Source organism: Peromyscus maniculatus, chromosome 4, assembly GCF_049852395.1.
Source record: "Peromyscus maniculatus bairdii isolate BWxNUB_F1_BW_parent chromosome 4, HU_Pman_BW_mat_3.1, whole genome shotgun sequence".
NCBI classification, from domain to species: Eukaryota; Metazoa; Chordata; class Mammalia; order Rodentia; family Cricetidae; genus Peromyscus; species Peromyscus maniculatus.
The window spans coordinates 957,060-1,084,654 of NC_134855.1; the positions used below are offsets into that span (position 1 = coordinate 957,060).

General features: G+C 40.3%; 1 protein-coding gene across 8 annotated transcripts; it reads left to right on the plus strand.

Annotated features, from left to right (window-relative positions):
• Nucleotides 1-1,155: 1,155 nt before the first annotated feature.
• On the plus strand, nt 1,156-120,696 carry Scai (suppressor of cancer cell invasion). 8 transcript variants are annotated; one of them, XM_076568767.1, is made up of 19 exons: nt 1,207-1,371; nt 1,924-1,968; nt 46,631-46,793; nt 67,656-67,787; nt 77,552-77,647; nt 78,775-78,861; nt 81,086-81,184; nt 84,150-84,246; nt 85,524-85,622; nt 85,976-86,128; nt 90,937-91,038; nt 96,341-96,442; nt 97,341-97,419; nt 100,028-100,127; nt 101,650-101,731; nt 111,464-111,536; nt 114,980-115,153; nt 115,348-115,448; nt 119,772-120,696. In XM_076568767.1, exons 4-19 carry the CDS (start codon nt 67,681-67,683, stop codon nt 119,916-119,918), a joined length of 1,698 nt encoding a protein of 565 aa, XP_076424882.1. In that variant the 5' UTR covers nt 1,207-1,371; nt 1,924-1,968; nt 46,631-46,793; nt 67,656-67,680; the 3' UTR covers nt 119,919-120,696. The 8 variants fall into 8 exon arrangements, 5 of the variants coding, with proteins under 5 accessions (XP_006992571.1, XP_076424882.1, XP_015841680.1 ...); XR_013050381.1 differs by lacking the exon at nt 46,631-46,793 and adding an exon at nt 112,150-112,372 and having other exon boundaries at nt 1,212-1,371; XR_013050383.1 differs by lacking the exon at nt 46,631-46,793 and adding an exon at nt 112,226-112,372 and having other exon boundaries at nt 1,212-1,371.
• The last annotated feature ends 6,899 nt before the right edge of the window (nt 120,697-127,595 follow it).

The window sequence follows — 127,595 nt, forward strand, 5'->3', positions numbered from 1 at the left end:
TCTGCCACTGCATTGTTGGTGTGTTTTAACAAAATGTGCTCTAATAAAATGAAAGTGGCTCAAGAGAAAGTTTTATGCCTTCTCACAAATCTAGCAGGGAGAAATGAACTTAGGATCTATCAGACAACTTTGCATAGGAATAAAGATGTACAGAGTTATTACTCATCTTAAGAATTGTATTCTTTGCCAGGCACGGTAGCTCACACTACAAAGGCAGATCTCTTTTGAGTTCAAGGCTAGCCTGGTGTACAAAGTGAGTTCCAGGACAAACAGGGCTACACAGAGAAACCCTGTCTCGAAACCCCCCTCCCCGAAAATTATATTCTTCAGATGCAATACATATACATCTGCTATATTTTCAAAGATAGCTTCGTTAGAGTAGAATAGGTTACTAATGTTTATTATACTTACATGGTGGTAGTTTTTGCATACTTGAGTCTGTAAAAATGCAGTGAATTTTATACTAAAACTGATTAACTGATGTAGATTTTCGAATTATCAGCAATGGCACAAAATGCCTTGCTTATACAAGAAGCAGTTCTTTTAAGGCTTTTCAAAATGGAATACATTTCTTACAGTTATTGTAATTAGTTCTTTTTGCAATGCTGTCTTTTTTTTTCGTGATAATTAAAGAAATTCTCGTGCTTTCTTACAAGCTTCCACCCAAGCTTACGATCTTTCCTGCAGTACATTCTTTATATTGCTGAATCTTTACAATTTGGTATCGAGACCTCTTTGAAGGGCAGCATTGAGCCTAGAATATTTCAAGATGTTGGCAGGGACTGCATTCGAGGTGATTCAGGACGACGCTACGAAGGAAAGATGCTTTGCTCTCGAACTTCTGGATGTATTTGGAGAAAGTGCAGTGCTTGGTTTGGGCTCTGGGCGGTGCGGAGGCGGGGGAATTAGCAGGTGTCTAGGATGCAGGTTGCAAAGCCAAAGAGCCAGGAGGCAGGTGTCTGGCGCCAGAGATGCAATTCCTCCTTTCTGGCGCACGGTGGCGCTCAGGGCTCCTACCGCTCTGCTAGCAGTCTTTAAGGCACCTCTGCCGCCACCTGCAGTCTCAACCAAACCTCGGGCTGGGCCGCGCGAGATGTGAAGGCCCGAGTACCCAATCGGCGGTCAGACTTTCGGGCACTTTGCAGTTCCAGCCAATAGAAGCCGAGAAGAGGCGCGGAGGGGGCAAGCCCCGCGGCTAGCCTGGCCGAGGCGCGAGGCCCTCCTCCCGTCTCTCCGCCTACTCCAACCTCCGCCGCCTCAGCATCCCGAGCGAGCCTTGCGGCCGCCGGAACAGCTCCCGCGGCGGAGCAGGAGCCGGATGGTCAGAGGAGCCCGGCAGTCCCAGCAGCCGCGGAGTCGCCTGGCCCCCAGGTGGGGCGGGCTTCGGTGCCAGGCAGTCTTGGGGCCGGGGGCCGAAGGAGCAGGCCCGGGGGAGCGGCCGAAGTGTCGGGACTCCGAGCCCTAAGGGTCGGGGGTGCAGACATGCAGCATCTGGGGGCGCCGAGAGCGAGCACCTCATCCGGGTGGAGAGCGCGGATGCGCAGGGCCTGAGCGGAAGGCGCACGCCCCATTGGGGGCCTAGGAATGCGGGGGACCTGGGCTGAGGGGCGGGGCTGCAGCCGAGGGGAGCTGGGGGGCCCTGCAGCTCCGGGAAGACAATGAGGCCGTCGGTGCCGGTGGTTTGGGGGAGCCGAGCATTGGGGCACGAAACCGAGGGCATTCGAGGACCAGTGAGTCCCGGGAACGCTTGGTCGTGGGAGGGAAGGGAAGCCCGACTTGAGGGGTTTGTAAGGTCAGGGTAGGCACGGCCAACCTGTGGTCAGCCTGAGGCCCCAAAAGGTTGTACATGGAGTGCCCCATAGGCAAGGGGAGGCCGAGGGTGTGTTCTCTTTTAGTTACAGGTCTCGTTTGTTTGGTCTGTAGACTGACTGGCACAGTGGAGAAACCACCTCGAAAAAGGAAAAGCAGGTAAGGCCAATGCCTTCCTCTCTAGCATCGTGTTTTTCTGTTTGCTTGGCTGCTCCTGTCCTGCATAATTACATGGTCAGTAGATGAAGTTTCTTATTTAAGTCTTTTTTAGTGAATGTAACTGCATGGAAGATATTCCTTTTGAGAACTTCAACACACACCACACACACACACACACACACACACACACACACACACACACACCTTGAGGTTTATGATGCGGGAAACATGGAAAGTTAAGAAGCCTGGCTTTCGACTTTAGTCATAATTTCAACTTCTCAGGCATCTCGCTAACAGATGTTCATTGAACAGCTGCTGTGTGCCAAGTGTTGTGTATATTTTCTGTGCATTATTTCCTTGAGGCACAGTTTTGCAGAAGAAGGAACTGAACCATAGAGTGGCCAAATACTTTGCCAAGATCACACAGCTAATAAATGATAGAACCAGGATTTGAATCCAGGCTGTCTGACTGCAGAGCTTATGCTCTTAACCATTATACTGTAATGCTTCTAATAAATACACAGTTGAAAGTAATTTTTTCCTGGCTTTTTTTTTTTAATAAAGTCTAATAAACTTAAATGAGTAACAAGAAAATAGTAACTAAGGACTTACATAGGCCACAGACAACTGAATTATTCCTTGAACCATAAAAAAGTGTTCCCACAAATATGTTTTAGTTTGTTTTATGTGTTAAGTACTACAGAACAATTTTATTTAGTTATTTGCAGATTTCCTTTTTTACCTATCTTGGTATTGGAATTGATAAAGGAAGCTATACAGTAATGAGGATCTGGCCAGTAGCACTGTTGTCCATAATTAATACTTTGGAGGTTGTCTGTTAATATCCAGATATCCTCAACATGGTTGGAGTGGGCAGCAGCCAAAAGCCTTTGTTACTTTGTAGACCTAAATGTCCACTGTCATAGTCACATAGAGCTACTGACCACCCACAGGCTGGCTAGCATAACTGAGGAACTGGATTTTTTGTAGGTGGGTATATGTTTTTGTGTATGCAGGTGCATGTGTGTATATTCGTGTAAATGCACATGTATGTGTGTCCATGTGGAGCCCAAAGGTCTGCTTTTGTTGTTCCTCGTGAGTCATATACCTTGTTTCTGGAGGCAGCCTCTCTCACTGGGACCTGGAGCTCACCATTTGGCTAAGCTGGCTAGTCAGCCAACAAGTCCCTGGATCTATCTGCCTGTGTTTAACTCTGTACTGTCATTTTTTTTTTTTTCTTAATTTTTGTTTTTGTTTTTTTGTTTTTCAAGACATGGTTTCTCTGTAACCCTGGCTGTTCTAGAACTCAGTCACCTTGTAGACCAGGTTGGCTTTGAATTCAGCTGCCTGTCTGTGCCGCTATACCCAGCCAGTACTGTGAATTTTTAATGTAATTTAAATTTTTTTACATGTATTTATTCATTTTATATGTATATATGAGTGTGGACATTGCATATGGAGGTCAGAAAATAATTTACAGTAGTCACTTCTCTTTGTATACCATGTGGGTCCCTGGGAAGAAACTCAGGTCATCTACTTGGCTTCAGGAATCTTTACCTGCTAAGCATCTTCCTGGCTCTTTTTTTTTTTTTTTTTTTTTTTTTGGTTTTTCGAGACAGGGTTTCTCTGTGTAGCTTTGTGCCTCTCCTGGAGCTCACTTGGTAGCCCAGGCTGGCCCCGAACTCAAAGAGATCCGCCTGGCTCTGCCTCCCGAGTGCTGGGATTAAAGGCGTGTGCCACCACCGCCCGGCTCTGTTTATTTTAAATTTACAAGTTCATAATTCACTGAAAAACATTTAAGTATGTCTCAAGAATTCTTGGGTATGGAAATCTATTCTTTCATCTGTAAATTTTAGGAAGTCTAAATATTTACCAAACCTACTAATTAAAATTTAATGTTCAAATGAGACAAGCATAAAATTAGATTTAAATTAGCACAAAAAATCTGAATGTGAAATTTCACATTTTTTAATGATTATATGATAGAATAAGATGTATTGGAGTAAATAAAGTTTTGCATTTATTTAGTGTGTGTGTGTGCGCGTGCGTGCATGCATATATGTGTGTATATGCACAAGTATGGAGATCAGGGAACAGTCTGCAAGAGTCAGTTCTTTCATCAATACCTGGTAAGCCAAGATAAGTGAATTGTTGAATATATCTTCTGTTTGCCATTTCCAGAACTTTTCTTCTCTCCTCTTTAATTTTTATACGTGATTATTCTTTCTTTCTGGATACTTTCACTCTGTTCTTTTCTTTAAAACTTACTGCATAAAGGGGCTGGAGAGATGGCTCAATAGTTAAGAACACTGACTGCTCTTCTAGAGGTTGAGTTCAATTCCCAGCAACCACATGGTGGCTCACAACCACCTGTAATGAGATCTGGTGCCCTCTTCTGGCCTGCAGGGTCACATGCAGGCAGAATACTGTATACATAATAAATAAATCAGAATAAAATAAAAAAATAATATTCTTAAAACTTACTGCATACATCACATTCTTGGTGGGGGCTTTCTCCATCCTCTTTTTCTTCCCTATGCTCTCCTCTTTAGCTCGCATAATATCCTATACATATACATGTGATGATTTTGGCTGACTGTGAATCCACCTCTTGTCACATGCATGTGAGCTCATAAACTGTGTGGCCAAGATAATGTACAAGAGTGTTCACTCAGTAAATATTTCCCAATCCATCTCCTGTGTCTGGTACTGCACAGTTCTGTGTATTGATGAAGATCGTTTCCCGCATATGTTGTCTTCCTTATGCATGAGGTCTTGAGGTAAATCATCAGTACCAGTAGGGGCTGGAGGGGACTCCTTTCTGAGCCTTGGGGGTAGGAGGAGCAAACTAGAAAATTAGTTCAGCAATCTCAGGGTTACAAAGTCCCTGGTATAGTGCTTGCACAGAAATTTCTAGACACAGTAAGTTCCAAGTAAAAAAGAACTTATGAAAACCATGTACCATATTTGTGCACCATGTACATTCTCAGTACCTGTGAAGGCCAGAAAAGGGCTTTGGATCTGGTGGAATTTAGACAGCTATGAACTGCCATGTGGATACTGGGAATTGAACCTGGGTCCTTGAGAAGAGACGACAGTGCACTTTAACCACTGAGTCTCTCTCCAGCCCACCTGTCCTCATTTTTTATTGATTCTTTCAGAATTTTGAATAATACACTTTGATCATATTCAGCCCTTCTCACTCTTCCCAGATCCATCCCTCTTTCCCAGACCACCCAACTTTGTGTGTACATACCTATCTGTATTTTCCCCCCAAGTGCAGTTTTTGTTGCCATATACTCTTAGATATGTGGCCTTCACTGGAGGATGGTCTACACACCAGAAGCTACAACCTTAGAACTGACTGTTGCTCTCACAGCAGCTATCAGCTGCCAGTAGCTCTTTAGACAGTAGTAGGACTTTGTGTCTATCTACCTTTTCAAAGCTGGAATTTTGTCTGGCAGGTCTTGTGCATGCTGTTGTAACTGCTATGAATGCATGTGTCAACTGCCCTCCACGCAAGGCTTAAGGTCCATGGCAAAAGGGGAAGCAAAAAAAGACAGTAAGAGCCATAGTAATAGATGGCTACAAGGAAACTTTTCTGGATACAGCAGGGCAGTTCTCAATTTTTTTTTTTTTTTTCCCCTTTGGTTTTTCGAGACAGGGTTTCTCTGTGTAGCTTTGCGCCTATTCCTGGAACTCACTTGGTAGCCCAGGCTGGCCTCGAACTCACAGAGATCCTCCTGGCTCTGCCTCCCGAGTGCAGGGATTAAAGGCGTGTGCCACCACTGCCCGGCTCTCAATTTTTTTAAAGTAATGTTTATTTTTATGTGTATGGGTGTTTGCCTGCATGTATGTATGTGTACACCTGTGGGCCTAGAACCAGAGGAGGTCAGAAGAGTTTGTTGGATCCCCTTGAACTGGAGTTACAGATGGTTATGAGCTACCATATGGGTTCTTGGAATGGAACCTGAGTCCTCTGCAAAAGCAGTAAATGTTCTTACCCAGTGAGTCATCTCTACAGCCTTATCCCACTCCTTTTTAAGACATATATAGTTGAGAGGATTACAAATCAATTAAGTCAAAGAAGATTTTGAGGGAAAAAAAAAAAGATTAAAATCAAACCTACTTTAGCTCTAGTTTGGCTGTGCATTTTCTGGAGTAAAGTGAAGAAATAAGTAAAATTAATACTCCACATCAATGTTGTCTAACATTAAATATAAATTGCTCAAGAGAAGCACAGACTTTTTTTTTTTTTTTTTTTTTTTTTGACTGTAAGACCTAAGATGGATGGATTTCTCTAGCTGGTTTATATACTAGGATATTGGATATTGGATATTTATGAAAGGAGGGAAAAGTCAATATATACCAATGTTTCTTTCTTTTTTTTTTTTTTAAATATATGGCTTTAGGGATTAAGCCTAGGACCTTGTGCATGCTAGGTCAGCACTGTATGACTGAGCTACACTCACAGCTCACCATGAAGTTTTTTCAGCAAGGGTCTTATTTATTCAAGGCTAGTCTCAAACTCATTATGTAGCTGAGGGTGATTGTGAACTTCTGATACTATTCTCTTGCTTCCAACTTCCAAATTCTGGGATTACACACACATAAAACCATCCTGGTTTATATTTGTGGTCGCTTGAACTCAAGGCTTCATGCATGCTAGATGTATGTCTTAGTTAGGGTTTCTATTGCTGTGAAAAGACATCATGACCACAGCACATTTAATTGGGGCTGGCTTACAGTTTAGAGGTTTAGTCCATAATCATCATGACGGGAAACATGACAGCATTCAGGCAGACGTGGTGCTGGAGAAGCTGCTGAGAGTTCTGTATCTTAATCCACAGGGCAGCAGAAGGAGACTGTACCACACTGGGCATAGCTTGAGCATATGAGATCTCAAAGCCTGCCTCCACACTTCTCTAAGAAGACCATACCTACTCCAAGAAGGCCACACCTTCTAATAGTGCCACTTCCTGTGGGCCAGGCATTCAAATACATGAGTCTATGGGGGCCATTCCTATTCAAACCACCACAGCATGTATTCTACCATCTGAACTGCATACCCAGCCCTCCATAATGAATTTTTAAGGATTATTCCTTAGAGTGTTTCTCAATCTAAGTGGAACAGTCTCCAAAGGCACCTGCTGACCTACTGTCATTAATTTTATAGTTTCATTTACTCATCTTAGTTCATCTTTCTACCTGGTACTACATACAGAGTTCGTTTTACTTTGTACTGAGAGACAGATAGCTCAGTAAACTAGTGCACTAATAAATGAATGGCTAGTGAAAGGGGTTCCTGTGGGCTGGGGACCTGATGATTGAAAGTCATATGATGTTATTGCATGCCCCAGTAGATGGATCAGACTAAAAGGAGATTCAAATTAGGAAAGTTGATATCTCTCTGGTTTTGGAAAATTATGAAAAGTTCAGTATATCTGTTAGTAATGTTTTGGTTTTGAGATGGAGAAGTCTTTTGGGTCCTATTTCAAACAAAGTCCAGTTTATATTGATAGAATTCACATCACTGAAATCTAGTAAGTTGTACAGGGTCCTGGGTTAAATCCTCAGCATGATGGATGGATGGATGGATGGATGGATGGATGGATGGATGGATGGATGGATGGATGGATCTCTAGCATGATCTATAGATAGACAAATACATACATACATATATACAATGATGTCATTTTAAAAATTGGAGTTATTCATGTGTGTGCGTGCGTGCATATTTCTGTAGAGCATAGTGTGAATGTGGGGGGTCAGATGAAAACTTGAGGTGCTTGGTTCTTTCCTTCCACCACTTGTGTCTTGATCAAACTCCAGTCATCAGGCTTGGCAGCAAGTCAGCTATTTCACTGACCCAAAAGATGCCTCTGTTACTTTAACTACTTAGAATGTCCTGAGCTGCTTCTTCTTCTTTTTTTTTTAAGGTTTATTTTTATTTCTGTGTGTGCTCACATACATGCATTCAAATACAGATTAGCACCCATGTGGACTAGAAGAGGGCATTGGATCCCCTGGAACAGGCAGTGTAAACTAAGAACTAACTCAGATCTTCTGGAAGAGCAATAAGTGCTCTTAACTGTTGAGCCATCTCTCTTGCCTCTGGTATATGTAATTTGTTTAAACAAATTGGAATACTACTGGAATACTTTCTAATTCTGGGTTCTTGAGATATAGACATAGTGATATATGGCCATGCTGGGGAAAACTCATATTAGTGGGGAAAACACAGTGTGATAACTTTGTTTATATACAAAGGATTTGTAGTTAACTCTGCTTACTGGTGGTAAGGGTGGATTCCAGGCTTTTATAGACCTGAAGGCCAAGAAGGCTAATTTTGGTGATAATGTGACTGTTGGAATGACAGAGATGAACCTAGATAAATGTAATGCTTCTCAACTGTTAATGGTTTGGATCTGGAATGTCCCCCAAAGGCTCATGTGTTGAAGGCTTGGTCCCCAATGCAACAGTGTTGAGAGGAAGAGGGACTTTGAGGAAGTGATTGGATCGTGAGGACTCTGACTTCCTCAATAGGTTAATCCATTGGTAGGTTCATAGTCTGATACAATACTAGCAGTTGATAAAAACATATGGAGATGTGATATAGTTGAAGAGAATGGATCTTGGGAGTCTATTTCTTGTCCCTAGCTAACACATCAACTAAAGGAGATTTTTGTTTCTTTTTTTTTTTTTTTTTTTTTTTTTTTTTTTTTTTTTTTTTTTTTGGTTTTTCGAGACAGGGTTTCTCTGTGTAGCTTTGCGCCTTTCCTGGGACTCACTTGGTAGTCCAGGCTGGCCTCGAACTCACAGAGATCCACCTGGCTCTGCCTCCCGAGTGCTGGGATTAAAGGCGTGCGCCACCACCGCCCGGCGAGATTTTTGTTTCTTAAGGAACATTTGGCAGAATCTGGAAGCATTTGGTTGTTAGAGCTTTGGGTATCTAGTGGGTGGGAGAATACTGCTACACATTCTGCAGTGCCGTGGCAGCTAGCTCAAATGTCAGCAGTATCTACATGCCTGTAATCCTAGGCTTCAGAAGTTGAGGAAGGAGGATTGAAGAGTCAAGGCCAGTTTGGCTATATATATCTAGTCCCTATATTTTGAAAAGTTAATAATGCTGAGACAAATTCTGAAATAAAATTTGAATTACAATGCTTTTAAGTAATAGCACTTAGACAGAGTATTTAACCTTTGACTTTAAGGTTAAATTGCTTTCTCTTCCCCTTATTTTTTTTTTTTTATAGGATCAGGTTAAGTAGTCCAGGGTAGTCTTGAACTTGTTGTTTTGTTTTTGAGACAGGGTCTCTCTGTATAGCTCTGACTGTCCTAGAACTCACTTTGTAGACCAGGCTGTCCTTGAACTTGCAGTGATCTGCTTGCCTCTGGCTCTGGTTTTGAGCATTTGTCTTTCTTGCCTCAGCCTTCAGAGTGCTGGGATTAGAGATGTACACTACCATGCCTAAATTTTATGTTGCAGAACTTTTATGTTGCAGAGAACCCAGGTTCAATTCCCAGCACCCACATGGTGTGACTCATAACCATCTATAACTCAAGCTCTGATCCCTTTTCTGGCCTCCACAGGTACAAGGCACAAAACTAGTTTATAGACATGCATAAAAGCAACACACACAAAAAATAGAAATAACATAATTTTAAAAAATAGGTCTATTATAAGTGGGTTGTAGCAAGGTTTGGAAAACCCTGTTACAGGTTTCAGATATTACTCAAAGACATTCTTAGTAAAGAATAAATTTAAAGGTTTTGATAGTCACAGGATGCTAAGTCAGACATAGGAGTGGGCTATGAATGGCTTTCAAAGGGATTAAAAATAGCCCAAGATAATTTCGCTGTGATCAGCAACAGTCTTAATTCTCTACAGATAGTTAAGTCATTTGGCCTTGTATAATTTTTAACAAAGGTTCAGCTTTTCATTTTTTCTTTAAATTTTATTTTAGAGCTCTGGGTATTTGGGTTAAATCTTTGTTCTGATATATCCTTTGAATAAGTTTTTACTTATTGATCCTCAGGAGAGTCAGGGGAACTGGGGCTGATCTGGAAAATGGACTGGTCCCTCTAAGAGGGCATGCTCCTTACACCTGGGGTTTCACCTTCACCCAGATTAAAGCTATTGAAATGGTATACAATGCTCCCTGGGCCAGAAGAGGGTGTCAGATCCCCTCACAGGACTACAAAGAAAAACCCGGTCTACAAAAACCAAATCAAAACAAAACAACCAAAAAAAAGATTTTGAGAAGCCATGAGGAACCAAAAGAAGGGTAGGTTAGTTTTCGGTTCTCTGTTGAAGACTTAGTACTTATTTAGATGATGGAACCTATAGAAAGTGAGATCTAATGGAAGGAGTATGTCACTGAAGGGGACTTTGGGCTCCAGAGCCCTTCCTATGTCTTTACTTCCTGGTCCTGTGAGATGAGTGTGAGCTCCTGTCATGATGTACTATGCTGCATCAGGCCCAAAATGAATAAATTAGCCAAGTAACCATAGACTAAAACCACCCCCCAAATCATAGGCCAGAGTAAATGTTTTCTCCTTTTGAATTTATATTTCACGTATTTTTGGTCACAGTGATGGAATGCTTGACTAACATGGGTCTTCAGAGTTTGATATGTATAATGGTCATGGGCAGCCTCAGGGCATAAGATCCTTTGGGTTCTGGCCCAGGGATTTTGGAGTCTGGGTTTTAGCTTTCTTTGCTTATTTCCCTCTGTGATTGTGCTGTTTGTCTAGAACTACTGAGAACTGTGGTTTCAGACCTCCTCTTTTTATGACATCTCTAATGCTCCCTTCCCCTCCTTGGTGATGTAACCTTAATTTTTTCTTATACTGTGTACCCCAGGCTGGCCTGTATCCGTAGTGTGGGGATTACAGATGTGACAACCATGCCTGGCAGCTCTCACCTTTGTCTGGGCACAGTTTCCTCAAGGAATTTATATTATCAGGAAACAAACATAAACCTCCCTTGGGAAAGAAAAGGAGACTTGGGGATTGATGAATATGGTAAAAATTTTTTTAAAAATGGATGCATTAATGTCTTTTTATTTATTATTTTTATGTATGCAAATGGAGAGGTGCATGGATTTTCATAAGCCTGTTGTGGAAATACTTCACGCTAATGCTAGGTACCTCTGTGTTCTTGCTTTGTCACACTTGTTCCACTTAAGTTCTTATACTTTCCACAAAGCCTTGAAAGCATATGTGCCTGTACATTAGTCATCTTCCTGTCACTATGACAAATACCTGAGATCATAATAAGCTTATAAAAAAGAAAAGGTTTGTTTTGTTTTGTTTCCCTCTATTCAGAGTTTTGTATATTTTAGTCTTATGATTGGCTGGCCCTATTGCTTTGGGGCTGGCAACACATGGTGTGGTTGAACAAAACTGCTTACCTCATGGCCAGGAATCATGAAGGCAAAGAGAGGTAGGGGTCCCACAGTCGCCTTACCCAAAGGTCTTCTACCAGACCCTCCTTGACTTTTTTTTTTTATATATAGGATGTCACTTTGTAGCTCTGGCTGGCCTGGAACTAACTAGTGTCTGGGGCCAAGCATGGTAGCCTTTAGTCCCAGTACTAGGTAGACAAAGACAGGAAGATCTCTGTGAGTTCAAAGCCATCTCACCATAGGAGCACTGGAATCACATAGGCCACTGTAACTGGAGAGTTTCTCTCCAGCTCCCGCCAAGCCCCCTCAGTCAGCCCACTTATAAAATAAACACACAGACGCTTACATTATTTAAACTGTTTGGCCTAATGGCTCAGGCTTCTTGCAGTGTAGTTCCTATATCTCAAATTAACCCATATCTATTAGTCTATAAGTTGCCACTTGGCTCGTGGCTTACCAGTACCTTACATCTCGCTTTTCATGGCGGCGGCTGGCAGCATCCCTCTGCCTCAGCCTTTCACTTCCCAGAATTCTCTCTCCTTGTCCCGCCTATACTTCCTGCTGGCTACTGGCCAGTCAGCACTTTATTTATCAATCAATCATCCACCACAGGCCACTATGCCAAGATTGTTATGTGGTTAGGGATTAGAACTTGTAACCACTGTGCTGTCTCCCCAGCCCTCTTTTCCTCCTCCTTTCTTGGGATGGGGTTTTGCTTTGTGGCCTAGGCTGGCCTCAAACTTGCCATCCTCCTTCCTCAGCCTCCAAATGCTAGGGTTATTGGTGTGTGCCTTCACACCCAGTCTACAATTTTTTTTCAAATATAGCTTATGCAAATGTTTACCAATAATTGGTAGGTATTTGGTGTTTTCTAAGAAGCTTACCCAATCAAGTATTTTTTTCAACATGCTATTTTATATGAATGCCCTTATGACAGAATCCAAATAAAATTTAGTAGAGGTTCTCATTCATGGTACTTATGTCCTTCCTGATCCTTCTCAGTGATCTAATGATAAAATCACATTGGCATGTGGTAGTCCACAGAAATTTTACTCTGGAAAAGAATTCCTTTTGAATCAGTATGTTGGAAACACCTGAACAGACATCCCTGCAGATATTTCTTGCTCTAGTTTGCAGAAAGGACTGGTGGCTTATATAAGGGCAGTCTTTGTGGAACATTAGAAGAGTGTATATTCCCATGTGCTGGTGAAATTCCCTAGGCTTTATCAATCTGAGTCACTTGTCTTCTTTTCTACATGCCCTAGGGTTTCATTGATTTTTTTCATTTTTAATTGACTTAGAAACAGGCTGCAGGTGTCTTAGCTTTTTCTTCACCGTTTGAAGGGTTTTTTACTTTAGTGACAGCAAAATAATTTTACTAAAAGAAGCATTCCTGATGTACTAGTTGGGGTTCTCCAGAGTAACATAACTTATAGAAGGAATCTCTACATACATAGAAAGAGAATTTATTAGAATGACTTACAGGCTGTGGTCTAGCTAATTCAACAATATCTGGCTGTAAACAGAAAGTCCAAGAATCTAGAAGTTGCTTAGTCCACGAGGCTGGATGTCTCAGCTGGTCTTCAGTAGATGCCAGTGTAGGAATGGACTTGCTGACAAGGTGAAAGGAAATGGGCAAAGAGCAAAAGCTTCAGCTTCCAGCAGATGTGGCCCAGATTAAAGGTGTGTCTTCCCACCTCAAGGTCCAGAATTAAAGGCATGTCTTTTCCCAGATCAAAAGATCTAGATTAGAAGTGAATCTTCCTACTTGAAATTAAGCAAAAATTCCTCACAGGTGTGCCCTCCATTTTGGGATTTCAGTTAATTCCAAATGTAGTCATTGACACCAGAATAGCCATAACACCTGACTTTCATTGAAAAATAAAATAAATGAGAGAGCCTGTTCTTTAGTATCTGCTAGGTAAAGGCAGTAGGCTTGTTTGTTTGTTTGTTTGTTTGTTTGTTTGTTTTGTTTGTTTGGGGGACAGGGTCTCATGTAGCCCTGGCTGGCTTAGAATTCACTTTGTAGACCAGATTGGCCTCAAAATCATAGAGATCCACCTGCTACTTCCTCTCAATGCTAGGATTAAAAGTGTGTGCTATCTCTCCTGGCTGCTCTTTGCTTTTAATAGGAAAAGTCTACTTAATAACAACCAATAAACATTACTAACTAAAAGTCACCTTTGTTATCTTCTGATATATACCTATCCCATTGATAGGACAGGTTATGTCTTTTATCCCTTATCTTCTATTTGGACTGTGACCACAGCACTTATTTCATGTCCATGTGCTGTCTTTTAACCAGAGCAATCCTTTGTAACTGCCACCACCAATAGAATGTGACTATAGTAACACTTAGTGAATTTTGGGATTGGACCATTCCTTTTGGAACCTAGTTATATTGTGAGGAGCCAAACAGTTAGAGAAACTGAAGTCCCTAGTTCTAACCCCAGCTGAGTTCCCACCAGACATCCAACATCAGCTTGCCAGCCATGTGCTGAGCTGTCTATCACAAATGTAGAGCCTAATCCTCCCGATCCCTTCCAAAGCCCTGTATTCACAAAGAGCAAAGATGTGCCCTTGCCAAGTCCACCCAGAATGTAGATTCATGAACCCAGGAAAGCATTAGTTTAAACAGTAGGTGATTGACTTGATGTTTTGTTTTGCCAACATTTACAGTAGAGATCATACCATGAATTGGCCTGCCTCAATCATAAGGAAAATTATTACTACCTTTGGAAACACTGTTAATTTCCCCATAGAGGAATGATGGATTATGTATCCTTTGCCTTTACTGATTCTTGGATAAGAATGACCCTCATTGTCTCATATATTTGAATTCTTGGTCCCCACTAGGTGGAACTGTTGGGGAAAGATTAGGAAGTATGGTCTTTTGGGAAGAAGTGTGTCATTGGGACTGGGTTTTGAGGTTTTAAAAGCCCATATTGTTCCTAGTTATCTTTCTCTCTCTACCCTGTACTTGTGGATCAGATGTAAGCTCTCAAGCTACTGCTTCAGCACTGTGCCTGCCTGCCTCCTGCCAGGCTTCTTTCCATGATTGTCATGGACTCCCAGTAAACTGTTCTTTTTGTATGTTACTTTCAATGATGTACTTACTCAAAGCAATAGAAAAGTATCTGAGCCAGAATTGATAAGCTTTTTCCCCCTTGCTATGTAGCCTCTGTAGCCCAGGCTGGCCTTGAACAGATGATGCTCCATTCAGCTTCTTTCAATGCTGGGGTTACAGGCATGTACTATCACTCTTTGCTGCATCTTTTATTTTACTTTATGTATATGCGTATGAGTATATGAATGTTTTGTCTGCATGTATCTCTGTACAATATGTGTGTCACTAGTATCCACAAAAGCCAAAGGAGGGTATCAGATTCACTGAGATTGGAGTTACAGGCAATTAGGAGGTACCATGTGGATGTTGAGAATTGAATCCTCTGAAAGAGTGACTGCTCTCTCCAGCACCCCAATCCCCCACCCCAATCTTGATAAAGCAGTGACTTTGGGATGAGTCAAGCCAGTTGTATCTCCTTGTGGGGAGAAAACACATCAACTTTGCAGATCATTTTTTTCATCTATAAAAATGATATGTAAGATTTTTTTTTATCATATGTATGTGAGTGTTTTGCCTGTGTGTGTGTATGTGCACGTGTGTGTCTAGTGCCTGTTTGGAAGAAGGTATTGGGTCAGCTAGAACTGGAGTTATAGATGGTGGTGAGCTGCCATGTGGGTGCTGGGAATAGAATACCCAGATGCTCTGCAAGCCAGCAGGTGCTCTTAAGTGTTGAACCATCGCTCCAGTTCTGTCAGTGGTATAGAGATAGAGATTTGTTAGGCGATTTCAGTGATTTGTGCTAATGTCCATCCAGTAATCACTGCTGCTAAGTTGTGACCCAAAATGGGTAATAAGTAGCACTCCAGAGAATTTAAGGACAAAAGGTCAGAGAAGACTGAAAGGGCTAATAAATGAAATGTGTTTCAGTTCTTTTCAAGACATTTACTGAGGAAGTGAAGACCATACTGATCATTTGGGGGAAAGAAATACATTAGAAGAAAGGTAATGGAGAAATTTTGAAAGCAGGTTGGGGGAAGAGTTGATGATAGTTTTAGGACTTGTTAGTAGTACCAGAATAAACTGAAAGATTAGAAGCAGTGTCTCCATGAACTATGAACCAAAGGCTGAGGGGCCCCCAGCTGGATCAGGCCCTCTGAATAGGTGAGACAGTTGATTGGCTTGATCTGTTTGGGAGGCAATTAGGCAGTGGGACCAAGTCCTGTGCTCATTGCATGAGTTGGCTGTTTGAAACTTGGAGCTTATGCAGGGACGCTTGGCTCAGTCTGGGAGGAGGGGACTGGACCTGTTTGGACTGAGTCTACCAGGTTGATTGCAGTCCTCGGGGGAGGCTTTGCCCTGGAGGAGGTGGGAATGGGGGGTGGGCTGGGGTTAAGGGGAGGGGGTGGGAGGGGGGAGAACAGGGGAACCCGTTCATGTAGAACTGAATGGTATTGTAAAATAAAATAAAAGGAAAAAAAGAAAAAGAAAAGGAAAAAAAAAAAAAGAAGCAGTGTCTCAGATATATTGCTTGCTTGTACTATGTTTAGTTTTGTCCAGCCCTTTTGGTTTATTGGGATGTATTTTTACATCTAATTTTATATATATATATAGCCAAATTCTACAAGTACCCACAGCAAGGCCAAACCCAGAGGGAAAACCTAAATTGTTTATAGTAAACTTTAAGAGGGATTACATGAACTGGTAGGGAAAATTGTTAGGAGAGTGTCCCTAAGGACTTGTTATAGGAAAAGGTTATATGTAAACAGCCCACAGCTGTTCTGGGCATTGTTCAAGTCAGAAATATGGGGTGGGCTTTTGGTTTGACACACAGCTGTTAGCTAATAAACTTCCATATTTTCTTCTCTCCAACTCTGAACCTTGTTAAGTTTTAGGTCATCTCGGGATTTTCCTTTTATCAGCAGGCACTGAAATAAGTGGGAGGAGAGGGCAAGAGGTGATATCTTAATTCTGAGGTTGTGGTGTTTGATTGCAGGCAGGTTTATTTTTCACCTCACTGGAACTTGTTGGAAGACAGGTAGATTATTCCACTTACAGAGAAACATGGTTTCCCTAACACCCAAGAAAACAGTGATTTGCTCAAGGTAATGGCTGGGAAGTAGTCAAGACAAGCACAGTTTGGCACATAGTTTTACCCTTACTTGTTGAGTATACTGTATCTGAAATGCTTGGGACTTGGATCCTTCAGATTTGGAGGTCAGCATTCATTCAGATTTTGGAACATGTACCTATACATTAGGAGCAATTTCACAGCTAGAACCCAAGTCTACAAGCACAATTTGTTTGCATTATATACAGTGTGTTCTGCTGTATGTACAATGCATACATTCTAGAATAGTTCTAGCAAGCAGTATTTTAATTGCAACACATCACACGAGTCAACTGTGGAACTTAGGTGTCATATTTGTGCTCAAACAATTTTTGAATTTTTGAGGATTTTGGATTTTCAAAATAGGAATGCTTGGGAAATGTAGCACTAGGCAGAAAACTCAAAACAAGGTCTAATGAGTTAAGATGCAGTTCTTAATATCTGGATGTTACCAACTAAAAAGAGATGGAGGAAGCATGGGGTGGAAAGGAGCATGCCTCTTGGTGGCAAGAGTCCTACGAGAACACAAGAATGATGTGAAGAGTGTGAGAGTAACACAGTGTTCAAGGGGGGCACTGACAAGAGCTGGTACTTAGGGTCATGCATAGTCTCTGCTTCATGACCTATCACCTTGTTATTGTTATATTTGCAGTTCTAAGGACCCAATCTAGGGTTTCAAGTATACTTGGCATGTGCTCTACTACAAAATTTCATTCCTGGCCCTGACATAAAATTTGTTTACTTTGAGGCAGAGTCTCATTGGCCCAGGATAGCCAGGAACTTGTTATATAGCTGAAGGTGACCTTGAATTCCAGATCCTCCTGTCTCCACCCTTCAAATACTGTGTGCGCGCCACTACAGCCAGTCCCGATTTCTTTAAGTGGATCAAAACTTGTGGTTTTTTAATTTGGAATAAATTTTTATTTGTAGTAAAAGTTCAGCAATTTATATTACAATCTGACTCATACTCCTGATATTTCTTCCTCTGTTCTGCTCTTATTTTTTTAAGAAGAGAGCTTTTGCATCTATAATCCACCCCCCCCCCAACTATTTATTCTGGGTTTTGCTTTTTTCCTCTACTACAATGTAAGCTCTATGAAGGCAGAAATATGTTCCTGTTCACAAAGCACAAAAAATATGCAGAACAAAGTGGATGTTCAGTAGATGATGTGTTGAGTGACTATTTTAAATTATTTTAAAATAAAATCTAAGCCAGACATAGTATGAACTTAGTCCCAGCGCTTCAGAAGCTGAGGTAGGAGGATTACTGCCAAGTTTTAAGCCAGCCAGGGGTGCCTTGAGTTTCAGTTTGGAATATAAACAAAAATTAGGGGCTGGAGAGATGGCTCAGTGGTTAAGAGTACTTGTTGCTTTTATAGAGGAGCTGATGGTATAATAATACCATATGTAACAAGAGTTTCAGGGGATCTGACTGACGCCTTCTGACCCCCAATAGTGCCAGGCAAACACTCATACACATAATAAAAACTTTTTAAATGTCTAATGTACAAGAAAAAAAATATGATCCTTTTGTTCTTTTTTATGATGGGGTTGAAGAGTTTATCTAATTATTCTTTTATCAATAAAAACTCAGGAGTCAGATCAGAGAAGCAGCAGAGAAGTGACCAGTGACCTCCTCTCTCTCTCCTTCCTTGATCCAAAAGGGCTGAGAATCTTTCTAAGCCCCCCTCTACTATTTCCGTGTCTCTGTCTATGTCCTCGGTCCTCCAAAACCTCTATGGCTAACTTTTGTCAGCTAGTAGCTAACTTTGCCCTCTGATACAAAGTAAACTTTGCAGTCTTGGGTGTGTTGGAATATAATCAAAACATCCCACAACATTCCCCCCTTTTTGTCGAAATGAAAAGGGAAGGCTATTTTACTCTTTTTTCTTTTTTCTTTTTTTTTTTTTTTTTGGTTTTTCGAGACAGGGTTTCTCTGTGTAGCTTTGCGCCTTTTCTGGAACTCACTTGGTAGCCCAGGCTGGCCTCGAACTCACAGAGATCCGCCTGGCTCTGCCTCCCGAGTGCTGGGATTAAAGGCGTGCGCCACCACCGCCCAGCTCAAAACATTTTCTTAGATAAACAATTTAAGCTTATGTTTCTCAGCCTTATGCACTTTACAACTCTTTTGTGGGTTTCTTTTCGGAATTTGGTAACAAGGAAAACTGTAAATATAGCTGTCTAGTCTTCAACCCCATCAGAAACTCTTGAAGGATATAATATTACCTGAGTAATATTAGGAAGTACAGCACAAACAACTTCCAAGACTATAGAAATGACAGACATTTGGCTGCTTGGACAGTCACCCAAGGATCCTTCCTCTGAAACGTTGGGGTATCCATCTTTGACCTACAGGCTTAGAGTATTTGACAGGTAGGAGGAGGGAAGAGGGGGATCTGCAATTGGTATGTAAAATGAATAAAAATTTTCTTAATTTAAAAAATGGGGAAAAAAAAGAATATCTGACAGACTTTCGACTGAAGCAGGAATTTTGAAAGACTATCTTACTTTGTCTTGACAAACTTGGACAGTCCCTTTCTTTTGTGTCCTGCTTGTCCAGTTTGGATAACATCCTGTCAATAGTTGAGGCAAGGGCAGTTTCTTGCCCAGTGAACAAGTTAACTTTGCCTCAATGAAATCACCTCCATACAGAGGTTCTTCGATGCCCTTCATCCTTTTTTGAAGTAAATTAATGCGGCCAGGAGCAGGCATGTTTCACTGTCAAGAAAAGCTTTATGTTATTAAAGCATCTTCAATGCCATATTCTGTAGATCTCTGAAGTGTTTGAAGAACTTTTGTCTATCTAAAATGCATCTGTTTGACCTTGAAAATGTACCTAGCATGGCCAGATGGTTAGATGACTATTAACCTGTAATTTTTAATTATCCTTAATAGTTTGTAATAATAACTTTCAGGGACTAGAAATTTACATTACATTGTTAAATGAGCTGCATAAGTACAATACCTTAAACAAGAGTAGAAACACATACATTGCAGTCAGAAGTTTTCCTGTTTCCCACCTGTCTCACAGCAGCTTAGACAAGTAAACACACAGAGGCTTATATTACTTACAAACTATATGGCCTAATGGCTCAGGCTTCTTGGTAGCTAGCTCTTATAACTTAACCCATTTCTATTAATCTCTAAGTTGCTACGTAGCAATGGCTTACCAGTATTTTCACATCTTGTTTCTCCTGGCAATGCTGGCATCTCCTGACTCTGCCCTTCTTCTTCCCAACATTCTCTTAGTCTGCTCACCCTGCCTATACTTCCTGCCTGGCTAATCAGCATTTTATTTATCAACCAATCAGAGCAACACATAGTCACAGCATACAGAAAGACATCCCACAGCAATATGCAGTATAACAAAAATAACCTTAAATTTTTATCAATATGCAAAAATACATACCAATGTAAAATATTTTAAACTAGTCATTGCTTTTTTAGTTTAAAAGATTCAGTAATCTACCCTTTGTCCTATCATTCATATATCCCCCCTTTTTTTCAGAACGAGATCCTTGAATCTAATCTCCTTTGCTTAGTTTTCTCCCTGACTATGACCAATAACAACTTGCAACCAATGCCCCCTAAATGATGATAAGCATCCATAATTCACCAAACAACTAAAAACCACCCACCCCACTTGGGGATGGGGGCATCATGTTCTTAAAATTACTTCCTGTTGTCTGGGGCTGATGGCATCTATAGGAGACCCTGAGAATATTAAGGTAATGGTTAAGACCTAGGAGAACTACATGTTGTCCAGTTTTGGTATAATGGGAAAGTTCCAGGCTTATCTGAAGTCCTGGCTGGATTAGTCTGTGAGACTGGACCATCTCAGCTAACAGACTTCAAATTGTTCTGAGCAGTTTGCAGTCCACAACTGATCTTTGGTTGATGTTTGTCAGCTTAATGGCATTACCACAATCCAAATGGAATCATCTTTGTGGGGCCCCATCATCCTTTTCAAATGTTACTGTTAGGAATTTTCATGGGTTCACTGGAGAAAACTTAAATATTTTAAATGTCATATGCTTCAGATGTCACAGAGGTCAAAAGAGGTCTATTAAATACATCTGGGGTACACAAGCTTAATTCCTAGTTACCTGATGTATACTCAGGCCTAAAATCATGTACAATAAGCTAGATGAAGCCTATTTCTAGAATTAGTACTCTATGTGGCCATTAATATCATGACAGAAAGTTTAAATATATACATATTAATCTTATAAATTTTGAGATAATATTTATACCTTAAGAAAGGTTTTAAAGACTCAAATAAAACCAAAGAATTATGAGATTAGTGGCAATACAATAGTCTGTTAATTTTGGTTTTTGTTCTGTCCCATACCAGGTGGTTCTTCTGACATGGGACAGATTTTAGATTTTTCTTTAACACGCATGCTTGGGTATAGGAAAGGAGAGAGTCACACTTTAACTCCAAAGCCAGCTTTAATATTTTATTGTAATGGGACTCTAAAAAGACCATTTGCCTTATAAGTGTGTAGAGAACAGCAGAAACAAACATTTGGGAAGATTTATGCAATTTTATCCTGTTGGAAATGTGCTATATCATTAGACCAATTTACTCTTTATCATGGGACATTTTCTCTAGATAATTCATCCTTTTTCCTCAGATATCTAATTTGTCCAGTGGTCTTCAGATTCCTTAGTTAGATACTTTTATTCTCCTGGAAAGACAAAAACAAAACTCTGCCCCAACCCTAATTTGAGGTGTTTTTGTTTTTGGCAGGTTGTTTCTGATCAAATGAAAGGTGTTTGTTAGTCTTACAAATTAGTTTAGACTGAAGGGCCACAGTGTTTGATGAACTATCGCCTCTCCTAATCAGGTCTTTCCTGATCTAATCTAATCTTTATCTGTCTTGATGGTATCCATAGCTTTCCTTCTGTGGAAACAAAAACAAAACCTCTTCCCCAACATGACACATATCCTGACTTCCATTCTGAATAAAGTTAATAAAACATTGTGTAACCTATTTCTGAGGGCCTTTATTACCACTTTCTGTTTATTAAGCATATCTTTTAAAGTGCAATTAGATCTTTCTATAGCTGCTTGTCCTATAGGATTGTGTGGTATACCTGTAATATACTTCATATTGTAATCAGCAAAACACTTTCACTTTACCAGAGACATGCTGGAGCATTGTTAGTCTTAATTTGTATAAGTATTCCCATTATGGCCATAATGTAATAATAAATATGTAATTTCAGAATCAGCCTTTTTAGACCTTAAAGCAGTTACTCATTGAAATCCTGAATATGTATCTGTGGTATGGTGCACATATTTTAATTTTCACCACAAAATATACATCCATTTGCCAAATTTCACTTCATTGAGGACCTTTTGGGTTACTTTCCACAGGTAATGGAGTTTGGTTATACAAAGAACAAGTAGGACATTTCTTTATAATTTCCTTGGCTTGTTGGCAAGTGATAGAAAAATCTTTCTTTAAACCTTTGCTATTAACGTGGCATTTCTTATGAAATTCTGAGGCCTCTAATACATTTCCTACCAATAGCTGATCAGTTTCATCATTACCTTGTGCTAGAGGGCCTGGTATACCCATATGGGATCTGATACCTGTTGTATACAAGGGATGATTTCTATTTTTGATTATTTCTTGTAACTGAATCATCTGGAATAAGGTTAGCAGTTTTAATATGTAAAACATCTCTTCCTGCATATTGAGAGTCAGTTAAGTATATTAAGAGGTTCTGGAAAATCCAATAATACCATGGGCGTAGCATATAATTCTGACTTTTGAACAGAATCATAAGGGCTTTAAGGCACTTTAATTTCCTGACTTATAACCTGTCTTTCCTGATTTATTTGTGTCGGTATAGAATTAGGAACTCCAGAAATTGGTGTTCTTTGTATCCTGTGATGGATCCAGTTAGTTCTTTTTATAAACTGAAGTCTTTGCCAATGTTCATTTTCTGCCCATAATGAGGAAATTTCAACATTACTAAAAGGTACACAATTTCTGTTGGTTATATTCCTAATCATTGATGACGTTTCAATTTTCCTTTCAGAATCAATTCAGAAACCTTTTCTACGTAGGTCTTTAAGTTTTTACTCTGTTAGTGTGGTTAAAAAAAAATTATTCTAAGATATTATCTTCCTTCTGCATAAGAATTCTTGTAGGAGAATGCAGAGAAGGTATTATGACCAGGATACAATCAAGCTCTGAATCCAAGCAATCCACATGTGTATCCTGTTATTCCTCTTCCACCAAAACCAATTCTCTTTTAACCTCAGCTGATAATTTTCTTGACTGTTTAAGTCCTTATCACCTTGTAAGATTTTAAATAAATTACTTAATTTCTTAAGTTGTCAATCCAATTGTGGGCTATAGCCAGTTAATATCGCAGCAATTTTTGAAAATCATTAAGAGTTTGTAATTGATCTTTCTGATTTGTTCTTTTTGTGACTTACTTTTTTTTTTTTATGTTGTAGGTAATTAATAGAATCTCCTCTGTATTTTTTCAGGAGCAATTTGTAACCTGCAACAGGCTGGGAATTAGTAGTAGGCACTGTGAAGGCAAATGTGAAGGCCTGTTCTTGTAAAGATATAGTATAAAAGCAGTCTTTTAGATCAATCAGTATAATAAACCATCCTTTAGGTAATAAAGAAGAGAAGGAAAATCCAGGCTGTAAAGAGCACATTGGCTGGATCACCTTATTAATAGCTCTTAGATCTGTTACCATTCTCCATTTTTCAGATTACTTTTTAATGACAAATATAGGAGAATTCCAAGGACTGGTCAGTTCTTCAATATGTTGAGCATTTAGCTGCTCCTTTACCTGTAATTTTCCTGATGTCAAAGACCATTGTTCTATCCAGTTTTGTCAGTTAACAATTTGAGAGTCAGGGCTGTTGGTACTTTTGAAAGATTAGCAGCTGTTGCGTCCTGCTTATGTACAACCTTAATGGTTGGTGACTGTTCTTTTTTGGTTTTTCGAGACAGGATTTCTCTGTAGCTTTGGAACCTGTCCTGGACTAGCTCTGTAGATCAGGCTGGCCTCGAACTCACGGAGATCCACCTGCCTCTCCCTCCCGAGTGCTGGGATTACAGGCATGCGCTGCTGCCGCCGCCGCCGCCGCCACCACCACCACCACCCGGCCAGACTGTTCTTGATAATATCTTTTAATATTTTTCTCAGAAGCATACATTAGTTTTGGTTTAGTTCTGAGATTGAAAGAATGTTAATCTCAGGTTTTCATTTAACAAATCACATCACCCTAAATTCATTGCTATTTAGCCACATACGGCTTTAGTTTTCTTGTCTGTCCTTCTGGCCCTATATACTCGACCCATCTTGCATTTTGTTTTATCTGAGATAAAGTTCCAATCCCTAGAAGCTGAATGTTAGTGAAATTATTGTTACATCTGCGCTTGTATCTAGTTAAACCTTAAATCATAATGCTATTTATTTGGATTTTTAGCTTTGGTCTTTGATCATTTATAGAAGGTTGCCAAAATACTAGTTTTGTTGGGATCTCCTGAAAATTTTGTTTTCTACTATTTATATACTGAAAATTTGTTTTGTACTAATTATCTACAGAAGCTCTTCTGTCATCCAGAGCTTTTTTTACCCCCACAATAGCCATTAAGTTTTTTATTGCTCTGTGGATGAGTTTCCCCAAATTTGATAGTGGGGCCTGCAAGGGACCCCCTAAGATGTGTACCAGTGGCAAAGGGTTACCTTGCCTGGCCCTTGTTGATCTCCATTCATTAGTCCAATGCCGACCTTTGCCATACCTTCTGTATATTCCAGAAGGCTAGGGCCTTCTGTTTGGATTATCTCTAGAAGAAATATTGTTTCTAAGAATACCTTGCCTATAGTCCTTTTTCAGGTGACCTGGTTTACTACAGTTAAAACATCTAACCTTTTGATTTTTCTTAAAATTTTTAGAAATCACTTCTGTGAAGAATCATCATATGGGTGCTAATCTAGCCTTTAAAGGCCTAATGACCCTTCTGCATTCTGGATTCACATTTTCAAAAGCCAAATATTCAATTAATATTTGTCCAACTTCTGGATCTGATATCATTCTATTTACAGCTGAAGTCAATCTTTGTTTAAAAAAAAAAATCAGCGAAGGCTAGTTTTGGGCCTTGTTTATTTTTGGAAAAGACTGTCCTCTTTCCTGATTCTTCAACCCTGTCCCAAGCATACAAAGCTGCTGTACAGCACAGGGCCAAGGTGTGCTCATCAAATCAAATCTGTCTTTGCAAATCAGCCTACTGGCCTTCACTGAGAAGCTGTTCTTAAGAAATTTCAATACCTCTCACCCTACTTCATTTTTCTATGACCCTAGCTTCCTCTCTCCACTAGGTTTTCCATTGTAACTGAGTGCCAGCTTCCAGTATTGCTATAGCCAAATCATTCCAGTCTTGTGAAATAACTCTGTTCTGAGTGGCTCATGAATTTAACATCTGCTTCACATAAGGTGAATGCACACCATATGAAAATACTGCTTCCTTAAATATCTTCAAATCTTAACATTTCTACAAGATCCCAGTTTACTTCTGAATAGCCTTGGGGTATATATCATCTAGTGGTCATTCTTGAATGGTAACTGGATAAAATAGGGTTAGTTTTTTTTAATAACCTTGGGCTGTTCCTCTTCAGTATCATAATGCAATGGTGCAGTAGGTTCTGCTCTAAACTCCTCTGTGAATATTTTTCTTAGTTTAATTAGTAGGTCTTTGTAAGACTTGTATCTAACCACTTTAAGAATAATAAATGAGTTACTAAACTGAGGATGATTATAACAACATTATGTTGATCCCAACTAAGCTGATTATACCTTAATTTAATTTTTTAATTTTCAAACCATCCATTGTGGAACCATACAGAAACCTAACTCCCTGCATTGTAGTATTGTTCCCCATTCTTTTTTTTTTTTTTTTTTTTTTCTTAAGACAGTTTCTCTGTATAACAGTCCTGGCTGTCCTGGAACTCATCTTACAGACCAGGCTAACCTTGAACTCACAGAGATTCATTTGCCTCTGCCTCCCAAGTGCTGGGATAAAAGGCATGTGCCACCACTGCCTGGCTTGTTCCCCATTCTTTTTTTTAAATCATTATTATTATTATTATTATTATTTATACAGTGTTCTGTCTGCACATATCCCTGCAGGCCAGAAGAGGGGCCAGATCTCATTACAGATGGTTATGAGCCACCATGTTGTTGCTGGGAATTGAACTCAGGACCTTTGGAAGAGCAAGCAGTGCTCTTAATCTCTGAGCCATCTCTCCAGCCCCTCCCCATTCTTAACATGGAGAAAAACTTAAAAAAGAAAGATACTTTCCCCTTTAAGAATTCCCCAGTGTCTCACCAGATCTGCTTATGACAGTGAAGTGACTGTCAGTGCACCGAATGGCTTGGCAGAGAACACAGGAAGTGCATGGCCTGGCTGAGGGCAGCTGCAGCTGCTCATGTACAGCTGGAGGCTGAGAGTGTGTGGTGGTAACAGCTTCAGTAAAGTGGGTGTTGAGGCAGCCAGTCTGGCATGGCATTGGCCTGAGGAGGAGGATCTGGGGGAGCCTGTAACCCACAGGAAGAGGGAGCCAGCTACCTGAAAACTAGACATGGGGATGTGCAGAAGCAGCACTCATGGCAGGAATAGAGGGCATGGGGCTGCCTGAATGACAAAGCCAGCCAGGGGTGGGTGGCTAACTCTGGTGTCATTTGGAGCCCAGCCAACTGTGGCATTTGGGGCCAGGACCAGGGCACAGATGGAAGCTACTATAAAGAGTCTGCAGCATTGAGCACTGCCTAGTGATCTCGTGCCCCATGTTGGGCATCAGATGGATCATTTACCTAATTATTCTTTATCAACAAAAACTCAGGAGTCAGATATCAGGGTAAGAACATGAATGATCAGAGAAGCAGCAATGAAGCAATCCGTGACCTCCTCTCTCCCTCCTTCCTGGATACAAAAGAGCTGAGAATCTTTCTAAGTCCCACTCTACTACTTCTGTGTCTCTCTATATGTCCTAAGCCCTCCAAAACCTCTATGTCTCCACCCTCTGATTCAATGTAAACTTTATTGGCAGTCTCAGGTGTGTCAGAATGGGATCAAAATATCCTACAACACAGGATATCACTATTTAACCTTGGCTGGCTTAGAACTCAGTAGATAGAAAGCCTGGTCTCAGTCTCAAAAGATCTGCCTGCCTCTGCCTTCTCAGTCTACCACCACTGTGCCTGACCTTACTGTTATTTTTTAAGAAAAAATTGCATTAATAGAACGGATGTGTGATTGCTTTTAGTTGTTAGAGACAGGGACTTATATAGTCTAAACTGGCTTTGAACTTTCTGTGTATAGATAAGTTTGAACTTTTGATCCTCCTGCCTTGTACAGCCACATCTGGTTTATACAATGCAGGTGATCAAACCCAGGACATTGTGCATGCTTCCATCTGAAGTACAGTTCTAGCCTTTGTAGAAAGAATATACAGGGGCTAAAGCTAAACCTGAACAAGACAGAGCTTACACTTTCCATATAACCCCACAAATGTCAATGTATTTCCCTTGAAAATGTAAAATAATTGACCATATGCCTGAGTACACATTCCACAGCCTTGGGATATTAATCATGGTTACATTAAAAGAGTGGATGTCTTCTTGTGTAGCTAGGCTAGCCTCAATCTTGTGTGTGCTGAGACCATACGCATGTGTCACTGTGCCTCACTTCCCATCAGCATTACTTATTTGTATTTCTACTTCTTTTATAGTGATCTATAGCACAAGGCATCTGAGAAAAAAATATGAGTGTATATATTTATTCAAAATTCTTATCCAAAATGTATACTTTATTCACCTATTTGTTAGTAGTGTGGTGGCACTACTCTTTTTTTGTACTACCCAGAGAGCTGTGTTGTATTTAGTCTTACTTAAATTTCTTCAGGTTCTTGAAAGGGACAGTATCTCCAAACTTTTTTGCGATATGGTCTCATTATGCATCCCTGGCTGGCCTGGGACTTGCTGTATAAACCATGCTGGTCTCACAGAGATCTGTCTGCCTCTGCCTCCTGGGTGCTGGGATTAAAGGTGTGTATCACTATGCCAGGCTTAGAACTCTTATTTTTGATGACCATACTTACTTGGAGGAGTACTGCTCTGGTGTCTATAGAATGTCTCTCCACTGGGAGTTGTCTGGTGTTTTTCCTATTTAACCCACATGATGAGATTTCCATCTGTCATGTGGGAGGATACATGCTCCCCACTTGACTGGTTAGGTTATGTTAATCTTGACACCATGTTCCCTCCCTTTCCCCTGTTTTTGAGGCATTTGAGATGTGTTCTTGCTCTATAGCCCAGGCTAGCTAATCCTCCTGCTCATGTCTCCCGATTTCTGAGGTCATAGGTGTGTGCCACCATACCAGACAGTGTAATAACTATTTTAATGTCAGTAGTGGGTTGTTACTTTTCTCTCATCTTTTTTTCTTAGAACACCTTATGTAATTTTTGTTTGAGATGGCTATAGAGGTAAGTTTTAGTTAGTTTCTGTTGCCATGATAAGACATCATGACCAAGGCAAGTTATAAAAGAAAGTATTTTATTTGAGGTTCTTGGTTCCAGAGTTAGAGTCCATAACCATCATGATAGGGAGCATAAAAGTATGCAGGCATGGTGCTGGACCAGTAGCTAAGAGCTTATATACTTATCTACAAGAAGGAAACAGAGCTACCTGGAAATGGAATGGGCTTTTGAAACCACAAAACCTGCCCCCAGTGACAAACCTCATTCAACAATGCCACACCTCCCAGTCCTTCCCAAACAGTTCTACCAGTTAGGGACCAAGCATTCAAATATATGAGCCTATGGGGTCTATTCTTCTTCAAATCACCACATTCCACTCCTTGGCCCCCAGTCTTGTAGTCATGTCATTATGCAAAATGCTTTTAATCCTATTTAAAAAGTCTCCATCGTATTTTACAGTCTCAACACTGTTTCGAAGTCTAAGCTTCAAGGCAATCTCTTAATTGTAACCCCCTGTAAAATAAAAATAAAAAATAAATTGTGTATTTTTACCATACAGTGGCATGAATATATATTACCATTCCAAAAGGGAGGTATTGAGGTATAGTTTGGAAATAGTGACCCAAAGGAAGAGTAAAACGCAGCAGGGCAAATTCCAATTTCTGTAGCTCCATGTCTGATGTCAAAGGACTTATATGCATCTGTTCTTCCAGTTTTGCTGCCTGAAATAACATGTCTTTCTCTTAGTTTGGTTCCACTCCCTGCCTGCAGCTCTCCTTGTACCTTTAACATCCTGGGGTCTCCAATTAAATTAAGGCTTCACTTTCACAGTGTCACTAAATGGCCTCTCAGGACCTCCATGCAGGGACTCTCTTGACACACTCCTGGCCTCAGAGGCTCTCTTTAACCATGAAAAAAGATCCACAACCCCTTTTCTCCTGTACCCTTCATGACTCTGAAGCCAGAACCATGTGGCCAAAGCTGTCAAGTTGTGTGCCTGCTTAAGATGGAGCCTGGTATTCTCCTTGAATATTTACATAAACTTTTCTTTGTAGTTGCCTTTTAGGCAGAGAAAATAATTGGGGCCTTTTCCTTTGACAGTTGCAGGAATGTCTGTGTAGATCTTGCCCCCAGGGCACCACTCCTTTCACTCCATTTCCCATCAAGCCTCTCCTGTGTCTTTCCACACGAACCTTGACTCCAACAATAAATTTCCTGATGCTTTTTTTTTTTTTTTTTGGCTCAGGCTATACATTTCATAGTTCTTTTTGCTCTGCTTTCTTTTTCTCATTGTAGACCTACATAAGTATGATTACTAATAACCACTTGACAGAGTCACTATTAGGTTGTATTGAAATTTCCTGTGCCAACAAAATTAGTCTACAAGTTTTCAATTTAGTCTCAGGTAGATTCTTAGGACAAAGGCAAAAACAGCCACATTCTTTGCCAGCACATCACAAAAATGGTCTCTAGCCCAGTTGCTAATAATACTGCTCCCATTTGAAACATCTTAAGCTGGGCCTCCATGACCCACATTGCTTTCAGCACTACTGTCTTCCAAGTTTCTATTAGGATGGCCCATTGAGCTTTGCTCACAGGGTTCAGCTCCTTTTCTAGTCCAAAATTGACATTCCTTAATACACAAACAATAACAACAAAACCAGGATCATCAGACCTGTTACAGCAATAGTCCATTCTCTGGTACCAATTTCTGTCTTACTTTTCTGTTGCTGTGATAAGACAATATGGCCAAGGCAACTCAAAAAAAAAAAAAGACATTTAATGTGTGGCTCATGGTTCCAGAGGGTTAGAGACCATGAACATTATGGAGGGGATCATGGCAGCAGACTGTCAGGTATGGTGCAGTAGCTGAGAGCTCACATCCTTATCTGAGAGCAGGAGGCAGAGCTACCTGGGAAAGAAACCTTATAGGCTTTTGAAACCTCCAAGCCAGTGACATACCTCCTCCAACAAGATCACACTTTGTTTTTTTTTTTTTTTTTTTCTTTTTTTTTTTTTTTTTTTTTTTTTTTGGTTTTTCGAGACAGGGTTTCTCTGTGTAGCTTTGCGCCTTTCCTGGGACTCACTTGGTAGCCCAGGCTGGCCTCGAACTCACAGAAATCCGCCTGGCTCTGCCTCCCGAGTGCTGGGATTAAAGGCGTGCGCCACCACCGCCCGGCAAGATCACACTTTGTAGTTGGAAGTTTTCTCCGGTTCCCGCCATGCCCCCACAGTCCTGAGGCTTGCCTATAAAATAACCACTCAGAAGCTTATATTAATTATAACTGCATGGCCATGGCTCAAGCTTTTTGCCAGCTAGTTCTTATGTTTTAAATTAGCCCATAACTATTAATCTGTGTATTACCACATGTTCCATGGCTTTACCTGTGTCCCATACATGTTGTTTCTTGAGTGGCTCACTGGCATCTCTCCTTCTTCCTGTCTCTCTCTTTGAATTTCCTACCTGCCTCTAAGCTGCTTTGCCATAGGCCAAACAGCTTTATTTATCAGCCAATTAGAGCATTCAACTATATGAACCTATGGGTGCCATTCTCATTCAAACCACCAGAAAGTACTCAAGGTTCCATTCCTTGCTCTCCCCATCTTATATATTTCTTTACATTGTTCCCACAGGATACAGTTAAATTATTTAGAAACATTTTGATTCTTTCAGGGTCATATTTTTAAGCTTTATTAAGTGGGACTGGAATAGTATGAAGGGTTGTCATTACTAGCACGTATTATTCTTTACTACTATAGCATGACACTGTTGAATCCTGCTGCGGGCTGCAGGAATATATCATAAGAACTCAGCTGGTTATGGCAAAGTCACTACCTGGAGGGATCAGGGAATTCCTCCAGAGGAAGCCAAATCCCAAGGAGTTTTTGGTGTTACTTGGCTTGTTATATATCAGCTGTATTCTGTTATGAAAATCATGTGTGCCTTCATAGCTTTTCCAATTGACTTTTCCCTAAGAAGGGCTAACAGTGTGGACTGATCACTCTCTGGACATACATGTTCCAGGTATTTGGAGAACAGCCTCAGGAAAGGCTTTCTCTGGAATCAGATTATCTCCCTTAGCCACTTTCAAGGACTACAGGAAACACCACCCATGGGGGTGCCCAACTTCCGAGGACTAACAATGATAACAGCCCACATGCAAGTCTCCTGATTTATGGTAAATTCCACAAGGGGACACCGCCTAGGAGAGGTGGACGTTAAGTAATAGCTTTACACAATTTAGCTCGGACCCTCCCTTTATATACCGGGACTTCCAGGGCATAGGGAGGAGAAGAGAAAAGAGAATGGAAGAACGAGATGGGTAAGAACTTGAGAGGAACGAACTGAGATGGGGAAGAACTAGATTGAAGGGCTAAAAGAGAGGACTAGAGGAACAAGATGGAAGATGAGGAAGAGCCAGATGGGGAAGAACAAGATGAGGAAGAGCCAGATGAGAGAGGAGACGAGAGAGGAGCTGGTAGGGGAAAGAACTAGATAGATGAGAACCTAGAAGGGACAGAACTAGATGAAGGAATTAAGATAGAACCTAGAGGGGACCGTAGATAAATATAGAGAGAAATCAGGCAAGAAAGGAGCTAGACATGAGAACAGAACTGAAGCTGTGTATAAAGGATGTTATGCCAGAGGAATTAAAACAAGTGGATGATAGAGCTCGGAGTGCTGAGATTCTATTTCCTGAAAATAGTCCTCGCCGTTAGTAGTTTTCTCTCCTGAGCCCCTGGGATGTATGATATTGAGGCTGGTTCCTCTAATATTATACAAGAGAACCCTTAAGGATTAGAAGGCTTTCCTCCGCCTGGCTGGTGGAAAGAGGAAGTGTGTGGCTCCAGCCTCTAGTTCCTCTAATCCTGTCAGATATTCTTTCCCCTTGGCACTTTTCTTTCTCTCTTGGGCAGTTTGTTGACAGGAACTTATACAGATGGGGCTCCAGTGTTTTCTCACTGTGTAGATGCACCTGTGGGAATCTTGCTCTCTAGCTACCTTGGGGCCCCCTCATGCTCAGTCTCAGCTTTTCAAACAGAACGTCTTGGGCCTTTACCTGGAGTCCTTTTCTGTGCCTGCACCAGGTATGCTGGAGGAACAGTGAGCTGGGCAGTTGTTTTTTATCTTGACTTTAAAATGAACTGCTGTTGCCTGGTTGTTATTGTTGCAGCATTTGGAAATTGTAATTTAGCTGTCTCATTCATTTTTGGTTTGGCCAAATGTGAAAGTGTTTGAGGTATTTTCTTTTTTCTTTGCTTCTTTTCCTTTTACTGTTTTGGGTGTCCTATAGGCTGTCCTGAACTTACTGTGTAACCAAGGCCTGAGCTCATTATGCAGCTGAAAATGAAGATTATAGGCATGTGCCTCCTGCCTAGCCTTGAGATAGCTCGAATGATCTCCTTGCGTGTGCATGTGTGTTTGTGTGTATGTTTCTCTAATCACTTAATTTGATGTTTTGTTTTTTTGAGAAATAGTCTCATGCAGCCAAGGCTGGCCTTTAACTTCTGAATCTCTCTCCTCTAGCTTTCAGTGTACTTGTATGAGAAAAGCATCCCTAGGCTAGTCTTGAACTGTAACTGAGGATGACTTTGAATTTCTGATCCTCCTGCCTCTACCTCCAAAGTGCTGGGATTAAAGGCATGTGCTACCACACTTGACCTGCCTTTTTCTTTTAATGGTTAGGCACATTGCCTAGTTAAGCTATGTACTGTTTTCATTTTGGAAAATGTAGGATTGTTGAACTTTCCATTTTTGGCTTTGATACAATGTGCTTTTCTAGGAGGACAAATGGCTTATCCATGGTCATATATTGTGTAATGAGCTTATTTTCCAGTCCTGTGTTTTAGACTGTTATCATCATGATATATATGTTTAAGTTGTATACTCTCAGCCTACACCAAAAATCCCAGCACCTAAGAGGCTGAAGCAGAAAGATAGAGAATTGGAGACCAGCCTGAACTATGTAGGAAGACCTTGTCTCAAAAAAAAAAAAAAGTAATTTAAGCAAACAAAAAATTTGCATTCTCTTTGTCCTTTCTTATATGGGGGCAAATTCTGGTGTCTGTTAAAACTTTGGACCATCTAAGGCCAAGTAGATGATGTGAATTGGGTTCAAACATACTTAGGTTTATGTTGAAGTTTTTAAAGGAAAGACTAGTTCTTTCTGGCATTTCTAGTTTTATAAAAAACTTTACTTTTTATTTTTCCAGGGGTGGGGAGTATCACAGTGCAAGGGTGGAAGTCAGAGGACAGCTGACAGGAAGTCAGCTCTCTCCTTCCTTTATGTGGGTTCTAGGGCTTGAGCTCAGATTGTCAGGCATGTGTAGTAAGTGCCTTAACCAGTTGAGCCATCTGTCTGGCCCTATTTCAGTTTTGAATGTTCATTTACTTATTTTACAATGGGTTATTATTAATGGAGAAAGATGTTCAGGTTAAAAAATAAATTGAGACTAACTGTTCTTATAGCTTAAATTAATCAATTTCCATAAATCTATACCTTGCCACGTGGCTCGTGGCTTACCGGCATCTTCACATGCTGCTGGTCATGGTGGCGGCTGGCAGTAACTCTCTGATTCAGCCTTCCACTTCCCAGAATTCTTCTCTCTCCTTGTCCCGCCTATACTTCCTGCCTGGCCACTGGCCAATCAGTGTTTTATTTATTGACCAATCAGAGCAACAGATTTGACATACAGACCATCCCACAGCACAGTAGTATTGGTGTTATTTCAAAAACCTGAGTCATAGTTCAACTAGCTTTGTGAATTCTAATTTTCAAAAAAATTTTTTTTTGTTTATGTGTGCACAAGGGTATGTGTGAGTGCCATGTCACATATGTAAAAGTTAAGAGGCCAACTTGCAAAATTCAGTTCTTCTTCTACCATGTGGGTCCTGGGGATTGAATTCTGGGAATCAGCTTTAGTGGCAAATGCCTTTACCCACTGAGCCATACAGCCAGACTGAGATTACTTACACTTCTTCCCCTCTACAACATGGAGCTAAAGGGCCCATTGAGCTACATCCCCAGCATGCCAAGATTATTTCTGTTTTGGGGGTTAGAGAGATGGCTCAATGCTACACTTCCAGAGGTCCTAGGTTTGATTCCTAGCACCACCCCCATGGTAATTTACACCCATTTTTAATTCCAGTCACTGGTGATGCGATGCTCTCTTCTGGCTTCCTTGGCATCTGTACTCATATGCACATACATATAAATATACTCACAGAGTAAATAAATAAATAAATAAAACCTTATGAAAAATATTTAAGACCCATAGTTTCAATTCATTAGTCTCAATTTATTTTTTAACCTGAACATCTTTCTCCATTAATAATAACCCATTGTAAAATAAGTAAATGAACATTCAAAACTGAAATAGGGCCAGACAGATGGCTCAACTGGTTAAGGCACTTACTACACATGCCTGACAATCTGAGCTCAAGCCCTAGAACCCACATAAAGGAAGGAGAGAGCTGACTTCCTGTCAGCTGTCCTCTGACTTCCACCCTTGCACTGTGATACTCCCCACCCCTGGAAAAATAAAAAGTAAAGTTTTTTATAAAACTAGAAATGCCAGAAAGAACTAGTCTTTCCTTTAAAAACTTCAACATAAACCTAAGTATGTTTGAACCCAATTCACATCATCTACTTGGCCTTAGATGGTCCAAAGTTTTAACAGACACCAGAATTTGCCCCCATATAAGAAAGGACAAAGAGAATGCAAATTTTTTGTTTGCTTAAATTACTTTTTTTTTTTTTTTTTTTTTTTTTTTTGAGACAAGGTCTTCCTACATAGTTCAGGCTGGTCTCCAATTCTCTATCTTTCTGCTTCAGCCTCTTAGGTGCTGGGATTTTTGGTGTAGGCTGAGAGTATACAACTTAAACATATATATCATGATGATAACAGTCTAAAACACAGGACTGTGGGCAAGGCAGGAAAACTCTAGTTACACTACTGTTATAATATATGAACATTACTTTAACTTTATCAACTTGAATTTATTGCTGGTCTGTCAGATTTTAATGTCAGTACTTATGTTTAGGAGATCACTTTGCAATATTTGGAACATTATAAAATGGTGAAATAATTTGACATAATCTGACTGGAGCTGATGCTTTTAGAAACCACCATGTTTCAGAAGCCATCCTAACTTTGAGGAAATGTAAGCTCAGTGGTTAGTTTGGATTTGTTTGTTTGTTTGTTTGTTTGTTTGGTTGGTTGGTTGGTTGGTTGGTTGGTTGGTTGGTTTTGTTTTGCTTTGTTGAGACAGGGTCTCTCTGTGTAGCCCTGGCTATCCTGGAAATCACAGAAATCCACCTGTCAGTCTCCAGAGTGCTAGAGACTAAAGGTGTGTTGACACTATGTCTTACAAATTTCGAAATATTTTACTTAGTACTGATTTAACTTTTGTGTCAGCTGTAACTAGTAATTTATGGAAGAAAATTCTATTTTAGTTTTCATAGCTAATAGTGTAAAGAATTCCCCCTCAGTTAAACACACTATTAGAAATCTCTGTTTTGCAGAATCTGTGAGTTGTGTTTGTTTTGCCTTTAATGTGGTGAGATCTGACAGAAGATGATTTAATAGCTAGAATTAAACTAAAATCTTTTGGGAGGTTATTAAGTATTTGGATTCTAAAGCCTAGAGCTAAGGGCTAGAGAGGAGGCTTAGTGGTTTAGAGTGTATACTGCTTTTGCAGAAGCTCATGAGTTTGGTTCCCTGATCATGAATGTGGCAGCTTACAACCTCCTATATAATTTCAGACCCTGAGGCGCCTACATCATCTTCTGATCTCTGCTAACACCTGTACCAATACACACACATACACCACACACACACACACACACACACACACACACACACACACACACAAGAATAAAATAAACCTCTGGTTGGTATGTAAAATGAATAAAATATTTTAAATGAAAGAATAAAATAAACCTCTGGTTGGTATGTAAAATGAATAAAATATTTTAAATGAAAGAATAAAATAAACCTTTTAAAGACAAAGCTGAGGGCTAATTAAAATTACCACAAGACTATGTTGCATTCGTTAGTCATAGTATTAAGATTTAGAGTTAACTTTCTGTTTGTTCATTTTTTGTTTTTGAGACAGAATCTGTGCTAGTTTTTAATGTCAGTTTGACACATGGCTAGGGTCATTTTTGAAGAGAAAACATTTCAATTGAGAAAATGCCCCCACTACATTGACCTATGGCAAACTTGTGGTGCATTTTCTTGATTGATGGTTCATTTGAGAGGGCCCAGCAGTGCCATCCCAGGCTGTTGGCCCTGGGTGCTATAAGAAAGACTTAGCAAGCCATGGGGAGCAAGCCAGTAAGCAGCACTCCTCCATGGCCTCTGCATCAGTTCCTACCTTGAGTTCCAGACCTGACTTTCCTCAGTTATGCACTATGTTAAGGACTTGTAAGCAAAATGAACTCTGTCTCCCCCACCCCACCCCCTGAGTTGCTTTTGTCAAGGCGTTTGATCACTGCAATAGGAAGAAAAGACTAGAGTCTCACTGTGTAGCCCTGGCCATCCTGGAATTGCCTATGTAGACTAGACTAGAGTAGGTGGAGTTTTTTTGTCAGGACCACCAGCCAGCTCCCAAATAACCATATAGGCTTAATGTTAATTATAAATGCTAGACTGATAACTTAGGCTTGTTACTAACTAGCTCTTACAACTTAAATTAACCCATATTTCTTATCTACGCTCTGTCACATGGCAGTACCTTTTTTCAGCACAGCATGTTCATCCTGCTTCCTCTAAGTCTCTGGCAACTCTGTGACTCCCGCCCTTCTTCCCTGTGCTCTTTTTGTCCGAAAGTCCCACCTCACCTTTTCCTGCCTAGCTATTAGTCTGTCAGCTCTTTATTAACCAATGAGAAAAATACATATTCACAGTGTACAAAAAGAGTGTTACATAACATTTCCCCTTTTTGTCTAATTAAATAAGAAGGTTTTAACTTTATCATAGTAAAACTATATAAAACAAAACCAATTATTAAGTAAGAATTACAGTTACAATATCCAGTCCATTTGTATTTGACAAATTTAGAGAAAATACTCTATTATCTATCTTATCTTTGTGAGTATGGAGTTTTATACCTAATTTACTTTTTATCATAACTAAGGAAAACTATAAGTCTAACTATTTAGTCTTTAACTTCATCAAAGACCCCACAAGGGTTTAATAACAACAGGGACATCTGGCTGCCTGGACAATAATTCAAAATTCTTCTGTAATATTGGGGCATCCATCTTTAGCCTATAGGCCTAGTATATCTGACAGACATTTCTGAGAATCAGGGAATTTTAAAGGACTGTTTTACCTTGTCTTGGCAAAGTTTAACATTCACTTTCTTTTGTGTCCTGCTGGTCCAGTTTGGACAATTGCTAACAATTGTCAGCAATTGAGGCAAGGGCAGTTTCTTTGCCCAGTGGCTAGCTTTTACCATAAAGAAAGAAAATTCCATACAGAGTTTTTTCAGTGCCCATCATTTTCTTTTGAAGTAAATTGGTGCTGTCAGGAACAGACCAGACATGTTTCACTGTCATGAAAAAGCTTAGGTTATTAAACACCTTAAATGCCACATTCTTTAAGTCTTTAAAGTATTTGAAGACCATCTATCTAAATATATCTGTTTAACCTTGAAAACATACCTAATATGACAACAAGTTTATTATAGATAACTAACCTGTATTTCTTTTTTTTGTTTGTTTGTTTTCTTTTGTTTTTTTTTCAAGACAGGGTTTCTCTGTAGCTTTGGAGCCTGTCCTGGACTAGCTCTGTAGACCAGACTGTTCGCGAATTCACAAAAATCCACCTGCCTCTGCCTCCTGAGTGCTGGGATTACAGGCCCACCGCGCAGCTGTATTTCTTAACTATACATTACCTTTTAAAATGAGCTGCAGCCGGGCGGTGGTGGCGCACTCCTTTAATCCCAGCACTCGGGGGAGGCAGAGCCAGGCGGATCTCGGTGAGTTCGAGGCCAGCCTGGGCTACCAAGTGAGTTCCAGGAAAGGCGCAAAGCTACACAGAGAAACCCTGTCTCGAAAAAAACCAAAAAATAAAAAAATAAATAAATAAATAAATAAATAAATAAATAAAAATAAAATGAGCTGCATAAGCACAATACTCCAAACAAGAGTAGAAACATAATACAGTATAACAAAAATAACTTTAAATTTGTATCAATAAACCAAAATCTATAACAATATAAACTATTTTGAGATTAATAGTTGCTTTTTGGATTAAAGTAGATTCAATAATCTATACTTTTCATCTATCTCATCATTTCTATATTATATCTTTTTTTTCCTTTAGAAAGAGATCTTTGAATTTAACTCCTTTGTTTAGCTTTTTTCCTGACCATGACCAATAACATTTGTTACCAACCTCTCCAAATGATGACAAACATCCATAACCCATCTTTTGGGAATGTGGGCCTTGTTTTTTCTAGACTGCTTCCTGTTGTCTGGGGGCACTGGCATCTTTGGGGGAACCTTAAGAAAATCAGGATAATTCTTAAGTCCTGCCTGGAGTAGTCTGTGAGGCTGGATCACCTCAGCCAGCAGCCTTGAAGTTGTTCTGGATGTAGAACTCTGAAGAAACTGCAACAGAGGTGTTCTGAGATACTGGATCACCTGGGCCATTCATTTTTATTACTGCCTGGTCCCCTTGCTCTGAAAAACTTTTAAAGGTAACATACATGTCTGCATTAATATAAGTATACACTATGTGTTGTGCACAAGTCAGCCAAAGATGATTTGTTTTAGTTTGAGCAGGTAAAATATACATTACATGTTTTGTAGTTTTTTTAGGTTTATGTCTGTAGCCAGGATTTTCAGGGGGTCTTCCTTGATTAAACTTGATCTTCATCAATGCTGAACGAATCCACAGCCTTTCATTTTCTGTGGGCAAAGTTTAACCTCTTCCTCAAAGCAACACACCTTTTCACTTCCATTTTGAAGTCAAGATATTTTTTAAATATATAGGTTGATTTAATCTATCAACTTCCATAATCCAGTGTCTCTTAGCAACTACCACTCATTTATCAGCAATCAAAAATTCGAAGACAACACAATAACATACAAAATCCAAACTCACTGTGTATTTTCCATCTCTATGTGGCTTATTTTTTTATTATTTTACTTTTCTCTTTAAAGACTTTACTATTATTTTTAAACTACTTTTTTTTCTATGACTGCCTATACCCTGTGGGTGAATTTCTAAACAGTCTTATTAAATAAGAAACACAGAGCCAAATACAGGGGTGAAAGCCATAGAGGTGAGAGAAATAATGATAGCCACCAGCTAACCTTAGCTCACCATGCTGCCTTAGCTTCCCAAGAGAACCAGCTTCTTCCTGTCTACCTGTGCCTTTATTGCCTTGCTGTTCTGCCTTCTCATTGGTTCTTAGCCCAGCCACCTCATTTTCTCATCACTGCCTTTCTGTATAGACCTCCAGGTCTCTCTGGTTGGTACTGGGATTAAAGGCATGTGTCACTACGCTTGGCTGTGTCCTTGAACACATAGATACTCTGCCTGCTATGTGATCGGATTAAGGACGTGTGCTACCACAACCTGACTTGGTTATGGCTGGCTATGACCTCTGATCTCCGAGCAAACTTGATTAACATACAAATAAAATATCACCACAATACCCTTTCTAACTTCTCTCCCAAGCCTATGTACATTTTTTTTTGACACACTAGAACCCATTTATAGGATTTTCTTTCCATCTGAATCTGTCTTTACTTCATATTTTAATCTTTTCTGTTTGCATGAGCAAAACCTTGAACTTGCCATGTGGCTTAGCTCATCATCATGCTGATGGCTCAAGCCCACAGGCAGTGGCCAGGAGATGCCTCTCTGTATTTAGGGCCCCAGTGAGAGATTGCAGGACTAGGAAACTGTGTTTGACTTTGTGTTTTGTGTGTTTGGAACCTTTTCTTAAGCTTCCTTGGGTTTTATGTAGATATGCATTGTCAGACTTTGGGTGCCATTTGTAGGCAGTTTTTTTGTTTGTTTGTTTGTTTTGTTTTTGTTTTTGTTTTTGGTCCGGACCGCAGCCAGCTCCCAAATAACCATACAGAGACTTAATATTAATTATAAATGCTCAGCCAAGTTTATGCTTGTTACTAACTAGCTCTTACACCTTAAATTAACAAGTATTTCTTATCTATGCTCTGTCACATGGCAGTACCTTTTTTCAGCACGGCATGTTCATCTTGCTTCCTCTGAGACTCGGCCCTTTGTCTCGGCGCTCTCTTTTTTACTGCAAGTCCCGCCTAACCTTTTTCTAGCCTAGCTATTGGCAGCCAGCTCCTTATGAAGCATTGAGAGTAGTACATATTCACAGTGTACAAAAAGGTTCTACAGCAGGGGCTAACCTCGAACTCACAGAGATCCACCTGCCTCCTGAATGCTGATATTAAATGTCTACACTACAGTGCCTGGCTTGAAGTTCCTTTTTTAAGTCTGGTTACAACTGTGTAACAAGCATCATACTGGGCACTGTCATTTTTCCAGTTACTTGTGAGAGGTAAGTTTTTAGACAGTAGTGACAGATGTTGCGATGTCATCTCCATTGTGTTTTGGACTAGAACTATTGTGTTCTCTTGTCAGTTGGAGAGTCCAGTGGAATCCCTTTCTAGTGGCCAGCCTCATTTTTGGATGTAGTTAGTAAGTGTAATTTTAGTTGTGACAATAATGTTCAGGATTCATGTGATGGTGTAGCTATATGGAGCATAAAATGGGATATGCTTCCTTCCTTTGGCTCACAATCTAAATTTAGTGGGCAAGAATTTTCTTTCCTGGATGTCATTAAAAATAGAAAATACCCATCTGTCTGGAATGGATTATAGAGATGTGCCTGCAGCCTTAGAGCCAAGTATATAACTCTGGCTTCTGTCCAGCTCTAGGATTCTTAGAAAAATAGTGTGTGCTTTAATACAGAGACCAAGAGTTACAGTTGACCTTGAATTGTCCTCTAATTGTGTGGACCTAAGGAAGACCTGAGAGGATTGAGCTTTGGGGAGTAATTGAAGAAATGAAGCAGTGCTACCTGGCTAAGGAAGCAGTCGGCTTTGCAGTAGAGGCCAGTCCCAGTCCTAGTTTTATGAATATGTATGAAGTGCTTTTCTTCAGTGCTTGGAGTATAGACCCAAGTTTAGGTGATGATAGTTGTTATTATTGCAGATGTTAGTATTATTTCTGATTCCTTCTATTTAAAAAATTGCTGGCTGCATGGCATGGTGACATACTTCTTTAAGCCCAGCATTTGGAAGGCAGAGACAGGTAGTATGCTCTGTAAGTTCCAGACCAAGTAGTGCTATATATACTGAGAACCTGTCCCAAAAACATGAGCAAAAACAAACAAGCTATAAACTCTAAAAAAAAAAAATCTGCCAACTAACTGATAAAAATAGAACTTTAATTTGGATCTTAGGTTATATTAATGCATTTAACAGTGTTTGGAGTAGTGGAAATTATGTGTGAAAGGACTGAAAATCACTGCCCACAGATACAGGGAAACAGTCTAAGAGAACGCCATCAGTGCAGGGACAAGAACTTGGAGAAGAAAGCCATGGAATTCAAGGCACTGGCTTATTTATTACCAGATCTCAGGTACTTCTCTCAGTTCATTCAAAAGGTTATATCAGGTAGTAGAAAGGCTGGGAATCATCAAATTGGAAATGTACATCTAAATCAGCCCTCTGTTTATAATGCCCCAGTGGCTCCTCAGTTCCCATAGTACACAATTCCTGGAAACCTGATGCAAACCAGCTCCCCTAGCACCATCTTCCTCCTCATCAGTCTAGGTGTCACACTTCTGTTACACCTGAACTTCCTGCTGTTGCTTAGACACACCAGGAAGGTTGACTCGGTGGCCTGTATTCTTGTTTTGTTTTGTTTTTGTTTTTTTTTTCTGCCTAGAATGCCAGATTTCCCTCATGCCCGAAAAATAGAAAGCTGGGATTCAAATATATTATGCATCAGTTTGCACAGCAACATTAGTCACAGTAGCCAAAAGGATAAAACAACTCAAATGTCCATCCATGAATGAATTTATACACAAAATAATGTACACATCCAACCATACTCTGTTGTAAAAAGAAATTAAATGCTGACAGATGCAACTGAGTAAACTTTAAAGACATCTTGCTAAGTAAAATGTCAAGTATTATAAGAATTCAGCGTCGCTGGATTAATTCCTGTAGTCCCAGTACATAAAAGAAAGGATTATAAGATTGACAGTAGCCTATATTACAAAGTATAATCCTCTCTCAGAAATACCCAAAAAGAGGAGGAGGAGGAGGAGGAGGAGGAGGAGGAGGAGGAGGAGGAGGAAGACGACGATGACGACGAAGAAGACATGTAATTTCTCCATGTGCATTATTTGCACCTAAGCTTGGAGCATTCAAATTCAGGTAGAACCTAAGCCAAGGTACTGATGATAGTACTTATACTTTGTTGAAGCAAAAGCTTTTCTTAGCTAAATTCTGAGCCAGAAGGTGGTGGAGCACCCCTTTAATCCCAGCACTCAGGAGGCAGAGACAGGCTGATCTCTGAGTTCAAGGCCAGTCTGATCTACAGAGTGACTTCCAGAACAGCCAGTGCTACACAGAGAAACCCTGTCTCAAAAAAAAAAAAAAAAAAAAAATCTGTAGGGATTACATTTTGCTCAGTGTAACTTGGGGACTATCTGAATATGTTTTTTCTCAATTTTTCACATAAGGAAATGTATATTTGTCACTGCTCTAGAGGCAGTGGAAATGAGAGGCTCTGGAAGAATGATAGAGATTATAAAAGAGGCAAACTAAAGTGTCCTGCAGTAGCCAACTTTATTCAGAGCATTAGCCAATTTATACTCTGAAGGTTAAGAGGAGTCACTTGAGTAAAGTGTACAAGGACAAGCTGCATGTGACAGACATGTTTTTTCATAAAGACATATAACCCAATAGCAATAGCCAGTTGTACTGAATAATCTGAAGTAAACTCACTCCTATCCACTACACCTGTGAAGGGCACAAAAACATAATCCAAGAACAATTCTGTGTTTTTGAAGAAACCGGGGTCACAAGACTCTTGTCTTGGTTTCTTGGAGTTTTCTCACAAGCACTCAGAAATCTCCTCACATGACTCCATTCTTGGACTGTGTTCCAACAATATTATTTTTCATTTAAATTTTTTAAAGATTTTTTTTTAATGTTTTAAGTATGGGTGATTTGCCTACAACATCTGTGTCTGTGCACCACATTCATGCAGTGCCCAAGAAGGCCAGAAGAGGTTGTGAGATTCCCTGGGAATCTGCCCTGTGGGTACTAGGACAAAAACTCAGGTCTTTTGCAAGGGCAATGTCTTAGTTTGGGTTTCTATTACTGTGTTTAAATTCTATGACCAACAGCAACTTGGGGAGGAAAAAGTTTATTTAATCTTATACTTCCACATAACAGTCCATCATCAAGGGAAGTTAGGGCAGGAACTGATGCAGAGGCCATGGAGAAAGTAGGCTTGTTCCCCATGGCTTGCTCAACTTGCTTTTTTATGGAACCCATGACACCAGCCCAGTGATGGCACCACCCACAATGACTGGGCCCTCTAACATCAATCACTAAGAAAATACACTATAGCTGGGTGGTGATGGCTCACTCCTTTAATCCCACACTCGGGATGCAGAGGCAGGTGGGTCTCTGTGAGTTCAAGGCCAGCCTGGGCTACAGAGTGAGTTCCAGGAAAAGCATCAGAGGTACACAGAGAAACCCTGTCTCGAACCCTCCCTCCGCCCCCCAGAAAAGAGAAAATACACCACAGGTTTACCCACAGGCCAATCTGGTGGAAGCATTTTCTCAATTGACAGTCCCTCTTCCAAAAGGACTCTACCTTGTGTCAAGTTGATATAAAGATTAGCCACTCCAGTCCTTGTTTTTGTGTTGCTTTTTTTTTTCTTTTTCTTTCTTTCTTTCTTTCTTTTTTTTTTTTTTTTTTTTAGAATTGGAAGCAGGAAGGAGAGTATTGCTGTTGTAAATGTGCTTGCTGATTGAAGAATAGGGCACATCTCTGCAAATGAAGGAATTATTTAAGTCTATTAAAACAACAACCTGCCCCTTATATCTCTGGTTCTAGCCTGAGTAATTGCCTTTAGCATAATAGCTATTAACCACAGACAGAGTGAACATTTAATAACTAGATTGAAGACATCCCTTCACAGTGCACTAATAGGAAAAACACTACCACATTAATTCTCTCCCACGTCTGACCTGCCCTCTTTCTCAGCTTACCAGTATTGTGTTTTTCTGTATCTCACTGCCTCATTTTAGGAATTCAGAAATTATAGTGATCGTGGTAGAACATGGCAGCATGCAGGCAGACATGGTGCTAGAGAAAAAGCTAAGAGTCCTACATCTTGCAGTCAACAGGAAGTGGTCTGTGACACTAAGCGGTATCTTGAGCATAGGAGACCTCAAAGCATACTCCCTCAGTGACACACTTCCTCCAACAAGACCACACCGCCTAATAGTGCCACTCCCTTTGGGGCCATTTTCTTTCAAACCACCACACAGTGTACTACTATGTCCGGCATCAATTCTTTTCTTCTTTCCTTATTGAATCACAAGATTCAAAGGAAGAACATTTTTTGATGAAAATCATACATATCTCAATCTAAAATACTTAAATATGATAATATGATGATTTTGTATATAATCATTTTAAGACTTTAAACTCAGGTATTTACTGAACTAGAAAGTTAATACATTTTATCTACATTCACTTAATATGCATGTATATCTACACAAATACATAAAACAGTTGTCATAGAATATGATCCAAGATGTATTTTAAAAGACAAGTACAAGTTGCATAGTTTATATTGTACAATTCCACTTTCATTTAAGAAGTGTTTGATATGCAAAAAAAAAAAAGGATTTGAAATGGCATGTAGTTGTTTACTGTGAAGAACCCTAGACAATGGAGTTTGGCTTCAAGTCCTCAAGCTGAGCAGAATCGGACCTTGATATTCATAGGAAAATGACTTGCTAGAAAGAGTTTCAGAGAGGAAGAAAAGTAGGACTTCGAGGAGACTGAGGCTGGACCCCAAGCAGAGGTGTGACATCAAGAAAAGCCAGTTAAACTAAGTTAGTGACCAAAGAAAGGAAATAGAGCCTGTGGTTCTTTACTGTTCTGTGTCCTTGGGACCTCCAATGGAAGGAAGGGTAGGTCAGGAAGTACCTAGGCCCTGCATGAAGTTTTACCTTACAGAGACTGCAAGTGCTGGGTATAAGAGTGAGAGCTTGGAGTTGGAAGAAATGTGGGCAGTTTCCTGGTAATAGTTGTGGCTGACAGCTAATGAAGATTTGAAGCCAGAGACTTGGTTTTTGAAATGTACAAATTGACTTTAAACTCTCCAGGGCTAACTATTGTGGTTCCACAAAGATTTGGGCTGCTTCTCTTTGCACTGCTGTGCTATCACAGGGTTGTTGCCCAGAACTGTGTGGTCCATAATATTCAAAATGATGTTTATATCCTGTTATAAGACAGAGGGAAAAGGCAAGGAAAGAACACATTAATTCTGGTAAGAACCAGTTCTGGAAATTATATGTTACTTCAGCTCAAGTCCCATTAGCTGTGATTTAGTTTCATGGCCTCCCCTGGATGCAAGAGAAAATAGTTTTATTCTGCTTGGTCTTGTGCCCAGCTAAAATAGGAGACTGTTATGCAACTGTTTCTATAGAAGGAAGGAGCATGTATCACAGAACCATCTGTAGACATTGCCACTTTGTATTTTACAAGGATATTGGTTTGGTTGTTTTTTAGTTTCAACAAGCACAGTTTTATTTTAATTGTGCACAGGCTGGGTCTCTAGGAAGCAGAATTTGAGACAGAATTTGGTGCATGAGCTATTTAATAATACCCATAGGTTTAAGCACTGTGGACATGACAGGAATGAAGTAGGATTTGGCCAGAGAAGCTGCTGAGATTCTGTTCTACAGTAGCCAGCACTGACTGCCTTGCAAGCCCTGGAGCTGCTGTCCTAGCAGAGTTGCTCTATATCAGGCTGGAGTACCTGGTTGTGTATGTTTTTCAGTTTTTGTCCAGCTGAATTTGCTTCTGTAGTTGCCCCAAAAGCAGCTTCAGGGGAGTTCTCACAAGGGAGTGTTCCAAATTATGTCTAATTTGTGATTAAGACCCAGAAAGAAAGCTGGGGAAAATGGAAGATTCAAGGTCCTTCCTTGTTTCTGCCACTCATTGGATTTAGGCTACCATGGGAAGAACTTGACTGGACAAGGCAGCTTTGCTAGGTGAACCCCACAGGGGCTGAATTTGCCCACTAAGTCCTTTCTTAAAGGAGGTTGGGGTGGTACATTTCTATATTACAAATGTATTCAGAAGTAATTAATACATTTTATTTATCCATTTTATAATTTGAAAAGCTAAATTTGCTTATTCTTTCACCAAGAATTTCTTTTTTCGTTGTTTTGTTTTGTTTTTTAAGACCAAGTTTCTCTGTGTAACCACCCTGTCTGTCTTGGAACTCACTTTGTAGACCAGGCTAACCTCAAACTCACAGAGATTTACCTACCTCTGAGTGCTGGGATTAAAGGCATGAACCACCCTGCCTGGCAACCAAGAATTTAATCAACTACTGTATGACACTGGAAGTTTTAAAACAAAGTTTCTCTCCTCCTGGGGATATTTGGAGATAGATGGTAAGTAAGTAAATTCATAATATGTTAAGTAGTTAAGGTTCTTCTCTGACAAAGTGGTTTGATTGGATGTTAAGTGAAATGGTGAATCAGATATGTAGGTCTTAGGGGGAAGAACATTCCAAACTGAGATTTCAGTAAATACCAAGGCAGCTGTGGAAGGGATGTAATGTTTTGGTATGTTTGAGTGTAGTGGTGGTATTTGCTACTCCCATGACCTTGGGCTATACAGGAGGGTAGGGCAGGAGGTGGTGCTTCTTGCCATTGTATGTGACCTCTTTTAAAAGGAAAGGGAAAGGGGTCTCGAGGTCCCTGCTTCCTGCTTCCTGGTGTGATCGAACTGCCAGTGTATTAGTTCCCCGGTCAGATCAGAGGACACTTCAGCTGTCTACTCGGTTCTGTATTCATGAATGTATTTCCTCCATTTATATCCTTATAAATTCCCTAATACTTCTTAGGCAGACTCCTGTAGATTCCTCTCTTTATTTGAGAGCAGCAAGGAGCTATATAACTGGAGTCAACTAGAATGGTAGAATGAAGGATGGTAGGAGAGTTCTGGTCATATGAGACCTTAAAATCCATGGCAAAGACTTGGAGGACCTTCTGAGAATGGAACTATAGGAAAATGTTGAGATGAGAAATGATACAATCAGTCATGTTTTTAAGAGATCAGTTTGAGCAGTATGAAAATGTGCAGTCCTTAACTGAGATGAGCAAAATTGTGAATAGAGCAGGGTTGGATTTGGGGGGGGGGGGGAGTAGTTGGGATTCAGTTTCCAATATGGTAAGTTGTCAGCACCAGTTGGCCATCCCCACAGATGTCAAGTAGGAAGTTGTAAAAAAGGAAACAAATAAGGCAAGAAGTCTAATGTGCAGCTTAAAATCTTGGGAGTTGTTAGTGTATATAGTTGATATTTAAAGCCATGAGCATAACCAGGCTTAGTGTCATGTCCCTATAATCGCAATCCCTGGAAGACTGATGCAGGAGATTGCTGGTTCAAGGCCAGTCTAGCTACATAGTGAATTCAAGGCCAGTCTGGCAATCTGGGATATAAAGATCCTGTATTTTAGGAGGGGAAAAATGGAAATAAAAAAAGTCATGACTGAGTATAATGGGCAGCTTTATAATAAATGATGAAGAGAAAGAGAAGGTCTCAGATCTGAGGTCAAGAACATTCTAGTGCTTGGAAGAATATGATCATCTGAGACTTCCTCAGTGTGGCTGAGTAACATCAGTGAAGACTTGCTTGTCTGACTTTGCTGGTATAGAGATCATTAATACTGACTAGTAGTGCTTTGTAATGAAGGGGACAAAGTGGATTAGTTGATGTGAATGGAAGACAAACTGAGTGTAGCCAGAAAGACAGGTCTTTTAAATAATTATTTGTTTTGAGAAAAACAAAATGGAATGAACCACCCTGGGCCTTTTAAAGAGTTACACTGTGTAGTGGTTTGGATAAAAATTGCCCTCATAGACTCATAGGGAGTAGCATTATTGGAAGTGGGGCCTTGTTGAAATACATGGGGCCTTGTTGAAGGAAGTATGTCACTGAAGGTGTGGGCTTTGAGGTTTCAGAAGTTCAAGCCAGGCCTAGTGGCTCACTGTGTCTTCCTGCTGCCGGTGGATTTAGATATAGAACTCTCAGCTACCTCTCCAGTACCTGCTTGCCTACATGCTATGGCAATAATGAACTAAACCTCTGAACTGTAAGCCAGCCACAGTTAAATGTTTCCTTTATAGAGTGTCTGTGGTCATGATGTCTCTTCACTGCAGTAGAACCCTAAGACACCAAAGGACAGAAAGGCTGACATGAAAGCTGGAGCAGCATTGTGTGGTGGAAAGAGGGAAGTCAGGAGGAATGGCAGTTCATCTGATGTTTTTAACTACTCAGAGAAGAGACTGTTGGTGGCACTACTAGAACAGAAGGAGATCCTTGGATAACTGTGGGGAATGTAAGGGTTAATACATAAATAGAAGGATTGTTCTCATGCTCAGCTCAATCAACAAAACAAATAAAGTAGTATACATGGCAACTGGAATGTGTTTGGCTATGTGTGGAAGAGCTGTACTGATTGAATGACATTTGCCATTAACTGAAGCATAGACTGTTGATGGAAAGAGGAAGAAGTAAAACAGTGCTCTGGGAAGCTGAAGAGTGAATGGAATGGGGAATAAAATTGAAATGCCCTTGTGAGGTTGTGGATAGAAAATTTGGTCAGTCAGCATAATTGTGTGTGTTGGCCTTCTTCAGCCATATTTAGCTGCTCATAGTTAGATGGTTGCATTTACCAAATTATTACAAAGTGCATTATTTGCTGTCAAAGCTCTTATCATGAGGTTGGAGTTATTTGAATTGCATTTAGAATTTTAACTTTTTGATTACATCTGTTTTGATAGGCTGAATGTAGCGAATGGCAGTCATTAAAAAAAGGGCATGGCATTGTTCCAGACAAGGTTTTTGGATGAAAATTATAGGGTTTAATTCCAGCTAATGTATACAAAAAAGGAATTCTTTGAGGGCTGTAAAGAAGTTCACAGCTGATATAAAGTATGAAAACTCTGGTCCAAGATGTAGTCAGGAAGCAAGGGAGGGAGGCAGTCTGGAGTGAGTGCAGTGGCTTCTACCTGGATTCCATCTACTCAGGAGGCTGTGGCAGGAACATCACTTGAGCCTAGGAGCTTGAGACCCCTTAAAAAAAACAGATAACCAACCCATAATTTAGCTTTCATGCCTTGTTAGTTATCTGAAGTAAATCAAACCCATATTCACCTACTAAAAATAGTAAGAAAGGAAACAGTATCTAAGTCCTACAGGTGTGGTGGTGCACGCCTGCAATCCTAGCAGTTAGGGGGTGACGGCAGAGTTAGGAGTTAGGATCCAACCTGTGTTACGTGAGACCTTGTTTCAAAACAATAAGAATGGTTTTAAAGCCTCTTAAGAGTGTGATTTCCAGATGGGACTAATTAGAAATGGCTAAAAAGTTACACACACACACACACACACACACACACACACACACACACACACACACATCTATAGTACCTAGTAAGTTCTGAAAATCTGTATCTTTAAATATTAAACAGAGTCAGGTTTAGCTGGATGTGGTTGCACACATGAATTTGAGACCAGCCTAGGCTCCACAGTGAGACCTTGTATCAGAAAACAAAAGTCAGGTACTAGAATCACGTATTTATTTGTTTTTGTTTTTGTTTTTGTTTCCGAGACAGGGTTTCTCTGTGTAGCTTTGCGTCTTTCCTGGAATTCACTCTGTAGCCCAGGCTGGCCTCAAACTCACAGAGATCCGCCTGCCTCTGCCTCCCAAGTGCTGGGATTAAAGGCATGAGCCACCACCGCCTGGCTGTCTTCCATTTTTGAAGGTTGCTGTGTTGTGTAGAGCTCATAGTCTATGGTCTCAGCCTTTCTAAATAGATGAATGATGAATGCCAGAAGCAGTACATTTTTTGTAGAAGCACTAAATCTGTAACATCAATATTGATTTTCCTTTTTGAAATAGCCTAAACTAAAAGAACATTAATATCTGAATTAAGACTAAGGAAGAAAAGCATGTTGAAACTTATTAAATATGCAGGTTGACCTAAGGATTAGAGAGTTCATATTTATGGAGCAGAAAATGTACTGGTTATTAGCTGTAGATGTTTTGCCTCTAGATTTTGGACATGCCAAGAGCAGGTGGAAGGGTGGTGGTGCTGCTGGCATCTAGTGTGTCAGAACCAGGATGCTGCTCTACACTACAGTATACCATGATAGTCACTGAAAACTTTCTGCACCCCATAAGCCTCTCCACCAACACAACAATCCAAATCAGACCAAATCAAACCTAATTAGAAAAAGCCCGGGCTTAAGGGGTAAAGCACTCCCAGATGATTTTCCGGCCCCCCAGAGAGGAGATGGGGAAGAGAGACCAGAAAAAACACTGTTTTCTGGGGTGGGCAGTTTAAATATCCTGTGGGAGTGGTCTTGAACATCTCTGAGAGAGGAGCCCTGTTTGGCAGGCTTTCTGAGATGAGGCAGGATTTGGAGAGAGAGAGATGGGGGAAGGGAATTGAGGTGAAGCTTACACCAGAACATCCCAGACCCTGAGTATATGGCCGCCTGTTCATGTCTGGCTGCTTCGTGCAGGGATAGGACAATGTGGGGAGGGGGAATCCGGAGTTGGTAGGTTCACACTCAGCAGCAGGTGTGGGTAGAGAAGCATCCGGATAACTGCCATCCTGGAGACCTCAAGCATTTGTTTCTTGAGGAAGCAGAAAAGGCAAGTTGCTAGGGATTATTAACATCTGCCCTAGTTGTACAGACAAAGATGAATGCTCAAGGAAGAAGAATAGATAGGCTTTTCATTGGGACATCTTGGAAAATCGTATGATGGAGGGTCCCAGCTGCTGGACATGTATCCTGAATAAGTGCCCGCTTGAGCCTGGAGAGATGGTACCAGCATGAATGTCCCAGAAGCTTGGCAGCTGAATGGGTGGTAAGGATCACAGTGTAGGGTCCTGTCCATCAGGACTCAAGAGACTTAGGAGCTAGCTTTTTGAGGAGTACTCTGTCCCCGTCCCCCATCCCTCCCAGTCCCATCCCCCTCCCCAGAGGGTAGGGGGGGGGGAAGTGGGGCAGGCTCAGGGGCAGTTGGGTCCGTTGGTGTGGGGGCAGGGAGATAGCTGTCAGCATGTAAACAGAGAAGGGACCTCAGAAGGGAGAGGTAGGAGAGGTAACTGGCCAGTGGAGGAGTGCGGGCCAGGAGATGGTGATTGAGGAGAAAGGGCCTTTCGTAAAGGAGTTCAGAAGGGCTCAGGCCTGTAGTACAGCATGGGGTAGCCTGGAGAGCAGGTAAGGGCAATGGGGAGAAAGGAAGGCCAAGATAAGCTGAGTTCAATGGAGAACTTGGTGAGCTGTTGTTTGATGAGTCCATTGGCCCCTTCCACCTTTACCAAGGATATTGGGAGATAGGGATTGTGGAGCTTCCAGGAAATGCTGAGAGTCTCCAGCACAAGCTCCATGACCCTGGAAGTGAAGGCTGGTCTTTTGTATGGCCTTTGGCCTTTTGTATGGTCTATGGCAGGCCAAGTCTAGGGATGATGTGGTCCAGGAGTACTTGGGCCACCACATCTGCTGTTTCTCTGGAGGTAGGAAAGGCTTCTATCCATCCAGTTGGTGTGGATTGGCCTTAGCACACATCTGTCAGGAGGTGTGAACTGTAATTGGCTGGAACTGGGTGATCTTGAGAGCTTCCCGAGTGAGTTCAGCCACTGCTGCTAGGGCTCTCAAGCATGGCTGCCATTCACAGACCATGGGGTCCAGTTGTTTGGACAAGAATGCCATGGCCCAGTCCAGAAGCACAACTGGTTGGACTAGATCCCTGGTGGCCACTCCCAACCTTTCATCTGTATAAAGGTGATAAGGTCAAGAAGGATCTAGGGTGGGGGCTGTTAAAATTACATCTCGCAGTAAAGAGAAATGGCTGGCGGCAGACAGTGGCCAGGTGCATGAGGGGCCCCTTGGGAGTCTCTCTGGCTGTCTGGTAAGGTGCTTGGCCGCAATGGCAAAGTTAGGGATCCAGTGAAGAAAGAATACCATTAGGCCCCAAAATGAGAGAATCTGTAAATCCTGCTGGGCTTGGACCCTGTGAGAGGTGAGGGTCTTAGACTCCGGGCTGAGTTGACCACCCGATACACCACAGTGGGAGAGCATAGCTGAGCCGTAGATGGGGAAACACAATATCCTAGGGAGCTGAGGTAGTTCAGGAGCAAAGAGGTGGCCTGTTGGTGCAGAGGCAGAGTGGAGCTACAGAGAAGGAGGTCATCTACATATTGAATGAGTGTTTTAGGACCAGTGTGAAAGGTGGAGATATCCAGAGCCAAGTCGTGGCCAAAGAAATAGGGGGCTGTCCTGAAAACCCTGAGGGAGAACAGTCCATGTAAGCTGTCTGGAGGACCGGGTGTTGGGGTCCTCCCAGGTGAAGGCAAAGAGGAAGTATGAGTCGGGGTGTAAAGGGACAGTAAAGAAGGCACCTTTCAGGTCCAGAACAGTAAAGTGGGGGGTGGCAGGAGGAGTGTTAGACAGGAGGCTGTAGGGGTTGTTAACCCCCGGGTGTGTTGGAAGAACTGCCTCATTGATGAGGTCTTGAACTAAACAGTAAGCCTCAGAGGGCAAATGCACAGGAAGAGTGGGTGTTGCAGGGTGAGTCAATAGGAGCTAAAAGTCCCTGAGAAAAAAGTCAGGTGATAATTGGCTTAAGGTCTCAGTGATAGGTTTCAGAAATAGGAAACGGGTTTGGAAGGGAAGGAAGAAGGATCCTTAAGGTGAATTAGAACTGGCTGGTGGTGAGTAGCCACCACTGGAGTTGAGGTGTCCCATACTTGGGGATCCACTGGATAAGGGAGGGTAGAGACAGGACAGTCTGGGGTGGGAACTTGTAAGGCTGTTAAGGGGAAAAGAAAGTGGGACTCAGGAGACAGTGTGGGGGCCAAGGTGAGTGTGGCCCCAAAGCAGCTGAGAATATTATGACCCAAGCAGAGGGTGTAAGGCAAGCAGGTATGACTGGGAAAGAGTGTGAGAAGAATCGCCCTGCAAGAATGCAGGAAAGTGACAAGTTCTTAAGTGGGAAGGAAAGGATCCTGTCCACCCCCATGACAGAAATTGACGAGGGAACTATAGGATGCCAGTGAGATGTTAAAACAGAATAGGTAGCTCCCATGTCCAATAGAAAGTCAGTGGACTTACCCACTACCTGCAGCATCATGCTAGGCTCAGAGAGGACAATGGGAGTCACCAAGTCTAGACCACATGTCAGTCCACCAGGCTGAGGAGTACTAAGGCTGGAAGAGTCTCAGATGCCAGGTGTTGATTAGTCTGGACCTCTGTTGGTATAGAGGACAAGCCTGCATGGGAGCACTTGATTTCCAGTTTCCAGGCTGTCGGCAGACAGGGCATTGTCTCCTGGGTGGCTGGGGGTCAGGACAGTACTGTGACCAGTAGCCCTCCTGACAGCATTTGAAGCAGGCCCCTGGCAGAATTGAGTTGGGTTGAGCTGCAGCTGGATGGAGCCTTGTCCCCCTTGTGGGGGCCCTGGTGGCCTCAGAGCAGCTGCTAAGTCTTGGGCTTAGAGCTTAGCTTCTGTTGCAATCTTGTCTGTCAAGATGACTCAGCTGCCTCTTCTTTGGCATTAAAAACTTTAAAAGCCGTTTCACCAATTCCTGTAGAGGGGCTTGAGAACCCTACTCAGCCTTTTTTAATTTCTTTCTAATATCTGGTGCTGACTGAGAAATCAAAAGGGTGGCCAGGACTATGGCTCCCGCTGGGGAGGCTGGGTCAAGGTGAGTATACTAAACCATGATCTCTTGTAATCAGTGTCTTGGAGCTTATCAAAATTAACAGCTTTGTCCAAAACCATTTCCATACCTTGGAGGAGGCAACGAAACATAAGGTCTCTTCTTCTTGTCTGTTTTGACCCAGTTGTTAGCCCCAGTAGGGCTCTGTGGCTGGCATCTTCACACAGAAGAACCACAAGGACCATATTGTCCACTCGGTGGGTCTGATCTGCAAGCTGTAACTGCTGCCTGAATTCCCTCGCTCCTCAGGAGTGAGAGTGAAGGCCTGGATCACATAGAGGTCATGCCCGGTCAGATCGTAGGCTTGGGACAAAACTCCTTGATATAAAGAGAAGGATTAGCAGAGAAGGAACCCAACCACTTTTCTGTTTGTGAGAGGTCCTCAAGAGAGAAGGGAGCATGGACTTGAACAGTTCCATCAGTTCCACTTACCTCTTGGAGAGGGCAGAGGAGGTCAAGAGTCTGGCGAGACTGGGTATGAGGAGACTGGGGAGGATTCGGGGGCATTAGGCCAGTGAAGGAGACCAGAACATAGGTTGTGGCACTGGGGGTAGGGATCAGTGGGAAGGAGGGAGGACAAGAAGACAGGTAAGGAGGAGGAACTTGGTCTTCAACCTTTGTCCCAGAGGGGAAAGAAGGTGGATAGAGGGAGGAATGTGAGGAGTGCTGGCCACTGAAAGGAACCTGTGTTAGCAGAAGAGGGGGAGGGGTAGGCAGGGTTCAGAGGAGTGGGGGAGGGGCCAGTGTCTCTGGCAGCATGGTGAAAGCAGAATTTTCAAGGTCCCAGTTCCTAGATAGGCAGGAGTCTAGAGGCTCAGTGACCTGACCGGTTCCTTGGGACACTGGCTGCTGTAGGGAGGGCGGGAACACAGAACCCAAAACCTGTGGACATAGGGCAGTTCTGTTCAATTATCTCTATACTGACAAAAATTTTCAAGATCACAGAAGATGGAAAATTCCAAGGTTCCCTTTGGTGGCCACTTTGACTGGTTATGAAGAGCATATTGTGGACTAGCCTTATTGCTCAGAGAAATCAGCTGTTCAGGACTGATGGTATCAGATAGTCCCAATTTGAATAGGTTTTGTAAAACACCCCAAAGGCGTTTGGGGATCTGGCTTCGAATTGCAGGTGCACATTTCACAAGTCTATGCTGGGACCCAAAGCCTAATGCAGTGAGTTCACTATGGTCGGCTTTGGGCAAAAAGGGTGTGTGGAAAATTTCTTTGAACAGAATGTCTTCTACAGAAGGGGTCCCACAGAACAAAGGCAGGTCTTTGCTCCTGTAACAGGTCAGGGGCCTGGCGAGACCCCGTCTTTGGCAGGACACCCCAAAAATCTAATGAGGCCCCAGGCCTCTTAAGGCAATGACTTGGAAAGGGCAACTTACCAAGGCAAAAGCCAATCTTAGTCTGGCAGAGAGCAGATGTCAGGGAGAAGGATGTTTTCCCACTACAAGGCCCTGGGCTAGTGGGGGAAAATCAGCCCCTCAATAAGCCTCTCCAACACAGCAATTTAAATCAAACCTAATTAGAAAAAGCCCAGGTTTAATGGGTACAGCACTCCCAGATGATTTTCCACCCTCCCACTGTTAGTTAATTGGTAGTGCTGTGCTCTTACCCTGCAAGGAAATGTCACAAAACACTACAGAATCTGCTAATAAGAGTTTTATTAAAGATAAAGGGACAGAGAGGGCCCAGGCCTGTAGGAAACACGTGTGTGGAGAAGAAGAAAAGACCGGGAACATGGCGCCAGATTTTAAAGGCTGAGCGTGCACAGGTCACGTCACTACTCCACGCTGCACATAGATCACATGGCCACGTTGTGCGCCTACATAGCCATGCAACGTCACGGATCCTGGTCACGCGAGACATTGACCTGGAAATGGCTATCTTGACCTGGAACTGGCTAGGCAGAAGTGTCCAGGTCCGCTGGGCATCCTGGTCACACGAGATGCCCTGACCCGGAAATGGCTATCCTGACCTGGACCTGGCTAGGCAGAAGAGTCCACCGGGCATATGCAAACACGCCTAACCGTGGGGGCATGTTGTGAACCCTTCACCCACCCCACCCAGAGAGGAGATGGGAAAGAGAGACGGAAAAACCATGTGTCTGTTTTCTGGGGGAGTGTTTAAATACCCTGTGGGAGTGGTCTTGGGCATCTCTGGGGGAGGAGCTGTGTTTGGCAGGCTTTCTGAAATGACGCAGGGTTTGGGGAGAGAAATATGAGGGTGGGAGATTGAGGTGGAGTTTCCACCAGAACAGTCACCCCATCAGAGAATTATTTGGTGGGCTGGTGAGATGTCTCAGTAGGTAAAAGTACTTGCTGCTAAGGCTGAGTCCCCAGAACCTATGTAAATGTGGAAGTAAACCAATTCCCACAAGTTATTCTCTTCTGTTCATGTGTTGTGGCCTATGCATGCATGTACACATACACATATACACAGAAACACACAATGTAATTTTTTGCAGAAAAAAATGAATTATTTACCCTAAAATGTTAGTTGTGCCAAAGTTGAGAAACACAATGTTAAAGAATTTTCTCAAGTACTTTGTTATTTATTTTTCACTTGATTATTCAACATAAGTTCCAAGATAAAAAAAGTTCTCCCAAATCATACCCATCTCTGATGATAGTTAAGCATTGTCACAGCCATCTTCACATATATGTAAATGGAAGGATAGGAAGAAATGTACTTATAAAATACTATAGATAACACTGAAAGAAAAAACAACTTTTCTTATGTAAAATAGTTAAACTTACAGAAATGAAATTATTTCTCATGTACTCACCACCTAAATTCAATATTTATGAATTCTTGGCTAATTTATTTCATCTACATCCCCACTTCTGATCCTGGGAGGTAGGAGTGGGAGGTAAGGGTGTGTGTGTGTTTATAACCCTGTTGAGGTCAAAGGACAACTTTTAGTCATTCTCTCTTCTCCTTGAACCTTGTGGGGGCAGGGCCTCTCTTGATTTTGCTGGTCTACTTGCTCCAGACTAACTGGCCGCTTCCCATCTCAGTAGGAATGCTGGGATTATAAACTGTAGCCAACACATATCATGCAGCCTTTTGAAAGATTCCAGGCATGTAATTCAAGTCAAGTTTTCTTTCTTTCACAGCAACTGCTTTAATCCACTGAGCCATCTTGTCAGCCTTAGGGTGTCTTAATGCATTTGGATATGTCATACAAGTAATACAATGTTCATTTTTCCTTTTTAAAGCTTTTTTTTTTTTTTTTTTTTTAAACAAAGTCTCATTATATAGCCTTGGCTGGCTTGGAACTCACTACGTACACCAGGGTGGCCTCAAACTCAGAAAGACATTTGCCTGCCTTCATCTCCTGAGTGCTGGGATTAAAAATGTGTGTCCATGCCCAACTGTACTGTGGTGTGTGTGTGTGTGTGTGTGTGTGTGTGTGTGTGTGTGTGTGTGTACACGCATGCACACCCAAGCACACATGCATGAGTTTTTGTATACATGGGTGCAGTTGCCTTTAGAAGTCAGAAGACAGATTTGGGTACCCTGGAGATGAAGTTAAAGACAGTTGGGAGCTGCCTGATGTGGGTGCTGGGAACTGAACTCAGGTCTTCTTCAAGAGCAACAAGTGCCTTTAAACAGTGAGCCATCTTTCTATCCACCTTCATTTTTATCATGTCTATATTTCATATGAGATAGCCTTTCTTGTCTTTTTCAGTCTTTATCTGAGTTGTCTTTCAGGTTTTCTGTGTAACAGTGGCTCCTGGGGACTATAAATTAGGAATGTCTCTGTAGGCATCATACACTTTACTAGTTTTTTGTTGTTGTTTTTACAGAGTTTTTCTAAGTAGCCCTGGCTGTCCTGAAACTAGCTCTGTAGACCAGGTGGCCTTGAATTCACAAATCTGCCTGCCTCTATTTGAGATTAAAGATGTGCTAGGATCAAAAGTGTGCATTGCCTGTTGATGAGTTTCTTGAGTACAAGAACCATACCTCAGAGCTCTCCATATTAGCATGCCTTCAGGATTTTTAGCCATCCACATGCCTCAGTATTTTTATGGAATGTCAGCACAATTAGCATTACATAATTGCAACAAGATAAATTTTTGTTTGTTTTTGTTTTCTTTTTAGAGACAGGGTTTCTCTGTGTAACAGCTCTGGCTATCCTGGAACTCACTTTGTAGACCACTCTGGCCTCACGGAGATCCACCTGCCTCTGCCTCCTGATTAAAGGGATTAAAGGCATGTGCCCCTACCACCTAGCTACGACAAGGTAATTTATTTACAACAGTAAATCATGCTCATTTAGTTCCACAACCTTCATAGAGAAAATTATTCAGATTAACATGTGGTACATGCATTTAGATAACATTTACTATATGCTGACTCTTTTATAAGTATATTTTCAGTTAATCATGACAACTCCTAAGAAGCAGGTCCCTATTATTATCCCCATTTTATGTGATGAGAAGTCAAGGCCTGAGTTAAAAAACTTGGCAAGGTTGCCCAGCTATATTTGAGTAGTTAATGGCATAGCCAGGGTTTCTGCAGAGTTTGATATTTGTGCCCCTAACCATTCTACCATGTTGTCTCTGTGCTCCCATATAATACCTGTTTTTGTAAAATATACACTGCTCTACCAAATGTCATAGTTAATCTTCCTCTTTTTGGATCTGGTTTTGTTTGTTTGTGGGGTTTTGTTTCATTTTGTTGGTTTGTTTGTTTGTTTTGGTTTTTTTTTTGTTGTTGTTGTTGTTGTTTTTCAAGACAGGGTTTTTCTGTGTAGCCCTGGCTGTCCTGGAAATCACTCTGTAGACCAGGCTGGCCTGGAACACAGATCTGCCTGACTGCCTCCCAAGTGCTGGGATTAAAGGTGTGTACCACCACTTCCTGGCTAGATCAGAAATGTTGCTAATGCTTTGTCTTTACAAAATCTTCACGTGCTCCATGTGCCAGTTAGGTCAGGCTAATGGCTGACTTCTTTCTTTCTGGGAAGACTGACCTTTGTCCACACTCATAAGACCAGCTATTTGGCATTCCCACTGGGATGAGCCTCTTTGCAGCTTTTAGATTTCCAAGTTGGCTACAGCCCCTTTTCCTTACTCCTAGCTTTCTTGGATTTCTAACACTCACACAGTCTCTGCCATGAGATAGTGCCTACCTTGGAGAGGCACTCACTGACCTTTGTACCTACCGTGACCAGTTCCTGTTGGAGCTGTCTGGGAACTGTTTTCAAAGCAAGGGCCTATGCAGAAGTTATCTCACACAGGTAGTAACTCAAAAAACTTATAATTTAGTAAGGGAAGCCAGGATGTGCACAAGTATTCATGATGAAAAGCAGCTAAGCTATAAGAGAAGTCATTCAAAAAATCAGAGAAAAGCAAATGTTTCTGATAGGGGGAATCCAGAAAAGTTGTGTGGAAGTGTTGGCACTTCAGCTAATTTACTAATTTCTAAATTGTCTAAAAGTTACTAGTGCCTGTTTAAACACAGGCCTTAACTTTGTACAGAGTGGAGCCTAGGCAAGGTTGGTAAGGCTTGATTGTTCAGGGAAGAGTTTTTCTGTTGCGGTTTTGGTTTTGATGTTTGTTTTTGTTTTTTACACGTGTATGAGTGTTTTGCCTGCATGTTGTGTGCACCATGTGTGTGCCTGGTACCTGTTGAGGTCAGAAGAGGGCATCAGATCCCCCAGAACTGGAGTTACAGATGGTTATGAGTCACCATGTAGGTGCTGGGAATTGAACCAGGGTCCTCTGCAAGAACAACAAATGATCTTAACAGTTGAGCTTAACTCTCTCTGCCCAAGGGAAGGGGTTTAATCAGTCTGACACCCCATTCTCTGTAGGAAACTCTTCCTCAGTATTTCTGCCTTCTGTCTTTGATGACATTGGCCTCTTTGTGGCTATTTTGACCCTCTAGAGGTTCAAGATCATCAGGAACAGAGGGAACTCTGCAACAGATGATTGATTCTTACTTCAAAGTTAGCTGATTGTTATCCAGAAATCTCATTTTCTTTTCCCTTTTGTCTTGATTTTTTGTTTTGTTTTGTTTTGTTTTTCCTCCTTCCCTGCCCTCTGCTCTCCTCTATTCTCTTTGTTTTTAAAGTTTTGAAACACGTCTCACATATCCCAGTCTGTTCTGGGATTACTAGCATTTGTCACCCACGCATGGCTAATTTGGTGTTGGGAGTAGACCAGGGCTTCACGAATGCTAAGGAACACTCAGTCAATTGAACTACATCCCAGCTCTGTTTTTTGTTTTGTTTGGGTTTTGATTTGTTTGTTTGTTTGTTTGTTTGGGGTTTTGTTTTTTTGTTTGATTGGTTGGTTTTTGTTGTTGTTGCTGCTGTTTGCTTGCTTGCTTGCTTGCTTGCTTGCTTGCTTGCTTGCTTGCTTGCTTGCTTGCTTGGCTGCTTGTTGTCATTATTTTTGTTTGAGGGAGACTTTCTCTATGTAGACCAGGCTGGCCTCAAACTGGAGATCTTCCTGCCTCAGTTTCCCTAGTGCTGGCATTACAGACATGTATCACCATGCCCAGCTTGATCTTTTTTTCCTTAGTAAAAATGTTGCCTACCTTTATTATAGTATAATTAAATGCTCCCTTCCTCTCTCCCTCTCTCTTGACCACTTTACCATGGCTGGTAAGTTCTCACTGTATAGTTGCTGACTATGTAGCCATATATCAGTTGACAGGCCTATTGGTACCACTTTGATGATAGCTGTCTTTGTGACTTCTCTATTGCTGTGATAAAACACTAAGACCAAGGCAACTTACACAAGAAAAAGAGTTCAACTGGGCCTATGGTTTTTAGGGGATTAGAGTTCAGAGTTCTTGATGGCCAGTGAAGGCATGGCAGGAGGTACAGCTGAGAAATCACATCTCAAAAAAACTCGGGAGGCAGAAAGAGCACACCAGAAATGGTGGGGTCTTTTGAAATCTCAAAGCCCATCTGCAGTGACACATTCCTCCAACAAGGCCATATCTCTTTAATCCTTCCCTAACAGCTCCCAGTAACTGGGGACCAAGTATTCAAGTATATGAGCCTACAAGGGATGTTCTCATTTAAGCCACAGTTGTAGATACAGATTCTACCTTAAAAGAAATCTCTTAAGAGGTATAGGGGCCTTAACAGGTCCCTTGTGCAAATAAGAGAAAGGTGTAACACGAATCTTAAAAAGTCTTATTAATGAAATCAAACAAACCTAAAGCCAGGTACTGGGGTGAAGGCTGGAAGATCAGAGAAGCAAAACAAACTGCAGCCACCTCACCTTGCCAATATCTCAGCTGATCCTGTTTCCTCAGACTGGATGCCTTATTCAAATGGATCTCAGCTGAACGGCTTCTCGAAAGCCTGAAAACTTAACCAGGCTCTAGTTCCTGGTCCTCACGCATTATATACCTTTCTGCTTTCTGCCATCACTTCCTGGGATTAAAGGTGTGAGTCACCATGCCTGGCTGTATCCTTGAACACACAGAGATCTGCCTGTCATGTGATCGGGATTAAAGATGTGCATGCCACCATTTTCTGGCCTCTATATCTAGTGGCTGTTCTGTTCTCTGACCCCAGATAAGTTTATTAGGGTGCACAATATTTTGGGGAACACAATATCACCACAGAAAGGGAATTCCTTTAGGGCAGTGCTCGGACCTTTTAATACAGTGCCTCCTGCTGTGGTCATTAGGGTTTAGCAACAGGACTACCTTAGCAGGGCCAAGGCATGCTGCAAAGATCACACCATACAACAGATCTCACACAAGAGATTTATTGTGGGGGGGTGAGAAAGGCTGTCTCAAGAGAGACATACAGTGAGAGAGCAAGAGAGAGTCTGTGATGGTGGGGACCTTGTCACATTTGTTGGCTGGTGATGACATGACTTTTGGCACTGAAGCGGGCTGGGGGAGCACCTGGGTTCTAACAATGGAGACCCCCAACTATAAAGTTATTTTGCTGCTACTTCATAACTGTAATTTTGCTACTGTTATGAATTCTAATGTAAATATCTGATATGCAGGATATCTGATATGTGACCTCTGTGAAAGGGGTCTTTCAATCCCTCCACCCCCCACCTCCTACTCCAGGAGTCACAACTCGAAGGTTGAGAACCACTGCTTTTAGGTGAACCAAATATTCCCTTTCAGTGTTAGGCATTAAAAATCAAAAACATAACTTCTTCACTTAGAGAGTGAATATCTGGAATTTGTGTTCACTTTGCCTTTCCTTTCCTTTATAGTACTCATAAAGTAGAAGTTTTGATTCCTGTTTATATTTAAGTATGAAGAGCTGGGTTTGTTTGCTTGCTTATTAGAAGCAGGATTTTGCTAGGTACATTTACTCTATGTAAAGCAGGATGTGGTAGCAAGCATCTGTAACCCAGTGCAATAGGAGACAGAAACAATTTCTCAAAGCTCTTGTGCCAGCTAGCGTGGTGGGTATAGCATTGAACAGTAAAATGATACTGTCTCAAAAAAGTTGGAAGGTGGAGGGTGCTACACACATGCCATAGTATTTTCAAACACACACACACACACACACACACACACACACACACACACACATATACACATACACATATACACATCATAAACACACATTACATTTTAAGGAAGGTTCCCAAATAAGCACTTATTACTTGTTGGTGATGGAGAGATGGCTCAGAGATTAAGAGCATTTACTATTTACTGCTCTTGCAAAGGACCTGAGTTTGGTTCTCAGTGCCCACGTGGCAGCTCACAACCTCCTGTAACAACTAGTTCTAGGTGATACAATGCCTCTTCTGATCTCTGCAGGCTTGCATACACTTGATCCATATACATACAGTCACATGTGTATATATACAAAAAAAGTAAACCCCCATTTGTTAAATATTTAGCCAAAAAGTACTTGATTGAAAGATAAATTTATATAGCTTCAAATAATTATATACATAAGAATATAACTAATGACGTAAAGAGGATTTCTGGGAGCTGTACTAATATGAGAATCTTCTTGATGTTATTGCAAATTTGTAATTATCAACAACAGACAAATAAAGCAACAACAAGAAAAGTTTCTTGTGTAGAACCATAAGGAAAATATTCAACATACAGCTCACAGAGGTGGAAACTGTTGTGTTGGGGGATAAGATAGAGATGGTGGGAGAAGGATCAGCCAGCAGACTACTGCTACTGCCTTTGGTTTTGATAGAGGTTTTTTTGTTTTGTTTTGTTTTTTGAGACAGGGTTTCTCTGTGTAGCTTTGTGCCTTTCCTGGAACTTACTCTGTAGACCAGGCTGGCCTTAAACTCACAGAGATCCACCTGGCTCTGCCTCCCAAGTGCTGGGATTAAAGGCGTGCACCACCACTGCCTGGCCCTGATAGAGGTTCTTATCATGTGGGCCAAGTTGGTCTTGAACTCCCGATCCTCATGCCTCAACTTCTTCCTGTGTACTGAGTTACAGGCATGTGCATCACTATGCCCAATAGACTACTGCTTTTCATTTCAGTATTTCAGCTAATGTTGATTTTTAATTGTGTATTTCCCTGTTTCTTAGATTTTACTTTGATATTTGATTTTTAGCTGTGGGATATCTGTCTCTCTGTCTCTGTCTCTCTGTCTAGTTTGTTAGACATTCTTAGAGTCTTTTCAGTCTGAAATCTTATATTTTTTTCATTCTAGGAAATGTATTGATATTTTTGCAACTGTTTATTTTTCCTTGTGCAGCTTTTATATTCATATACACTATTACATGGATATTGATTTCTCTTGTCACTCTAGTCCTTATATCCCTTGACATATGCCTCATCTCTTCCTAATTACTTTTGGCAGACTGCCTTAACGCTGGCATTTATATAGATTATGAATTATTTTGAAAATCTCCATCTTGCTCTTAAACCCTTCTATAAAGTTTATTATTTCGGTGATTATATTTGTTTTATAATAACATTTCTACCTGCTTTGTTTCTAATATTCTCCCTTAGTTAGCTTTATTCTATTTACTTTTTTCCTCCTATGAAGTCAGTCATCTGTCCTATGGACATTAGCAACCTTCATTGATGAGAATATGAGATGGAGTCAAGAAAGCTATAGCTTGGTTTATACCTCTCCTGCTGTGCTTAGGAAATGAAGGGGCAGATTGTAGGCATGTATTAGGAGATTTACCAGGGTCACGGTCTTTCACATTAAGGTTTGAACTCCCTTCTTAGGAACAAAGCTACTCATGATCTCTTTCCTCTAGTCCATGAAATGAGAAGAGCAGTAGGGTAACAGAACATGGGAACATGCAAAAACCACCCAGTATTGACCATGGATGTTAAAAATTACTTCAGGGCTGGAGAGATGGCTCAGCAGTTAAGAGCATGTATTGCTCTTCCAGAGGACTGAGTTCAATTCCCATACCCGTATTGGACAGCTGAGCTGCCTGTAATTACAGCCCCAGGGTATCCAACATCTCTGAACTCCATTGGCACCCACACACATGGCAAACACTCAGATAGACATAGACACACATATACACATGATTAAAAAATAAGACAGGCGGTGGTGGTGCACACCTTTAATCCTGACACCTGGGAGGCAGAGGCAAATGGATCTTTGTGAGTTTGAGGCCAGCTTGGTCTACAGAGCTAGTTCCAGGACAGTCAGAGCTACACAGAGCAATCCTGTCTCAAATAAATAAATAAATAAATAAATAAATAAATGAATGAATGAATGAATGAATGAATGAATGAATGAATAAATAAATAAATAAACAAATAAACAAATAATAAATAAACAAGGCTTTACCACCATCTGTCTCCAGTGACAGCTTTGTGTTACCCAGTAGGCTTTTGACTACTTTAGGTCTGCTGATAGTTTTCCTGCCTTGCATCCACTGTTGCCTGTTCCAGATAATGTTGGAGAGAAAAAGGGTTCATTAAAATAACTACCAGGAGCTAGAAAGATGGCTCAGCAGTTAAGAGCACTTCCAGAGGACAACGAGTTTGGTTCCCAGAATTCATGTCAGCTCACGGCCACGTATAACTCGGTTTCAGGAGATCGGATATCCACAGATACACATGCACATATGCAAATTTTAAAATTACTATATAAAATGAATCTTTTTATTTTTAATTTAAAAATAATTATATTCTTCTTGCTCTGATCTCTGACCCTTGTCTACTCTTGTCTTATTGTCTCCCTATACACTGGGACCAGATTTCTGAGTCTGAGTTGTCCCAGGAAGTTCTGTCTTTGTAAACAAAATGAGTTATTGTTTTATGTTTTAATTTAGTACAGGTTACCTTTTTTAAATGGCTGGTTAATATAACTGATCACAAATGAAGATAGCTTGTATTCAATAAAATATAGGTTAATTTTTTTTAAGATTTTATTTATTTATTATGTACACAGAGGAGGGCGCCAGATCTCATTACAGATGGTTGTAAGCCACCATGTGGGTACTGGGAATTGAACTCAGGAACTTTGGAAGAGCAGTCAGTGCTCTTAACCTCTGAGCCATTCTCTCCAGCCCTGGTTTTTTGTTTTTTGTTTTTTTTAATGTTGTTTATTGAAGGAGGGAAGAGGTCTTAAATACAGGCTTACAGCACAATGGGAGAACCCTGGAGGGCAGAAGTTCGCACTCAGATGTTTTACAATCTTGCATCTAAACTGTTAACGCCCATTATGCAGGATATATAGACAAGGAACTTCCCTTAAGCATTCAGGAGGGTGGAACCCGGCAGGGAATTAACATAGGGAGGATGTCAAGGTCAAGGTTAGCAAGCAAGGCAACAGTTATCCAAAACGGGGATCAGGGCCCTACAGGTCCCCCTTTTACTAATAAATGAGTTTCTGACTTAGGTTGCATGGGATGTCAGCAGGTCACCTTACCCGTCATGGAGACGCCTGCCCAGGCCACACAGGCACTCTGTCTTAGGTTGGTGAGCACCCCCCAGGTATTACCCGTCTCTGAATACTCATTATCATACAGGCTCAGTCGTGTATGAGCTGCAGAGTTAACTGCTGCCAAAGATCTCAAAATGGTGCTGGACTTGCAATCTGTGTGTTCAACACAGAAAAGACCAACAGAAGTCCTAACCCACCCATAGCCAGTAGGCTAAAGGCAACTGAGCCATTCCCTTCCTTAACGAGCCTTACTGCAAATTGGAGTCCTTGTAAGATGGTATCCCAAAGGCAATGGAACTTCAGTTTATAAATTTATAATTTTCAAAGCCAATCGAAATGTATATGACTATTGAATTAAATTTATATTACCAAATAAAATGAAAGATTAATTAACTGTGGTAGCTACTTTTGCTGCCAGGGTCTCCACTGTGCTAGCTGTAGTAAGCAATTATGAAATGGTAATCCCAGAAACAGTAGCAATGATGGCCACCTCTGCTATAACAGCAGCAGCAGCAATGTCAAATTCTCTTCTGGAGTGTGTGGGGCATCCATTGACATGGATACAATTCCAGGAACATGAACCACCAAGGTCCATTTTTCTTGATCCCAGCATGACTTAATCAGGCAGCTCTGCAAAAGAACAACTAAGAGTAGGTTAATTTTTTTTAATGGGTGGGGGGTTGGAGGATGATTTATGGGACTCGGTTCTCATCTTTACCCTATAGGGCTTCTTGGAATCTAGCTCAGATCATCAGGCTTGACAGCAAGCTCTTTACCCATTGAGCCCCATTGCTAGACATATCAAAAAGTACAGTTTTAGTGTATATCTCTGTATGTGAGAAAATTTTTATCCTTTTTATACTCATTGCCTCACCTTTTTTTAGGGTATGTGTGTACACATGTATGTGTGCTTGTGTTCATTTGTGTGCTGGTACCCATGTGTGTGATGGCTGTCATTTGTTAGGTGCTGTCCTCCTTGTTTTTTGAAATAGGGTCTCTCACTGGAACTTAAAGATGGCCAACTCTGGCTAGCCAGCCATCCCTAGAGGTCTGCGTGTCTCTTACTCCTTACCTCTGAGATTACAAATGTACCACTATGCTCAGCTTTTTGTGTGGGTGCTGGAATATCACCTCAGTCCCCACCTTCACCTTAAGTGAAAGTCAGCCATAAGGTAAGTACTAGGATTTGTAGTCTGTGGAATATTTCCCTGGTTCACTCTTTGGACTCAATATAATGTTTTTAGGTTTTAATTGTTATAATAATAAAATATGGAGATGTGAAGGATTATTTTCTAGGATGGATTTACAGAATCAAATTGGGAAAATAGGTAAAAGGATCAATATTTCAGATTATTAAACAGACCAAATGCCTGCAATAGAATAGAAATTCAAATTATAGTTATCAGATGAGAAAGAACATTAAAAATGGTTTTGTGTATGTTTCCAACAGTTTTTAACACTACCAGTATGAGGTCATTTACTTTCCAACACTTCTTACATGTTTTGATTATTTGAATAATTAAAAGAATTCTCTGTCTTGCGGTGGGGGGGGGGGGCGCGCGGGTGTGCCGAACACAGACGGACAGACACGAAACTGCCATTAGCTGCTGTAACTAGGGCCTACTTCCACCCTGTGTTCACCAACTGAGTAAATGAGTATGTGTTTTCTTACAGGACTGAATTTACTCTTAAAGAAACCATGTCCTCTGGAGGTGCTGAAGATGACATCCCACAGGGAGAGCGGAAGACAGTTACAGATTTCTGTTATCTTTTGGATAAATCGAAGCAGCTGTTCAATGGGTTAAGGTTAGTAGACTCTTGATGTGTTAAACTTTTCTCTAGTTCTGCTTTTCCTCTCCATGATATACGGTAGGTTTCTGAAAGTTATGCTTAGAATCAAATATCAGATATAATTTACATATATTAAATACACACACACAGCTGTATTAGAAATAATTGCAGCTCAGTGAGGAAGCTCATGCCTGTAATCCTAGGACTGGGGAGGCTGAGGTAGGAGAATCACAGTTAAGTCTGAGCTACAAATGGCCAGGTCAGCCTGGCCTAAAATGAAACCCTATCTCAAAAATAAAGAACAAACAGAAAGAAGTGACTATAGTCTTTTTCTTTGACAATGTTTATTTTTAGATGAAAAACCACATGTTAGGTTGACAACATGTATAAAGGCCCTCGAAACTTTTACAGAGGCTCTCAGTTCAGTTCCCAGTACCCATGTTAGACAGCTTATAATTACCTGTAACTCCAACTCCAGAGGATCCAGTGCCCTCTTTGGCAGTTACACACAAATAAAAATAAAAATAAACCTAAAAATTATTGTTACCAGTCAGCTGGCTAAGGGCCTTTGCTTTTCCTTGATAGGAATTATGAGTAGGCAAGGAGATTCTCCCAGTGTTGACAGTCCTCAGCTCTTGAGTTCGAAGGCCTGAGGGCTCTTCTGGTAGGCCCAGGGCCTATTGTTCCAGGCTTTAAAAATCTAGTGACTTAGAGCTTCAGGCAATTGGGATTGTAGCTCTGTACTTTTTCCACCAGCATCCCCAGTATTTAGAAGCTAGCCTAAACCTCTTCTAGCATTGATAACCAGGGAAACAGACAGCAAGCAAGCAGTTCTTCCTAATGTTATAGCTCTTGGAACAGGTGCTGGAACCCTTAGCCTTTAGCAACCAGGGTGTTGGGAGTCTCAGCCCGCTACACTAGTTAATGTTGTATCTCTTGAGCTTTCGATGTCTGTGACCCTTTGTCCTGAATGTTTGGCAGCTCCTTGGAGCTCTTGTGGCAAGTAGTGCCTACAGTTTCTTATCTTCCGATTTCCACAGCCTTGTGTCCTTTGCACTGCTGGTCATCACTAGTTCTCCTGCCACTGCTGTCTCCTTTGCAGTGGAGTTGACACTGCCTTTGCTCCCTCATTACTTTCTGCTGGTGCCACTGCTGATGTCAACCTTTGTGCTACGAGCTCAGTCTTCTTCACTAAGATAAAAATCAAAAGTAGACTAAAAAAAAAAGACAGAGGCCTTTCATTGTCGGGTCTCATGTTGCAACACAAGGGGGCAGCAAATCACAGCAAATATTTTTGCTAAAAAGGACTGTTTGTAGCAATCACAGTTTTTCTGCTGGACCATCAGTGCAGATGCTTCCCTTCTGGCCTGGATAAAAGTGGCTATAGGATCATCTAGAAGTCACTGAGGTTTTGGTTGTCAAAAGTCTGGCACAAACTCTTTTGAAGCACTTGTAGCTGGAATAGTACCTTCTAGGGACAGAGCTGTGCTTTGTTAGCAAGCACTGAGATCACCATGTAGTTTCCACAAGATGTCTAAAGAGTACTAGCATGAAGATAGTCCACCTGACACCTTGGTTGATAGTCCTTCCCTTAAGCAAGCTGGGACACCGGGAAAAGGTCTAACATCTATCAGGAGACAAATCACCAAATTGCCCAACATCTTAGCTTATTTAAAGGAAAAATGAAATATTCAAGTAAGTGCATGGAATAAAGGCTCATTAAAATTAAGTGACTTAATGGATATATTTTTCATTTTAAAAGTTTTTAGATTTATTTATGTGTATGAGTGTTTTGCCTGTATAAAAGTATGTATACCATGTATGAGGCTGGTGCCCGTGGAGAGGAAAAGAAGGCATCAAAACTGGAGTTACAGATAGTTGTGAACCAACATGTGAGTGCTGGGAACAAAACCCGGATCCTTTGTAATATCAGTAAGTGCTCTTAACAACTGAGCCATCTCTCCAGCCCTAAGAAGTGTTTAACAGTGCTTTAGCAGGGTTAACTTCTGGTCTAAGGGGAGATGGTTCCCTCTAATCTGTCTGAATAGGAAAGGCAAGAAGTATTTGTTTTACTCAAGTTGAGAGGAGCTCTTTTGTTAGATGAGTATTTTATTGTTTTCTGTTGTTTTTATAGATGGCTTTATCTTCATCTTTCATCTCATACTTAACATATGATTTTATACATGAAGGTACTGAGGTTCAAGCACCCTTTTCTTTTTTTTTTAATGTGTATAACTGTGTTTGCCTGCATGTATGTAAGTATACTGCATAAATGCCTGGATGCATGCCTGGTGTCTGTAGAAGTCACAAGACGTGCTGCAACTTCTGGGAGTTGGAGTTATGGACCTTGTAAACCACCACACAGGTCCTGGGAATTGAACCCTGGCCCTCCGGAAGAGCAGCCAGTGCTCTTAACATCTAATGCATCTCTATAGCACAAGTGTGTGGTTTTGAGACATGGTCTTCCTAATTGCAGGATAGTATCCTCATGAAATAATGTCTTAAATTTTAACAATACTAATAATGATGAATTTTGATATTTTACCTTGAACAGTGGATAAGAAAATCCACCAAAGATTCACATTAGTGTTTTATGTGAATGATCCTCTTCAATTTAAGCCTTAATTAAAGTCCAAATCTTCTGTGAACACTTGGGTCTTGTGCAAAATATTAGCTCATGGCAACCCTATTGGGTAGCCTTGGCCTCTGTTTCATAGAGATATTGGTATTTTGATTCTCTGCTAACTTCCCTTTTCTACCCTTGGCTTTCTACCCTCATTGTTGGGATTCATACCCAGGTTTGGTGCATGCTAGCTAAGCATTCTTTTTTTGAGGTATATATCCCCAGTCACTTAAAAAAAGAGAGAAAAGAGAAAATTGTTTTAGTATTTAACAGTTGCTTATTTGTGGGGCGTTTACCCACCACCCCCACAGCTTCCCAGAGTTTTCTTGAGTGCGAGCAGCAGGAAATATTAGATAGAAGGATTTATTGCGGAGAATCTTGTGGAGATAAACAGATAGAAAATAAAGGATAGCCTCGAGAGGGCCTGGAACCTATTCCAACGGGCCCGGACTGTCTCTGGTCCAGGGTTTTTATAGAGACGCCAAGGGGTGGAGCAAAAGACCTCCTCCCCCAGCACAGCCAAGTGCAGACCATCTCAGACACCTGCACTCAGGCCCATGGTCCTGATCATCCTCTATTCGGACCTGCTGGGTAAAGCCACGAGGAACCCCAGAACGGGCTCCCACACTTATTGTATCATATTTTATCTAGAACTGTCTTTTTTATTAGTCAAATTAATTTTATGTGTATGGGTACTTTGCCTGCATGTTTGTGCACCACTTGCATGTCTAGTGCCACCAGGAAAGAGCATGCACAGTTTTGAGTTCAGGTACTCTTGGAGTCCAGAAGAAGCTGGATCCCTGGTAGGTAGAGTTACAGTTGTGAGCCACCTGGTATGAATGCCATGAATTGAACTCGGGTCCTCTTTGAGAACAGTACCTGTTTTTAACTGCTGAGCCATGTCTCTAGCCCCACATGACTCTTTTTAAAAGATTTTATTTTTTTTATCTGTGAATGTTTTGTTTATACATTTGTGTGTGTGCTATGTGTGCAGTGCCAGCAGAGAGGATGTCAGGTCCTTTGGAACTAGAGTTACAGAGAATTGTGTACCACCACGTGGGTGCTAGGAACTGAACCTGAGTTCTCTGCAAGAGCAGCAAGTGATCTTCCAGCTGAGCCATGTCTTCAGGCCCCACATGATATTTTGCTTTATTTGAGTTAAAGGATTTTCTGAGAGAGGCATGGTGGTGTATGCCTGTGCTAGTTTTTTTGTCAACTTGACACAAGCTATGGTCATCTGGGAAGAGGGAACTTCAGTTGAAAAAATTGCTTCCATCAGATTCCTTGTAGGCAAATCTATTTAACAATTCATTAATTAATGAATAATGTGGGAGAACCCAATCCACCAAGGGCTGTGCCACACTGGACAGGTGGGCCAGAGCTGTGTAAGGAAGTAACTATGTTAGCCATGAGGAGCAAGCCAGTAAGCAGCACTCCTCCATGACCTTTGCTTCAGTTCCTGCCTCCAGGTCCCTGCCTTGAGTGCCTGCCCTGACTTCCCATCATAATGCACTATGATTGGGAAACGTAAGCCAAATAAACCCTTTCTTCCCCAGGTTACTTTAGATCATGGTGTTTCCTCACAGCACAAACTGGGACAGTGCCTATAATCTGGCTGCTCAGAAGGCTGAGGCAGGATAACTTCCCGAGCCCAAATGTCTAGACTAGCTTGAACAACAGTTAAAAGACTCTATTACCCCCCCAAAAAAATTAATTTTTGTATTAAATAAAATCCTGTGTATGTGTGTGCTTTATATGTTTATTAAAACATAACTGTTTGTTGTTCAATATTGAACCTTAGCTGAAAATCCTTAGAAAGTGCTCTGTCAGTTCAATATTTTCTTTGGGGTCCCCAGGGTGGCAGAGTGGAAGAATGTTACCTTCTCACCCCTATTTACTTTGTCTTATTTGAATTACTAAACTAAAAAGCTTTCTTCTTTCAAGTGATGATGTTTTTGTTTTCTTTTGGTTTGGTTTTGATCATATTTTTACAATATATAAGATTTCTTTGGGGATAACAAAGAAAAAGTTGTTTTTCATTGATTTTCTACTACCACCTTTAAGTGGGTTCTGGGGATCAAACTCGGATTGCCAGGTTTGTATAGCAAGCAGTTTTATCCATGAGACTTTTTGCTGTCTTGAGGAAGTTTTTTTGTTTGTTTGTTGTGGGTTTTGGTTTTGTTTTGGTTTTGGGGTTTTTTTTGTTTTGGTTTGGTTTGGTTTGGTTTTTTTTTTTTTTTTTTTTTTTTGGTGTTTTGAGGGGGCGGTGTTCAAGACAGGGTTTCTCTATATAGATTTGCGCCTTTCCTGGAACTCACTCTGTAGCCCAGCCTGGCCTCAAACTCAGAGATCCACCTGCCTCTGCCTCCCGAGGGCTGGGGTTAAAGGCGTGCGCCACTACCGCCCTGCTTGAGGAAGTTTTTTAATTGTCTCCTTCCTTCTATATTTGTATTGGTTTAAATAGAAAACAAGATCACAGTGCCTATAGAGCACACAAAATACATTGGTAGTCCAAACCAGTACTCAGCTTGTAGAGGAGGCAAGTGGCATCCAGGTACAGTGGTGTCAACTCTTAACACTAGCCATTTCCTTGGACATTCCTTCCACTCTTGTTGCTCATCATTTTGCTAGGTGTCCTTTGTGTTTTCTCTTTCTTTGGTTTGAAGAGAGTTTTATGTGTTTGTTTTGGAGGAGGCTGTAAAGATGGCACAGTGCTGGTGATGCAGCCCAGTGTGCTTTTAGATTCAAATTTGAAAGGTTTTAATATGTTTTATTTTTTTAAATTCTGTATATATGTGTGTGGGTTTGGGAACACAAGTCCTAGGAAGCCAGAGGCATTGGATTCCCCGGAAACTGGAGTTACAGGCAGTGTGGGTGCTAGGAATTGAGTTCAGGTCCTTTACAAGAGCCCTTTGTGCTCTTAAATGCTGAGCGTCTTACCAGCCCAAGTATGGTTTTGTTTTTTTTAAATAAATAAATAAATAAATAAATAAAACATACTCATGTGACCTGAACTCAGAATAAAGATACAAAATATAGAGCCTCAGAAACTCCCTGGTGTTCTCAGTTATGGGGTTTTTAACCCTTTAGAAACAAAGTTTAAAAGTGCCTGTCAGTGCATGAAAGGCTTCAAGGTTATCTGTGTATCATTTCATTTGGGGGCATATATGGTAAGCCTTTCAACTCAAGTAGTTGTGTCTTTCCATCTTACATGAGATGTTCATTTGAGTTACCAGAACCTTTTGTTTCTCCAGCCATACTTATCTTAACAAAATGTTTTTCCTGATAGAAATTTTCTGTCTAGAATATATGGATAATACTTAACTTTTCTTTCCATTCACTTTGTAAGAAAACACTCCAGAGAAATGAGAAGTGGGTAAAACGAGTGATTTGCTTATGGTAGTACTTGTATGTAGTTACAGTACTCATGAAGTGAGAATAATGTTTTTTTTAAAGCTTTGAATACTTTCAGAAAATGATCAAAAGCTCAAGTGCATTATCGGGTTCTGGTTGCCATGGTGACTAAAACTGTAGAAGTAGAATGGAATACTTGATGGGATTATTCCAGAGTTTGAATTTGAGTCCTAGCATACTGGCCACAATTCCCAAGCAGCTACATACACACACACACACACACACACACACACACACACACACACACACACACACACACGACACAGGAGCATGTGCGTATATAAACTTGTGTGTATATGCACATACAATAGAGACGCTAAGCATTTGAGGACCACTCTAAGGAAAGAGAAGCCAGTGAAAGACATTGTAAAAACAGAAGAGTTGTAAGTGGTCAGGAATTAAGGAAGTGTCATACACAGAAGACTGGCAGTGAGGAGAGCTGAAGGGTAATCTGTAGGTCGGCATTAGTGATTATAGCTCATTCAAGTGAATGAAGATGGTCAATTTATAGAAACTTGGAAGAGGATTCTAGATTTTTGACAACTCAGCTTCACACTGGCTACACAAGAAGGATCAGGTTAGTCATTTGGTCTGTTTCTTCCCAGCCTCCTGCTGATGTCTGCTGACAGCACTGAAGATTTAAAGAGAGATTGGTGCCGCACACACACCTGCACATTCCTCTAAAAAAAAGAATGTGAGCAGCTAGCTTGCAACAACAGTGCCTTTGTAAAATGAAATGCAAGGTCATTTAATTCCCAGAGCCCTATTTAATTTAACTCCATGAATCATTAATTTCTTATCTCTACTGACAGCAATAATAATCAGATGATACATCCAGTGTTAAAAGCCAGAGTCAAACTCTGAATAGTAGAAAAATTTATCTAAAACCCTTTTTTTGTTTTTGTTTTTTGAGACAGGATTTCTCTGTGTAGTCCTGGCTGTCCTAGATATCTCTGTAGACCAGGCTAGCCTCGAACTCACAGAGATCCGCCTGTCTCTGCCTCCCAAGTGCTGGGATTAAAGGCGTGCGCCATCACCGCCAGTCTAAAACTCTTTATCAAATACCTTTTTTAATTGTAGACTAAGCATTTTATAATGGTTTGTATGTTAGCTTCTAAAATGTGTGTCATTAGGAATAGAGTGATCATAGGGAACAAATTAACCTTATTTTGTAAAAGAAACTGTTTTATAGCTGATTCTTAACATTTTTTCGTCTTGGTGTGGGGGAAGGAGTAGTGCTGCCATGTCATCTATGAGAAGGTAAAGGGATTACTTTTGGGAGTTGGTGCTCTTCTTCTACCATGTGGACCTTGCAGATCAAACTTGGGTCATCAGCCTTGGCAAGAGCCTCCTTTACCTCCTAAACCATCTTGCCAGCCCAGTGGCTGATTCTTTAGACTGGAATGATAAATGCTGTGAGTTCTTTTGAGGAAATTAGTGTTTAAAAATATGTATATAGTAACATTGTTCATTGCTCTAAATGTGAAAAAAATGTTTATCATTTACTGATAAACCCTGTGTAGGGATTTTCTTAGTGATACTAGAACACCAATCACTTTTACCTCAGTTGTTATTTCTTCTTCTGATAACCCCAACATAGGGCACAGAACTTTCATCTTTAAAACCCTGTTTTGTACAACAGCTGTTACATCTAGCCCATTATGCAACATGAGAGACAACACTATGAGTCCCAAAGATTTTAATATTTCACCACATAAGTGGGTCCACTGATCAATCAGGGCTGCAGGACAAGGACTCTGGAGCCTTGTTTCTCCTGACAACCCCAAGCAGAGGCAGAAGTGGGGTTTATACGTGTAAAATTTACAAACATTTATTGCCAAGTTATAGTTACAATTTTCACCAATCAGAAATCAAAGACTAGGGACTTTCCTTGTGTGTTCCATCTTTGTCAACCAGCATACAATGCAAGCCTTTTGCCTGCTCCCTTCACAATGAAAATATAAATACAACTTTGATCATCATCATCATTTTGTATATCTGTGACATATGTGTGGGTATTTATGACATAGCGCTCTTGTGGAAGTCAGAAAGCAATCTGTGGAATCCATTCTCTCCTTCCATTTTTGGGGGGGTTTGGGGATCCGGTTTGGTTTTTTGAGACAGTGTGTTTCTCTGTGTAACAGCCCTGGCTCTCCTGGAACTCACTCTTGGACTAGGTTGGCCTCAAACTCAAAAGATCTGCCTTCTTTGCCTCCTGAGTGCTGGGATTAAAGATGTGCACCACCACCACCACCTGGCTTTCCTTCCATCTTTATATACGTTCCAGAGATTGGACTCAGGCTTGAAACAGCTAACACTTTACCCACTGAGCCATCTCAGCAGCCCACAACTTCTTTATTTAAGCAACAAAACAAATATTACAAGAAAATAGTCAGGCATAAAAAAATTTACTAAAATATTAAATGGTTAGGCTATGGGATTTTGTTTTTTTCCTTAGTGAGGATGAGTCTTCAGAAACATTTATGAATGTGCTCCTTCATTGTGTGTGTGTGTGTGGGGGGGTCTTGTTGCTTGTTTGTTATGTATATATACAGGGTCTCCCTTTGTGTAGCTTAGAATGGTCTCAAACTCATGACACCCCCCCCCCCCCCCCCCCGCTTAGATCTTTTGCTTAAGTGCTACATGTGTGTGGCTTAGTTGTGTTTTTTATAGCTAAGTATTTGAAATTGTATCTTTCAGTTCTGAAATCTCATGAATTTGTAGATTTTCTCTATTTCGACTACTTGTAGCCTTTCCTTTATTTTTTTTCCTTTATTCCTCCCCTCCCCCTTTGACAGAATTTATTTTTTTTTTCTTAGAGCATTTTATTAAAGTACAACTAACTGATACAACCCAGGACTAGCTAGAAACATTCTATTTCTGCCTTCTTGTATAGACTCCCAAGTTCATTTGTCACATTGCCTGCATTCCAAATTACAGTAGGCAGAGTTCTGCCATTCTACCAATGGCCCATTTCCAGCTGTTGGTGATAGTTACCTGCTCCTCAGCCCAATGCTGGGGTCCCTCACAACAGCCTGCTCTCAACACCAGTTTTTACACCATCTTTTCTTACATACTGTTCCTATAACAAATGTCCCCAAATTTTCATGCCTTACTACAATGGGAATTTATTTCTAATTCCCTGGTTACCTGTGAGTTGTCTGCAGCTCTCTGAATCCATTAAATATCTCTTCTCTGTGTTGCAGGCTATAGAGTAGTCAGTTTTAGATCAGATGGTGAAGTGAAAATGGAATAACTACAATTCTATTCTTTGCCCCAAACAAGATAATATGATTAGGCCCAATGTTCATACAGTAGGGAGTATTTGTTTCTCTAAGGCAGATACCACAGGTCAGCAGACTTAAGGACATGTATTTTTCTTCTAAGAAGTAGAAGAGCACCAACTACACACCCACTTCGATTTATATCTGTATTTCCTAAAGCAGTGTTTCCAGATTACTGCTGCCTTAGCTAAACATAAACATTGGAAATCAGCAGTACCCAAGTAAGTATATCACCTGCCAGTGAAGATATGATTGTGTCCAATGGGAAAAGTAAGTGCAGAGGACACTAAGATGAACTGTAACTTAGTGCAAGGCTAGGAAAACATGTGTTCTAGTCCCTAGAATTATTTTTGCTTCAAAAAATTGGAACTTGGCTTAACAGAGAAAACCTGAGTGTAAATACTTTAATTGACAAAATTTCCAAAAATTTAAAGTGAACACACACTTTATTTTTACAGAGATTTGCCGCAGTACGGACAGAAGCAGTGGCAGTCCTACTTTGGAAGAACTTTTGATGTTTACACCAAACTCTGGAAATTCCAGCAACAGCATCGGTAAAGAGTTTCATAGCTAAAGGGAGTAAAGGTGCATTGTATAATTGTATATTAGCTGTAGTTCTGACCATGAACAAACCTAGCATTTTGTTTTGGTCTTTATTTTTGGTTTACAGAGAGAGAGAGAGAGGGGGGGGGGGTTCTGCAGATTAACTCATCTTGCCAGCTGAGTCTCAGAGCTTTTAAAATAACATATTTCAGTGCTTCTTGACCTTTGGTTTAAGATCAAGTGAGAGAGAGAGAGAGCGCACGCGCGCAAGAAAGCATAGCCACAAGTTCTGGCTAAAAGCTTAAATCAGCTACGTGTTCTCGCTTGAGCTGAGTCAAGCCTTGCCTCCAGCTTCCTTAAGCTCCAACCATTCGCATTGGCTTTAAAAGCAGGGGCCCTTGTTCGGCAGGGCAAGCCTGAGTTGTTTGTAGCACCGGCTTGTTTTTACTAACTTTTCATCAGGTAATAGCTCAGTTTCTGGTATTTATTGCAACTGTGTTTCCACCACCACCCGCCGTTGCGCCTGCCTGCCCTTCAGTAAACATTTAATAAATATTTTTTCAGCTGGGTGTGATGGTGCACACCTATAATTCTAGTACTTAGGAGGTGGAAATAGGATCAAGAGTTCTTGGTCATCCTCAGCTACACAAATAGGCCAGTCTTGGCTACATGAAATCGTGTCCCCAAAAACAATTGAGGCTGGAGAGGTGACTTAGTAGGTAAAGTGTTTGTCTTACAAGTGTGACACTGTAATCGTAGCAATCATTTGGTGAGATGGGAAGCAAAGACAGAAGAATTCCCAGCTAGCCTTCGTGTACAGTGGTGACCAAGAAGGTGAGAGGCTATCATCTGACTGCCACACTTGAGCTATGACATACACACCTGCACTCACACAATCACTTGCTCATGCACAAATATGTATGCACAGATTGTGTGTGTGTGTGTGTGTGTGTGTGTGTGTGTGTGTGTGTGTGTGTGTATCAATCAATGAACATTTTTTAATGTAGTTGAATGATTATGTTGAAATCTTATAATTCATAAGCTGTGCAAATTGGATGGTATTTTATCATTGAATTTACAGAACTGGTTCTTTTTGAAATTTATATTTTGTTATTTCTATTTTTTGTCTCCTGTCCAGACAAGTCTTGGATAATCGGTACGGTTTGAAGCGGTGGCAAATAGGGGAAATTGCTTCCAAGATTGGGCAGCTGTATTACCACTATTAGTAAGTGAATTATGCATGGAAAGAAGAAAGTGTTTCTTTGGCTAAAACAGAATATGTAGGAGAGAGGACAGTGAGTTATGTATGGAATTTTGTTGAGGCCAGATGGATCAAGATGGCACCATGCAATGGCCTTGTATAATTCCAGCAGTGTTGTTTGTGTCAGGTGTTCTCTTCAGTAACTCATTTGGTCAGAACTGGGGACTTTGATCTTGGTTTTCTAATGATGAATACTAAATAGATGTATTGTTTTTAGAACTTTTTAAGTCTTGATGATGTGAAGAGACACATAGCATGTATGTTTGAATGTTCACAGAATTCTTTAAACACTCATCCTAGTTGGCTATGTTTGAAAGGTTCTATGAGGTAAATTGACAGTTGTTTGCATCCTTAGAATAGTAACATCTGTGTAGACCTACCTTTGAGTGAAGGAAACAAGAGATCTCCTTTTACAAATGTAAATCTCAACACAAAATAACATCAGTAACAAAAGACTTGGGTCTTTTAGAATTTAAAAGTTTAAAAAAAAAAATAAAAGTAGGGACACACCTTTAATCTCGGGTAGGCAGATCTCTGTGAGCTGGAGGCCCAGCCTAGTCTACAGACTGAATTCCAAGACATCCAGAGCTACACAGAGAAACCCTGTCTATAAAACAAAACAAAAAGATAAGAAAAGCCCTCATTTTCCTGGTGTTGACATGGCACTCAGAGTGCTCACCACTAAAATCCCTCTTTGCTAGAAAAAGATCTTAAAATCCCTTAAAATCTCGTTATAGTGCTGAGAATAAGTGAATGTTGGAGTGTTCATCCTTGGAAAAGACATGTATGCCATCCCTCCAAGACTCAGGGAACAGGAATTATGGAAGAAGGGACAGAAAGATAGTACCAGCCTATAGATAGGGAGAGGGGCTGGGACATGCCATCTTCTGGACAAGACACAGCCATTGTAATCATGAACCCTCAACACCTACAGATGTCTACACTGGATCTGCACTTAAAAGGGCCCATTAGCATCCCGACCTTGATGGAAAAGTCAGGGAGCTCTACTCAATATTGAGCCATTTCCCACTGATAGTCGATCAGTACTGCAGTTGTGTACTTACTTGTAACCTCACCAGGCTCCACGAAGATAGTCCCTGTCTGATGGTTGCATAAATGGCCCTGGTTAAACTAAATGGGTCACACAACAAAACCATGTCATGAATCTGGGAAAGAAACAGGAAGAAATAAGACTTAATGAGAATAGTAAGGTGAGAGAGAGGAAAGAGTAACCAGAATTATTGTTTATTTTAATCTTTACTTTTTACTCTTTTGGGGCCTGCCACCCAGCTCCCAAATACATACACACAGAGGCTTATTATAACTTATGAATGCCCGGCTCTAGTTTGGCTTATTTCTTGCCAGCTTTTCTTAACTTAAATTATCCCATCTACCTTTTGCCCCTGGGCTTTTACCTTTCTTTATTTCTGTATACCTTTTCTTTTCTTCTTATTCCATGTCTGGCTGTGTGCCTGAGTGGCTGGCCTCTTCATTTCTCACTCTTTGATCTCCCTCTCCCCAAATTTCTCCTCCAATTTTTTCTCTCTGCCTGCCAGCCCCACTTATCCTTCCCTCCTGCCTTGCTATTGACCATTCAACTCTTTATTAAACCAATCAGGTATTTTAGACAGGCACAGTAACACAGCTTCACAGAGTTAAACAAATGCAACATAAAAGAATGCAGCACATCTTTGCATCATTAAACAAATACAACACACATGTAAAATTGCCAAGGCATTAAGTAAATTTTTTAAAGTAAATTATTTTTAAAGTTTCTTATTAAATTAGACATGCTAAACAGACTACATAGCTCATTAGCATCCCTCAAAGAATAGTCTGGGTTAGTAAGGAGAGAAAAGCTAAAGAAATGGGCCAAAGTTCAAGTAATGGCTACTTAGGGAGAGGTTATAAAAGGTCTAGATCTGGGAGCAGATATACTCAAGGAGAATGCTGTCCTTTTGTAGAATGAGAATGACATGTGCTTTGGTTGGCTTCCAAAAAGCTTAGGAGCAGGAAATATTTTATTGTTGCTATTGTTACTACACAATTGAAAGACAATATTAGTAATACTTTGTTGACTCAGAGTTAGGACATCTGCATCCTACTGTGCAGAGTAGGACAATCTGGAACAAGTGTTTCTCATGAAGAATACATCCAGTTTGGGTCATATTTAAATTCTTTCTTATAGTTTACGAACATCTGAGACCAGCTATCTGAATGAGGCTTTCTCTTTCTACTCTGCGATCAGACAGAGATCATACTACTCTCAAGTTAATAAAGAGGACAGGTATGTGTCAGCTGTGCTTTCAGAAAGGTGACAAGACATTCAGCATTTTAGTCCATGTGGAAATGGTGCAAAAAAAATACTTTTCCTTTTATTACTCTGTGTATTTGTGTCCATGTGTACATGTGAAGGTAAGAGGACAACTTGTAGGAGGAGTCATTTTCTACTTCAACCACAGACAGGTTCTGAGAATCCAGCTCAGGTCTTTGGGCAACTACCTTTATCCACTGAGCCATCTTGTCAGTGAGGCTATTTCTTTATGACAGATATAGGTTGCACAGGTTTCATAGGGAAGAAAGGACTCTAAAGCTAGGCTTAACTAATGTGTTTGTTATTTCTAGTCCATGTAGTCTTTACTCATATGTCTTCAAAAGCCTATTGACAACTATTACATTCGACCAGAGAAAAGACTGCTAGTTTTCTTTGAATTTTCTTTTTTAAACCCACTGCTGTGAAGTGTGACAAATGTCATTAGTCCCAGCCCTTGGGAGAGACAGAGGCAGGTGGAGCTCTGTGTGTTGGAGGTTGATAGGTCTACATAGTGAGACTGTCTCAAAAAAGTCCCAAAATACAAAAGCACAATACTGTTTGGGCTAGCTTGCCCAATTGACCACCACTATTTGCTTCATGGAGTCTTATAGAATTCATGGATTCCCAGTAGAAGTCTGTTGAATACTTGCCATACACATGAGACCTTGGCAAGTGCTTGGGAAAAGGCAGGGCAAGGTGTGTGTGAGGTACTATCTGAAGATGATCTTCTAATGAGGTTGTAGATACTGGGACAAGGCTGACTGGCAACAGTCAGATGAGGGTACAGCTAGAGAAGAAATGTGATCTGCTGCAGGATTTTATTGCATTTAAAGATTTAATTCCTCCCACCCACATGCTTGCTCACAACTATCCCTAACTCCAGTTTCAGGGGTTCCAATGCCCTCTTCTTATTTTTTCATGGACTAGGCATATACATGGTACACAGACATACATATAAGAAAAAAACTCATAAACATAAAATAAGTTTTGTTTCATTTTTTGCAGACATGGTTTCACTACACAGCCCTAGCTGCCCTAGAACTCTCTCTGTAGACCAGGCTGGCCTCTAACTCACAGAGGTCTGCCTGCCTCTGCCTCCAGAGTGCTGGATTAAAGGCATATACTACCATGTCCAGCATAAAATAAATTCATCGTTCATTGTATATGGCATATGTACATTAGACACAAGAAGACAGTATCATCTTAGTGGAAAGTGGATCACAAGTGAAGAAAACTTTACTATATTCTATTTACAAAAGATGTGCTTAAATAAGAAGACAGTCTAAATAGACATTCATATAAACAGGAAGCACTGAAAAGGCTTGTATTAATAAAAAGGTTGTATTAATGTCAAAAAAAATGGGGTTTCAAAACAAAGACAGAATTTTCTTCCTTTAGTCCTAAAAATTTACTCCCTTCTTTAGGAAGACCTTTTCCAACCAAGATCCAACTGTGTGAACTTATATCATTATTTTTCTTGTTACTGTGCAGTTATAGTTAATCATGGCAGGGAAAACCTGGTGGTGGAAACTGCTTGAATATGGATGGTACATGAGGACTGGGAGGCAGTTTGTTACTTTGAGTAGACAGGCAAGGAGTAGAGGTCTGAGACAGAAGTGAGACCCGTCCAGTGACCCTCGAGACCTACTCACAGCCCCCAACAACCTACTTCTAGAGCCTTCCAGACCCACCAATATCTGAGGACCAAGTATTCAATAATAGGAGCTAGTGGGATCATGTCAAATTAAAATCAGAGTAGGACTCATCTTTCATTTATTTGTTTGTTTGTTTGTTTGTTTGTTTGTTTTATTTATTTTTGGTTTTTCAAGGCAAGGTTTCTCTGTGTAGCTTTGCGCCTTTCCTAGATCTCACTCTGTAGCCCAGACTGGCCTCGAACTCACAAAGATCCACCTGCCTCTGCCTCCCGAGTGCTGGGATTAAAGGCATGCACCACCACCACCACCACCACCCCAGCTATTTATTTATTTTTGTGATCATATTTATTCCACTGTTTTGTTTATTCACTTAACTCATCTATATTTTAATTACTACTCCATCTGTAAGTCTATGAAGTAGAGATTTTTGTCTCTGTTTTTAATCATTGTCCTTTAGCATCATGGCACTGTTTCTTTTTCTTTCTTTTGGGTTATTTTGTTTTTTTTGGTTTTGGGGTTTTTTGTTTTGTTGGGTTTTTTTTTGTTTTTTTTTTTTTTTTTTAAGACAGAGCTCTGTGTAGCCCTGGCTGTCCTGGAACCCAATCTATAGACCAGACTGGCCTCAGACTCAGAGATCTGCCTGCTTCTGCCTCCCAACTGCTGGGATTAAAAGCGTCCCCCACCACCCAGCTGTTTCTTATCTTTTTAGATTTTAAATTTTTATTTTATATGTATGAGTGTTTGCCTGCGTGTGTGTATGTGCACTTCATCCATGCCTCATGCCCAAGGAGGTCAGAAGAGGGGGGCTCCCCTAGAACTGAAGTTAGAGATTATTGTGAACCATATGTGTGCTGGGGATTGAACCTAGATCCTCTGCAAGAGAAACGAGTTCTCTGTGCTGAGCCATCTCTCCAGCCCCATCATGGCATTATTTCTCATACACTTGAATTCTCTGTAGATGCTTGTAGAATGAACGAATATAAAATGACTCAATCAGTGTGTTAAAATGTATTTAAAAGGCTATCGGGTTTTGATTTTAAGACATGATCTCGTGTACCCCAAGTTGCTTGCACTCAATACTTGACCTTGAACTCTTCCTGCCTCCACTGCTGAGTTGTGAAATTAGAAGCATGTGCTACCCTACCAAGCTAAGGCTATGTGGTTTTATGTGGAAATTTTTATCTCTGTTCTGAAAATGATAAAGTTTTAAAAGTCACCCAGAAGTCAAAACAGCATGTTTTCAGTTTTAATATAATGATTGATTTCTCTTTTGTCAACTGTAGGCCTGAGTTGGTTGTTAAGAAACTCCGATACTATGCAAGATTTATAGTAGTTTGTCTTCTTCTTAACAAAATGGATGTAGTGAAAGATCTGGTAAAGGTAAATAGGCTTTTTTTTTAAAATGAAGCAGTATCTTGGATTTGTAATTCTGTGAATCAATCTCTCTAGTGCTGAGATTATAAATGTTTTGGGTTTTTTTGTTTGTTTGTTTGTTTGTTTGTTTTTTAAGACAGGGTTTCTCTGTGTAGCTTTGCACCTTTCCTGGAACTCACTTGGTAGCCCAGGCTGGCCTCAAACTCACAGAGATCCGCCTGGCTCTGCCTCCCAAGAGCTGGGATTAAAGGCGTGCGCCACCACCGCCCGGCTTAAATGTATTTCTTAGTGGTGGTTTTTTTTGGGGGGTGGGGGGGTTTGAGACAGGGTTTCTCTGTGTAGCTTTGCACCTTTCCTGGTTCTCACTCTCTAGACCAGGCTGGCCTCGAACTCACAAAGATCTGCCTGCCTCTGCCTCCCGAGTGCTGGGATTAAAGGTGTGCGCCACCACCGCCCGGCCTAAATGTATTTTAAAATAACTATAATCTAGCCAGGTATGGTACTGCATGCTTTTAATCCCAGCACTTGGGAGACAGAGACAGCCCTTGCTGCCTGGAACTCATTATGTAACCCAGGCTGTCTGTAAAATTGACAGTCTTCCTGCCTCAATCTTGAGGCTTGGCGGCAAACTGATCCTGTATCAGCATGGCCCCCCATGATGGGGCACATCCCTTAGACATCAGCTTAGTCACAAGTAGTGGCCCAGACTCCAGCATCCACAGGGCCCTCAGTGCTATCAGGAGCCTCGGACTCAACACAGACCCCCTCAGCTATATTAGGGTCATAGACCAAGTCATGGCCCTTGGCCACATCCAAGGCTGAGACATCACCATGACCCTGGTTAGCAAGCAGGGCATCTACCTCAGCCCATTTCTCACCTCTCCTCTTCAGATCTGCCTCTCTCCCCTGCACATAAATTGTACTGCCCCACAGTCTCTCTCCCATTTTGCCACTCACCATAATGGTGCCCGGCGCCAGAGGTGGTGGGCTCATTGGTATAATTCTTCCCACCCCTGGTAGACCTGGGGTAGAGTTGTCAAAATTAAATTTTTTTGCATTCATTTATTTATTGTGTGTGAGTGCATATGCAAACATAGTAATACATAGGCATTAGGTCAGAGGACATGTAGGAATTGGTTCTCTCATTTTACTGCTTGGGTTCCATGGATGGAACTCAGGTTGTTAGGCTGGGTGGCAGGGACATTTACCTGCTGAGCCATCTCATTTGCCTTTTTATAGAGATTTTTAACAACCCTTTTTCTTCGTGGTATTTCTAATACCAGGAATTGTCTGATGAAATTGAAGATTATACTCATCGCTTTAATACTGAAGATCAAGTAGAGTGGAACCTGGTGCTTCAAGAGGTGGCAGCATTTATTGAGGTAATTTATTTATTTATTTATTTATTTATTTATTTATTTATTTATTTATTTATTTATTTATATTTATCAAGACAGGGTTTCTCTGTATAACAGCTCTGGCTATCCTGGAACTCGCTTTATAGACCACACTGGCCTTAAACTCAGAGATCCACCTGCCTCCGCCTCCCAAGTGCTGAGATTAAAGGCGTGCTCTACCATGCCCAGCCTGTTGAGGTAATTTCTTGAGAGAAAGGTTGTCACAATCACAGATAGGGAAATGACTGTGTTGCGTGTTCATGGTGTATATGTGACTTTGAGAAGAACAAATAACAGTGATATTCTGTGTTGTCCTTAATGTGCTTCTTTTTCTTCAGGCGGACCCTGTGATGGTGTTAAATGATGATAACACCATTGTTATCACATCCAATCGCCTCGCTGAAACAGGAGCTCCGTTGCTAGAGCAAGGCATGATTGTGGGACAGTTGTCTCTAGCTGATGCACTCATTATTGGTAATTGTAATAATCAGGTAAAGAACTATGAAGGAATTATGCTTAAAATTCACTTTGTAAAGGTTAGTTTTGTGCATCATGGGATCTTTTCCCTTGGAAAATCCCTAATATCTGTGAGGAATGGTTAAATCCATTATACCATGTTTGGATATATAATATTGACTTTGACATTGTTGAGAAAGAATTTTTAATGACATAGGAAGATGCTTATTAGTTTATTAATTTACCACTGAGCTACATCTCCAGCCCAGTCAGTATTTATGAAGCATCTGTCACATCTCCAGGGGTGGGGGGGGGGGGGGGGGCGTGTTTGTATGTATCAAAAAAGACAAAGCCAGGCGGTACTGGCGCACGCCTTTAATCCCAGCACTCGGGAGGCAGAGGCAGGCAGACACTGTGAGTTTGAGGCCAGCCAGCCTGGTCACCAAATCGAGTTCCAGGAAAGGCGCAAAGCTACACAGAGAAACCCTGTCTCGAAAAACCAAAAAAAAAAAAAGACAAAGTGCCTTCACTGATGGATCTTCCTGTTCACCTGTAAAAACAATTAACAAAATAACTACTTAGATAATATAATTTCAACAGATGTGGGAAAGGAGAGGTGTGCTGTTCTGATGTCTGGTATCAGGGAATTTGAGCTAGTTTGAGAGATGATGGGGTGTTTTCTGAGAAAGTGCTTTGGTTTAGTACTTTACTAGAGAGTAAGAAGTTGTCCAGAGTAAGCATGCCAAGCAGTAGTAACAGCTGTGTTAGTGTCTGAGCCTGGTGGCCTGCGAAGATGAGACACTGGTAGAAGGCCACACTTGGGAGAGTGGTATGGAGAGAAGGAGAAGCACAAGAAAAAGCCAGGAAGGCTGTCTTTTCCCAAGTCATAGGAAATAGCAAAGGCCCAGGGCAAGGACAGGAGCTGGTGAAGGCTGCATTTTGAGAAGGTAGTTTTTCATTAACTGTTTTATTACTTACTGTTTTTTAGGTTTTCGTTGTCAAAGTAATAGGTTTCATTATGACACTTGCATATTACATATAGACACATGTAGATACAGCAACATACTTTGCTGCTGTTCACCCACCTCCCCTGGAGAGGATCGTCTTAGTTGTAATTGTACAGAGTAGAATAAAGACACAATGGAGTTGGCAGAGAAGTTAGGAAACTCACAGAAATCTCAGTGAGTGGTACTATTTCCTTGTGCTACAGGAACAGAGGTAATAGTAGATCTGCAAGGCTGGTTTCCACAGATACTTAGAAGGTACAGCTCATAGCATTGATACATCATGGCACATGGAAGGAAAGAAAGGTGACCTTTATATTTTGCCTTATTGTACAGCTGTATATATGATATAAGCTGTTCCTTGGGTGACCCTGCTTCCATGGTTTGGCCTAGGAAAAAAATCCACCTGTTAAGAATTAAGAGAATAATTAAAGCACTAGTGAGGGCTGAGATGTTGCTCAATTGGTAGAGTGCCTATCTGCTCATAAAGCCCTGACTTCCAGTCCCAAAGCTACAAAAATGGGGTCTGGTGGCATACAACTATAACCTCAGCACTGTGTAAGGTGGAGCAGGAAGTCACCTTTGGCTGTAGTCACCTTTCTTTCTTTCTCTCTCTCTTTCTTCCTTTCCTTTTTTTAAAGATTTATTTATTTATTATGTATACAGCATTATGACTGCAGGCCAGAAGAGGGCACCAGATCTCATTACAGATGGTTGTGAGCCACCATGTGGTTGCTGGGAATCGAACTCAGGACCTCTGGTAGAGTCAGTGCTCTTAACCTCTGAGCCATCTCTCCAGCCCCCGAGACCCTTTCTTAAAAAGAAAAAAAAAATACAAAAGAAAAAAACATGTTAGGGCTAGAGTGTAAGGAGCTGAAGAACTGAAGGGAGTTGAGCCAGTACTAGAACATCCAGGGTTAGACAAAGGCCAATAAGGCTTGAAGTGTGGAACTTAGCCGGGCAGTAGTGGCGCACGCCTTTAATCCCAGCACTTGGGAGGCAGAGACAGGCAGATCTCTGTGAGTTCGAGGCCAGCCTGGTCTACAGAGTGAGTTCCAGGACAGGCGCAAAGCTTACACAAAGAAACCCTGTCTCGAAAAACCAAAAAAAAAAAAAAAAGAAGTGTGGAAGTATGGAACGTATGTGTTTTGCTGACATGACAGTAGGTTTTAATAGTGGTAGCTCTGTTCGATGTGATGGCACACACCTATAATCGAAGCTCTTGGGATTGCAGAGGCAGAAGTATTACTGTAAGTTAAGGCCAGCCTGGGCAATGATCCCTAACAAGGCTTTTTTTTTTTTTTTTTTTTTTTTTTTAATTTTTGAGACCGCAATCTCACTATGTAGCTCTAGCTGTCCTAGAACTCTTTATGTAGACCAAGCTGGCCTTGAACTTTGCCTTGCAAATGCTGAGATGAAGAGCATGTTTGAACTGAGCCTGCCTCTGCTTCTCCAGTGCTGAGATTAAAGGCATGTGCCACCATGCCCAGCAAGACCCTGTCTTTAAAAACAAAAGAATAACCAAACTAGCCGGGCGGTGGTGGCACACGCCTGTAATCCCAGCACACAGGCAGAGGCAGGTGGATCTCTTTGAGTTCATGGCCAGCCTGGTCTACAGAGCTAGTCCAGGACAGGCTCCAAAGCTACAGAGAAACCCTGTCTCGAAAAACCAAAAAAAAAATAAATAAATAAATAAAAAAGAATAACCAAACTAGCAGACCACCTCAGAAATAGGAAAATAAGAAACTGTAATTGTGCAATGTTTAGAGTTTGTTCCTTAGAACACAAAAAAAGCTAAGTGTTGTGGCACATGCCTATAATCACAGCCCTTGGAAGGCAGAAGTAGATGTTTAGGCCATCCTGTCCAAACAAATAGGAAAAAAGAATGAGTGAAGCTGCTAGCATTGGTTTTGTCCTGAAAAGTGCTCTCAGTTACCTCCTCTTTGACAATGAAAGGACAGAAAGCCAAGTTGTTGTCTTCTTGCTCTGATCCAGAACTTGTTTCGTTCTCATGTAGAGGTGGTGGGTTATGAACAATTTGGGGCTGTGGTGCAGTTTTATAAGTTTTGGAAATTCAGTGGTGTGTTGAAATGTTAAATGTTTTCAGAAATACCTGTATTAATTATTTTGATTGATAATTTTTTTTATTTCTTTTTATTATGTGAAATTTTGGATGAGGAGAAACAGAGTTTTGCTGATCAGCTAAGAGAGATATTAAATGGGATTAGGGTGTGGCTTAATGGTAGAGCTCTTGCCTAGCATGCATGAGGCCCCTAAGCCTGATCCTTAGCACTATACTATGTATGTATGAATGAGGTACATTTTTGTTTTGATTTTAGAGACAGGGTCTCTGTGTAGCCCTGGCTGTCCTAGAACTCTCTTTGTAGACAGGCTGGCCTCAGACTCATAGAGATCTACCTGCCTCTGCCTCCCAAGTGCTGGGATTAAAGGCATGTGCCACCACACCTAGTCTGAGGTACAGTTTTGAAACTTCATTCAGTAATCTTTGTAAACAAATACCTTACCTAAAACATTTCTGTTTTATTTTATAGAAGCAGATAACTTTATAAACCTCTCCTCTTGGCTCTGTCATCACATGTTCCAAGATCTTCTGCATAAGTGTCATTGAAAATAGAGAAGGATGCACTTTTTTTTTTTAATGTTTATTGTTTTGCCTGTATGTATGTCTGTGTAAGGGTGTCAGAAGCTTTGGAACTGGAGTTACAGACAGGTGTGAGCTGCCATGTAGGTGCTAGGAATTGAACCCAGGTCCTCTGGAAGAACAGCCAGTGCTGCTAAGCCATCTCTCTAGCCTCATGAGAAGGATGCACTCTTAAATGCTGTGTAGTGCCAAACATTGAAGAGATTATAAAGTATGAACCCAGACGTAGCTCAGCTTAAGCAAATATTACCATGTTTTGTAGGACTGTTTTTGTAACTTTTGTTGCTCTTTAAAATCCATTTGAGGAAATTGATGCATTATGAGCACCCTAAACACTGTTAATTATACAAAGCAGATAGTGAGCATAGGCACATTTCTTTTGCCACATTTGCCTTTTGAAAGTCTTGTAATTAAATATTCGAGAAAAAAATATGAGCTGTCTCTGGGCTTGGTGGCATATGCCTTTAATCCCAGCACTTAGGAAGCAAAAGCAGGCTCTCTGAGTTCAAGGCCATTGTGGTCAGCCATGGAAACTTGGTGAGAACTTATCTCAAACAAACAAAAATCCCAACCCACCATAGACAAAGAACAGCAGGCAACTAAGGAAAGCTGACTCTAGAAGAATAGTCCTCCTCAGGGGTATACTTCCTAATTGTTTATCCAATACCAAGTGGTCAGCTGTGAAATCATATACATATAAGTAGCACTAAATGGACTGAGCAGGTTGTATTTATCTATTTAGATGCACACACATAAACACATACACCAATAGCAGCTAAAGAAAAAGAGGCCATGATTTCAAGAAGGAACAAGGCAGGTGGTACATGGGTTTAGAGGGTTTAGAGGAAGGGAAGGGAAGGGAAGGGAAGGGAAGGGGAGAAAGATATAACTTCTATTTTAAAAATCAGCTGTTATTAAGTATATTTGAAAATCAAGAGTAATGTGATTAAAGACCAGAAGTTCCGCTGGGAGGTAGTGGCCCGTACCTTTAATCCCAGGACTAGGGAGACAGAGGCAAGTGGATCCATGTGAGTTGAAGGCCAGCCTGGTCTACAGAGTTAGTCCCAGGACGGCCAGGGTTACACAGAGAAACCCTGTCTTGAAAAAAATTTAAAAAACAAAAAAAGATCAGAAGTCTGCTTATTACATTAATGATCAGGTAATATTTTTCTTTCAGGTTAAATTCAGTGAATTAACTGTTGACATGTTCCGGATGTTGCAAGCCTTGGAGAGGGAGCCAATGAATTTAGCATCCCAGATGAATAAACCAGGAATCCAGGTGACCTTCTGTCCACATTTGCCGGAGTGGTAGCTCTTACTGCTTCTTCTCTTTTTTTTTTTTTTTTTTTTTTTTATTTTCATCACTTGACAGCATTTTTAATAGTAAGCCATACCCTCTTATCTACAACAAGTTCCCTTTTGATAAAAGGAGGAGATAAGCTGGAAGCAAGAACATTGGGGAGGGATTTGCACAATAAATATCTAGCTGAAATCCATACACATTCCTTTTTTTTTTTCCATCACAGGCAATTTATTTTGTTCTATTCATTCACAGTTAATACAGAAAATACTTGGAAACATTTCCATATAATGTTTGACACAGAAATCATCAAATAGAAGTATACAATGATGACAGGAGGCAGTACATTTATAATTTATAACCCCAAATGTATTTATAAATTAGAAATGGAAAGATCTACAAATGAAATTATGAAGGTTCACCAAAGTCATTTAATCTGTCAGTTTCTCATTCATTTTTATGTCTTAATAATATTCTATTGTATGAATAAGCCACATTTTATTTCTCTCCAGTATTTGATAGCTATTTGAGTTGTTTTAACTTTTTTACTATTAGCAACACACTGCTGTAAACCTTCATGTACATGTTTCATAGGTACACATTTTCAGTAGTTTGAGGATATATTCCTAAGGGTAGAATTGTTGAGTAACAGAGTAACAATGTTTTGCATTTTGACCAACCACCAAACTGTTTTGCCAAAGTGGCACACCATTTTACAATCTCACCAAATCCTTGTTTTTAAGGCTCTGATTTTTGTACAAAAGCATTCAATCATTCTGTCAGACCAAACCAGGAAAAGTAAGCTATAGTTCAGAGCTGTTCTATTCCATTTACTATGCAAAGCCATTCTTGGCGTTTGCAACTCTCAGCCCTTTTGAGTATTCTTGCAGTGTTCACCTTTTCCTCCACCACTTTTTTTTCTTCTTTTTTTCTGGTTTATTTCTATCTATTACAAATGTATAAAAAAATCCTCCATCAACGCTGCTGATAGCAGCAGAACCTTGAGAAATATACCTTTGGTTTGCCTCAGAAAAGGAACACATATTGCACTGTAAAGTTTATAAAATTGGCGCAAAACATTGTGATAATGTTACAATACCAGTTTTAAGAGTTCAGTGACTAATGGGGAGCCAATGGGATACATGCAGAACTGTGAAAGCGATCTCACTTAGCCAGCTGTACACGTAGACTGTAAATCTACATTCAGATCATTTCTGAACTAAGACTATCATCTCAGTTTATCTGTTGAGGTCAACCAGGAAACCCTAGAATATACCTTGATTTTTGAAAGAAAACAAAATAGGGGGAGGGGTTTCTTCAGCATTTCAGTCCACGAGTAACAGTATCCTAACAGGCAAAGTGTTCTCTCACTGTCAACATAGAATGAACTGCTACTGGAGGTCAACTTGGGTTTTAATTTGCATTAGCACTTACATGCATAGTAGTCCAAGTTGTTGACCTCATGACTTTTAAAAGTAACTCTAAAAAAGTAAAATGGCCCTTCTTGGAAGACTAAAGAAAGACATCCAGCCACAGTTGTAAAAAGTCTCATCAAAACAATATACCCTTTTATGAATTACGCCTCAATTAAAAAAAAAAAAAAAGTAGCCCAAATAAGAAGCAGCTCTGAAAAAGAAAATAAATATAACTTAAGATATTTGAAAAAAACAAGGTGAATCCAGGATCAAAAGTAATTAAGATACATTTTCTTGAGGCTATCTAGAATTAGGCTTTAAAGAATTCTACCATTTCAAGTTTACCACTAGTTACTAGATACCTATTTACAAACAAGATGTTCACCTTTTTTGTTCCTTTATCAAGAGAAAAATCTACCTTCAGACTATGAGGGTGGTGATGGGGAGGGACTAGAAAACAAGATTCAAACAATCCCATGCAAATATCACATTTTTCAAATGGAAGAACTCCAAACTGCACTAGAAGTTCCAATCACTAAGACACTTTCCATTGAAATGATTTAAGTACAACTACATGGCACCAAGGTTTAGTCCTAATATAGGCCTGACAACCAAGTCCTTGTTTTCTGGAAGAAAGGTCTCAAAAGTCCCACTCAATTCCACATAACAATACTTCAAAGATCAATTAGGTTTTCCTTTCTTAATATTTTTGTTTTTGACTTCTAATCTTAAAGACTAGATTAAAACTTAGCTCATTTCCCAGAAGGCATTGCTTCCCTTTGCTCTATGAAAGAGTCCACCAAGACCTCTTCCTCAAAACCATCTAGCCCCCAGCCTCCAGCCTGTGCTTGTGATGCATCTTTCTCAACATCCTGAAAAGGTAATGTAGGTAAAATATGCTCATAAACATTAAAACTAGTTGTTAGAAAGATATAACTAGCTTTATAATTTAAGTTTTAAAGCATAAATACTTGCAGCTTAATCTGCACTGACAATGATTTTTGAAGCCTAGAATTCAACATTTACAAATTCTCATTCATACACACAAAACACATTATTATCACACAACTTGTGTCTTGAGAGAATCTTCTACTTTTTAAATCTTTGGCCTTCCAGTCAATCCCAAGTTCAACCAACTTTTCCGAGTTCTGGTAGTTACCTGGACCACTGAGGCATTGACACAAGACTTCTTCTCTTTTGAAACATCCTTTTTCTCTAGATATTAGGATAGCTATACCAGCTTGTTTCTTCTGTGGTGTATGTTGGTGTGGGATTATCTATTGCTTGATTTTTCATGGATGTGTTTAGCTTCTTTGGGTTGAATTTTCCCTTCTAGTGCTTTCTGTAGGGCTGGGTTTGTAGACAGGTATTGATTAAATCTGGTTTTATCCTGGAATATTTTGTTTACTCCGCCTATGGTGATTAAGAGTTTTGCTGGGTATAATAGTCTGGGTTGGCATCCGTGGTCTCTTAGTGTCTGCATGAGATTTGTCCATGATCTTCTAGCTTTCATAGTCTCTATTGAGTAGTCTGGTGTTATTCTGATGGGTTTACCTTTATATGTTACTTGGTCTTTTTCCTTTGCGGCTCTTAATATTTTTTCTTTGTTCTCTGTGTTTAGTGTTTTGATTATTATGTGGCGTGGGGACTTTTTTTTTGGATCCAGCCTATTCGGTGTTCTGTAAACTTCTTGTATCTTCATATGTATTTCTTTCTTTAGGTTAGGAAAGTTTTCTTCTATGATTTTGTTGAATATATTTTCTGTGCCTTTGAGTTGGTATTCTTCTCCTTCTTCTATCCCTATTATTCTTAGGTTTGGTCTTTTCATGGTGTCCCAAATTTCCTGGACGTTTTGTGTTATGACTTTTTTGTCTTTAGTGTTTTCTTTGACTGACAAATCTATTTTGTCTATTGTGTCTTCAGTGTCAGAGATTCTCTGTTCCATCTCTTGCAATCGGTTGGTTATGCTTGTTTCTGTAGTTCCTGTTCGTTTTGTCAGGATTTCTATTTCCAGCATTCCCTCAGCATGTGTTTTCTTTATTGTCTCAAATTCATTTTTCAGATCTTGGAATGTTTCTTTCATCTGTTTAATTGCTTTTTCTTGGCTTGATTTGATTTCTTCCCATTCTTTGTTCGTTTTTTCTTCCATTTCTTTAAGGGAGTTTTTTATTTCCTCTTTAATGGAGTTTTTCGTTTCCTCTTTAAGGGAAGTTTTTATTTCCTCTTTAAGAGAGTTTTTCATTTCCTCTTTAAGGAAAGTTTTTATTTCCTCTTTAAGGTAGTTTTCAATTTCCTCTTTAAGGAAAGTTTTTATTTCCTCATTGAGGGAATGTTTTATTTCTTCTTTAAGGGCCTCTATCATCTTCTTAAAGTCATTTTTAGGGTTGATCTCTTCTGTTTCTTCTGTCATGGTATGTTTAGGTCTTGCAGGTGTAGAATCACTAGGTTCTGATGTTGCCATATAGGTTTTAATGTTTTTTCCTGTATTTTTGCACTGGCGTCTACTCATCTTTTCCTCTGTGCGGTGCAGGTGGTGTCTGTGTCTGAGAGTGCCTCTCTTGTTCTAATTTTTAGTCTTGGTTTAGTAGAGGTTCTTGGTTAAATTGGTGCTATTCGGCTGTTTCTTCAGGGACAGCTGATTTCAGTCGGTGAATTATATACTTATGATTCTGGTGATCTGGTTTGGTGACTGGGTAGCGCCTTCTGTGTTCCCAGGTCACGTTTTGTTCATTTGTCAACTCCTCAGCTGATCTTGTTTCTTCAGACTTCAAACTGTAGGCATCTGAATCCTCTCCCAGATGGGTTTCAGCTGAGTGGAGTAGTCTCACCAACACCTCCAAGTTGTTGGGTTTCACAGGATCAGCAGTTGGGCCCTGTGTTGTCCCCAGATGGAGTGTCCATACTCGCCCTGGTTCCGGCCCACAGAGATAGCCTCTTCCCCAGGTGTTGGGGCTAGGGGCGTTCCCATTCCAAGCTGTGTCCGCCCCTCTCCGTCCCCGGGCCTGTCCACCCCTGTGGCCTGCCGCCACAGGCCCACCTGCGTCCACTTGTCTCCGCTGCCGGGCCTGTATGTCCCTGCCAGCTGCCGCTGGGTCTGTCTGCCTCTGCAGGTGGCCAACGGGCCTGTATGTCTCTGCCGGCTGCCACTGCAGGCCTACCTACCTCTGCTTGTCACTGCTGCCGGGCCCATCCACCTCTGCGAACTGCCACCAGGCCTGTATGTCTCTGCCGGTTGCCACTGGGCCTGTATGTCCCTGTCGGCCGCTGCCACCGGGCCCGTCCACCTCCGCGAGTCGTTGACCTGTGTCTGCCTGTCTCCGCTGCGTGGCCTGCCTACTTCTGTGGGCTGCCACCGGGCCTGAATGTCTTTGTCGGCTGCCGCCGCCGGTCCTGTCCACCTCTGTCTGCTTATCTCCGCCGCAGGGCCTGTCCACCTCTGTGGGCTGCCGCTGGGCCTGAATGTCCCTGTCGGCCACTGCCGCCGGACCCGTCTACCTCCGCTGGCCGCTGCCACAGGCCTACCTGCGTCTGCTTGTCTCCGCCATCTTCCTGAAAATCCACTGCTTCTTCTCTTACACATGTGAATAAAGAATTCTCTCAAGGCAGCCATGGGCGCCTCACACCTGTAAGGCACACTAGGTGGCCAAATAGTAGAATTGTTGCAAGTTAGAAGCCTGCCTGGCCTACCTAGTGAGTTCCTGTGACAAACAAAAAGAGTGCTTGCTAAGACAGAAAAGTTGATAAGCACAATTACAGACACAGAATAATATGAGGACATTTGATTAAAAAAAAGAATAGAAACTGTTGACCCTGCTAATTCAGCTGTCACATACTACTTACACATCATTTTGGGTATGTCACTATAGGAATCAGCTGACAAACCTGCCAGACGAGAAAACCCCCACAAGTATCTGCTCTACAAACCAACCTTCAGCCAGCTGTATACTTTCTTAGCAGCATCTTTTAAGGTATGTCTGGCCCAGTCCTTTCTTATGCAGTGAGGAAAGTGTGCTCATGGTAGACTTGGTCACTCTTCAGAAGCCTGACTTAAAGTGTTTAGTGATCTGTGAACATGGATAAGTGCTGTCCCAGTAGTGATTCTGACCCCTTGTTGTTGGGGGAATGGTAGTTGCTGATGATGTCAGTAATTTTTTTTTTTTTTTTACCATCGATCGGAGACTGTTGGTTAATTATCATTCTCTCCCTTTCAGATTTTTATTAATAAACAACTTTAGGCTTAACACTTAATGCAAAACTGAAGAATAAGAACAGAATGTATAGCATTCATATGCTTGGGCAGCTTAGTACGACATTGTTAATATCTGATAGAAGTGTGTGGTAAATGCCTGTAATCCTACATTTGGACAGGAGTTGAAACCCTCTTGGATCACACAGTAGCAAGTTCAAGGACAACCTGGATATGTCAGTACATGGAAAGATTGAAGCCAGTGTGGGCTTCATACAGCCTAAAAAAAAAAAAGAGTCATGAGAATTAGGTGGTATCTTCCCAAAATTTATATAGAGGAAGGTGTGGAGGGGAGGTGTTGCCCTTTTTTTTATCCCTAGTGGAGATCTTTCTTTCTCTATTTCATGTTTTCAGAGAACATGCTCTAACAGATGGGGAGTTGCAAGTAGAAAATGTGTTCACAGCTTTGGGCAACAGTTATGCAGCATAGATTATAGTGAATCTTTACCATATGATTTTAAGTTGGAACAAGTGGGAATATGATAATTCTTTTGGAAACTAACAGTAGTGTATTAAACGACATCATTTTCCCCACAACCTTAAACTGCCCTGAACTTTAAATAAAACTATTTTATTTTTTTTTTGTCTGTGGTTTTGTGTGTGATTTTCTTTCATTTCAGGAGCTGCCTGCCAATAGTGTGCTTCTGATTTACCTGTCAGCCACTGGCGTTTTCCCCACAGGTCGTTCTGATGGTGAAGGTACAATAAAGGAATGCTCCCACCGTGAGCAGGGCTTGAATTCTCTCTATTTTCTACAAGACAGTGGCCCACAGCCCAGAGACCACCTCAAGCTTTCTAGAGAAGCTTCCAAATTTAAAACCTGGTCTGCTTGTTTAGTGACAGTGTTGAAAAGAATGTGCTAAACTCTCCACATTCAACTATTATTCCTTGAAGTCCAAATATCCTGAAACAGTACATAGATCAAATTCATACTTTGCTATCAAATTTATCAAAACCATCATATATAGATTTATACATATGCAATTTGATGTTTGACATTGTAAAGGACTGTGGAATCTACCAACCTATTTATTTGACATCATTGATCATTGTAAGCTTTTAATACATTTGGGGATCTGGTCAGAGGCAACATTATGGCTGAAAGTCTTAGTAGAAATCAGTATACTTTTGTAACTGTGAAAGTTCAAGTCCTTGTTACGATTTTATTTTCAATCCTTTTTATTTTGTTACTGTGGATTCAGTCCATGCAATATTGGGATGCTGTTTCAGAAAAAAAACCTAAAACTGTCAGAACATATGAGCTCAGAAATTGTTCAGACTAGATGAGCAACTTAGATGTAAATGAAGGAATTACATCTTTGGAGAAAAATAGTTTAACATTTTCAACATTTTCCTCCTCATCTGTCTGTTGGAATTGGCATTCCTTTATAAAATGCATGACCCACCATCTTCCTTGCATGACCTACAAAGTAGTAAATTGTTACTGTGTAAATAAAACAGGGCAAATCTCTATAGTCTTTACATTGCAATGATGTTTTAAAGAGCTATAATCCACATGTGATGTGAGGGAATGGGGTGTGGTGGGATACTAACGGGCAGATACAAGGGAGGGAGAAGACAATAACAACGGCCTTAGTTCTTATTTAAATGCTAAGTCACTTAATATTTAAGTATCTCTTGTTTGAAAACATGTTATTAAAGCAGCTATTCTGGGTCTAAATTGTATTTAGTATTGACCTCTTATTTTGCTTTTTGTAATTAATATAGGTATTAACTGAATGATCCTTTCTCGGCGATTATATGAACATTCCATAGTCAGTGTTCAACTTAGACAAGGGTTAGCTAACTCTTATGACCAGTGGGGAAAGGCTAACGTGTAAACCATAATTAAAGAGGTTTATATAATAGTAAAATAATGGATTTTTCTTTTTTTTTTTTTTTTTTTTTTTTTTTTTCCGGAGCTGAGGACCGAACCCAGGGCCTTGTGCTTGCTAGGCACGCACTCTACCACTGAGCTAAATCCCCAATCCCTTTTTTTGTTTTTGGTTTTTTGTTTTTTGTTTTTTTTTTTTTTTTGGTTTTTCAAGACAGGGTTTCTCTGTGTAGCTTTGCGCCTTTCCTGGATCTCACTCTGTAGACCAGGCTGGCCTCGAACTCACCTGGCTCTGCCTCCCAAGTGCTGGGATTAAAGGCGTGCACCACCACCGCCCGGCCAAAATAATGGATTTTTCATATGCTGGAATTTGGCAGAATATTTCATAAAAATAAAGTTTTGTTAATCAGAATTTTCAAGTTTAATTCTAATTTTTCCTTTTTTTTTTAAGATTTATTTATTTATTATGTATATAGTGTTCTGTCTGCATGTATGCCTGCAGACCAGAAGCAGGCAACAGATCTCATCAGGGATGGTTGGGAGCCACCATGTGGTTGCTGGGAATTGAACTTAGGACCTCTGGAAGAGCAGCCAGTTCTCTTAATTGCTGAGCCATCTTTCTAGCCCTCTAATTTTTCTTTATGTCTTACATTTAGTAGTTAATTTAAAATTATATTTTCTGGATGAGGTACAATAGTGTATCCCTGTAATGCCAGTTACTCAGGATGCTAAAGCAGGAGGATCACTTAAGCCTAGGAGCTTAAGACCAGCCTGTGCAACATAATGAGAGCCCTGAATCCTGAATCCATAGATAGAGGGAGGGGGGGGAAGGGGAGAGCGAGACTGCAGTTTGCAGTTAGCAGCTTTCTTTGTAAGGTACTTTTGTTAAACCAGAGACTGAAATTTTGTTTGCAGTGTAAATTTATTTTAAACATCCCAGGTCTCCATCCCTTTTTACCACCCAAATTAATGGGATGCTGTTAGATTCTTGGTTTTGTTGTTGCTGCTGGTTGTTTGTTTGCTTTTTGTTTGTTATTTTTGTTTTGTTTTTTGTCAGAGTCTGTCCGTGTAGCCCTGGCTGTCCTGGAGCTCACTATGTCATGTAGACCAGGCTGGCCTCAAATGCACAAAGATCCACGTGCCTCTGCCTCCTAAATGCTGGGATTAAAGGGGCATGCCACCACTCCTGGCTGTAGAGTCTTATTTTGTTTCTCATTATATTCTGTTTGAAAAGCAGGTAAATAATTAAGTGATTTTTTTTAAAGCATTAAAGTAGGCAATGTGCTGAATTTATGAAAGTACTGTGTTATGGTAAAATGTAAAATTTAAAGATTTAAAGATTTTTAAAAAATGTTTTGTGCTTATCTTGCACTTGTATCAAAGGGAGATTCATTGGTACTCTTGCATCTGAGCTTCAGATCGGTCTGTGTTACCCTCCAGTTGAGTTCTAGGTTTCTTCTCTTTGTTCTTTAGGTCCTTACGACTTTGGAGGTGTACTTACTAATAGTAACCGGGACATTATAAATGGAGATGCAATCCACAAACGAAATCAGTCCCACAAGGAAATGCACTGGTACATATTCTAGTGTCTCTTTTTATTCTAGGGATTAAAACTCCTTAAATATTAAGAGAAATGGAGACTTCATTTTGCTACTGGACAGGTTCCCATAGACTATTGTTGATAGCAATTATTTGTGTTCTTTTGTGAAAGCTTGCTCTTTCTCTAGCACAGAACCATCTTTAGAATTTCTATAGCTGAAAGAGAAAATTCTCCTTTTAATGAAGAGTTGACTTGTCGGATAATACTTTTATGTTTAATATCAACTGTTCAACTGTTCATACTGAAAAATAATAAAGGAGGAGACCAGGTCTGTGCATATTTCAAATTCTTCATGCCTTAGCTAAAGTTTCCCCAAGCCACATGTGGTGCTGTTGCTCACCTTAGTTTTAAATCATTTATTTTAGAAAATGTCACATATACATGAGTAGTACATGCACAGCATCACCAATCATCTGAGAAATGTAAATTAAAAGCATGAGAAGTTAATACTTAGCATCTGTTAGGATAGTTGTTGCAAAACACAAGTGTTGTTGAGGATATGAGCAGAGAGCCCTTGAAGACTGTTGTGAGAATATCATTGGATTGGTACAATTATTATGGAAAACGGTATGGGTTTTCCTCTAAAAGTTAAAAATAAGGGCCAGTGAGATGGCTAAGCAGGTGAGTGCACTTGCCACTAAGCTTGATGACCTGAGTTCAACCCCTTAGACCTACAAGTTAGAAGTGAACTAAATCTCCACAGGTTGTTCTCTGACCTCCACGTCAGCACTGTGGTGAAGGTGTGTGGTGGAGTGGGGGATGGGGGAAGAAAGAGATCACACACACAAGATGGATGGATGGATGGATGGATGGATGGATGGATGGATGGATGGATGGATGGACGGATAAATGTAAATAAGTTTAAAATAGACTAAGTATAATGGCATATACCTGTGATCCTAGCACTTACAAGACAGCCTGGGTGGGCTACATAGCAAAATCATTCATGTATCCACATGAATGAACAGATGAATAAATAAATACATAAATAAATTTGAACTAGATAGCTGGGGAGGTAGCTCAACAATTAAAGCCCTTGCCACACAAACAAGAGAACCAGAGTTTGGATCACTAGAACCCATGTAATTGTTGAGTGTGTGTGTTGGCCTGGAATGGAGGAGAGGAAATTCAAGCAGCAAGCTGGCTTGCCAGACTACACATCTCAGCAACCTCTGAGTTTGACAGAAAGACTACCTCAAATAATACGGTAAAAAGTGATTTAAGAAGATTCCTTACATTAACCTCAGGTCTCCATCATGTCCAACACACACATACAACACACTACAAAGAAGAAGAAAATAGATTTTAAAACAGTAACCCCATTTCATGGTCTATATCTAAAGGAAATGAAATTATGTCACTTAGTACACTATCTAAACCAAATGTCTGTACCCCATATTCATTACAACGTTACTCACAAAAGTCAAGATTTAGAAATGACCTATTGAGACTTGGCCATACAGTTATAAAATTCCTCACTGTTATTTTTCTGCAGCCTTCATCCTGGAGATCTCTATCCATTCACAAGGAAACCCATGTTCATCATTGTGGACTCCTCCAACAGTGTTGCCTATAAGGTGAGTCCTTGGAGAGCTGGTGTTCATGCCAGGTATATAGCAGTAACCCCAGGGTCCCCATTCTAGCATGTGCCCTTTTATTTTGCTTTGTTTTACTTACTTAATTTTACAGTTTGTATTTAGTGTTTCTTTTCTTTTGAGGTTGTGCATGCTAGTCAGGATCTGATGCTATGAATAGAAACAAGAAGAAACGCATGAATGGACTCTCAGTGGAAAATACTAAATCCTCCTGCAGAAAAAAAAAATTTTCAAGATTTCCAAGATCTCTGGTGGGAGGTTTATTTTTGTTATATAACCCAGAATGTTTTCCTTTTCAGAGCTAGAGATAATATGGGTGGCTTATTTTCTAGTTTTTAAACACTTTTCACTTATGCACACCTAACTGTTAGAGTTTAAATGAAATTCCGTCTCATATTACATAGTAATGATCTTGATTATTAACAGTTTTACATATGCTTTGTTTTTCCATGATTAAGTCTGAATGTTGGAGTAAGTGACAGTGATTTAACCAGGAAGTGCTTTTGCAATGTTTTGATACTGAAACAAATCCTTAGGGGCTTGAGAGATGGCTCAGAGACTGCTCTTCCAAAGGACTTGGGTTCAATTCCCAGCACCTACATGGCAGCTGACAACTGTCTGTAACTCCAGGATCTGACACCCTCACATAGAAATAAAAAGAAAGAAGAAGAAGAAACAAACAAATCTAGAGCAACTAAAAAAGCACCAGCGGTGAAACGCTTTGATGTCACTAGAATTCATGCTGTAATCATTTATAATAAAGCAAAACAGGCTTTAGCCTCTTTTGTGTTTTGTTGGGATGTCTGATTAGGGAAAAGCATGTCCACACTGGGCTGGGTGCTTGTGTTTCTGTTCCTGAAAATTCCTACTGCTGTGGGTATCAACATGAATGGAGAAGCAAACATTAGTTTATTCTATCATGGCAGTAGAAATGGCTGGTAGCCAAGAATGGTGACCCAACATGTATGTTTTCCATTTTCTCATGTTTAGTTTCATTTTAAAAATAAAACATGAATTCTAAGAGCATTTAATTCATCCTAAAATTTTTAGCATGTTTCTTGCTACCCGTTTTGTTAAGTTCAATGTTAGATTTTTTTATTTTTAGCAAGCATATCTGTCCTTGCTCAATTTGTATATTTGTATATATCTGCTGGATGTAGCAGGGATGGGGAACTACTAAAGGAAGGCCAGAACAGGATTGGTGAGAGTTCAGGGCAGCTTGGGCTACAGAATGAGTCCCTGTCTTGAAACAAAAATATCTAGACAAGAAGGTCCAGCATATAAATACATGAATTACTTTTACATAAAAGTTCTTTAAGAATAGAACAGAAACAGAAAAATGGGGGAAAAAAATCAATGGAATAATTCAAAAAAATGGGCAGTTTCCATACTGAAAAAATTCACCAATAGCAGTTCAAAATACATCCAGATCATTTCCCTGCCTTTTTCTTTGCTATAGTTACAACTAGAGAAATATAATACACACATACATACATGCACATACAATAGGCATATATAATTGCCTTTTTCTCATGTTTGAAATAGCTTCTCATATCCTTGAGTACATAAGTGATTATTTTCATTTTGTTTGTATGTGATACAACCCACGGCCTCATCATGGTAGGTGAGTGCTTTACCTAGCTACACTTCCAGCCACAGAAATCATCTTATATTCTGCTTTGCTCTGTGCTGAGTTGTCTCTGTCTCTTGTTTGTTTGTTTGTTTGTTTGTTTGTTTGTTTGTTTGTTTGTTTGAGAGATAGTTTCTCTGTGTAGTTTTGGTGCCTGTCCGAGAACTCGCTCTGCAGACCAGGCTGGCCTCAAACTCATAGATTTGCCTGCTTCTGCCTCCTAAGTGTTTAGATTAAAGGTGTGTACCACTACCTTCTGGCTTGTGTCTGTTTCTTTCTTTTTTTTTTTTTAAGATGTATTTATTTATCATGTACAGTGTTCCACCTGCATGTTTGCCTGCCCGCCAGCAGAAGGCACCAGATCTCATTATAGATGGTTGTGAGCCACCATGTGGTTGCTGCGAACTGAACTCAGGACCTCTGGAAGAGCAGCCAGTGCTCTTAACCCTCCGAGCCATCTCTCCAGCCCCAAGTGTCTGTTTCTTTTTGCCTCTTTTATATGAGACCTTATTTAGAGTACCATAACCCTTGCTTGTCTGGTTCTGTTTTAGAATGGAGGCAAGAAACTAGGTGAGTGGATATGACTTGTCATATTTAAGATGGATTATTTAGTTGGATGGTAAACTCTTACATCAGATCATTAGGTCTTCCTTTATGCTTACATCATATTTATCAGATAAAACCCATTATTCTACCTAGAATATAAAGTTCTGATTATCAGCATATGTATAATTTCCCTAATTTGTGCACTGTGGCTGTTTGGAGACATAAATGTTTTTCTTCCCCCTGCCTCACATTTAAAATTCTTGGTAAATACATAAGGAATCCTTATGTTAAGGATTAAATGTCCTGTGTAACTCTGCTTTCTGATTCCAAATTCCTGCTCTTTCCACTCTTGGAAAAAGAAGAGCTTTGCATGTTCATATGAGCTTCCTGGTAGGAGGAAGTTATTGATAAACCAAGATCTGTGTAATAGCTATGACCCATATTTTGTCTAACATGTTTCCATTAGTGTTAAAGTGGGCACATCAATTGGCTTTCTCTGTGGTAATGTAGCTTTAAATTAGCTGGTAGTTTAGCTGGAAATTTAAAAAAAAAAAAAAAAAAAGTCCCCAGTAACTTAGGAAATTCTTTTTAATTCTTCTTTCTTTCCTTTGGGGGGAAAATTTCATTATGAATATTGAAAATTCAAGTAATGGGTCTCTGCCAGTGCAAATAGCTGTCAATGAAACAGCCTTAGCCTAAAGCATTTGATGTGTGCAAATTGCTTGTATGCTTGTATGACTTTTACCACATAATCAGTTATACCTGGTCCTCTGCCAGCCCGCCTCAAATTCTAGAATCCCATTTCTTTCCTGTTCCTTTGAAATTCCTTTTCTTAGCTTCTAATAGTCTGCACTTAGTCTGTAACAAATATACTTTTGGTTGAACATGTCAGGTATGTTAAATGATTTGAATTGTTAGGTTGGAGTTGTTCGTTCATGATAATGACAGTTCTCAGCCATTATCTCTGTACTTGCTGACTCTTGAGCCCCTTTCCCATCCCCCCCTTAGACTCATTTAGGCTTACCACATTTCTACTTTCTTCAGTATTTTGCATCATCATGTTTTTGTTAGAGATTATGTCATTTTTTTCATCCTGCTTTATTAGTTCACAGTGTTTCCCTTAGTTGTGTGTAACACATTATTAATCCATCTTTAGTTTCATGTTCCTTTTGATATATTACATTGCCCACTATAGTTTACTATTTCAGTCTCTGCTTTTACTTCTTTGAGCTTAATAAGCAGTTATTTGTTTTGTCTATCACACAATTCCTACACTTGAGTCTACTTTTGCTATTTAAGATAACATTTTAATTTTTGTGTTTGTGCATGTTTATTTTTGAAATTTAAAATTTTTATTTTATGTATATGCTGTGTGTGTGTGTGTGTGTGTGTGTGTGTGTGTGTGTGTGTGTGCGCGCGCGCGCGCCTCTTCTTATTATCCTTAAATCTTAAAATTGGGAGATGTTCATGAGGGCCTAATATGAAGGAACCTTTAGTTTCAGGAGATTTACATTTGCTTGTACCAAACATCAAGAAGTACCACCAGCTTAGGACCCTATTTGTAGTATCACCTGCAGGCATGTACGAGAGCTAACATCTTGCAGGAACTAATTATCTGTTGAGCTCAACACCAAGAAAGGTCACCTTACCATTCTGTGAGAAATGATCCTAATGGAAGACATGTGAGGGTTGACTTTACATCATTCTTACTTTAAAGGGATAGCCATGTAGGATTCTTCTCTAATGTGAGCAGATATGGATCTCTTACCATCTCTGCCCTTTTCTAGATGTGGCTTTCAAAACCTAAACTCAAGTTGCTAGTTTGCCTTAGGCCAGGCAAGGTCTGGCATTAGCTTATTTGCCCGGTCTCTTCTAGTAGTTTTTCCTCATATCTCTGACCATCTTTGGAGTGTCCCCGGGTTCCATCCTGTTCTTATTTCCCAGACATAGCTGACTCTCTTAGTGCTCATACTAGTTTCATGACTTAATTACTGTACCCCCACTGGTTTCTTCTAAGTGTGTTACCTCCAGGTAAGACCTCTCTCTAGAACTCCACTTCTAATCATCTACCTACTTTGTGTATCCAGTTGGGAATTCTTCATACAATTGCAAGCTAACAGAAACCACTATACCCAAGACAATTCTAGGCCATTTCTACCTCCAGACTCCCTGTCTCAGTTGGTGCCTGTTTTGCTTTTATAGTTATCCCAGCTGGAAGTTGTGTCTTTCTTGATGTTCTTCTCCTCCCCTCCAATATCACATGCATTTCATGAAACCTTCTAGGATCTAATTAAATGCCCCAAATGTCATGTACTCCTCTGCCATTCCCCTGGTTCATGCCATTGTTCTACCTCACCTGATTCATTGTAGTAGCTTCCCAGCTAGGCATACTTAATTCTTCTTTACCTCTCACCTCCTGCATGCGTGCCTTTGTGTCAGGATAAACCTCTATTCAAACTCTCCCATGGCTTCTTATCTCACTCAGAGTACAAGACACATGTGGGCACACAGGCTTCTTTGACTTCCTTGCCAATCTCTTCAGCTACACTATTTCCTTCCTGATCCTTGTCTTAGTTAGGCTTTCTATTACTGCGATGAAACACCGTGACCAAAAGCAAGTTGGGGAGGAAAGGGTTTATTTGACTTACACTTGTGGATTCATAGTCCATCACTGAAGGAAGTGAAGCAGGAACTCAAGCAGGGCAGGCTCCTGGAGGCAGCAGCTGATGCAGAGGCCAAAGGAGAGGAGTGCTGCTTACTGGCTTGCTTCTCATGCCTTGTTCAGTCTGCTTTCTTTCTTACAGAACCCAGCACCACCTATCCAGGGGTGGCACTACCCACCATGGGCTGGACCCTCCCCTACTGATCACTAACTGAGAATATGCCCTATGTTGAATCTCATGGAGGCATTTCCTCAACTAAGGCTCCTTCCTCTCTGATGACTCTAGCTTGTGACACAAAAACTATCCAGGACAGTCCTTAGTGTTTCAGGCAGTCTTCTGCTCTGGACCTTTCTATCTTAAATGCCCTATCAAAGGTACCTCATATTTGTTAAGTGTTTGAATAAATGAAACCTCTTAATCAGGTCCTCCTTAATTTCGATGTTTCAGATCATGTGCCTTTTTACCTTGTGACTTTATTGTTCTTCATAACCATGATAATTCACATTTGTATCATGACAGCTGTGCTATGTGTTCTTCTAAGTGTTTGATATACTTGAGCACATTCAATTCTCACACAGATAATTTGTCACATTTTTTCCCAGCTCTCTTTTTCTTTTTTATTTAGAGATAGTGGTGTTTCACTAAGTTGTTTAAGCTGACTTTGAACTTAACTCTATAGTTCAGACCAGCCTTGAACTTACAGTCTTCCTGCTTAGCCTCCCAAGTAGCTACAGTAATTATAAGACTGTACCTCCAGGCCTACTGTTACCACTTTTATTATCTTCATTTGACTGATAAGAAAAATAAGGCACAGGAAGTTTAAGCATTTTTTAAAATATTTTATGTGTATGGATATTTTGTCGACATGCGTGCCTGTTCACCACCTGCATATAATGCCCGTGGCAGCCAGAAGAGGGGGCCAGATCCCCTGGAAATAAAATTATAGATGGCACTGTATAGGTGCTGGGATGTGAACCCAGGTCTTCTGCAATGGGAGCCAGTTCTTGCTGAGCCATCTCTCCAGACCCAGGGTCACACAGCAAACTAAGTGGTAGCAAAGCTGGATTTAAACAATCTGATTACAAAACCTGTACTATTAATGTAATTATTTGAATTCCATGCTCTGTGCCTAGACTCCTTGTCACCTTTGAGGTCTGTATATAATTTACTCATTTTGTTTACTGGGGGCCTCCCTGTATCTGCCACTTGCATCCCTGTCCAAATATCATCTTCAGGGAGACAGGGCTTTTCTGTTTTGTTTACTATCCTATCTTTAGCATCTGCTCCATCTCCTCAATGAGTGTTTATTGAAACTAGACCTTTTAAATGGATAACTATATCTATTGATGTAAGTTAATAGTGGAGGTTTTACTCTGTTTCATTTTGAGACAGTCTTGCTCTAGCTCAGTGTGGCCTTAAACTTGAGATCCTCCATTCTCAGCCTCCTGGGTTATAGGTATGAATCACTTAGACACAATTTTTAACTTACCAGTTTTTAAAAGTGTGTGTGTGTGTGTGTGTGTGTGTGTGTGTGTGTGTGTGTGTGTGTGTGTGTGTGTACACGCGTGCACGCGCGCGCCTTGCAGTTAGACACAATTTTTAACTTACCAGTTTTTAAAAGTGTGTGTGTGTGTGTGTGCGTGCGCGTATGTACATGTGTGTGTGAATATATACCACATATGTATGATTGTCCACAGAGACAAGAAGAGGATATTGGATCCCCTGGAGCTAGAGTTACTGGCAGTTGTCAGTTGCCTGACATATCAGTGCTGGGAACCAAACTTGGGTCCTCTGGAAGAGTAGAGTGTGCTCTCAACTGCTAAGACATCTCTCCAATACCCCTAAATTGTTTGTAATTATACACACACGCACACACACACACACACACACACACACACACACACACACACTTTGGGGAGTGGGTTATGTGTGGAGGTCAGAGAACAACTTTGAGTCTGCCCTTTTTTTTTTTTTTGGTTTTTCGAGACAGGGTTTCTCTGTGTAGCTTTGCGCCTTTCCTGGGACTCACTTGGTAGCCCAGGCTGGCCTCGAACTCACAGAGATCCGCCTGGCTCTGCCTCCCGAGTGCTGGGATTAAAGGCGTGCGCCACCACTGCCCGGCAAGTCTGCCCTTTTTTTCTACCATTTGGTCTCTGGGGATCAAATAGGTTGCCAGACATAAAGCACCTGTACCTGCTTAGCCTTCTTGCCAGCCACACTTTGTTATTTTTAATAGATCCTTTCACTAGGACTTAGGATTTGTCTATCATTCTAGGTTAGCTGGCCAATGAGCCCCAAGTCCAACGTCTCTGTCTTCCCAGTGATGGTTACCATGTTTTGCCTTTTACATGTTCTCTAGGCATTGAAATCAGATCCTCATGCTTATGTGACAAGTATTTTATCAACCAAGTCCTAAAACTGAAATATAATCTGATATGCCAGGCATGGTCACTGTGCCTATAGGTTGAGGTGGGAGGTTCACTTGATTTTAGGAATTCAAATCCAACCTGAACAACATCACAAGACCCTGTATCTAAGTAAATAAATAATATATACAACCCAGTATTGTCTATCAGGATCCTATGATAACCCCCAAGATGTTCATAATTTCACGAAGGACTTAATACTCAGCATATAATTATGTGAAGACTTAATAGAGTAAGATGAAGATAGTAAAATCAGCAAAGAATAAGGAAATGTAAGAGAGTCCGGAGAAAACCAGGTCTAAACTTCCAGGGTGTTGACCCAGGAGTCACACAGAATGTTCTTCATTCCCCAGCATGACCATGTGGATTAAGTACTTTATTTTAGAGATGCTTATTACAGACCTTGTGCAGATCAGTTGGTATTGTGTTTGCCTAGTATTCATGAAGCTCTGCTTTCTGTCCTCAGCACTTGGGACATGGAAACCAGAGGATCAGAAGCAGAGCAACCTGGATTACATGAGACCCAGTCACAAAATTTTAAAGACTGACTCACTAGAGAGCTGAAGTCGAGGCTTTTAATGGGAACTAATCACTAGAATGTCCTCTGCCAGGCTTCCAGAGGGAATGTTGGGATTTCCCTAAAGTGTCTCATTTACCCCATCTATGCAGAGTAAGCCCAATCATGTGAGTCTTCCCACACGTAGCATCCAGCAGCCAGCCAAAGCTAACTTTATAAGCTGGCACTCAGACCTAGTGCAATATCTGCACAATATTTGTAAGTATATGCGTGTATGTATATAAGATGTATCAGAAGACAGAGCTTGACCAGCAAGCAGAAAGAAGAGACTTTGTGGAAATGAATGGTAGTGTTGTCTACTTTAGCACTATCCAGAGCAAGAGCAGCACAGACTATGACCCACAGGCATTTCCAAAATGTGGAATAATTCCTGGGCTACCAAGTGAGCTCCAGGAAAGGCGCAAAGCTACACAGAGAAACCCTGTCTCGAAAAAACCAAAAAAAAAAAAAAAAAAAATGTGGAATAATTCTGTGGTATTTCTTCAGTGCTGGGAATGGAGCTCAGGACTTCATACAGGATAGGCAAGCTTGGGTTTTTTGTTGTTGTTGGTGGTGGTGGGGTGGGTTGGTTGGTTGGTTGGTTGGTTTGGAGATGTGGTCTTACGGAGCCCAGGCTGGCCCCAGCTCCTGAACCTCATACCTCATTTTTCAAATACTGGGACATTTCTACCTTGCATGGCTCATACTGCATTTTTCTGGGCTATGTTTTTGTGTATGTTAACTAGCTTTATTAATTTTAGCAATCAAAATAATTAGGAAGGGCCTAACTAATGACTTGCTATATTTTTGGTCACCACTTCTATTGCTTGCTTCTTTCATTTAGATTTTTGATTGATTTGATATTCACATTTATAGCATGAAATGTAGAGACAGCATATTTTTTCTAAATGTGGGAAAAAATTACTGTGTTATACCTACAAAAGTCCTATGTGTTTGCAGTTCCTTTTCTGTACTTTCCATTCTGTTCCATTTGTTTTGTGCCCACTCTTGTACCAGTGCCACACATTTCAGTTACTGAAGTTTTTAAGTGTACTTTAATATCTGATGAATCTTCTCTTTTGCTTTCCTGACTGATTTTTGCCATTTGAACTTCAGCAGTACATTTTTTTGTTGGCGGGGGAGAGGGGTGGGTAGGAGGCACTAGTAGCTCTTTTTATTGAGATTGGTTCAAATTTTAATACATTATCATGACATTTTAGAGTGGATTCATCTGTAAGTACATAATGTGTCTTTCCATTTCTTTACCTTTATTTTTACCCTTTAGAATTTTTAACTTTCTGACTTACTCAGTTTACTCCTAGGAATTATATCTTTTTTTTTGTTGCTTCACCAAATAATTTATGTTATTAAAATTGTATCTATTATAATAGATCTGCCTTTAGAGAAATGATATTCTAAATTATTCAGAGTACTCCACTTGTAGTCTGAATGTCCACTTAGTTCTTGCTGTAATGAGCACATTGGCACCATCCTGTATGAGTTGTTGCTGTGAGACTCAGTAAGGGATTTATTTACCCATTCCCAGAGACTTTGAGACTGAAAGCTAGATCTTTTGGAAAATTCACCCTGGTGTATCCAGTGGGACCACTGTTTCTAGAGACCCAGATGACCTGTATCTACAAAGCTACAATTATATATCTGCTATTACTTTAAAAAAATCAGTCTACAGAGTGAACGTCACTGTTTTGGTGGCAGTCCTTTTTAGCAAATTGGTATGCATGGTAATGAAACATGAACTGCATATCTGCAACTGCTGCTCTTTCTATATCTGCTTGTAGATAGATTAGAGCCCAATCTGTACACTAGTTATGTGCATTGGAAAATTACTAGGTCAAATCTTTAATGAAAGTCTTAAATTCTTATATATTGCAGAATTTCACAAACTTATTTGGACAGCCACTCGTCTGCTTGCTTTCTCCCACGGCATATCCAAAAGCTTTGCAAGGTATGTTCTTTAGTGCCTGTTAGACCAGTAGGTCTTAATGAAACAAGACCATATTTGTTTTGATCTCCCATCATGATTAGACATGGATGTATGGTTCTTGTAGCAAGTGTCAATCTGAAATATACCTGGGATCCTTGCTGGCAAGATTTCCCTAATGTGCTGTGATTAGGCCTTGAAGTGATTCATCTCTGAGAAAGAAATGGTTTGTTGCTGAGAGGGTTCCTGGTTTTTAGATTTAAAAATCGGTTTTGATTTTCTTGTCATATCCATATAGCATGATTTTCCTACATCTTTGGTTATATACCTTAGGCATCTTTGAAGACTGTAAAATGGCTGGTCTAGGAAACTTATCAGCCTATGTCTAAGAGTTAGGATATTTGAGCTGGCACAACTTAAAAGGCTTCTTTCTTTCTCTTCTTGTTTTTTGTTTACTTTTTTCTTTGAATTTTTATCTTGTTCTTTTAAAATAAAATTCTCTTCAGAATTCACCAGAAGGACAAGTTTGTTTGGGCCATTTCTCCAGTGGCTACAAAGGGAAAGCCTTATTTCCTTAGTATTTTGTCCTCAATAGGTTACACATAAAATCTAATTCTAACTCCCAGTCATTTCCTAGGTCAAATGCTAAGTGAGACTTCACACTGTCTTAGCAGTACTTGTCACTGTGTCACTATCTCCCTGACTGTGAATAGTGCTGCTGTCTCTCTGTGGGAGATGGCATTATACTGCTACTTCCCAGCCCGAAGTCCTGTCTGCTGACATAGTTTGACACAGGAAGTGATTGATGGTCAGCACTTGAATGCCTGAGAGAAGCTGGAGACTTACACCGTTGTTTTAAGGTAAGTTCTGCTGTTTAACAGGGAAAATCTTGTAGCAATTCTAAGTTCACATAGCCAAAGCCAAATCCTAAGGGATAGAACTTACCTTCAAACAACGGTAAAATTCTCCTGCTTTGAGGACTTTGCATCCTGTTTCATATTGTTTCTGGAGGAATGTAACCTCTTCCCACCAGTAGAGAGTGCTGTCATCATCCTGTTTTAATGTAGTTTTACTTAAAACTACATGGTCAAGTGGGTTAATACCAGAATTCCATTAGTGACTTCATTGCACAGAGAAGAAAAGCACAGACAAATGGATGCCAGCTGAATTTGAGTCCCAGCCTAGCCACTTACTAGCTGTGTGACTTTGGAATGCTATTCAGCCATTTTGTACCTCGGTTATTTCATCTATCAAATGGAAATAATAATAGTATTTAACCCTATAGCATAGTGCTAGGTACCTAGAAAGTACTCAGTTTGTGGTGTTAATATGTATGTGGTTGTGATTCATTTCCTTAATGTTTCGTTTTTTTGGTTTTGGGGTTTTTTTTTGCCCAACATCCTATCTTTAAACTATAAAGTTTAGGGGGCTAGAGAGATGGCTGAGTGGTTAAGAGCACTAACTGCTCTTCCAGAGGACCTGGGTTCATGTCCCAGCACCCACATGGCAGCTCACAAGTGTCTGTAACTCAAGATCTGACATCCTCACACAGTCATACATGCAGCAAAACACCAATGCAAATAAAATAAAAATAAATAAATTATAAAATAAAAGTTTAGACTACAAGTACCTTTAAGTAAAATTCAGCCACCAGACAGATTGAATATTCTAATATTCAATTCAGGATTTATTCAATAGCATTGTTGCTGCTGACCTCAACAACAGGGCTTGACACTCTGGCCACAAAGTAGATGTATTTATTTGATAAGGTTCCTACATATTTGGTGTCTGTAGCTCTATCATTAGTCAAGACATACTTTATTCATTCAGTACAGTTTTTAAGATTAATTCATCAGGCTAAGCACTGGGGAACAGCACTGCATCTGATATTCCAGTTGTGTTTCTCATAGAGCCAGTGTCTAGTAGACGATAGAGATGACCTGACAGGAGGAAGCATAGGAGTATGAACAAGGAACTGCTACTACCGCACAGGAGTGAAGCAAAGGGAGAAATGATAGATGGGGATTGGAGTGACTGAGCAGGCAGAGTTCCAGCAGAAAAACTGTATGTGTTATAGCCTTGAGCTATGAGAGCCTGTAAAACATTAGAGAAGTTTAAGTGGTGTCTCTGACTGAAGGGATTATGTGATTGAATGATAAAAACCCTTTAAAGTTGATAATATGATTTGAATTGGAGAGATTGGAGTGAAAAGTGCTCAACAGAGGAGGAGGATGAAAGAGCATGCAGAGAGAATGGATTAGAAGGGTACTGAGGGAAGTAGCCAGATGATGGTGTCAGGAGCTCAACAGTGACTGAATGCTAAGCTTGCTGATGCTGCAGGACTTGCTGATAGACTGGGAGACAGAAAGCAAGAAGATAGATGTGTGTGGCTCTTTTATTGGTGGAAATCTTGAGTCTTGATGAGAACCTGCATTTGAAAACTGTAGAGAAAAGCATGTGTTGAATTCAGGGTCTTTCTGAGAATGGAGTTGAATCTAACCCAGTGCTGTTCAGTAGAAATGTAGGATGAGTTGCATAGATAGTGAGTGTTAACAATATGCCTTTTTGTGCTAAGTCTTTGAAGTCTGGGATGCATTCAAAGATAGTTTGGAGCAGCTAGTCTTTGTGTATGGTAGATCATCGGAAAGCACAAAACCAAAACTATGGAATTCAGTCTTATTCTTTGAAAATTAAGCATCCATGAGCATGAGTAGCAACTAATATCCTAGGAGTTGGTGAGATCAGCAATGTATATGGCCAAAGATAAAAAAATGTTGACATTGAAGAGCTAGGTAGATTATAGGTATGGTTCTACATACCTATAATCCCACACTTGGGAGGTAAAAAGGCAAGATCAGGAGTTCAGGGTTGTCCTTAGCTACTTCATGAGTTCAAGGCCAACCTAAGCTCCTTAAGACCCTGTCTCAAAAAGGGCCTGAGTTGCAGAGAAAGAACAACTAATCAGAAAATTGGCAGATCAAGTACTCATCAGATATTTACATCATAGATGCTTCATGAGGCAATACTTGCCATACTCAGATGAAATTGGTTAGTTGTGTTAAGATAGTAAGAAATGTGTTTAAGCCAGGTGGTGTAGTGCATACCTTTAATCCCAGCACATGGGAGGCAGAGATCTCTGTGAGTTCAAGGTTAGCCTGGTCTACAGAGTGATTTCCAGGACAGCCAGAACTGTTATACAGAGAAACCCTGTCTCAAAAAAAACCAAAAAAAAGAAATGTGTCTACTTACTATTTTATAATTGAAGGAGGCTCAGTGTTTTTATTTTATTCAGAAGGCAATATACCTGGGATGTGTTTTCATCGCTTCATGAAGAATTTACGTTGTTGAACTGTGATTTACTGATACATCTTTAATTTTATACATTATCAGTATATTAAGATATTCCTCATGTGTTTGCTAACCCGTTGTAAACCTCTTGTCTGTATGTAACATGTTTGTGATTACAGATCAGTCTCAGCGAGGTAGCCTCTTCACTCTCTTTTTGAACAATCCTCTAATGGCCTTCCTATTTGTGTCTGGATTGTCAAGCATGCGTAGAGGCCTGTGGGAAAAGTGTCAAGAATATCTTCGAAAAATCAACCGTGATATTGCCCAGCTACTGACCCATTCACGTTCCATAGGTACCCTGCTAATCTACCTGAACACTTAACAAAGCTTACTGTAGTATCTGTCTTAAATGGTTTCCTACTGTAAACTGGGTATTTTAAGGTATTTGTCCCAGGTAGGAAAGTCATGAAGGCTTTCCTTAACTTAGTTCCCTGTTGAAGTGGCATTTTCGTATTGCCTCCATTCACTATCCCCTTCTCCTCTACAGATCAGGCCTTTCTCCAGTTTTTTGGAGATGAGTTTCTTCGATTGCTTCTCACAAGGTTTGTCTTCTGTTCAGCCACCATGAGGATGCACAAGGCCTTTCGGGTAAGCAGTGAAATCATTAAAGATCAAGTTCACCATTTCAATCCATTATTGCTAGTCATGTATTACATTTTGCTTACACTAAATAAAATTTAAATAGATTCAGGATAATATTCAGAAGAAAGCATGGGCAGCATTACGATGAGCAGTATTGTGGGCGTGGTGGTGCATGCTTATAATCCCAGTACTTAGTAGGCTGAGGCAAAGCCTGTCTCTTAAAAGCTGAAACAGAAAAAGATTAACAATGCTGTGACACAAGTTCCCAGTGGGAATATTTTCATGAGCTGCCTGTATTCCCAGCACTTGAGAAGTAGAGGTCAAAGTTCAAGGTCACCCTTGACTACCTAATGAGTTTGTGGCCAGCCTGGGATATATGAGACACTTTAAAAAAAAAAAAAAAAAAAAAAAAAAAAAAAAAAAAAACCACCTTTCTTTACCTAGGAAGACTGCTGTGGATCCTGCCAAATCTCTCCTCAAATGCAGCTAATAACAAGTGTTGTGATTATTTACCTTTTATTAAAACCTTGTTGCTGGGCAGTACTCAAGAGGCAGATCACTGAGTTTGAGGCCAGCTGGGTCTAAAGAGCAAGTTCCAGTACAGCCAGAGCTACACAGAGAAAACCTGTCTCAAAAAATTTAAAAAAAAAAAAAAAAAAAAAATGTGCTTTGTTTTCTGTCTAGTATATTAGTGGATTTATATTGCTTTATTTTAGTCAGTGGCGTTCTGAGGGCTGGATATTTAGCTCAGTGGTAGAATGCCCACCTAGAATGCACAAGGCCCTGAGTTCAATCAGCAGTATCACTGGAAAAATTATATATATAATATATATGTAATTATGTTAAATAAATATATATGTACATGCATATATCTGTATGTGTATGTATGACATTGCTGCAGTTGAGCCATGTTGATTATAGTGTTTATTCTTTGCCATTGTCTGTGTCTTAGTTACTTAACCTTTCTGCCAATAAAGGACATTTTGATTGCTACCAGGTGTTATTATTGTATAAATGATGCAATAGTAGTTGGTGCATACCTCTAATCCCAGCACTTAGGAGGCAGAGTCAGGTGAATCTTTATGAGTTTGAGGACAGCCAAGGCTACATAGTGAGACCTTGTTTAAAAAAACAAATGAAGTAGGCCAGGCAGTGGTGGCACATGCCTTTTATCTCAGCACTCAGGAGGCAGAGGCAGGTGGATCTCTGAATTCAAAGCTAGCCTGTCTATAGAGCAAGCTCCAGGGCAGCCAGTGTCACACAGAGAGGTCCTGTCTATGTTGGCCAACTATTCTTGGGCATGGGGCCTGCCCTGGAGTGTGATTGATAAATCCAATGACATTTCATTGTAGAAAACTGACTTCCTTTCCCTGGCGATAGCGATTGCAAATATCTCTTGATTGGGGTTGGGAGTTAGTCTGATTTGTACCTGTGCTGGTCTTCTGCATGCTGTCAGTTTCTGTGAGTTCAGATGTGCATCACCCCTGTTGTGTTTAGAGGACACTGTTTCCTTGGAGTCACCCATCACCACTCTTAGAATCTTTTCACCTCTTCTTTTGCATAGATCCCTGAGCTCTGGGGTTAGGGTTTGATGAAGATATCCTATTTAGGACTGAGTGTTCCACAGCCCCATTCTCTGCACACTGTCCATTGTAGGTCTTCATGTTATATCATCTACTGAAAGAAGTTTATCTGATGAGAGCTGGGTGATGCACTGAACTGAGTCCTGAACAAGTTGGTACTCATGGGGTTTTGTTTATTTTTAATGTTGTCTGTTTCTTTTTTTACTTCAGCTTGCAACATTAAGGATTTTATTTTTATATATATGTATTTGTTTTGTTTGTTTTGTTTTTCAAGATAGGGTTTCTCTGTGTTACAGCGCTGGTTGTCCTGGAACTCACTTTGTAGACCAAGCTGGCCTCAAACTCAAGAGGACTGCCTGCCTTTGCCTCCTGAGTTCTGAGATTAAAGGCATATGCCACCACCACTTGACTAAGTTTTTTTTTATATATTTTTATTTTTAAAAAGCTTTTGTAACTTAGTTGCAAAATATTCTGCCACATATTTGATTTTCTTTCCGGTTTGATTTTATATAGTTGATATAGTCTCACTGTGTAGTCCAGGCTGGCCTTGAACTTCCTATCCTACCTCAGTGTTCTGACTGCCAGGATTATAGGTATGCCCCACTATTAATACTTACAATAAAATGCACAAAGTTGAAATATACCACTGGTTATTACATGTGTTACTACATGGTTAATAACCGTGTTACTGTGAATATAAACCTCTACTAAGTCATACAACAGCATCATTCCAGAATATTTCCTCCCTAACCTTTTTGGTGAGTCTATAAGCCACTACATCATAGATCATTACTCATATGATAGTTTTTACACTGCCTTATGAACTTGAATCACATTGGATAGAATCTTGTGTAAAGCCATTACTAAGATTGGCACATTTTGTTTCTTTTATCATTAGCTTTTTTTTTTCTTTATCAATTTTAGTTGGTTTTTGTTTTTTAGTGTTGTTTGGTTTGGTTTGGTTTGGTTTGGTTTGGTTTGGTTTGGTTTGGTTTGGTTTGGTTTGGTTTGCATGTGTATATGTGTACCACATGCATACCTGGTGTCCACGGAAGCAAGAAGATATCATTAGATCTCCTAGAACTGGAGTTTTGGATGGCTTTGAGCCACCATGTGGGTATTGGGAACCAAGCCCAGGTCCTCTGGAGGAGCAACAGGTGCTCTTAACCACTGAGCTGTCCCTCCAACTAACTCCACTTAGTCCTTTTTACTTCTGAGTAGTAGTTCATTGTTCTGTTGATGCTCACCTGGGTAGTTGTAAGTTATTAGCTAGTAAATGAAACTCTTCAGTACAAGTAGAAGAGTTTGTGTTAGTCTTTGCAAATATTCTTTGATTTTTTTTTTTTTTTTTTTTGTAATTTCCCCACATGCAGAAAAGGCTTTGTTTTAATCAAAGTGTCAATTTTATACTGCTTCACCACTAGACAGCAGCTTGGTTAGCAACTTAGACTTTCACCTTGTGTAGTAACACAAGATCTTTTTATTTTTGATCTCCTCCAAGATAATCATTAGAAAACTTGGACATCACTGCCTCTGTTCCTAACTCTTTGTCCTCTTTCACTGACATGTCCTATTGTCACTATTTTGCTTTTCTTTCATGATTGTTTGACATTCAGTGTGAGTTCATCTTTGTAGAATGTGTCTTCTACTTCAGACCACTTGCCCCTTACCACTTTTTTATTTTTTTGTTTTGTTTTTGTGGTGGTTTTTTTTTTTTTTTTTGGAGACAGGGTTTCTCTCTGTAGTTATGGTGCCTGTCCTGGATCTCACTCTGTAGAATAGGCTGGCCTTGAACTCACAGAGCCTGGCTCTGCCTCCCAAATGCTGGGTTTAAAGGCGTGCACCACCACCTCCCTGCTGCTTTTTGATTTTTATCAGCAGAAAGTTGTTATATGTTCCATTTCTAGAAACTGCCAGATCTTTTCTCAAAGCAGGTCATTAACACTCCCATGGTAAGGTATGAAAGTTGCTTGTGTACCTGGCTGCACTGGGTGCCATCAGGCCTACATTCTGACCAAGTGGATTGGATCCAATATGCATTTTACTCATCAGTAATAGTGGTAAATACCTTTCCATCTGCTGTCTGGCTGGGTAGTTTGTTACTTGTCTTTGTGGTTGTTTGTTTGCTTTTTAATGGTAACAAAAGTTTGAAGTGTTCAGGAGATCCAATTAATCAGGTTTTCTTTTTTCAAGTTCCTAAGAAATCTTATCCATTCTAAGTTTACAAAGGTTTTCTGTTTTCTTCTAGAAGTTTTTATTTTAGATTTTGTCTTTTCACTCATTTTGATTTCTACTGCAGCATTTTTTTATTCATAAAATAGGTATTTTTTTAAATCCCATGTGTGGATCCCTCTCAGGATTTGTATCGTTTTTTTGATGGTATTATGCCTAACAGTCATAGAGGTTAACAAATATTTGTGAAATAATGCAGTGTGCAGATGTATTAGGCTGACCCATAGGAAGCTATATTGAGAAGTTAAAATTGTCACTTGTTAGTAATTCAGTACAGAAGCCAAGTGTGATTGTGCTCTTGGGAAGCTGACTCAGGAACATTGCTATATGTTAGAGGTATAACAAGATCCTGTCTAAAGTTAACAAATAAAAGTTCCAAACCAACAAAAAACACATATAGTAGTAATAATAACTGACAAGAGAGGAAAATAGACATTGAGCTACTCCTTAATATTGTCAAACTGAGTAGTTTCCTCCCATAAGATTGTGACACATAACTTTCCTTATTTAACAGGAAACTCGAAATTACCCAGAATCCTACCCACAACTGCCACGGGATGAAACTGTTGAGAATCCTCACCTTCAGAAGCATATTTTAGAATTGGCCTCCATTCTGGATGTTCGGAACATCTTCTTTGAGAATTCTATGGACGACTATTAAAACCCTCTTGTTTAACAGTTTTCATCTTCCACAGGTTTTAAACGGTGCAGTTTTTATGTAATGACAGAGACCGTTACTCAGTTTTTTGTTTTTGTTTGGTTTGGTTTTTTGTGTAAATTTAAGAACTACCATTTTAAAGGCAAACTGAAAAAAAGTTCAAACTTTTAGGATAACTTTTAAAATATAATCTTTCAAGTCTTTTAAAGTCTCAATCTTGAAATTTTTATTTTTTGGTTTTGAAATTAGATACTTACCTCCAACATCTAATCCTACATTCAGATAGGTACTATTGCCTCCCTAAGAAGAATAAATTGTTTATTTTTACATAATGAGAATAATCCAAAAGTTAAATTTTCAATTGGAATTTTGAGGTTACAGAGCTTACTTAGAATGTGAATATATTATCATGAGATTTGTTTGTATATTGTATTTTCTTTGTGGTCTTGAATGCTGAAAATATAAAGGAAAATACTTCTAAGTATTTCAGCCAAAAAATCAAGCCGGTGGTTTCATAATCCTGCACTGTCTCCAGTAGGATTTCTACATAGACTATTCATTAGCAATATCAGGCTTTAAATTGTATCTTGATGGATTCATTGGTAAACTCACTGCACAGTTTCTAATTCTTTTTCATATTCGAGTTTCCAAGGCATCAATGTCAGAGATACTGTCAATGTGAATTGAGGATAACTAGTTTACTGGAAAGTAAATTGTGAGTTGGTTTTACATTTGACAATTTGGAAGTAAGATATTAAAACTCCCTATGTTTTGTTATTCATGCACAAGTTTTTATTATTATTTTAAATAGGACCCCTTATATGAAGGTTTTTGTGTGTTCTTCTCCATCTCCTTCATAATCTCATAAGTACTAGCTATGAAGGTCCCTCCCATCATGGCTCCTTTGGACTGCGTGGCATTTAACATGCAGAAATGCGTGACTCACAGGCCTTCTGCCTGTTTTCTGTATAGGCTCATTGTCTAACTCTGGTGGTTCCTAGAGAAACGGGCTATCTATTTCCAGTACCTCTTTCCTATGCTCCTAAGGAATTTTTTTTTCTTTTTTTTTTTTTTTTTCTCTCAAGGCAGGGTTTCTCTGTGTAGCTTTGGAGCCTGTTCTGGATCTCACTCTGTAGCCCAGGTTATCCTCAGATTCACAGAGATCCACCTGCCTCTGCCTCCCGAGTGCTGGGATTAAAGGTGTACACCACTACTGTCCGGCCCTCTGTAAGGAAATTTTGATGTGTTGTTTTAACCTAAGTTACCTTTTCTCACCTAGAGCAACACTTGAGGGTAAGTTGTAGCCCTATCTGCTCCAGTGCACTAACTTCATGAAGTCTGTTATGGTTGGGTCAGGGACTTAGGATGTTTCATTATCTTTTAAAATTGTTTGTTTGTTCTTTCATTCTGTATTGCTTAAAGCTTAGAAAAAAGTTACTCTGGAAAGAGCCTTTCCAGGTGGTGGTTTTTCATTTTTAAAAAGCCTACTTCCCACCAGGTGGTGGCGGTGGCGGCGGCGGCGGCAGCAGAGGCGGTGGCGCACGCCTTTAATCCCAGCACTGGGAAAGCAGAGTCAGGCACATCTCTGTGAGTTTAAGTCCAGTCTGGTCTATAGAGCAAGTTCCAGGACAGAGAAACCCTGTCTCAAAAATAAATAAATAAATAAACAAACAAACAAACAAACAAGAAATAGCCTGTTTGCCTTTGTTTGCAAAACCATAACATATCATGGTTTTCCCTTCCCAACTCTTCTCCTGGACTGTAGAAATAGATGATGATTAGCTGTCGGGTCTCTTGTCCAGTTCCCTTATGTGCTGTGTCATTACTGTTCCCTGACATTTAAAGTGGCTCTGTCCTGTGTTTAATCCTTTTTTGCTAAGCATGAGAACCACTGGTTTCAAATCCAAGAAATCTGAGTTCTAATCTTGGCTTCTCTAGTAACTAGCATGATGCCCTTGACAAGTAGCTTCATGTGTCTGCTTCTTAGCACTCCTCTGTATAAAACAGAATGACTCACCCAAGATCCTATTCCTGTCTGTCATTCTACAGTTTGGAGCCTTGGTTCCAAAAATGTTGATTTCCTCCCTGTTGCTTCCAGAAAAGTTGATTTGTATGTTTTTATATCATGTTTAATAAGATTGTTTTTTAAAAAAAATCCTACATCCTACTTAGTTGTTTTGACACTTGTTTAGAGAGACTGTCCTGGGCATATCAGACCTTCCGTGATCAGAAATATATGTGTCTTAGAGATCATAAAGTAAATCTAGATTATAACACAGGCCCTTAATGCAATTCCTAACTGGTGGCTAAAGATCTAAAGGGGACCAAAACTGAAGCTGTAGCTCAATGGTAGATCATTAAGCTAACATTCAGAAATCCAGTGTTTGGTCTCCATCACTAGGGGGGGAAAATTCAAAAAGAAAGAAAAAAGTAGAAGCAATTTTGAGATGGGTGTGGTGATGTGTGCCTATAGTAGTACATAGGAGGCTAAAGCAGGAGGATTGCAAAGTCAGGGCTAATCTAGACTGTATAGCAAAAGTCCATCTCAGAAATAATTGCTAAGAGATCTTGAATCTTTTGAGAGCAAAACTACAGTAGGAAATTTGAAGCTTTTTTTTTAATCTATGCCTTTAAACAAACAAACAAAAAACATGTATTATGTAGTTGTACAGCTGCTGTGCACCACATTTTCTTAATGACACTTGGAGTGCAAGAAACTTAAAAACCCTTGCCTTGAAGATGAAGATTGGCTTAGTAGTAGAACCTTGCCTAGCATGCACACAGCCCTGGTTTCCATTCCCAGTGCTTAAAGGTAGAGAGCTTCAGGAGTTCAAGGCCACCCTAGCATACAGAGTGAGCTCTTGACCAACCTTGGCTGCATCAGACACTGTCACAAAAACAGATTGGCTTATTTTAAGCCCTATTTAATTGTAGATTTTATTAAAAAAAAAAAAAAAAACCTTAAATATTGGAACGAAAAACAACAAAGCTGAGGAAGCAACATTTTTGTACTCAAATTGCACAAATCTCTTATAGATCCTGGTAAAGTTTCTAGTCTCTTAAGAATCACTGTAAACTCAGGGCAGTAGTGGCACACGTCTTTAATCCCAGCACACAGGAGGCAGAGGCAGGCAGATCTTTGAGTTTGAGGCCAGCCTGGTCTACAGAATGAGTTCCAGGACAGCCAGGGCTATACAGAGAAACCTTGTCTCGAAAAACAACAAACAAACAAACAGAAAACCACTGTAAACCAACTGATGCAAGAGATCAGTTACACACAAAGCAAAGTGAAACACAAGATTTTCTTTCTGTATCCATATAGTTCTGATATAAAGCAGCTACCTTTCCTGTTTTATATAAGAAGAAGCGGAGATGTTAGAAGCTGCTGATCTCATCTCAGCCCCCTCTCTCCAGTAGCTCAGGCTTCTGTAATGAACAAGAAGGAAAACTTTAGAGCTGTATTTAACATAAGAATTAAGATTTTATTCTCACTGTATCAGATACTCAAACCAGTCAGGATGACGTTCAATCATAGAGTGCTTGCCTAGCATCTGCAAGGCCCTATGTTTAATTCCCAGTACAATGAATATTCATGCCAGTGAATCACTCACTCGAGCATTTTTTTTTTTTTCTTGGTTTTTCGAGACAGAGTTTCTCTGCATAGCTTTAAGCCTTTCCTGGAGCTCACTTGGTAGCCCAGGCTGGCCTCGAACTCACAGAGATCAGCCTGGCTCTGCCTCCTGAGTGCTGGGATTAAAGGCGTGCGCCACCACCGCCCGGCCAACTTCAGCATATTTTTAACAATTATAAAATCATATGTTTTTTTTTCTTTGATTTTAGTCAGGTTATATTCTTTGTATGTGTTTCCTTCCTAGGAAGTGGTGCTCTCAAAACCTTTCAAAGCACAGAATTTATTGTGCCCTTTATATTTTTAAACAAAGTTTAAATGTTCCACAGTTTTGGAATTGTACTTGAGGTTTTCCTGACTCGGGGTTTGGGTTTGGAGTTTGGTTTTGTTTTTCTTCTCCATCATGCAATAGAATTCTCTTAAATGGGCAATGGTACTGAATTTCATTAGTGTCAAGGGAGAAGTCCAAATCAGACTCCTGAATCAGTTACAGACCCTTCTCTAGCCTTCTTCTCCAAGTTCAATCTCTGTCTGTGTCTGAGGGGTGGTTTCAACGTAGGTGAAAAATCTCATTTATCCCTGGAGACTTATAACCACCCCAATAACCAGAGAATGTTCTGGAATAGATACATATTAAGGTGCCAGGATCTGCAAACTTGGCCACTGCCAGAATCATCTGTCCACCTTGTGTGAGTATAAGACAATATGAATCTGAATCTGAATGCCTTGAGTCTCCTGGTGATGTGGGAGTGATTTCTGTTCTCATGTTTACTTGGAGAATTAAAGTGTATTTAGGTTGAGGGTTCTTTTTAGGACTTATTTATTTGAAATTCTTATTTTTAATGGCATGTGTATATTTTGTGATGCTAAATGCAGTCTCTATAAATTTTTTGTATATATGTGTATATATCTGTAAATATCTTGGTATGCAGTTATACAGTGTGTGTATATTATATATCCATACCCATTGTGGGCTGAATTTATTTTAGTTCTGTGAGGACATCAGAGTGGCATTGTTCCTGCTACTATAATTAGGTTGTGGCTGGATCTCATCCACAAGCCTCAATTTTAAGGGGCTGTGTTGGGATAAAATGGGCTCCTTTGGAGTTGAAATTAGGATATGAAGATATTAAGAAATGGCTGCATATTCTCAGCTTTAAAGTCATCTACAAACTTCAATTTAAATTGATAAGTTTGCTAGAAACCTGGAAACCTAAGTTTGTGAAACTGAGACACCAATAGGGTCTTAATCTTTCTTTGTCCCTTATTTTTCTTGGCACATATTTGAGAGCTACTACTGAGTAGAAAATTGTTTATATTAGGACTTTGGGGGCTATTGAAAAAATTAATTTGCTCACATCTGAAAATAGGACATGGCTTTTAAGTAGAAGAAATACCCATGTTTATCATTTCAATATCTTATTAAATTTTAATTTTGAATTTTTTTCCATTAATATGCTCATTCTGTATGTGTCACTGTGAGGCAGAAGAAAGGGCATTAGCTAAAGAAAGGCCAAACCTTAGTGGGCTGGACAGAGAAGAGCTGGGTTGCTGATGTGTGTATCTGTAGCGGAGTCTGCTTAAGTAGACTTTTCTTACTGGCATTGCATATCAAAAATGAGTCTTTTGGTTTGGTTTGCAAAAGGGTTTCTCTGTGTAGCCATGGCTGTCCTGGAACTCACTCTGTAGTTCAGCTGGCTTTGAACTCAGAGAGATCTGCCTCTGTCTCTGCCTCCATAGTGCTGGGATTACAGGCATTGTGCATCACTGCTCAGCTTGTTCTACAATTTAACCATATTCACCCTCAAAGTAGATTTCTTAATATGAAGTGCCTGAGAGGCTAAGAAACCCTAGGCTTTCAATTAAGCAGTGTGTGTGTGTGTGTGTGTGTGTGTGTGTGTGTGTGTGTGTGTGTGTGTGTGTGTGTGTGTGTACATCTGTAATTCCAGTTCTTGGGAGAAGGAGGTAGGAGAATCAAAAGTTCAAGTCCAGCTTCTGCTGCATAGCAGTTTCAGGGACAGCGTGGGCTACAGGAAACCCTGGCTCAAAAATCAGATCAGAAAGGCTTGTGATGATAGTGTTAGGAACAGTAATATTATAGAAAATAGGTACAGTGCCAGTTTGTGAATGTTTGGATATTGCAGAGTATATCTTTAGTTTATACATTTATTTGCATGAATGAATATAAAGGATGTTTAAACACTTTTATACATTCACTGAAAAGAGTAAAGTTATTTCTGCATTGTAAAATATAACTGCAAGGCAACTTCCTACTCCATTCTTCAAAAAAATCAAACCTCCTTTATTAATATTAAATTATTTTAAAGAGAAAAACCAGTTCAGGTCAATTCTGCCACTTATAAAATTATTACATTCCCCCCCCCATTGTTAATAAAGCACCCAGTTATTCATAACATGTTTCAATTATACTCTTAGTTATCTTTTTTCAAAATATGCTAAGATGCATTAAGGTTTTATTTCTGAGAAATCCTTCAAAAAAAATAACCACAGCCTCTAATGTTGGTTAAGCAACCAAACCTTTTTGCAGGTTGTTTAAAATTGATGACACTAGGTAATGGTGAGATGGCTCAGCAGTTAAGAGCACCTCTTTTTGTTTGTTTGTTTTGGTTTTTGGGGTTTTTTTTTTTTTTCTTGCTTTTTTGAGACAGACCCTCTCTATGTAGTACTGGCTGTCCTAGAGCTTACTATATAGACTAAGCTGGCCTTGAACTCACAGAGATCCTTCTGCCTCTGCCTCCCAAGTGCTAGGAGTAAAGTCATGCACCACCATGCCCGGCCAAGAGGCCTCTTACAGAGGACCTGGGTTTCATTCCTAGTACCTACATGGCTCCTCACAACCTTCATTATTACTAGGGCGTCTAACAGCCTCTTCGGGTCTCTGTGGCACTGCATGCACATGATGCATAGACATATTATGCAGGCTAAACACTCATACACCTAAATATTCGTTGTTGTTGTTGTTGTTGTTGTTGTTGTTTTTTAAGCATAGTAGGTAAGGTTGATGTTGTTCCTGTAACTTATGTCCCAAACAGTTACAAAGCTGGTAACTTTGCAGTTGAATAAAACACGAATTGCTGAGAAAAACAAGCCTTTCCCCTACATTCTCTTGAATGCTTATATTGCTGATGTTTTACACATAGTCAACTCCGAGTCTTTCCTGAATACTGGGACCACTTAACTTAATGAAAATAAAAAGGTGATTCGTCGTCCTCAGACTAGGCCTTCCAAACATAAATCTATGCTTAGTCCCATTTTCCCTGAGTTCTGAGCACACGAGTTTATTTTCAACATGCTTTATAGTTAATGGAGAATAATTTATGTGTGGATAGGATAATTGCCTACTTACCTGGAAGGAATGATAAAGAAGAACATGTGATTAGGTGAGCATAAGTGTATGAAGTATAACTAATTTGGTACCATAGAAGTATTTTCTTTGAAATTCTGTAACTATGTTTTCTAAAGTGAAAATCAGTATAGAACTCCATTTTTACACAACATTGTTAATTATTCAGAACTGTAACACCATTTCATAATTTTAAAATATCCTTATTTCTTTTTGTGGTTTTATCTTTTTTTTTTAACGTTAGCAGACTACTCAAAGCAGTAGTTTGGGGGTTTTTGTCTTGTTTTGTTTTACATATTCTGATAGCAGATTCAGACTTTTAAAAACAATTTAAAGTACATTACATTGCATTGTACAGACTTGCTTACAGACTCAGTCTGAATTTAGTCACAGAACAGTCTACAAGTTGCAAATATTTTTCCTTTAAGTGGACAGTTCTAGTCTGTATCCTAAGACAATCATCTTTTTAGATGTATTGTTTGTGGGAATATCACTAATTTCAGATTTCAGACTTTAATTTTCTCACAGACTGATGAAATGAAAATTAATGGGTTGAGTTACATCACTTTCAAATTAAAAAAAGGAATTATGGCAAATTGTTACAGGTCTTCAGTGCAAGGTATTTAAATTTTTGTTTTTGTGTATTATCACTGTTTTGTCTTTTTTTTTTTCCTTTTAAAATTGTCAC

Excerpts from the sequence above, each read along its gene's own strand:
- Scai (XM_006992509.4), top strand. The coding sequence starts at position 1,319 with ATGGTCAGAGGAGCCCGGCAGTCCCAGCAGCCGCGGAGTCGCCTGGCC. Across the intron at positions 77,648-78,774 it reads AAATTCCAGCAACAGCATCG|ACAAGTCTTGGATAATCGGT; the intron begins GTAAAGAGTTTC and ends TCTCCTGTCCAG. Across the intron at positions 86,129-90,936 it reads TTGGTAATTGTAATAATCAG|GTTAAATTCAGTGAATTAAC; the intron begins GTAAAGAACTAT and ends TTTTTCTTTCAG.